The 144179-nt window shown below is 45.6% G+C and overlaps 5 protein-coding genes across 5 annotated transcripts in view; all 5 read right to left on the bottom strand.

The window, feature by feature from the left end:
• Positions 1 to 48108: 48108 nt before the first annotated feature.
• On the bottom strand, positions 48109 to 61574 carry LOC306916001 (5-hydroxytryptamine receptor 3A-like; the record flags this gene model as incomplete). Its single annotated transcript, XM_079493709.1, has 11 exons — positions 48109 to 49380; positions 49570 to 49604; positions 49638 to 49715; positions 49891 to 50046; positions 51262 to 51472; positions 51586 to 51740; positions 51938 to 52104; positions 53976 to 54085; positions 54953 to 54997; positions 56619 to 56773; positions 61190 to 61574. The coding sequence occupies 11 exons, from the start codon at positions 61572 to 61574 to the stop codon at positions 49150 to 49152; spliced, it is 1728 nt and encodes a 575-aa protein (XP_079349835.1). The 3' UTR covers positions 48109 to 49149.
• Positions 61575 to 76312: 14738 nt separating this feature from the next.
• On the bottom strand, positions 76313 to 117504 carry LOC306916000 (uncharacterized protein). Its single transcript, XM_079493708.1, has 23 exons — positions 117373 to 117504; positions 111118 to 111417; positions 110042 to 110202; positions 109814 to 109858; positions 108694 to 108803; positions 105713 to 105879; positions 105019 to 105173; positions 100934 to 101144; positions 100169 to 100306; positions 98379 to 98473; positions 96173 to 96400; positions 93111 to 93428; positions 92429 to 92522; positions 89063 to 89290; positions 86920 to 87080; positions 84686 to 84730; positions 82172 to 82281; positions 81643 to 81809; positions 81265 to 81419; positions 77927 to 78137; positions 77665 to 77817; positions 76771 to 76889; positions 76313 to 76685 (listed from the first exon to the last, which is right to left on the bottom strand). Exons 1-23 carry the CDS (start codon positions 117410 to 117412, stop codon positions 76455 to 76457), a joined length of 3642 nt encoding a protein of 1213 aa, XP_079349834.1. The 5' UTR covers positions 117413 to 117504; the 3' UTR covers positions 76313 to 76454.
• Positions 117505 to 123484: 5980 nt separating this feature from the next.
• Positions 123485 to 132180, bottom strand: LOC306915161 (5-hydroxytryptamine receptor 3A-like). Its single transcript, XM_079492412.1, has 9 exons — positions 132026 to 132180; positions 131024 to 131068; positions 130312 to 130421; positions 127841 to 128010; positions 126870 to 127027; positions 126117 to 126327; positions 125857 to 125994; positions 125332 to 125423; positions 123485 to 124680 (listed from the first exon to the last, which is right to left on the bottom strand). The coding sequence occupies exons 1-9, from the start codon at positions 132128 to 132130 to the stop codon at positions 124465 to 124467; spliced, it is 1245 nt and encodes a 414-aa protein (XP_079348538.1). The 5' UTR covers positions 132131 to 132180; the 3' UTR covers positions 123485 to 124464.
• Positions 132181 to 132801: 621 nt separating this feature from the next.
• LOC306915999 (uncharacterized protein) lies at positions 132802 to 138826 on the bottom strand (the record flags this gene model as incomplete). Its single annotated transcript, XM_079493707.1, has 5 exons — positions 132802 to 132833; positions 132940 to 133026; positions 133624 to 133707; positions 137313 to 137456; positions 138790 to 138826. 5 exons carry the CDS (start codon positions 138824 to 138826, stop codon positions 132802 to 132804), a joined length of 384 nt encoding a protein of 127 aa, XP_079349833.1.
• A 4588-nt stretch (positions 138827 to 143414) lies between these two features.
• LOC306915998 (very long chain fatty acid elongase 1-like) overlaps positions 143415 to 144179 on the bottom strand; it is a gene marked incomplete at both ends in the record, with an annotated part of 936 nt that continues 171 nt past the window's right edge. The window contains one exon of the mRNA XM_079493706.1: positions 143415 to 144179. This exon is cut by the window's right edge and continues 171 nt beyond it. Within this exon, the coding sequence (XP_079349832.1) occupies positions 143415 to 144179 (765 nt within the window).

Below are 144179 nucleotides of genomic sequence, written 5' to 3'. Positions count from 1 at the left end.
TCTAGGCTGCAGTACCACTGCATCTAGGCTGCAGTACCACTGCATCTAGGCTGCAGTACCACTGCATCTAGGCTGCAGTACCACTGCATCTAGAGGAGGAGGAGGAGGAGGAGGAGGAGGAGGAGGAGGAGGGCAGTACCACTGCATCTAGGCTGCAGTACCACTGCATCTAGGCTGCAGTACCACTGCATCTAGGCTGCAGTACCACTGCATCTAGGCTGCAGTACCACTGCATCTAGGCTGCAGTACCACTGCATCTAGGCTGCAGTACCACTGCATCTAGGAGGAGGAGGAGGAGGAGGAGGGCAGGGCAGAACAAATCACTTAAATCATGCTGAATCATTTGAAAACGGAGGTCACACCTTTAATGGATAATTTCATTAGGATTACCAGAAAGCGAGCTATAGACTGTTTAAACTAAGAGCTAGAGTTCTCATCGGGCCCGAAAATTAAGGCCCGGCCCTAACTGGGCCCTAAATGATCAGGCCCGGCCCCGGCCCGACTAATTAGCATAGATTTTAGGCCCGACCCGGTCAAAAAATGTCAGGTCGGGTCGGGTTTGTGCAGAATTTGAGAACTCTACACAGAGTAAAAGTGAAATGCCAATCAGCACCATCTTCATAATAGATAAATACACAAACAGACAGAACAGAACTATTATTTGTATTATTATAAACAAGTCGGGTTGAGTCGGGCCTGGTCGGGGTCGGGCAGAATTTGAGACCTCTACTAAGAGCTACCGGTACATTTTAAATTGTTTAGTGTAGTACTGTTGCAGTCGCTGTACCGCACTGTTAACGAAAAGAGAGCTGAGCCAGAAGGCAAAGCTCTCTGTCTACCGAGCAATCTTCCTTCCTACTCTCACCTATGGTCATGAAGTGTGGGTCATGACCCAAAGAATAAGGTTGCGAATACAAGCGGCCGAAATAAATTTTCTTGGTGGCTGGCATCTCCCTTAGAGATAGGGTGAGTTCAGTCACGCGAGAGAGACTCGGAGTAGATCAGCCTGGAAAGGAGCCAGCTTAGTTGGTTCGGGCATCTGGTGTTGTAGATGAAGGAATGACGAAGTGAAGTGTTGAGAATTTATTAAGAAGATTCACCAGAGTAACAACATACAGAGAGTGAGGAACAGCCTGTTCCAGCAGCCTCTCCGGGAGCAAGCCTCCTCAACCCTATTCTCAGACAGTCCTTATAGTCTTGTCTTAACAGAGATGCTGTACTGAATGTTCATATACGGATCTGAGCTAAATATAAGGGCGACTGTTGCGAAGGCTTTCACTTAGAGTTCCATATATGGGATAACCCATAGTCCCATATATGGAGACAACAGCGCTATCCAGCGCTGACATCAGATTAATGTAGAAACTCCAAAGATGGATATACACAGTGGTGACATCATCGTAACACTAGACTTGCACAGCATAAAAGGCGGCTCCCATGGCTTCTAAACCTGAGATTCCAGGCAACGCACGCGGTATCTCCAACAGGTCAACACATACGAATCAAGGTATCTGGCTTTACAACCCATATACCTTGAATGGCTTGTATTACCTTGGGTACGAGTCTTCTAGATGAGACAGAATAACTGGCTAATGGCTAAGCAACTCGTAGAGCATTGAAGTAGAGGTTTCCATATCCCGGTTAAGTTCGTATCGAACACCACTGTAGTGGGTCCTAACGAAATAATCAGCACTGGTTCGAGCTATTTTACAGCGACACACAAATAAGTATACCTTTGCTGACAGCGTGGAGGAGTCAAGTCAGCTGTTAGATTGACAGCTGCATGAATTAGACTGAGCACATTGGTGAGCAAAGAGACTTAATGGAAGGAGGATAAATACACAACATGCATATATTTGGCACTGTAGTTGGCATTCTAAAATTCCCATTACACTGGTTAGGATGCCTCTCGGGCGTCTCCCTAGGGAGGTCCTCAAGGCACGTCCCACTGGGAGGAGAACCCGGGGCAGACCAAGGCGCAGATGGAGGGATCACATCGACTCACTGGCCCTTTGGAACGTCTCGGGATCGCCCAGGAGGAAGTCACTAATGTTGCTCTGCATGGAGGGGGAAATATGGAGCTCTCTAGTGGAGCTGTTGCCCCCGCAACCCAACTACGGATAAGGTGTTGAAGATGGATGGATGGATAGTGTATAGTAGGCCAAAAAGGGGGTAGCACAGGGCACCATGAAACATAATCATCGGGGGGTGACACACACACACACGCACGCACGCACGCACGCACGCACACACACACACATTTTAATCATGTATTTATGTCCACATAAGAGATACAATACAAGGACACAAATATTTACAAATACCCACACACCCTTCAGGGGTACAAGTAACAGCGTCTTCGCCATATTTGGCGGCTACCGATAGTGGAAGAGATTGCACAGAATTTCGCGAGCCGTTTGGCTGCTTCACACACACACACACACACACACACACACACACACACACACACACACACACACACACACACACACACACACACACACACACACACACACACACACACACACACACACACACACTACAATAGACACAAACTACAATAATACAATGAAAAAAACGTACTGAGAAATGAATGAACACATCATTGACACTGAAGTAATGACAGCTGGACACATACACACAGGAAGGAACACACGCATGGGGAAAAACACTGGGGACCTCTAGTGGAACCTGTGGGAAATACACAAGGAAAGACTGTGGCACTGGGAGACACTGGGAGACAATTACAGATGACACCAGTTCTGATACAGTAGTCTACTAGTTAACAACAGTGTTTAACATTGAACAGATAATCGAGGCAACAATATCTGCAGCATAGAGCGCCGAAGTCCTGACGTCACTCGCTCGTCCCCTCGATTCCCCTGGTTCACGGAAGTAATTTCTCTATGGAGAATAACATGGGGTGATCTTAATATCGTCTCATATAAGCGTTCCTCTGTACATACGCTCTGTATCGTTTGCGACAGTCAGTCACTCATATTTGATACAGTCTGTTTCTAGCGAAAATGTAAATAATTGAGCAGCAGTAACATTAGCGTTTTCTCTCAGTCAGTTGATTCTTCATATCCATATGAGTGTGCGACCCTCTACCGATATTGACGTCAGACTTCGGTGCTCGATTGTGTCTTGCTTTAAATGGTAAATGGTGCATTTATATAGCGCCTTTATCCAAGGTGCTTTACATTCACCCATTCACACACACATTCATACACCGATGGCAGCAAATGGTAAATGGTAAATGGTGCATTTATATAGCGCCTTTATCCAAGGCGCTTTACATAGATTGTGCATTACATTCACCCATTCACACACACATTCATACACCGATGGCGGCGGAAGCCATGCAAGGTACCAACCAGCACATCGGGAGCAATTTGGGGTTCAGTGTCTTGCCCAAGGACACTTCGACATGTAGACAGGAGGAGCCGGGATTCGAACCGCTGACCCACGGATCATTGGACGACCTGCTCTACCTCCTGAGCCACAGTCGCCCAGCAGCAGAGCACAGCAGAAACCATGCAAGGCACCAACCAGCACATCAGGAGCAATTGGGGGTTCAGTGTCTTGCTCAAGGACACTTCACACTAACTCTGGGGGAGCCCGGGTTCGAACTAGCAACCTTGCGGTTACCATCCAGCCACTCTACCCCTGAGCCACCGCCGCCCTTTAGTATTCAGGACTCCATTCACTAAATATGAAGGCCAGAAACACGACGACTGTCGTCACGTAGAAAATGAAGAACGCTTGGTTGATTCTGGTGGCCATTCTGGTCCAGTAACCTGCAGGCCTGCCTCCATCTTCCTTGCTCTTAAGGAACACACGCAGGTTCTTCTCCAGATCTCTCAGCTCGTCCAGGATCACCTGGAATCCATGAGATTCCCCTTTGAGATCGCCGTCCTGAAACACACATTACATTAGATTAGGTAGATTAGGTTCGATAACAATGATTAGACCGTTTTGAAGTTTCGGATGAATCAGTATCACTTCTTAACTAAGTATTCATGTATTAATCAATTACCGCGCATAGTTATATTCATATTCATCTATAAACACACTACGTGACATTATATGTGGCCAAAGGGACTGCCATTGGATTTTTTTTAATTTTCGTTTTGTCATGTCATATGAAAGCAGGGAATCATAGCTTCATTGGTTGTTATTGGTTGTTCAGTTTGACCCACCAGTTTTGGAGATATGGCTTATAGAGTAATGTCTTGCAGAAAACAGCAAGTTGAGAAAACAGGCCTGAAAGGTTCACTTCTTTGGACTCTAACATTACACCTAAAGCTACATGTTTAAGCATTTATTTCATATTTACATGTCGATTTCAGCTCTGACACTTATTTCTTTATGCTCTAGTATGTGAAGAGTCTGCCTGTGCAATGAACTCATTTTGAAAAAACGTTTTTCTCCTCTGGTGAAAAGCTGGAGGTTGCACGATGACAGGCTCTCAGTCAAATTGGTCACATATGCTAACCTTTTCAGCCACACTAAGAGGCTCGTGCATTGTCTCTCTATCATCACCATCAGGGACATTGTAAAAGCAGGGAGGACACCACTTGCTTCTCTTCTCTGAAATGAAATGACACACAGAAGATTGATGATTAAACCACACGATTGATGAGTAATACCATTCACAATATTCATGGATGAGAATTTGGAACAATGAATTCCAAAGATTAAGGAACAAGATGAACAAGAGAATGTTTCGGCACAAATTGACCGCATGTAAAACATTTGTCTGTGGTGTGGTATATCATATATCAGCTTCCTTCTTTCTCTTATATATGAATGAGCGTGAATGGAGAAAGCAATTGACACATATTGGCATAATATTGTTCTCTCTGAAGAAAGTTGCTGTCACATAGAGTTGGCATGTCTATTTTGATACAATGCATTTTTGTATCACTATCCCTGTTCTTTTCTCAATCATGCACAACTTTTCTCATTACGAAACCGATGCCAAGTATCTGCACTTCCTTGCTCTCACTGACATTAGGTTGTTACCCCTGTCATAGTCTCTCTACAGACTGCTGACTTGCGTCAAAAGAAGGTGCTGTTTTACCTGTGTTTTGCCAACGGGTTCCCAGATTGCCCCTGTCATCATAACCCCAGAACACGACTAACCCCATAATAATAATAATAATAATATCTCAAACTTATATAGCGCTTTTCTGAGTACCCAAAGACGCTTTACATGGGGGGGGGGCTTTACAGAGGTAACAACACAATTAAAAACAACTTTATTAGGAAAAAAAAGGAAAAACACTAAAAGCTAAAACACATTAAAAGACAGTGAAAAGGGTTAGCTAGGGAAGGCAATATTGAAGAGGTGGGTCTTGAGGGCGGTTTAGAAAGTTTGGAGGGTGGGGGCATCTCTGAGTGAACCTATACATTCACCCACTCTCCCAGCCGTCCCATGCAGGCCTTTGGGCCAAACTTGTAATTGTGATCAATCACCTCTGTGTTGTAGGCTAGTGTCTCACCTCTGTGTTGTAGGCTAGTGTCTCACCTCTGTGTTGTAGGCTAGTGTCTCACCTCTGTCACAGCTATGGCCTTTGCTCTCGTCCTCCTTCTTCTGGGAGTCTTTTGCCAACAGAAACGTCACCACGACCGTCTCCAACAGACTCAGAAGCATCAGAGAAAAAGTCCCCATGCAGTACATCGCTGTGAGCCAGACACAAGTTGATGAATGTAACTATGGCTTCAAAATGGTGAATGGTAAATGGTGCATATAGCACCTTTATCCAAGGCGCTTTACATTCACCCATTCACACACACATTCATACACCGATGGCGGCGGAAACCATGCAAGGCACCAACCAGCACATCATGAGCAATTAGGCGTTCAGTGTCTTGCTCAAGAACACTTCGACACTAACTCTGGGGGAGCTCGGGTTCGAACTGGCAACCTTGCAGTTACCATCCAGCCACTCTACCCCTGAGCCACCGCCGCCCCCTAGTGGCCACTCTACCCCTGAGCCACCGCCGCCCCCCTAGTGGCCACTCTACCCCTGAGCCACCACCGCCCCAAAATACATACTGTATAATGTAAATGATAATAAAACAAACAGATTAAAAAAAAGAAACGTATCCCATGAGCGTTATACCTATGATGGGCATTCTGTTGGACGTGGTGGGCAGGATGTCGTTGAGAATGAGCTGTAAAACGGTGACGGCCAGCAGCACGGTGATCTTGAAGCTCAGCTTCTCCCCGCTGCTGTCGGGGATCAGGAAAGACGCCATGTCTAGACACAGGAAGAAGAGGACGGGCAACAGGAAGTTGACAATGTAGAGGACGGCCTTCCTCTTCATGGTGATCTATAGGAGATGTTAGAAGGTCAAAGGTTAACCTATAGAGAAATGCAACTGGAGCAGTTTCAATTAAAATGTAGAACACTTCCCAGCCAGTCTGAGCAGGAACGTGCACACATTGGCCCTCATTTATCAATCGAGTGGAAATTCTGCCCCAAATTCGAGTGTAGGATTCGTAGTACACCCACGTCGGGTCGGCATTTACAAAGTGATCGCAGACAGCTGTTCCTTCCTAATTTCATTCCTAGCAGTGATAAATGTGACGGCTGAAATCAATCTGGCACGCCCTATAAAATCTAGCCGCGCCCTCGGTTTTGCGACATGAACAACTGCAATACGACCTGGAAACCATGGTTACAGGGAAAAAAAGTTTCTGCTGCCCCCTCCCATATACACACACACACACACACACACACACACACACACACACACACACACACACACAGACGCACGCACGCACACGCAACTTGTTGTATCTTAAATAAATAAACCTGCATGAATTAAATAAAGCTGTAGGACTACCCTGTCTGTTTCTCCTCTCGCTTCGCTTCCCTTGCTGCCCGCCGCCCTCACCCCCCCCCGCACGCACGCACATATCGCAATTTGCAAGCAACTGTCACTGTGTTGTTAGTTGTATATTAAATTATTAAAGTCTTTATTCATTTAATATACAAGAAGATATATTAGTGAACGAAAACCTGAACCTGTGAACCATGAATTATATAACAAATAGGCGCGCACACACGCTGCTGTTTTGCAAGGTGCATCTCCTGTCCTGTCTGTCTCTCTCTATCACTGTGGTCCGTCCGTGACACCGTGACCAATTGACCATGCACGTTCGACAATTTAAATTGCCTCGCTGTCAACTGTCAATTATATGAATATTGCAGCCAAAACCTTAGCCTCATGTGGCACTGGACATTGGTGGTGGTATGGTGGGCTGCAGGCTGGCTTAGCCTATACTATCTCCGATGCGTTCCCACTTGCGCTGGCACGGCACATTTGGCATTCGAGCGACGCGTCGGGTTTATTAAACGAGGAGGAGATATCACATAGGCTACTGTAACTCCAGAAAGAGAGACATGCCTGCTGTAGATTCGGCTACAGTAGGCTACCCAAATTGGGACTCTCCGCAGCTGCAGCGCTGCAATATACTCTCCAACGTCCCGTCATGGAAATATTTCAGCACAGACAGCCCAAATCCTCGCATGTATGCGCTCATCATGCAAAACACTGTTTAAATGGCTTACGCATCTAACTTGCAACATTGTTTTTAAATGCGCGATTTTAATTGCTTGCTTGTAAAGTTGGAAATCTCCTACTAATTTCATATGACACAAAGACACATCGTTGATGTATTCCTTTACTTTCTTTTTTTTTTTTTTTTTACATTTAGCCCATATACATACCTATACAGTTTTATATAAACATTTTAGGAGTGAATACATATGTTTTGATGCCTGTGACAGCCTCTCAGCTGGTCAAACAATGCTGCTCCGCTGTTCTACGACAGAAAAACAGGTGAGGACAAAGCGTACGACAGCTCCCGACCAGACGTGGTTTTTGTCCTGGCTCAAGTTCAAAATCAAACGTTGGCGCAAATGGTAAATGCCGAAAATTGCGGTAATTTCGGCGTACACCCATATTTTGGCGTACGCACGGTTGATAAATGAGGGCCATAGACATGTATCAAAGGGGGCTTCAGCACCTTCCCTTTTACCCGTCTGTAAAACAACTGCCCTCTCCAGACCACGAATGCAGCATTTACTACAGTGAAAGAAATGCAAAATGCCACTCCTTTCCATGCCATGCCGGAAGGCATACGTTCAGGAGAATTGCTTTTTTTCCAAAAGTCTCCTCAACTTGAACACGGTATTTTGCGTTGAACAAATTTGTTTGGAATCCAATGTCGTACGTCGCATCTCCACTAGCTAAAGAGTGCTGGGTTTGCGCCACGAAAATAGCAGATCTACAAGCTCTCAACGCGTTGAGAGCTTGTAGATCTGCTATTTTTGTCCAAAAGTGCCCTCTTACGGGAGTTCAGCCCCTGCCTCTCTATAACACTCTCTGTACGTCCCTGAGTCTGAGGAATACCTACAGTGTAGACGATCCGCTGGGCTCTGAACTCAGTCTCGTTGAGTTCGGTGATTGCGATGCTTTCAAACTTCCACTCGTACTCGGCCCGCATCATCATAATGGAAAAAAAGCTGGTGTCTTTTCTGTCAAGGAGTGCTTTGAGCTGCACTTCTCTGGCTGGTGTAAAAGGAACAGGAGAAAGAAAGCACTGAGGAAATCCTGTGGAATTAATCTGTTAGGAAACTTGAGAATTAACATAAAGTTGTATAGCATTTTACCACCCACTTGTTCAAATGGTAAATGGTGCATTTATATATATTTATATAGCGCCTTTATCCAAGTTATCAATTTATATAACGCCTTTATCCAAGGCTCATTTATATAGCGCCTTTATCCAAGGCTCATTTATATAGCTCCTTTATCCAAGGCTCATTTATATAGCACCTTTATCCAAGGCCTTTATCCAAGGCCTTTATCCAAGGCCTTTATCCAAGGCGCTTTACATAGATTGTGCATTTAATACATTCACCCATACATTCATACACAGATTGCGGCGGAAACCATGCAAGGCCCCAACCAGCACATCAGGAGCAATTAGGGGTTCAGTGTCTTGCTCAAGGACACTTCGACACTAACTCTGGGGGAGCCCGGGTTCGAACTGGCAACCTTGTGTTTGCCATCCAGCCACTCTACCCCTGAGCCACCTGAGTTCATGCACGCATGCAAACATCATGCACGCATGCACACACAATAGTTGACTCCCTCACCGAAGTATATCCCAGAGGAGAAGGTGAGGTTGCAGGACTGCGTGTCGAAGGGGAACTTATAGAAGTGCATCCTGCAGCTGCTGACGACCACCTCGTCGTTGGTGACATAAACCGTCCCGTTGTGAGCGATGCGGACGTACGGGTTTAGAGAAGCCTTGTCCTTCTCTAACCTGCAAGGACACACGCACCGACGCACGCACGCACGCACGCACACACACTAAACATATATATTTCTCCAACAATGATGCAATCCCAAGCCCACTGAAAGGCTGAATTATGCACCTTATCCTCCTCTACTACTGTGTCTCAAGAATCTGTCCATAAATGTCACAAACCAGAAAGTAGTAGTACAGTACAGTACAGTACAGTACAGTACAGTACAGTACAGTACAGTACAGTACAGTACAGTACAGTACAGTACAGTGGCGTACAGTGGCGTACAGTACAGTACAGTACAGTGCAGTACAGTACAGTACAGTGGCGTACAGTACAGTACAGTACAGTACAGTACAGTACAGTACAGTACAGTGGCGTACAGTGGCGTACAGTGGCGTACAGTACAGTACAGTACAGTACAGTACAGTACAGTACAGTACAGTACAGTACCAGTACAGTACAGTACAGTACAGTACAGTACAGTACAGTACAGTACAGTACAGTACAGTACAGTACAGTACAGTACAGTACAGTGGCGTACAGTACAGTACAGTACAGTACAGTACAGTGGCGTACAGTGGCGTACAGTACAGTATAGTACAGTACAGTACAGTGGCGTACAGTACAGTACAGTACAGTACAGTACGGTACAGTACAGTACAGTACAGTACAGTACAGTACAGTACAGTACAGTACAGTACAGTACAGTACAGTACAGTACAGTACAGTACAGTACAGTACAGTACAGTACAGTACAGTACAGTACAGTGGCGTACAGTACAGTACAGTACAGTACAGTACAGTACAGTACAGTACAGTACAGTACAGTACAGTACAGTACAGTACAGTACAGTACAGTACAGCCTAAGTCTGCCATGCATGTACTGTATAATAATCCCACCTCTCATCGATGATGATGTCAGGCTTCCACAGCCACTCGCTGGGCACAGAAACATTCTCAATTCCACAGAACTCGGAGGGATCCCAGGAGATGTGCTCGTTAGTCCACAGCTGCAGTAGGAAACAGAAATGACTACCATATTAAATAGAGAGGAACGTTTTCTGAAAGTGGTCGTTAACCATCCCTCCTGTCACTAGCATTACATTTAGTTGGAGCATTGTCCAAGGGTCCTTCATATTATGTTGTATACAGTTGGAGGCCATCGATATTGTCCTTTTCTTTTTGCTGAGGTTTGCGTGATCTGCGCAAAAGGACAGTTAATCCATTTTGGGGCGGGAACCCATTTTGGTGTTTTAAACATTGTTATAATTTAGCTTTTGAAAAATAGCAGATCTACAAGCTCATAGCGCGCCACCGAGTGGCGCGCTACGAGCTTGTAGGTCTGCTATTTTTGAAAAATCGTGAAAATATTTATTTCAGAAAACTGGAGGATTTAGAAGGATTTTTTTTTAAATTTTGAGGTCAGGCCTAAATGGGTCAAATGATAAGGGACAATATCGGTGGCACCCAACTGTACGTAATGAGAACTCACCATTTGGATATAGATGTATGAAATACATTTCTGGTCTTTGTCAACCTACGAATGAACAACATTATACAGTATTTAAGATATCACAGAAAACAAAACACGACTCATAACTGATGAAAACAACGTGCCGGTACAGTATATAAGCGGCCAACAGCAACACATTATTATGCGTTCCACATGTAAACACAAACAAATACATATCATGGCTCTCTGGTTGCGTATGCACATGTACACCAATCACATCACTGGAACATGCTGGGCTCTATATGGATTTAATGTGTGGCATGCATCTCTCTTTAAGACGCAACAAAAAACGTTACTAAGCGACACAGCGGGCAAAAATAATACATTCCGACCGCGTGGTCTTTGTCAAGTATAGGCTAAATGAGATGACAGGACATTCATAATACTAGACTTGTACATGCCCGTCGGCCACCGGCCTACTTGGGAACGATAATAATAATACCCGTTGTCAACTTGTCATAGCACCCATTTTTACTGTCTGTCTGTCTGTCTGTCTGTCTGTCTGTCTGTCTGTCTGTGTCCCACATGGAGATCTCTGTATCTGCCTGTCTGCCTGTGTGAAGAGTGCAAACTGACTGTGAAAAGTAGACTGGTTAAGTAATCAATTTGCAGGTGTGGGGTTGCCATGGCATTCAATTACAGGTGAGGGGATTTAGGCTGATTGCGAACGCAGTGATTGCGAACGCAGTGATTGCGAACGCAGTGAGCATTTACTATGAGACCCAGCAGATCACGTCTGTGTGTGTGTGTGTGTGTCTGTCTGTGTGTGTGTGTGTCACGCTGTAACACCACCCGCCCACCACCAGAGGGCGCAGCTGTATCACACACAAAAACACACACACACACATGCACGCACACACGCACGCACGCACGCACGCACACACACAAAACTTAACTTAAAAAAAAACTTAACTTAAAAAAAAACTTAACTTAAAAAAACAACTTAAAATGAAAAACGCACACACACACACAAAACTTAACTTAAAAAAAAACTTAACTTAAAAAAAAAACTTAAAAAGGAAAAACGTACACACACAAAAAACTTAACTTAAAAAAAAACTTAACTTAAAAAAAAAACTTAAAAAGGAAAAACTTTAAAAGGAAAGAACTTAAAAAAAACTTAACTTAAAAAAAAACTTAACTTAAAAAAAAACTTAAAAAGGAAAAACTTTAAAAGGAAAGAAAAACTTAAAAAAACTTAACTTAAAAAAAAACTTAACTTAAAAAAAAAACTTAAGGAAAAACTTTAAAAGGAAAGAAAAACTTAAAAAAAACTTAACTTAAGAAAAAAACTTAAACACAAAAAAAGAGAACTTAAAAAAAACCTTACAAAATTACATAATTTATTCTAATTGTTGTTTTTGCAATTTACGAGCTGCGTTCGCTTCCCGCGTTCGCGCGTCTTACTTGTTAGGCCCACTGGCAGAGCCTGAGCAGAGCCTTTTGTGGTGGTTCTGGAGAACTGTGGGTCCGACCGACTCCATACCGGGCACTGCACTCCCTGCGGGGGTGTGGAACGTGTGTGTCGAATGTGAAGTCGGTGGAGCAAACGGCTCTCGAGTTACGTGCATTACAATTGCGCACGCACACACACACACGCGCACGCAGAGACCTGCCGCATTTATAGTAGGATTATGTGTGGACAAATTGACAGATTGGCCCCGTCTGGTGATCTGGGTACGTGGTACCGAGAATGATACATTATTCCTTCATTAACGATCTTATTACATCTTATTGCATGCATAATCTCTCTGCCTTCATTTCCTTTTCTGTCTTCATTGTCGACTCTAAATGGCAATATATAGTAGAAATGCGTATATGTACAAAAAGAATGCTAGTACGTTCGTTCACAAACCATGTCTAAAATAGCGTTGAGCTCCACGTCCAGCTCCACCACGGTGGGCGTGGTGTGGTCCAGGACGGGCCGCGTGGCCGTGTACAGCTCTTTGTTCTTCCTCATGTTCAGGTGGGTTAAAACGTGGTGGTAACTACACACCTGGTCTGGAGAAACACCAACTGCAGAAAGGAGTAGAACAAAGAGAGATTCTTTTTTTTAACACATTTTGGGCGGGAACCCCTTTTGGTGTTTTTAAGCATTATGTTATACCGTACTTTAGCTATTGAAAAATAGCAGATCTACAAGCTCGTAGCGCGGCACCGAGTGCCGCGTTACGAGCTTGTAGATCTGCTATTTTTGAAAAATCTTGAAATTGTGGCGCATTGTGGCCAGTGAGGCTTTCCAACGTTGAAGCACTGGGCCCTAGCGGTAAGAGGAGGGACTGCAGGCGGACCCGTGGAAGTATGACGAGGAAACCCGTGCAGCTGGGCTTTAACGTTGTGCGCGTTTGCACTTCCGCATTTTGGGCACCAAATTTTGGTGCCCAAATCGAAAAAAGGCATAAGTAGACGGTCCTTCCGGGTGCTTCAAAACGCCACGGAGCAACTTCCACTGACATGAATAGCGGGGGGGGGGGGGGGGGGGGGGGGGGGGGTTATATACTCTATGGGTTGGACGTATAGCGTGAGTGGAAGGAACACGTTATTCCTACCAGTTTCCTTTCCCCTCCATCCATCAGGCGGGGAAAGGAAGTATTTGTTAAAAGCTCGCCTCTTGAAACTGGAAATCTGAAAATCCAATCCAATAAACTCAAAAGGAGAAAACATATCCATTAGCCGTCGTCATTGAGAGGCCATTAAGCCTTCTAATAGCTTTTGGGCGAAGGCAGACATAATTAATATTAGACACTGTCAGAGATGTTGGAGCGAATCTGATGAAAGGTTTTACCCCATTTTGGGCGGGAACCCCTTTTGGTGTTAGCATTATGTTATGCTTTAGCTATTGAAAAATAGCAGATCTACAAGCTCGTAGCGCGCCACCGAGTGGCGCGCTACGAGCTTGTAGGTCTGCTATTTTTGAAAAATCGAAGAACGACTGACATAGAAACAGCTTTTTCAGAAAACTGTCAGGATGTAGAAGACATTTTTAGAATCTGATCTCAGGTCAAAATGGGTTAATCACATTGGGCCCTAGAGGCGACACCGATCCTGCTCAATATAAGGACACCTCCTCCAGAACATAAAAAAACCCACTTATACATATCTCTAAACACGAGAGGCCCACTATACCACAATAACCCATTTAGGCCTGACGTCGAAGTTTAAAGAAATGTCTTCTAAATCCTGACAGTTTTCTGAAATATACCTACAGTATATGTTTCTATATCAGTGGTGCTCAATATTTCATGTCAAGGACCCCAAACATTATATGTACTAGCCCTTACCCGTTGTGAGATATTGCCCCGGCCTGCTGGCCGCCGGGGGTACTGCACCCTGGGTGTGTTTTTAATTCACTAATAAATTCATTATTAATTTATAATTTGTTAAATTGAAAAAAGGGCTTCGTTAAGACCTCCATATTATTATGGTCAATGCCTGTGTGAAAAGTGGGAGTGATTGGTGCAGGTGGTGAGGAGATACGGCAGTGTTTCTGACACACATTGACACACATTCAGACATTTGGTTAATGATGATGATATGATTATAGTATGATATGATGATGATGATGATGATGATGATGATGAGGCCACCGACGACCACCATCTGAAAATATGTTATAGCGGGAACCCCTCAGAAGCAAAGATTTGAATTCAAACGTTCGCTCTGAAAGAATATACATATTCAAAGATTTGCGTCACATTTTCAAGATTTTTCAAAAATAGCAGATCTACAAGCTTGTAGCGCGGCACCGAGTGCCGCGCTACAAGCTTGTAGTGCTATGAGCTTGTAGATCTGCTATTTTTCCAACAGCTAAAGTATAACGTAAAACACCAAAAGGGGTTCCCGCCCAGAATGGGATAAAACTGTGTTGCAGATTAAACCTTTTCATTATATTTCATAGACTTACTGACAACACTATCATTCCGTATAGTGTTGTGTTTGTTAACCCATTCTGACCTGAGATCAGATTCTAAAAATGTCTTCTACATCCTGACAGTTTTCTGAAAAAGTTGTTTCCATGTCAGTCGTTCTTCGATTTTTCAAAAATAGCAGACCTACGAGCTCGTAGTGCGCCTATGAGCGGTGGCGCGTTATGAGCTTGTAGATCTGCTATTTTTCAATAGCTAAGGCATAACATAATGCTAACACCAAAAGGGGTTCCCGCCCAGAATGGGTTTTAAAGAGTATTTTCAGTCTGATTTTCTTAACCCCCCCCCCCTCCAAAATAGACGAAAATAGCTGATTTACGAGCTCACAACGCCTCACGTGTGAGTGTGTATATAGATCTGCTATTTTCAAGCTCATAGCTACATATCTACAAGCTACAAGCTTGTAGGTCTGCTATTTTAGAAAAATATTGAAAATGTGGTGCAAATCTAAAATGAATATATATTCTTTCAGAGTGAAAGTTTTTAACTCAAATCTTTGCTTCTGGGGGGGGAACGACTGTTTGAGAACGACTGACATAGAAACAGGTTTTTCAGAAAACTGTCAGGATTTAGAAGACATTTGCAGAATCTAATTTGTAGGTCTAAATGGGTTAAATTAATTTCACTCCTATGCCACTAAAATGTGGAACGCCCTACCAACAGCCATTAAGAAATGTGAATCCCTAGCCTCCTTCAAAATCGCTCTCAAAGAACACTTACGGGCGGCTGCAATTCAAAACTGGCCCATGAAAGTTCCCCCCCCTCTGTATGTCTTTAAATGTCTTGATGAATTGAAAATGGAGGACCCTGATGTAAACAAGTCGGTTTTGTGAAATATGTCCTCTGTCTTCACAGACATATTAATTAGATCATACACAGAAAATACAAAGATTTCACAAAGTCAGACTAAGAGTTACACTATTATGTTATAAACAGTTTTAGGATTAGATGAACTACAGAGCACAAATTCACCCCACGGCATTATGCAAATATGCACACAATGTTATTCATCATAAATATGTCTTACCTGTGAAGATGAGCAGGAGCGTGACATAAACAAACATTATGTGTGTGTGTGTGTGTGTGTGTGTGTGTGTGTGTGTGTGTGTGTGTGTGTGTGTGTGTGTTTCTCCTGTGAGCTACATGTAACTGCCACTGCGTCGACAGCCAGCCAGGTCCTTATCCCATATAGACCTGAGGCTGATTCTAAAAACAAAAAAAGCTGTTTTCTGGAAAAACCCACGTTTCTGTCAGTCGTGCTCAACCTTTTTCACGTCAAGGACCCCCAGAATTATCTGTATTTGGCCGCCGACCCCCATCTGACCCCCCATCTGGCCGCTGACCCCCATCTGACCCCCCATCTGGCCGCTGACCCCCATCTGACCCCCCATCTGGCCGCTGACCCCCATCTGGAAATATGTTGTTCCTCCAGGGACCCCCCCAGAAGCAAAGATTTGAGTTAAAAAAAAGTTCGCTCTGAAAGAATATATATTCAAAGATTTGCGCCACATGCACGATTAAAATAAATAAATACAAATTAAAAATAAAAATGTTTCAATAGGTAAAGTATAACATAATGCTTAAAACACCAAAAGGGGTTCCCGTTCTGATTGGGCTATACACTCTGGTTTCCCGTTCTGATTGGGCTATACACTCTGGTTTCCCGTTCTGAATGGGCTATACACTCTGGTTTCCTGTTCTGATTGGGCTATACACTCTGGTTTCCCGTTCTGATTGGGCTATACACTCTGGTTTCCCGTTCTGATTGGGCTATACACTCTGGTTTCCTGTTCTGATTGGGCTATACACTCTGGTTTCCCGTTCTGATTGGGCTATACACTCTGGTTTCCCGTTCTGAATGGGCTATACACTCTGGTTTCCCGTTCTGATTGGGCTATACACTCTGGTTTCCCGTTCTGATTGGGCTATACACTCTGGTTTCCCGTTCTGAATGGGCTATACACTCTGGTTTCCCGTTCTGATTGGGCTATACACTCTGGTTTCCCGTTCTGATTGGGCTATACACTCTGGTTTCCCGTTCTGAATGGGCTATACACTCTGGTTTCCCGTTCTGATTGGGCTATACACTCTGGTTTCCCGTTCTGTACACTCTGGTTTCCAGTGGAGGTACATGCATGGGCAGGGCAGAATAAAATGGCATGTCATCATAATCACTTCAACAATAATCATATGAAAACAGACACAGTCACTTCCCTAACCCATTTTGACCTGAGATCAGATTCTAAAAATGTCTTCTACATCCTGACAGTTTTCTGAAAAAGCTGTTTCTATGTCAGTCGTTTCTATGTCAGACCTACAAGCTCGTAGAGCTTGTAGATCTGCTATTTTTCAATAGCTAAAGCATAACATAATGCTAACACCAAAAGGGGTTCCCGCCCAAAATGGGCTAATGGACATCATCATCATGGTCGCTCCCATTAGGATTGCATGATAAGTGGGCAACTTGCAAAAAAAACCACCCTTAATACAGACATAGAAATTGCTTCATCAAAGCAAAAACAATACTTTGTCTCAAAACGTAGTTTTTTGGGGGGGCACAGGTCACCATGACACGCAGCAAGAGTGGAAGCTGTTTATTTTGTATGGAATGTATGTAACAGAATTGCCCACAAACAGATGCTGGTGAAATTGTACAACACATCTGAAGATTAGACTGTTTAGTTAAGGCTGTGAGCCTCCACAAAAGCAAGTGTGAAATAAATAATTTCATGAGCAAGACACTATCTGCTCCATATCATCCATGTCAGTCTCATGGACATTATGTCAGTATCATGGTTAGTATCATGGTCAGTATCATGTTAGCATTATGGTCAGTATCATGTCAGTATCATGGTTATCATGGTTCTAGGAAGGGTATGGCCTGGTCAGCCTGCAATGACATGCATAAGATCTGGTCATCCCAGCTTAGTAAGATGTTAAAAGTAAAAATATTTAGGACGACCGTCGAGCCGATTCTACTCTATGGCTCCGAGACATGGACACTTTCAAAGAAACGAGAGAAACGGTTGGATGGCACTTACTGTACACCCGCCTTCTAATGAGAGCGCAAGATCGGTCTTGGAAGATCCACCCATCGACTAATCTAATATACGGCAACCTTCCCCGTGTTTCTTCACTAGTCCGATCCAGAAGAACACAGTTTGCCGGCCACTGCTACAGAGCTGACAATGAGGTTATATCTTCCCTTCTTCTCTGGAGTCCTGCCTCAAAGCAGACCAGAGGTAGAAAACTGTCATTCCCTGATGTCATCGCTAGGGACGTCAGTATCATGTCAGTATCATGGTCAGTATCATGTCAGTATCATGGTCAGTATCATGTCAGTATCATGGTCACTATCATGGTCAGTATCATGTCAGTATCATGTCAGTATCATGGTCAGTATCATGGTCAGTATCATGTCAGTATCATGGTCAGTATCATGTCAGTATCATGGTCAGTATCATGTCAGTATCATGTCAGTATCATGGTCAGTATCATGGTCAGTATCATGTCAGTATCATGTCAGTATCATGGTCAGTATCATGTCAGTATCATGGTCAGTATCATGGTCAGTATCATGTCAGTATCATGGTCAGTATCATGTCCAGTATCATGTCAGTATCATGGTCAGTATCATGTCAGTATCATGGTCAGTATCATGGTCAGTATCATGTCAGTATCATGGTCAGTATCATGTCAGTATCATGGTCAGTATCATGTCAGTATCATGGTCAGTATCATGTCAGTATCATGGTCAGTATCATGTCAGTATCATGGTCAGTATCATGTCAGTATCATGGTCAGTATCATGTCCAGTATCATGTCAGTATCATGGTCAGTATCATGTCAGTATCATGGTCAGTATCATGGTCAGTATCATGTCAGTATCATGGTCAGTATCATGGTCAGTATCATGTCAGTATCATGGTCAGTATCATGTCAGTATCATGGTCAGTATCATGTCAGTATCATGGTCACTATCATGGTCAGTATCATGTCAGTATCATGGTCAGTATCATGTCAGTATCATGGTCAGTATCATGGTCAGTATCATGTCAGTATCATGGTCAGTATCATGTCAGTATCATGGTCAGTATCATGTCAGTATCATGTCAGTATCATGGTCAGTATCATGGTCAGTATCATGTCAGTATCATGTCAGTATCATGGTCAGTATCATGGTCAGTATCATGGTCAGTATCATGGTCAGTATCATGTCAGTATCATGGTCAGTATCATGGCCAGTATCATGTCAGTATCATGGTCAGTATCATGTCAGTATCATGGTCAGTATCATGGTCAGTATCATGTCAGTATCATGGTCAGTATCATGTCAGTATCATGGTCAGTATCATGTCAGTATCATGGTCAGTATCATGGTCAGTATCATGTCAGTATCATGGTCAGTATCATGTCAGTATCATGGTCAGTATCATGTCCAGTATCATGTCAGTATCATGGTCAGTATCATGTCAGTATCATGGTCAGTATCATGGTCAGTATCATGTCAGTATCATGGTCAGTATCATGTCAGTATCATGGTCAGTATCATGTCAGTATCATGGTCAGTATCATGTCAGTATCATGGTCAGTATCATGTCAGTATCACCCCGCTCATTTTGATAGGTTGGAATGGCTTTGGGCAACTTGCAATAGGCCTATCTCACAGCATTTCCCCCGCCCCCTTTTTACGCCCCCTTTTGGAGATAGTGGTGTTATTGTTTTTTGCGGCCCATAGGCTTCCATGTTAAAAGAGGTATTTCCACAAGCCACAAACTACCGTTTTGTAAAGGTAAGGTTTATTGTATTTATTTGAGTTGTTATACCATTGTGTTTTCTTCATATTATTATCAGTCTTTGACATTTTAACATTAGGAAATGTACTTAGATTCTCCAGAGAAAAAAAGTGTAAATGCCTAATGTTAAATGACACCACTATCTACCGGAAGTGGGCGTGGAAAGGGGGCTGTGAGATAGGCCTATGGGCCTGGTCTACAAGATTCGCTACACCACTAAAATGCCCATGTACCTGTCAAAATACTTCCTTAATGTCCAATGACGTCCACAATCACAACACCAGAGGGAGTTCAACAAACCACGTGCAACCCAGATTCGGCTCAAACAAGGGGTGAAACTCATGATACTGATATTCAGTTTTCACCAGTCCTTCCCTGTGACTGGAGCTACCAGCAGATGGCGTCAAAACAAGACCACTGGTTGCTAAATGTTTAATAGACTCTTAACATTACACCTACCGGTACATGCTTAAGCATTCATTTCATATAAAATTACATGTCGATTTCAGCTCTGACATTTATTTCAGACATTCTCTAGTATGTGAGTAGTCTGCCCGTGCAATTACCTCATTTTGGATTTAAAAATAAATAAATCTGTCTTTTCTCCTCTGCTGAAAAGCTGGAAGCAGCGCGATGGCAGCCCGTCGGTTAAATCCTGTCACAGATATCCCTTCGGGGACAATAAAGAATATTATTATTATTATTAACTATGCACCAATTATCCAAAAGACAAAGATCTCTATGTGTCCAACTTCGTTCTGGGATCTTGCCAGAACGATCTTGCTTGGTAGAGTGTCGCAGTCCCGCCCCCTTTCATGACGACGCCAGGCCCTGTCCTAGGCCAGGCCCAAGGACTGTCTAAAGAGGACGAGACGCGAAGACCGTACGGGCGACGTCATGTTGCTCCATGGTGCTCCATGGAAGGAAAGAAACATGCGCAAAGGGCTATATGCAGCCAACACTTCCGCGTCCAGCTTCCTTGGTCTCAACTGCTCATGTTTCTTTCCTTCCATGGAGCAACATGGAGCAACATGGCGTCGCCCGTACGGTCTTCGCGTCTCGTCCTCTTTAGACAGTCCTTGGCCAGGCCCAGGAAATAGTTCCCAATGCATTTTTCCCATAGACATTTCAAAACGTATTTATTTAAATACCTTATAAGTGTTGTACAAAGCCAATTCTTGTCGTGACAAATCATGACAACAAACACATTATTTTGGACCAAACAAATAATTACAAAGAAGAAAAACAACAAAAAAAGTGTTCTAACCTGCCGTTTTCTTCTTCTTTCTAATTATTTGTTCAGCCCAAAAAATTGTGTTTGTTGTCGTGATTTGTCACGACAAGAGTTGGCTTTGTACGAGGCTTAAAAGGTCTTTAAATAAATACTTTTCCTCTAAAATGAACAGAGAATCATTTCCTGGGCCCTGGTAGGGGGCGGGACTGGGCCTGGCGTCGTCATGAAAGGGGGCGGGACTGCGACGCTCTATAGAGGAGTTACAGAAGAAGAACGGATATTGCACCTATTGTGATATAAACGATATTGAGAATGAGTTCCATTTTGTTTTCTATTGCCCGTTGTATCATGAGCTACGTCGAAAGTTATTTAATAGATAGTAAAAATATAGATCTGATGTGGTTAAGTGACGCAGAGCGACTGAGATGGATTTTTTGAACATAAGATATTTACATTAGCAGAATATATAGAGAAAGCTTGGAGTTGGGACATACAGACAAAGAAAACTTATATGTGATGTATTTCAAAAAAAAAATTGTTCTGTTTTTTGTTTTGTTTTCATCAAATACTTTGTATAGCTTCTGTGTGGGAAGTGAACGTGATATTGTTATTATTTATGTTTTTTTCATTCATTCATTCATTCGTTCGTTCGTTCGTTCGTTCGTTCGTTCGTTCGTTCGTTCGTTCGTTCGTTCGTTCGTTCGTTCGTTCATTCATTCATTCATTCATTCATTCATTCATTCATTCGTTCGTTCGTTCATTCGTTCGTTCATTTATTCGTTCATTCATTTGTTCGTTCGTTCGTTCGTTCGTTCATTCATTCATTCGTTCGTTCGTTCGTTCGTTCATTCATTCATTCATTCATTCGTTCGTTCGTTCATTCGTTCGTTCATTTATTCGTTCATTCGTTCGTTCATTCGTTCGTTCGTTCGTTCATTCATTCATTCGTTCATTCATTCATTCATTCATTCATTCATTCATTCATTCGTTCGTTCGTTCGTTCGTTCGTTCGTTCGTTCGTTCGTTCGTTCGTTCGTTCGTTCGTTCGTTCGTTCGTTCGTTCGTTCGTTCATTCATTCATTCATTCATCCATTCATGCATGCATGCAGACCTACAGTAAAGGGTTCATGAAGGGCTCTGGCTCAGTCCCCACACACTTATACATGCATCATACTGTAGTAAAGTCTAGTATACGCAGGCTACAGGCCTGCAGCTCAACCTGCTTTTTACAGCGCCACCTGGTGGACACCCGTTTTGGTCCTCGGTGCCACCGAAGCCCATTATAAATAAAAGAAAGAAAATGTAATTCTATTGTGCATGTCATGTCATGTCATGTCATCACCTGCACACCAGATTAGAGGAATTTTCAAAATATGGATTTTCTTTTTTTTTTTTTAACTCGTCTTAACGTCCCTGGCAATCAGTGCATAATTAGATTCAGCTCGTCTTAACGTCCCTGGCATTTAAACAGTTAAAAGTGTTCAACATTGAACTGAGAAGCTAATCAACAATATATGCAGCATAGAGCACCAAAGTCTGACGTCAATATCGGTAGAGGGTGCAAATCCACAGGTTCATGTACTTTTTATTTGCATTGTAATCCCCATAGGGGGGATTTTAGATTGCCTCATATAAGAACTGTGTTTGAAAAATAAACATGTCATCCCGGCCGTTTCACTCATATGGATATGAAGAATCAACTGACTGAGAGAAAACACTATTGATACTGCTGCTGAATTAGTTACATTTTCGCTAGAAACAGACTGTATCATATATGAGTGACTGACTGTCGCAAACGATACAGAGACACCTCCCTGACAATAACGCAGAGACAGCTTGTTTATTTTTGGACCACAACGCTTATATGAAACGATTTTAAGATGAGCCCATGTTATTCTCCATGGAGAAATTACTTCCGTGAACCATGGGGAATCGAGGGGACGAGCGAGTTACGTCAGGACTTCGGCGCTCTATTGTGTCTTGTTTTAGTATTCAGAATTCCATTCATGAAAGATGAAAGCCAGAAACACGCCGACTGCCGCCACATAGATAATGATGAACGCTTGGTTGATTCTGGTGGCCATTCTGGTCCAGTAACCTGCAGGCCTGCCTCCATCTTCCTTGCTCTTAAGGAACAAATGCAGGTTCTTCTCCAGATCTCTCAGCTCGTCCAGGATCACCTGGAATCCATGAGAATCCCCTTTGAGATCGCTGTCCTGAAACACACATTATCAGGTTGATATTAGCGTTTATTAATTATTTAGTCATTAATGATGACTTGTCTAAGAGTGGTACAGTATATTTGACATTTCATTATTTGGGCCAACAATTAAGACAAGACACTTGTTGTGTCTTGTCGTTGTGTCGTTTTTCCCGCCTGGGCGTCTAACAAAATCAAATTAAAGTCTTAAAGATGGAGTGCCACAATTTTTGTATGTTTCCAGTTTTCCATGTGTCTATGAGGTGACAGTACTTCATTAGACACCCTGGAGTCGTTTTTATGTGCAATGGTGTATTAACTTTGTATTTAGGGTTTCTTCCTGGAGGCTGAACCCTTGACAGTCAAACGGGCCAATGAAATAAACAGTAATATAGTGACATCACACTATCAGCCCCTCCCCTAACACCTCCCCCTTTATCATACAACTACAGCTGTGGGTGCGGCTTCAGTTCAGGTGGATCACCACCACCCATCACCACCCACCAGGCAAACCAGGCATACGTAATGAACTGGTGGGCGTGCCCACATAAAAACAACATTTAAAAAAATACTGTACACTTTTTTGAAAAGATTATACCTCCTTATATAACAATAAGACCTGATGATCATGTTTTAGGGTGGAAAAACATCACGGCACTCTTTAAAGGTTTTGTTTTTCTTTCTACATTCATATGCACTACACACATGGTGGCATGTACAACTATACATAATGGTGACATCATGCTAACCTCTTCAGCTGCACTCTGAGGCTGATGTGTTGTGTCTTTATCACCATCATCACCATCAGGGACATTGTAAAAGCATGGAGGACACCACTGGCATCTCTTCTCTGAAATGGCGCACGCACGCACGCACGCACGCACGCACGCACGCACGCACGCACGCACGCACGCACGCACACGCACACGCACACACACACACACACACACACACACACACACACACACACACACACACACACACACACACACACACACACAGTAATTGATGATTGCACCACATTATCCATCCATCCATCCATCTTCAACCGCTTTAAATTAAAACTAAATTACGTTTTATTGAAAGGACTAGGACTAAAACTAAATCAACACTGCTCTGTGTTGTAATGTGTCACCTTTGGTCTCGTCCTCCTTCTCGTCGGGGTCTTTGTCTGTCTCCGTCTTCTGGGAGTCTTTTTCCAGCAGATACGTCACCAGAATCACCTCCAAAAGACTCAGCAGCATCAGAGCAAAGCTCCCGATGCAGTAGGTGGCTATAGGAGCAGGGCATAATGTGAAATAGACCTACGTTAGTGGTTTTCAACCCTTTTCATATCAAGGTGCTCCATTATTTATTCGGCATTTGAGACACGGACCACGTTGGAATCCATGCTGTATTGATGTGATATACCATAGGATAACAGGCAAACGATCAACATAACAATTCCTCTGCAATCTCTATTGCGTAGACTTCTTGTAAATTAAGTAAACTATGTAATTGATTCCTTATAAATAGCGTCGGGGCGAGCCCTGATCCCAAGAGTGTTACCCAGTGGCGTGCGCATACATTTTGAGGGGCAGGTGCTCAAGTGGGAAAAAACGGCAACCTTGTGCAGCGAGTGGAACCGCCGAATGCCTGAATAGCGTGTGAGATTTATAGATTTGGTTGCATACATAACATAATATATGTGACCGAAGCTGACAAAAAGGGACTCATTTCGGCCAGAGTAGTCTTTATGTTTTTTACAGATTATTAAAGTACAGAATGTAAGCTTCCATATGATGTATCATTCAATGAAATCGGAGAATATTTGAAGGAGATACTACAATTTTAAACGGGTTACACGCTTTTAATCCAGAATTGATCAATGTTCCCATCGGCCACATACTGTACAAAACAAAAATAAAATGAACAAACTGTACAAAAAAATGAACTTTCAAAAGGGCGCGTTGCAAAAGCACCTGCCCTATCTATCTGTGCACGCCGCTGACGTTACCTATGACCACGCCCCTGACGTTACCTATGACCACGCCCCTGACGTTACCTATGACCACGCCGCTGACGTTACCTATGACCACGCCCCTGACGTTACCTCTGACCACGCCCCTGACGTTACCTATGACCACGCCGCTGACGTTACCTATGACCACGCCCCTGACGTTACCTATGACCACGCCCCTAACGTTACCTATGACCACGCCGCTGACGTTACCTATGACCACGCCCCTGACGTTACCTCTGACCACGCCCCTGACGTTACCTATGACCACGCCCCTGACGTTACCTATGACCACGCCCCTGACGTTACCTATGACCACGCCGCTGACGTTACCTATGACCACGCCCCTGACGTTACCTATGACCACGCCCCTGACGTTACCTATGACCATGCCGCTGACGTTACCTATGACCACGCCCCTGACGTTACCTATGACCACGCCCCTGACGTTACCTATGACCACGCCCCTGACGTTACCTATGACCACGCCCCTGACGTTACCTATGACCACGCCCCTGACGTTACCTATGACCACGCCCCTGACGTTACCTATGACCACGCCCCTGACGTTACCTATGACCACGCCCCTGACGTTACCTATGACCACGCCGCTGACGTTACCTATGACCACACCCCTGACGTTACCTCTGACCACGCCCCTGACGTTACCTCTGACCACGCCCCTGACGTTACCTATGACCACGCCCCTGACGTTACCTATGACCACGCCCCTGACGTTACCTATGACCACGCCCCTGACGTTACCTATGACCACGCCGCTGACGTTACATATGACCACGCCCCTGATGTTACCTCTGACCACGCCCCTGACGTTACCTATGACCACGCCCCTGACGTTACCTATGACCACGCCCCTGATGCTACCTCTGACCACGCCCCTGACGTTACCTATGACCACGCCCCTGACGCTACCTCTGACCACGCCCCTGACGTTACCTATGACCACGCCCCTGACGTTACCTATGACCACGCCCCTGACGTTACCTATGACCACGCCCCTGACGTTACCTATGACCACGCCCCTGACGCTACCTCTGACCACGCCCCTGACGTTACCTATGACCACGCCCCTGACGTTACCTATGACCACGTCCCTTACGTTACCTATGACCACGTCCCTGATGTTACCTATGACCACGCCCCTGGCGTTACCTATGACCACGCCCCTGACGTTACCTATGACCACGCCCCTGACGTTACCTATGACCGGCATTCTGTTGGACGTGGCGGGCAGGATGTCGTTGAGAAGCAGCTGTAGAACGGTGACGGCCAGCAGCACGGTGATCTTGAAGCCCAGCTTCGTACCGCTGTCTGAGATCAGGAAAGACGCCATGTCTAGACACAGGAAGAACAAGACGGGCAACAGGAAGTTGACAATGTAGAGGATGGCCTTCCTCTTCATTGTGATCTATAGGAGGAGATGTTAGAAGGTCAACCTATAGAGAAATGCAACTGTAGCAGTTTGCTAGAAAACATCCTATAGCGTTTTGTGAACAATATACCTACAGTGAAAACAATCCTGTGCTGCGGCTTGTACTCGTCCCCGGTGAGTTTGACGTATGTAAAGTTGTCAAACTCCCACTCATGCTTGCCCCACATCACCATCTCGGTCACAAATCTGGTTTTGTTCTGGCCGTAGGCTGCGTTGAGCTCCAGTTCATTGGCTGGTGAAGGAACAGAAGGAAATTAATCTATCTATCTATCTATCTATCTATCTATCTATCTATCTATCTATCTATCTATCTATCTATCTATATGAGCTTGTAGATATACCAATTTCTTTCTTTAATTCATAATGGATTTTCTAGGGTGGGATGTCTGCAAAAGCATGAGAATTCACATACAGTTAAAAAGATTATTTCCCCCCACCCAGCCAGCCACCACACACATGCATGCACAGTATAGACTCACTCACTGAAGTATACGCCAGAGGAGAACGTGAGGTTGCAGGACTGAGTGTCGAAGGGGAACTTGTAGACGTTCATCCTACAGCTGCTGACGACCACCTCGTCGTTCTTCACGTGGACCGTCCCGTCATGTTTGATGTGAACGTAAGGGCTGAGAGCAGACCCGTCCTCTAACCTGGAAGAAACAAAGACAGATGTTGCGCCGCGTCCGCACTGCCAGCGATGCGAGTGAGCGAGAGAGAGAGAGAGAGAGAGAGAGAGAGAGGGCATTCTCCGGCAAAGGCGGCATCAGTCCGACACTCTATACCTCAAACCCTAAACCTAACCCTAACCGCAAGCACGACGCAACGCATGGCATCAGCCACAGAACAGTTTCTATAACCGCAAGCACGACGCAACGCATGGCATCAGCCACAGAACAGTTTCTATAACCGCAAGCACGACGCAAGTTCGCGTTGGACCAACGCACTGCCGCGGAAGCGAGCGGCAGTCGACTATCATAATTGTTAAATGACGGGACACGGGACACAGCTAGTAGCTTGTACAACACTTTACTAGTCACCGGAAGTCCGATACATGCAAAGCATGCTGGACCTTGTAGTCTATCGTATACATACAGTAGCCCTACTGCCACACCTCCCCTTCTTAGCTAGCAACAGACATTCAACTTTTAATAGAACTGTTTTCATAGAACTGATGTTACATGCATTGTTGTTTTCTTTTCTTTTTTCCTTTTTTTTTTTTTTAACATCTGCAAAACATGAAAATCAAATGAACTTGTATCGTACATGTTTTACAAATCCAGTCTCTCAGGAGCCCTCGACACTCTACCTGACCTGGTGGCTTGTGGTTGTTCAGGAGGAGCACCTGTGGCTCTGAGGTGGATTCTGTTTCTCCTTAGAATGCCCCTATCAGTCTCTACTAAGTATGACCTTGGTGTGTGGGCAGTTCTCAGTACAGTCCCTGGGGCGGCCTCCGTGGTGATCCACACTTTCTGTCCAGTTGGGAGCTCTGGGAGCATTCTGGAACGGTGGTGGAGGTCGTAGGTTGCCGCTTGCTTGCGTCTCCCTTCCTCATCCTTCTGGCGAAACTCCTGCAGGTCCGGCCATTTAGGATCCAGCTTGCTTGAAGGCTGGGGCAGCGATGTGCGCAAGTTCCTCCCCATCAGCAACTGTGCTGGTGAGAATCCGTGCTCTAGCGGCGTGGCTCTGTATGCCAGTAGTGCTCTGACTTGGTCAGTGTCTCTTTTCCATAGACTCTTCACAGTCTGAACAGCACGTTCCGCCTCACCGTTAGCTTGTGGGTAACGAGGACTGCTTGTGACGTGTGTGAAGCCGCACTCTTTTGCAAATGATCTGAATGTCTCTGATGAGAATTGTGGCCCGTTGTCGGTTACTGCAGTCTCTGCGTAACCTTGATGACTAAAGACTTCCTTCACAGCTCGAACAGTAGCCTCCGCTGACGTGACTCTGAGCTCTGCTACTTCGATGTACCTAGAAAAATAGTCCACAATAAGCAGGTAAGTCTTTTTCTTCCATTCAAACAAGTCCATCCCCACCTTTTGCCACGGGCGGTCTGGGACTGTGGTCTGGATCAGTGGCTCTCTGTACTGTATTCTGTGTTTTTGACATATTTCGCACCTGTCTACTGTCTGTCTGGTGCGGGCAGTGATACCAGGCCACCATACTGATTCCTGGGCTCTGGCTCGGCATTTGGAGATCCCCTGATGACCTTCGTGGAGTTTAGTCATTATCTCCCCTCGGAGCTCCTGTGGTATCACAAGTCTCTCCCCCTTCATGAGAAGGTCACCTGCGAGATACAGGTCAGCCCTGACCTGCCAGTAGGGGGCAACATCTGGCCTCAGTGAGTGTTTCTCTGGCCATTCTGTTAGACAATAGTGTGACACAGTTGTGCATATGTCGTCCCTTTTCTGCGCCTGTTTTATTTCTTCCAATCGAGTGTCTGTAGCAGGGAGCGAGGACACAACAGCATTCACAAACACCTGGACCTCTTTTTCTAGTTGCAAGTCATCGGGTGATATCTTATCTGGCAGTGGAGCTCTAGACAGCGTGTCTGCAGTGATGAGGTTTTTCCCTGGGACATGGAAAATATCATAATCATACCTCAGGAGTCTCAGACGAAATCTCAGCACCCTGGGTGGCAGATCATCCAAACCTCTGGTGCTCAACAGTGGGACCAGGGGCTTATGATCCGTCAGTAGTGTGAAGTGCAGCCCCTGTATGTATGAGGTCAGTCTTTCGCACGCCCACGTTGCTGCTAGCGCCTCTTTTTCAATTTGCGCATAGCGCTTCTCTGTATCTGTCAGTCCTCTTGAAATATATGTCACTGGTTGCCATGAGCCATCGGTCTGTTTCTGTGTGAGAACAGCACCTATTCCGTATGCCGATGCATCTGCTGCTACTTTTGTCTCTGCTGTATTTGAATATTTAGCGAGCGCCTTTGGTGAGCTCAGTCCCTCTTTTAGCTTTTGAAAAGCAGTCTGTTGAGGTTCCCCCCAGACCCACTCATTTCTCTCTCTCAGTAGGTCTTTCAGGGGCACGGTGACAGTAGCCAGCTGTGGCAAGAATTTGGCCAGATAATTTGCCATGCCTATTAGGCGGCGTACGTCCTCCACACATTTCGGCTCTGGCATCTGTAGGATCGCTTTAGTTTTGTTTGGGTCAGGCTCGATGCCTCTTGACGAAATCCTGTGACCAACAAAGATCATGTGCTCCTTAGCAAACTCACACTTCTCATTCAAAGTGAGGCCTTCCTCCTGCATCTTCTGGAGCACACAGTGTAGCCTTTGGTCATGTTCCTGTCTGTGCCGTCCATACACTAGTACATCATCTGCGTGACACAACACGCCCTCAAAGCCCTCCAACATTTGTGACATCCTTCTTTGAAAATGTTCTGGAGCGGATGCAATGCCAAAGGGCAGGCGGTTGAATAGATATCTCCCAAACGGAGTGATGAAGGTAGTGAGTGGTCTTGACTCCGGGGTCAATGGGATTTGCCAAAATCCAGATCGAGCATCTAGTTTTGTGAAAACCTTTGCCTCTGACATCATTGCGAGTGTTTGGTCTACAGCTGGTAGAATGTGGCGTTCCCTCTTTACTGCCACATTGAGGTGTGTGAGATCTACACAGATCCTGAGTTTGTCTTTCATTGGTTTTGGAACAACAACCATTCCGGAGCACCAGGCTGTTGGTTCGGTCACTTTCGATATGACTCCCATATTTTCCATTCTATCCAGTTCTTCACGTACTTTTTCTCTCAGCGGCAGTGGAACTCGTCTGGGTGTTGAGAGAGCGTAGGGTGTCGCTCCTTGTTCCAGCTCTATGTGATACGGTTCTTTCAGTTCACCCAGCCCATGAAACACAGCTGGATATGCTGCCTTGAAGTCGGTTTCAGGCTGTGTCACAGTGACTTCATCAGCCCTGTGTACTAGTCCCATGGCCTCTATAGCTGGTAGGCCCAACAGCGGTTGTGTCAGTCCTGCCACGACATAGACCTGTTGGTCTGTAGCGAGGCCTTTTGCCATCATTTTGGCCTGGAAACAGCCTTTTACATTCAGTGGATTGCGACCTGGTCCAAACAGTCGCTTAAGTGGTCTTTCCAGCTTGCCATCTCGTGTTGGTTTAAAGACACTTTCTGGTATGGAAGTGACGTCCGCTCCTGTGTCGATTTTAAAGTTAATAGCTTCCCCGTTCAGCCTTACTTTTTCCATCCATGGCCTTGTAGTTTGTGTTTGCACTTCTCCTAAAAAGGCATAGTCCTCCTGATCCTCGTCAGCATCTGACTGGCATTCAGTGACTGTGTGCACGGCTTTACCTTTGAAACAGGCTATGGCATAATGTCCGATTTTGTGACACCTTCGACATTCTGCATCCTTGGCGGGACAGTCCTTCCATGCATGTTTGCGTCCTCTTCCACATCGGCCACACTCCTTTTCTCCTTGAGTGTCCGACCTTTGGCCCCTGTTTGCGTGTTGAAACTTTTTTCCTAAGTACTGAAACCTTGTTTGAACGGCGTCCACATTTATCTTGGATTCTCCTCCCACAGCAGCAATGTACATCACTGCCTGTTGTTTCTTGACAGTTTCACTTTGTCTCACTTTTTGTATCGTCTTCGCCAGGGTTAATTCTGCGTCCATTTGTAGCTGTTCCGACAGCCTCCTGTCATTTATCCCAACCACAATTCGGTCTCTTATTAGCTCTTCCTTCAGCCCTCCATAGGTACAGTGTTCAGCTAACTTGTGCACAACTGTGATGAATGCTTCTGCACTCTCTCCATCTTGTTGGAACCTCATGTTAAACTGAGCTCTTTCAAATATCACATTGTACTTTCCTACACAGTGCTGTTCAAATGCTGCTTTAACTGCATCATACTTCTTTTTATTTGCATCGGACAACGGTAGAACGGTCAAAATGTCATCTGCAGCATCTCCCATAGCATAGAGAAGTGAATTCACCTGATATTCTTCTCCTTTCTCATCTAATCCGGATGCCACACGAAATCTCTCAAACCTTCTGATCCATCTTGGCCATTCTGACGGATTTGAGAAGTCAAATGAATCTGGGTGTGAGATTTGAATAGCTGCCATTCTGTATTACCTCTCGTTGTCGATGTTCAGAAAAACGTTTATGTTGTTCTTTCACTCCTCCCGTTCTCTCCCATGTGTGTGTAGCCGACACTAGAGCAGACTCGCGGGCCTTTTTTCCCCCCTCTCTTGTCCCTGTTCAGCACTGTTTTCCGCAATTATCTTCACCACAGAGCTCCTTCTTGGCTATGGTCTTGACGAGAAAACATCCGCGGGAGTACGGGAGTATATCGCGGTAATTATTTGAGTTCTTATTATCACTTCTGACATCATGTTAAATGACGGGACACGGGACACAGCTAGTAGCTTGTACAACACTTTACTAGTCACCGGAAGTCCGATACATGCAAAGCATGCTGGACCTTGTAGTCTATCGTATACATACAGTAGCCCTACTGCCACAATAATCTCCCCAAGCAGGGAGGCACTGGGTCCCATTTTTCACGGTCTTTGGTATGACCCGGCCAGGGATCGAACCCTGACCTCCCAGTTTCAGGGCGGACACTCTAACCACAAGGCCACTGAGCTGGTGGACTCTGTTTTTTCGTGTGACATCGCCGTTGGAACGCTCGCTCCTTGCCTGTGCAGATGAGGTGTTATGTGTATTTCTGCTGTGGGGGCATCTGTATGTGGTCGTTTTTTTTTACTGGACAATAGTTTCATAGTTTGTTCAGTCCTAGCCTCGGTACCAGGCTTTCAAATTAAAAGCCTGGAGGAACGCATTGGCCGCTCTGGTCTAGAAGTGGGAGGAGTCAACCCTTCCGGGTGGGCGTCGCTCCAAATTATGTGATGTATAGCGCTGCACTATAGGGGGGGAGAGGAGGGGCCGGGGGTGACTGACAGATCGGTGAGATCCAATCAGGGTGTGCGCATATCTCTGCCGCGACCCGCCCCCTCTAGACCAGAAACACATTAGCTCAGGTTAGTTCAGTCCTAACCAAATGAGCATTTGTGCCTGTCGTAGACATGATGCGCAGAGCAAGTTCAGTCAGGGAACCTCAGTGCAGTTGCTGCCGGCCGTTAATTGGGCCGCCTCAGCATCACGCTCTCATTCACATGATTCACTCAGCCAATCACACACTCACTCCATCTTCATTCCGGCTACTTTAACCGGAGGTTTGCATTCCTCTGCCTGCTTGCTTGCTTGCTGCTGCTGTATCAGCGTACCGCTGTATACAAGCCTGCTGCTCACCCACCTCCACCCCAGCTACCACCTGTCGTTTTGGATCTACTGTTTAGGTACGGGGAATTCAGAGTCCCTATGGCCGGGACTGATGCGCTTGATCTGAGTACCTAAAAAGCAGATCCAATACATCGCCAAACCATAATAAATATACTGCATTGCTCATCTATATTCAATAAATATATATTACATCCTTCTTGAGTTGTCTGACTGAATTCAATATTGATTAGATGACATGTCGCATGCGTGTTCCCACCTCTCCTCGATGATGATGTCAGGCTTCCACACCCATCCGCTGGGTACAGAAACATGCGTAATTCCACAGAACTGAGAGGGATCCCAGGATATGAACTCATTTATCCATTTCTGCAGTAGAAGAACACATCAAATTGATATCTCGTACTAGACATAATAATAATATAATAATGGATTGCATTTTCATAGTGCTTCTATACTTCTGTTCTATAGAGCGTCGCAGTCCCGCCCCCTTTCATGACGACGCCAGGCCCAAGAAATAATTCCCAATGCCGTAGACATTTCAAAAACTATTTATTTAAAGACCTTTTAAGCGTCGTACGAAGCCAACTCTTGTCGTGACAAATCATGACAACAAACACAATATTTTGGACCAAACAAATAATTACAAAGAAGAAAAACAAGAAAAAAAGTTTTGTAACCTTCCGTTTTCTTCTTCTTTCTAATTATTTGTTCGTCCCGAAAAATTTAGTTTGTTGTCATGATTTCTCACAACTCGAGTTGGCTTTGTACGAGGCTTAAAGGTATATTCAGTGATTTCGCTTTATTCAAATATCACTTATTTTTTCTTTTTATTTGGATAATCCTCCCTACTATAGAGTGTGCTGACCATATAAGGAGTTCCTCCCTGTCCCCAGTGAGCCCCTGGGGTCAAAAAACCCTAGTTTCAGTTTTGGTGGCGGGTGGCAAAACCTTCATCCAATCAGGATGAGAGGGGCCTTCCTCCAATCATGTGTGGGGGCGGGCCTTGGTGCACATGCTGTTGCAATTCCCCCCACTGTAGAGCGTGTGCATGTGCACATTTTGTTACCGGGGTGGACTGGGTGGTTTTCCAAATCACCCAAATCACTGAATGCTCCTTTAAAAGGTCTTAATAAATACTTTTTGAAATGTCTATGAGGTAACTGCATGTTGCCAGAACATGTAACCTATCTACCTGATTTCAGAGAGAATATGATGTTGTCGTAAATGCCCCTTAAAAATAGAGTATGTTTTTCACTGTTAAAAAAAAATAGTGAAAATTGCGGATCTGCTCATAACGCATTGCATCATGCTTTGTTGTGAGCTTACACGTATCAGCTATTTTCTCGATATGTTTGAAAATAATTTAGAAGTGAAATTACTAGGTCAGATTTGTCTGCGGGTGTTCTGAAAAGTAACCGTGTTGGACATTCAACACGGTTTCCATCGCTACGTATTCAGAACTCACCATTTCAATCCACAGGTATGAAGTGAATTTCTGGTCTTTCTCAACCTATGAATGAAGGAACACACATAGAGGACAATGTTTTTGCAGACAATAATAACAACTGCATGAAAATATAGAAATTAGTCTGGAACTTCAGCATGGAAGCTATATTTCCAAGTGGGGCGTTTATCGTTACAAAGGTTACAAACAGATTCCAACGTCACGGAAAAAACAAGTCTCACTTTGAATAGTGTGGGCTCTGATTGGCCACCCACAACTCTGGGGTGAGCAAAATGTAATTCAAACTATGAGTGAGGAGTGCCAGCAGGGACGTAAACTATGAGTGAGGAGTGCCAGACCAATCTCCCCTGCAGGCATTCGTCTGGTTTCCAGGCTAATAAAGAAAACATGTGCGTTCCACTCACCACGTCTAGGATGGCGTTGAGCGCCACGTCCAGCCACACCACGGTGGGCGTGGTGTGGTCTCGGACGGGTCGCGTTGCTGTGTAATCTCTGTTGCCTTCCTTCAAGTCCAGGTTGATTATAATGTCACGGTAACTGCACACAGTATCGAACGATGGAACTGAAACAGAGTGAATATAATGTCAAGGTAACTGCACACAGTATCCAACGATGGATCTGAAACAGAGTGAATATAATGTCAAGGTAACTGCACACAGTATCCAACGATGGATCTGAAACAGAGTGAATATAATGTCACGGTAACTACACACAGTATCCAACGATGGATCTGAAACAGAGTGAATATAATGTCGAGGTAACTGCACACAGTATCCAACGATGGATCTGAAACAGAGTGAATATAATGTCGAGGTAACTGCACACAGTATCCAACGATGGATCTGAAACAGAGTGAATATAATGTCAAGGTAACTGCACACAGTATCCAACGATGGAACTGAAACAGAGTGAATATAATGTCAAGGTAACTGCACACAGTATCAAACGATGGAACTGAAACAGAGTGAATATAATGTCAAGGTAACTGCACACAGTATCAAACGATGGAACTGAAACAGAGTGAATATAATGTCACGGTAACTGTACACAGTATCCAACGATGGATCTGAAACAGAGTGAATATAATGTCAAGGTAACTGTACACAGTATCCAACGATGGATCTGAAACAGAGTGAATATAATGTTGAGGTAACTGTACACAGTATCCAACGATGGATCTGAAACAGAGTGAATATAATGTCAAGGTAACTGTACACAGTATCCAACGATGGATCTGAAACAGAGTGAATATAATGTCAAGGTAACTGTACACAGTATCCAACGATGGATCTGAAACAGAGTGAATATAATGTCAAGGTAACTACACACAGTATCCAACGATGGATCTGAAACAGAGTGAATATAATGTCAAGGTAACTGTACACAGTATCCAACGATGGATCTGAAACAGAGTGAATATAATGTCAAGGTAACTGTACACAGTATCCAACGATGGATCTGAAACAGAGTGAATATAATGTCAAGGTAACTGCACACAGTATCCAACGATGGATCTGAAACAGAGTGAATATAATGTCAAGGTAACTGCACACAGTATCCAACGATGGATCTGAAACAGAGTGAATATAATGTCAAGGTAACTGCACACAGTATCCAACGATGGATCTGAAACAGAGTGAATATAATGTCGAGGTAACTACACACAGTATCCAACGATGGATCTGAAACAGAGGGAATATAATGTCAAGGTAACTGCACACAGTATCCAACGATGGATCTGAAACAGAGTGAATATAATGTCACGGTAACTGCACACAGTATCCAACGATGGATCTGAAACAGAGTGAATATAATGTCGAGGTAACTGTACACAGTATCCAACGATGGATCTGAAACAGAGTGAATATAATGTCGAGGTAACTGCACACAACTAGTATCCAACGATGGATCTGAAACAGAGTGAATATAATGTCAAGGTAACTGCACACAGTATCCAACGATGGATCTGAAACAGAGTGAATATAATGTCGAGGTAACTACACACAGTATCCAACGATGGATCTGAAACAGAGTGAATATAATGTCAAGGTAACTGCACACAGTATCCAACGATTGATCTGAAACAGAGTGAATATAATGTCACGGTAACTGCACACAGTATCCAACGATTGATCTGAAACAGAGTGAATATAATGTCGAGGTAACTGCACACAGTATCCAACGATGGAACTGAAACAGAGTGAATATAATGTCACGGTAACTGTACACAGTATCCAACGATGGATCTGAAACAGAGTGAATATAATGTCAAGGTAACTGTACACAGTATCCAACGATGGATCTGAAACAGAGTGAATATAATGTTGAGGTAACTGTACACAGTATCCAACGATGGATCTGAAACAGAGTGAATATAATGTCAAGGTAACTGTACACAGTATCCAACGATGGATCTGAAACAGAGTGAATATAATGTCAAGGTAACTGTACACAGTATCCAACGATGGATCTGAAACAGAGTGAATATAATGTCAAGGTAACTACACACAGTATCCAACGATGGATCTGAAACAGAGTGAATATAATGTCAAGGTAACTGTACACAGTATCCAACGATGGATCTGAAACAGAGTGAATATAATGTCAAGGTAACTGTACACAGTATCCAACGATGGATCTGAAACAGAGTGAATATAATGTCAAGGTAACTGCACACAGTATCCAACGATGGATCTGAAACAGAGTGAATATAATGTCAAGGTAACTGCACACAGTATCCAACGATGGATCTGAAACAGAGTGAATATAATGTCAAGGTAACTGCACACAGTATCCAACGATGGATCTGAAACAGAGTGAATATAATGTCGAGGTAACTACACACAGTATCCAACGATGGATCTGAAACAGAGGGAATATAATGTCAAGGTAACTGCACACAGTATCCAACGATGGATCTGAAACAGAGTGAATATAATGTCACGGTAACTGCACACAGTATCCAACGATGGATCTGAAACAGAGTGAATATAATGTCGAGGTAACTGTACACAGTATCCAACGATGGATCTGAAACAGAGTGAATATAATGTCGAGGTAACTGCACACAACTAGTATCCAACGATGGATCTGAAACAGAGTGAATATAATGTCAAGGTAACTGCACACAGTATCCAACGATGGATCTGAAACAGAGTGAATATAATGTCGAGGTAACTACACACAGTATCCAACGATGGATCTGAAACAGAGTGAATATAATGTCAAGGTAACTGCACACAGTATCCAACGATTGATCTGAAACAGAGTGAATATAATGTCACGGTAACTGCACACAGTATCCAACGATTGATCTGAAACAGAGTGAATATAATGTCGAGGTAACTGCACACAGTATCCAACGATGGAACTGAAACAGAGTGAATATAATGTCAAGGTAACTACACACAGTATCCAACGATGGAACTGAAACAGAGTGAATATAATGTCAAGGTAACTGCACACAGTATCCAACGATGGATCTGAAACAGAGTGAATATAATGTCAAGGTAACTGTACACAGTATCCAACGATTGATCTGAAACAGAGTGAATATAATGAGAGCAAGTGTCAACTCCTTAAACTCCGGTACTGTAGGGGGCGGTAGGTCAGAAAGTGCCAGTGACCAATCAGAGCGAGCAGCAGAGAAGGCCAGTGGTCGTTCACTTCCGTTTCAACCGGAGAGTAAAAGTCGGCCATTCCGTGTCAGCTACAGAGATCTGTTGTGTCCCACGGAGCCCCGAATGTGTGTGTGAATGGGTGAAGGTAATGCACACTCTATGTCAGGGGTTCTCAACGTTTTTGGCCGGGGACCCCCAGAAATGCTTTGGCAATGTCTCGGGACCCCCGCCCCGCCCCCTCCCTCCCCCAATATAAATTGACTGCTACAATAACCTTAATAATAGAGACAATAAATAAATACTGAAACCAGATATAACAAGTAAGACGCGCGAACGCGGGAAGCGAACGTAGCTCGTAAATTGCAATAACTACTAGGTTTTTTTTAAGTTTATTTTTTTAAGTTAAGTTTTTTTAAGTTTATTTTTTAAGTTAAGTTTTTTAAGTTTTTTTTTAAGTTAAGTTTTTTTAATTTTGTTTTTTTAAGTTAAGTTTTTTTAAGTTTTTTTTTTAAATTAAGTTTTTTTAAGTTAAGTTTTTTTTAAAGTTTTTCTTTTTAAGTTTTTCTTTTTAAGTTTAGTTTTTTTTTAAGTTAAGTTGTGTGTGTGTGTGTGTGTGTGTGTGTGTGTGTGTGTGTGTGTGTGTGTGTGTGCGTGCATGTGTGTGTTTTTGTGTGATACAGCTGCGCCCTCTGGTGGCGGGCGGGTGGTGTTACAGCGTGACACACACACACAGACACACAGACATGATCTGCTGGGTCTCATAGTAAATGCTCACTGCGTTCGCAATCATTAGGGAAGGTGTACTAAATGTAAACTCTTCATTTTCATTTTCCAGCCATTCAGTTGCCAAAAAAAATAATTTGGGGACCCCCAAAAATAATTTGGCGACCCCCCCGAGGGGTCGCGACCCACGGGTTGAGAACCCCTGCTCTATGTAAAGGTGTATGAACTATGAGTGTGTGTGTGTGTGTGTGAATGGATGAATGTAATGCACAATCCATGTAAAGCGCTTTGGATGACAGCGCTATAGACACATTTCTCAGGTGAATTTCTGTCCTCATTGTGCTCACCTATACCGTGGAATGATCCAGTCTGACGATGCAGCGTCACCTTGGGTGACCTCACGAGGGGTATCCTCTCTGGAGCCAGCATCCTGTCCTCTGCAGCCATCATGTACGTTAACCCTAGCACGCACGCACGCGCGCGCACGCACGCACACGCACACACACACACACACACACACACACACACACACACACACACACACACACACACACACACACACACACATTATGTAATATGTTACAGTACAAGTGAGAAAAATGGAACGGTGCTAAACGTGCGATTCCCGACCATCGGTGGGCCCCGCGCGCGGTTGGTCTGTCGGCCTCCCGTTCACTGTCTTTTTAAGTTTTGTGTATTTTTTTTTTCAACCGGGTCCGCCTGCGTGCTTAATTTCCCCGGCCTCATCTCTATCACTATCCGTCCAGACGACAGAATAACGACGAAACACCTACTGGTAGGTCAGTGTCTCACCTACTTAGACCAACACATTGACTACATAACCATGCTAAACACCTACTGGTAGGTCAGTGTCTCACCTACTGGTAGGTCAGTGTCTCACATACTTAGACCAACACATTGACCACATAACCTGCTAAACACCTACTGGTAGGTCAGTGTCTCACCTACTTAGACCAACACATTGACTACATAACCATGCTAAACACCTACTGGTAGGTCAGTGTCTCACCTACTGGTAGGTCAGTGTCTCACATACTTAGACCAACACATTGACCACATAACCTGCTAAACACCTACTGGTAGGTCAGTGTCTCACATACTTAGACCAACACATCGACTACAGCTGGGTGCCATTCGTCTCGTCCCTTTTCATTTAGCTGTTCTTTTTCCTTTGCGAATATTGGAAAATTAGTTCCGAAATCAACCAGCAGGTGGAGCAGTTGAGTATGTTTTTATAGTAGGCCTAGTGCATGAACCCTGCATGGCTAATAAGACAAGTAGGCCTATGCCTTAAAACATTATACTTTCTCTCTATAACTAAAATAAAAAAATAAAAACACCTTTAGATATTGTATTTCTCTCATAAATAGAGAAACATTCACTCAGGCTGTTCCTGTTGCAAGTTGATGAAGTGTGGTCCAGCCCTATGGAATATATGGAATGCATGTGCTAATAAAAAGTATTTATGCTCAAATTATCCTATATAGTATAGGAATAACCTGCTAAACCCGCATTATAATCCATGTTCTTCCCCTGCCTAATACACTAAACCCACTATTTGTTTTATGTGTTTAATTCGCCGTTTTTCATTCATCATTTAAAAGAAATAGCGGATTTGTCACGGACCTGGTGACGAGGCCGACACGTTATGATGACGTAACCGGAAATCGACCCGTGCTCTGGGCTGCAAGGGCTTCTGGGAAAATGAGTTCAATCAATGCAAGTGAACGGTAGTTTTCACTGGGCCCCATGAGCCCTTTTACTGCTTGTTATTCTTCCGCATCACGACGGTGGATTATTTTTCGGTTCGACAACGAGCCATGGGACTATTTTCAGGGGGATTTTCATGGATCAAAGGCGGAAATACTTCGGCGTTATGCTCCAAAGGTAATTAAACAATCCCGGCAGCCTCGATATAATTATGTAATATTTTAATATAAAGCCCCGAAATAGTCTGATTACAAGCCGCTGGCTCCACGTACCTTCACCACCTCCTCCCCAGTCCACCGGCGTAGCCCTACTAGCCCCCTCCAGGGAGCCAGCTTCCAGGGTAGCCCCCTCCAGGGAGCCAGCTTCCAGGGTAGCCCCCTCCAGGGAGCCAGCTTCCAGGGTAGCCCCCTCCAGGGAGCCAGCTTCGAGGGTAGCCCACCTGAGGGAGCCAGATTTCAGGGTAGCCCCCCTGAGGGAGCCAGCTTTCAGGGTAGCTCCCCTGAGGGAGCCAGATTCTAGGGTAGCCGCCTTTTCCAGGGAGCCAGAATCCAGGGTAGTCGCCTTTTCCAGGGAGACAGAATCCAGGGTAGCCCCCTCGAGGGAGCGAGATTCCAGGGTAGCCCCCTCGAGGGAGCCAGCCTCCAGGGACGCCCCCTCCAGGGAGCCAGCCTCCAGGGCTTCCCCCTCCAGGGAGCCAGCTTCCAGGGTAGTCCCCTCCAAGGAGCCAGCTTCCAGGGTAGCCCCCTCCAGGGAGCCAGCTTCCAGGGTAGTCCCCTCCAGAACGGGGAGAGGGACTGGTCAAAAACATTACACATGTAGTCCCACAAGTTACAACACAACACAACACAACACAACACAACACAACACAACACAACACCACAACCCCAAAACACATTCCAATAAATTGTCCAAATGAATAACGCAACTGAGGGTCATGAACCTGGCTCAGTGCTCACACTGCTCAGACAAGAGAGGGATACGCGGATAAACATGATTCATTAAATCCACAATCCACAAAATGACAAAGACAACAATGGTAATGGAGTGTGTTAAGTCAGGAAGATGATCACATGATATCACGACAACCTTCTGTTGGCATCGTGCCATTGGGTGGCGTCTGGGATGGCATCATGTCATTGGCTGGGTTCTGGGAGGGCATCACGTCATTGGCTGGGTTCTGGGAGGGCATCACGTCATTGGCTGGGTTCTGGGATGGCTTCACGTCATTGGCTGGGTTCTGGGAGGGCATCACGTCATTGGCTGCAGGGTTCTGGGATGGCATCAGGTCATTGGCTGGGGTCTGAGATGGCATCAGGTCATTGGCTGGGGTCTGGGAGGGCATCACGTAATTGGCTGGGGTCTGGGATGGCTTCACGTCATTGGCTGGGGTCTGGGATGGCTTCACGTCATTGGCTGGGGTCTGAGAGGGCATCACGTCATTGGCTGGGGTCTGGGATGTCTTCACGTCATTGGCTGGGGTCTGGGATGGCTTCACGTCATTGGCTGGGGTCTGGGAGGGCATCACGTCATTGGCTGGGGTCTGGGATGTCTTCACGTCATTGGCTGGGGTCTGGGATGGCTTCACGTCATTGGCTGGGGTCTGGGATGGCATCATGGGTGCTGCAGTCAATGCATCTGCTGAGCCTGCCACCAGGGACATTTAGATTAGTATGGATATCTGCATTGATTTAATCTTGATACATGAACACTCTGAATATGAACAACGTTGGAATGAGTACTAGATGTGAGCTACACAGTCTACTGTACTAGTGACTGTGAGCTACAGTATGTCACAGTTTATCCAAACCAATCCAATCCACGTTTTTGTTATTGTGCCACTTTATTTATATAGCACATTTCACAACTCAAGGTTTGCAATAGATCACACGGTAAGAAAGAACACGTATAACAGAACACATCATAACGAAGACAAACATAAGCATAGACCGCATGCAGAAACTCTCAAGACAAGGTGTAAAGATGGGTCTTAAGGCGAGATTTAAAAGGGCCAGTTTGACATGGGAGGGGAGCTCATTCCACAATGTGAAGGCTACTAAGGGGAGCTCATTCCACAATGTGAAGGCTACTAAGGGGAGCTCATTCCACAATGTGAAGGCTACTAAGGGGAGCTCATTCCACAATGTGAAGGCTACTAAGGGGAGCTCATTCCACAATGTGAAGGCTACTAAGGGGAGCTCATTCCACAATGTGAAGGCTACTAAGGGGAGCTCATTCCACAATGTGAAGGTAAGGCTACTAAGTGTTTTAAAAGGGCCAGTTTGACATGGGAGGGGAGCTCATTCCACAATGTGAAGGCTACTAAGTGTTTTAAAAGGGCCAGTTTGACATGGGAGGGGAGCTCATTCCACAATGTGACCTAAGGCTACTAAGTGTTTTTGCAGCTACTGATCCAATAAACACATTAAACACATCAATAAATGAAGAGCTTATAACCAAATTAGCCTCTTGTCTTGAAACCTATAGCATAGCTTGTACTTTGAGCGCTAAATAGCTGATCAACAAGCTCACAATGCATCACAGCGCTATATGCATTGTGAGCTTGTAGATCGGCTATTTTTCTGCAAAGATATTCTGTGTAGACAAGAGGGTCAAAAAGAGCGGATCAAGTACAGAGCAGACCCCGGTCAACATGTATAGCACTTTGGTCAACTCTGGTTTTTTTTTAAATGCTTTATAAATAAAGATGGATTGGATTGGATAGATGGCTTTAAGACAGTGGGCAAATCTGGCCACTGTTTTTAGCACAAAAATAAAACAAGATATGCTGTTAAGGGTCATATTAAAATGCTTTATAAATAAAGATGGATTGGATAGATGGCTTTAAGACAGTGGTCAAATCTGGCCAATTGTTTTTAGCACAAAAATAAAACAAGATATGCTGTTAAGGGTCATATTGTTGTACCTATAGTCCAAAGACAAACGCAAAGAAAATGTCTTGGAATAATTTCACCACTTGACATTTGTCTAATAAAATAAATGAATCATTTAGTTATAGTGGAATGCAGATGACCATATAGTTGAAGGAATAACTTATTGGCAAAAGTTCATTATTGTATTATTTCTACCCGTTTTATTTATATTTATGCAATGCATGTAATATGAATTATTTAACACATTTCAATGCCGTAGTTGTTTTAAGAGTTTTGTAATATGTTTTTGTGTGGACTATAGCTGACTGTTGTGACATAGCCTACATACGATATTGGGGGATCCTTAAAATAAAAACCGATAAATAAACACTGCATGCATGCATTGATTATGTTATTCATGAATGGGTCTTACCTGTGTAGACGAACAGGAACATGAAATTAACAAACATCATAACTACAGATCCATGCAGTATAGGCGTTCCCACAGCTCTGAGTCCTGTGTAGAAGAATGAAGAGGGCAGGGCAGAATTACTGTTTCAATGGTGGCGACTAATGGTCATGTGAAAGGAAGACTTCACTTAATCACTTCCTTAATGGACATTATTACGGTCAGTCACTCTCATTAAGATTGCATGATGGAAATTGCATTTAGGCCTAAGGATTTCCATAAACTTGAGCCACGCCACAAGGCTGTTAACTCCACACCAACGCAACCAGTTCCAACCTGCATTAACCATTAGGTTTGCAGGACATTGCATCCGTCTATACTCTGATGATACTAATGGAGGTTTTGTTCCATTTGCATCCGTCTATACTCTGATGATACTAATGGAGGTTTTGTTCCATTTGCATCCGTCTATACTCTGATGATACTAATGGAGGTTTTGTTCCATTTGCATCCGTCTATACTCTGATGATACTAATGGAGGTTTTGTTCCATTTGCATCCGTCTATACTCTGATGATACTAATGGAGGTTTCATCCGTCTATACTCTGATGATACTAATGGAGGTTTCATCCGCCTATACTCTGATGATACTAATGGAGGTTTCATCCGTCTATACTCTGATGATACTAATGGAAGTTTCATCCGTCTATACTCTGATGATACTAATGGAGGTTTCATCCGTCTATACTCTGATGATACTAATGGAGGTTTCATCCGTCTATACTCTGATGATACTAATGGAGGTTTCATCCGTCTATACTCTGATGATACTAATGGAGGTTTCATCCGTCTATACTCTGATGATACTAATGGAGGTTTTGCATCCGTCTATACTCTGATGATACTAATGGAGGTTTCATCCGTCAATACTCTGATGATACTAATGGAGGTTTCATCTGTCTATACTCTGATGATACTAATGGAGGTTTCATCCGTCTATACTCTGATGATACTAATGGAGGTTTCATCCGTCTATACTCTGATGATACTAACGGAGGTTTCATCCGTCTATACTCTGATGATACTAACGGAGGTTTCATCCGTCTATACTCTGATGATACTAATGGAGGTTCCATCCGTCTATACTCTGATGATACTAATGGAGGTTCCATCCGTCTATACTCTGATGATACTAATGGAGGTTTCATCCGTCTATACTCTGATGATACTAATGGAGGTTTTGTTCCATTTGCATCCGTCTATACTCTGATGATACTAATGGAGGTTTCATCCGTCTATACTCTGATGATACTAATGGAGGTTTCATCCGTCTATACTCTGATGATACTAATGGAGGTTTCATCCGTCTATACTCTGATGATACTAACGGAGGTTTCATCCGTCTATACTCTGATGATACTAATGGAGGTTTCATCCGTCTATACTCTGATGATACTAATGGAGGTTTTGCATCCGTCTATACTCTGATGATACTAATGGAGGTTTCATCCGTCTATACTCTGATGATACTAATGGAGGTTTCATCTGTCTATACTCTGATGATACTAATGGAGGTTTCATCCGTCTATACTCTGATGATACTAATGGAGGTTTCATCCGTCTATACTCTGATGATACTAACGGAGGTTTCATCCGTCTATACTCTGATGATACTAACGGAGGTTTCATCCGTCTATACTCTGATGATACTAATGGAGGTTCCATCCGTCTATACTCTGATGATACTAATGGAGGTTCCATCCGTCTATACTCTGATGATACTAATGGAGGTTTCATCCGTCTATACTCTGATGATACTAATGGAGGTTTTGTTCCATTTGCATCCGTCTATACTCTGATGATACTAATGGAGGTTTCATCCGTCTATACTCTGATGATACTAATGGAGGTTTCATCCGTCTATACTCTGATGATACTAATGGAGGTTTCATCCGTCTATACTCTGATGATACTAATGGAGGTTTCATCCGTCTATACTCTGATGATACTAATGGAGGTTTCATCCGTCTATACTCTGATGATACTAATGGAGGTTTCATCCGTCTATACTCTGATGATACTAATGGAGGTTTCATCCGTCTATACTCTGATGATACTAATGGAGGTTTCATCCGTCTATACTCTGATGATACTAATGGAGGTTTTGTTCCATTTGCATCCGTCTATACTCTGATGATACTAATGGAGGTTTTGTTCCATTTGCATCCGTATATACTCTGATGATACTAATGGAGGTTTTGTTCCATTTGCATCCGTCTATACTCTGATGATACTAATGGAGGTTTTGTTCCATTTGCATCAGTCTATACTCTGATGATACTAATGGAGGTTTTGTTCCATTTGCATCCGTCTATACTCTGATGATACTAATGGAGGTTGCATCCGTCTATACTCTGATGATACTAATGGAGGTTTCATCCGTCTATACTCTGATGATACTAATGGAGGTTTCATCCGTCTATACTCTGATGATACTAATGGAGGTTTCATCCGTCTATACTCTGATGATACTAATGGAGGTTTCATCCGTCTATACTCTGATGATACTAATGGAGGTTTCATCTGTCTATACTCTGATGATACTAACGGAGGTTTCATCCGTCTATACTCTGATGATACTAATGGAGGTTTCATCCGTCTATACTCTGATGATACTAATGGAGGTTTCATCCGTCTATACTCTGATGATACTAATGGAGGTTTCATCCGTCTATACTCTGATGATACTAATGGAGGTTTTGTTCCATTTTAGTGTACAGTGGTTCTCAAATCTCAAACTTTGTAATAGAGGGTATGCGCATGACATCATCATCAAACCCGGAAGTTATGCAGGAATGCCTACTGAGTGGCAAAAAACTACTTTCTGGCCTTGACAGCCCATGCATCCAAACAGAAAATGGCATGATAATTGCATTAAACAACATTAAACCATGTTAAACTCACTTTGCCTGTTGCTTTGCCACTCGATTTGCCACTCGATGTGCCATTCACTTTAAGCATGCGCATACCCTCTATAGGCCTATCTCACAGCATTTCCCCGCCCCCTTTTGGAGCTAGTGGTGTTATTTCTTTTGCGGTCCATAGGCTTCCATGTTAAAAGAGGTATTTCCACAAGCCACACACTACCGTTTTGTAAAGGTAAGGTTTATTCTACTTATTTGAGTTGTTATACCATTGTGTTTTCTTCATATTATTATCGGTCTTTGACATTTTAACATTAGGAAATGTACTTAGATTCTCCAGAGAAAAAAAGTGTAAATGCCTTTTACACTTTTGCCCCTTTTCCACCTAAACAACGTTGGTTCTGTAGAACTGGTTCCGTTCTCGATTCTTGGAACCTTGGTGCTTTCACGGAACCAGCGGACATTTTGTTGGTTCCATAGTTCCGAACCAATTCAATTTAGGGTTCTGAACCAATTATTATTATATAATAATAATACTTTTATAATTACTATTATTATTTATTTATTTTTCTTTGTCCTTTTTCGTTTTTTTTGTTTGTATGTTTTGTTTTTGTCTTGTTTTTGTTTTGTTATGCTTGTTTGGTTTTTGTCTTGTTTTCGTTTTTTTGTTTGTATTTTTCATCCTTTTATAGCTATGTTGAATATTAAAAGGGCTGGCATTATAAGCTGAGGCTTCTGCCAAACACTCCCTTTTGGTCAACAAAAAATACCCTGAATACATTGTATAAGGTGTGTTTATTTTAAATGACCAATAAACTTAAACTTGAATTCATTTTCAGTGGAAACACTCTGAACTGGTTCAATATTAGGGGGGGGGGGGGGGGGGGGAGAACCGGACCGGTTCAACACCGGTGGAAAAGCATGAAGTGTAGCTTAACCCATTTTGGGCCGGAACCCCTCTTGGTGTTTCAAGCATTACGTTACACTTTAGCTATTGAAAAATAGCAGATCATTCATAGCGCGGCACCGAGTGCCGCGCTATGAACTAGTAGGTCTGCTATTTTTTGAAAAATCATGAAAATCTGGCTTTGCTTCTTGGGGGTGTCCCTGGAACAGCATATTTCCAGATGCGGGTCGGTGGCAAAATACAGATGATTCTAGGGGTCCTTGACATACAGTAGAAACATCATATGGGCTTTTCAGAAAACTGTCAGGATTTAGAAGACATTTTGTAGAATCGTTCCCAGGTCGAAATGGGCTAAAAGCAGCAAATGACGATTGTTGAATTATCAACAATGAGTGCCTGCAGTAATATTCTGTACAGTATTATATAGTTGTTGGACTGCAGTCTGTAACAAGATATTAAGATATTTATGTTTATTGTCACTGTATGGAACAACATTTGTTAATGCATCCACTTAAAAAACAAACAAATGAATACTGATAGAGCAACATTATGATACAGCCATGATAAACTGTTAGTCCCTTATAGTGAAGTCATCATAGTCTGTTGTCAAATAAAAACATCCAAAGCATAATACATAGAATGACAAATATGACGGTACAAATCTTGAAATCTTCCATCTAGATATGATATTGCACCATAAGAAAAGAGATCAGAGTTCATGTGTGTGTGTGTGTGTGTGTGTGTGTGTGCGTGCGTGCGTGCGTGCGTGCGTGCGTGCGTGCGTGCGTGTATTTAGGGGAGAATGAGTCCATCGATGCTGTCATAGTTCTTGGACTGAAGATGTTGTTTTCCAGTCCTGACGCCTCTAAGGACAGATGTGCGCGTGCGTGCGTGCGTGCGTGCGTGCGTGCGTGAGTGAGTGAGTGAGTGCGTGGTTGGTTGCATGGTTTCTAAGTGCAGGATGATGACTCAATCAATACAATACATTCACATGCGCACTACATGCACCACATACACATACACTACATGCACCACATACACATACACTGTGTCTACATACAATAACCACTTCAACCCCACACGGTTGACCGGAGGCCCTCAGGGCTCTATGCTAAGGTAGGATGTGTTCCACTTTGTTATTATTTTTTTGGGGAAAAGCTTTCGCAGAAAATAGCCGATCGACAAGCTCACAACACGCTACGCTACGCTAATTCCACCGAACAGTGAGAAAGTCAGCAGACATCATGATAAATGATAATCTATAACAGCAGACTGACAAGGAAGGTCTTAACTAGAGGCCATCACTCGCTTAGCACTTTCAATATCAAATGGCACTGATCGACGATCATCCCATGTATCGCTTCATCAACCTCACAGGTAGCCAGGGACGAGATCCCGAGATTTGATAAATTTGCCTGACCAGAGCCTTTTGTGGTGGTTCTGGACAACCGTGTATCTGACCGACTCTGCACTCCCTGTGGTGGTCTGGAATGCCTGTGCCAAATTTAAAGTCTGTGGGGCGAACGGTTCTCGAGTTACGTGGATTACAGACACGTACATTGTAGATGTAACCAATGCAGACCAATATGGAAAGGTTTGGTGAAGGGCTCTGCCACAGCCCTGAGCCCTCACACACTTATACAATACATGCAGCATACTGTCGTAGTCTAAACGCAGGCTACAGGCCTGCAGTTCAACCCGTCCTCCCGTTTTTACAGTTCAAAGTGTTCAACATTGAACAGAGAAGTAAGTCAACAATATCTGCAGCATTTTTGTCCCGTTTTAGTATTCAGGACTCCATGCTCTGAAGATAAGACTCAGAAACACGATCACTGTTGTCACGTAGAAAATGGAGAACGCTTGGTTGATTCTCGTGGCCATTCTGGTCCAGTAACCTGGAGGCCTGCCTCCATCTTCCTTGCTCTTAAGGAACACACGCAGGATCTTCTCCAGATCTCTCAACTCGTCCAGGATCACCTGGAATCCGTGAGATTCCCCCTTGAGATCGCTGTCCTGAAACGCAACACATGATTAGATTACATTAGATTATTTCGATTATCATTTTTTGGGACAATGATTTGAGGGAGACGTGGTTTCCAAAGTCATGGACTAATTATTAATTAGTACATTTATTTACTGTGCATATTATTCTACAAACTCATTACATACACGGTGACGTGAATATGGTGACATCATGCTAACCTCTTCGGCCGCACTCTGAAGCTCATGCATGGTCTCTCTTTCACCATCACCATCCTCACCATCCTCACCACCATCACCATCACCATCCTCACCATCATCATCATCAGGGACATTGTAAAAGCACAGATTGCTCTTGCTTCTCTTCTCTGGAACGACACATACAGAGGATTGATGAGTACACCACCTTATGAGTTCATAATATGAAACATTAACAATAGAGAAATCTCTCTCTTTCTCTATGCTTGTAATTTACATTGATGTTGGACTTTGTGAGATACAATTATAATTGTATTTAACTCCGTGTTGCAAATAATGTCTCACCGCTGGCACAGCTACGGCCTTTTGTCTCGTCCTTCTTCTCGTTGTGGTCTTTGTCTGTCTTTGTCTTCTGGGAGTCTTTTGCCAACAGAAACGTCACCACGACCGTCTCCAACAGACTCAGCAGCATCAGGAAAAACGTCCCCATGCAGTACATCGCTGTGAGCAAGAGACAATTATAATAATAATAGTGTATTAATTATACTACACTATTATCCACTTGTATAGAGCGTTGCAGTCCCGCCCCCTTTCATGACGTAGCCAGGCCCAGGAAATAGTTCCCAATGCATTTTTCCCGTAGACATTTCAAAACGTATTTATTTAAAGACCTTTTAAGCGCCTACCGGCATGTGCACTTAAGCCCCACCAAACTGATCCAAAATGCCGCAGCACGCTTGGTCTTCAACCAGCCAAAATTCTCACACGTCTCCCCCCTTCTCCGCTCCCTCCATTGGCTCCCGGTCGCTGCCCGCACAGAATACAAAACTCTGATGCTGGCATTCAAAGCAACCAAAGGCATGCCCCCCCCATATCTCACAAGTATGATCGTCCCCTACAAACCCTCCCGCGCACTCAGATCAGCCAACGCAGGGAAGCTGGAGGTACCTTCACTAAAAACGCCGGGACAACGCTCCACACTCCAAACTTCAAACTCTTCTCCCTTCTGGCTCCAAAACTATGGAATGCACTTCCCATCGCAGTCAGAACTGCAGCCTCACTCCCAATCTTCCGCCGTAGTCTGAAAACCCACCTCTTCAGACTCCACCATGGCCCGTAGCACTTGCCCTAGCCTAGCCCCTTAGATAGCACTATGTAGACTTAGATAGTATTTTAAACAGACTTTTAGCTTGTTACGTAGACAGCTCTAGAATTGCACTTTATGTAGTCATAGCACTTTATAGTACACATGTATAATATATTATATAGTATAGTATGTATAGTTTACATAGATACTCCACTGTTACGTTCTTAGTTTACGCATGATTCATGATAACTACTTTTTATATATGTGATGTATGCCATGCTTTTTGTTATTGCTTAATGTAAGTCGCTCTGGATTAAGAGCGTCTGCTAAATGCCTAAATTGTAAATTGTAAATTGTCGTACGAAGCCAACTCTTGTCGTGACAAATCATGACAACAAACACAATGTTTTGGACCAAACAAATAATTACAAAGAAGAAAAAAGTGTTAACCTGCCGTTTTCTTCTTCTTTCAAATGATTTGTTCAGCCCATGCTTTTTGTGCAGTATCTCCCACTCCCCAGAGCGACACACAACCTGTCGTTTCAATAGAGCTGAGCACGACTGGCAGGGCTGTTGTGGGCTCATACTGTCTATAATATGAATGATAATCCAACAGAGATGAGCGTTACCTATGATGGGCATCCTGTTGGACGTGGCGGGCAGGATGTCGTTGAGAATGAGCTGTAGAACGGTGACGGCCAGCAGCACGGTGATCTTGAAGCTCAGCTTCTCCCCGCTGCTGTCCGGGATCAGGAAAGACGCCACGTCTAGACACAGGAAGAACATGACGGGCAACAGGAAGTTGACAATGTAGAGGACGGCCTTCCTTTTCACGGTGATCTATAGGAGGAGATGTTATAGAAGGTCAGCCTAGAGGCTGTACAGATTCGACGATTGCAACGGTAGCAGTTTTAACATGTATAAATCATCCTATAGCCTTTGAGAATACCTACAGTGTAGACAAGCTGCTGGTGTTTGTAGTGCGTCTGGTTGAGTAGGACGTACGAAAAGTCTTCGAACTCCCACTCGTACTCGCCCCACATCACACTCATGGATCTGTTTCTGGTGAAATCTGAGCTGTAGATTGTCTTGAGCTCCAGTTCATCGGCTGGTGTAACGGAACAGAGGGAGAAACAGAGAGGCAGTCAAATGAATGAATGATACATCATTTGATCACCCAGCTCTACCGCGCGTGCACGCACGCACGCACGCACACACGCACACGCACACGCACACGCGCACACACACACACACACACACACACACAGACAGACAGAGAGAAAAACAAGTAGTTGTCTCCCTCACATCTGTATATCTCAGAGGCAAGCGTCAGGTTGCAGGACTGAGTGTCGAAGGGGAACTTGTAGACATTCATCCTGCAGGTGCTGACGACCATTTCGGCGTTCTTAACATAGACCTTCCCATCAGAGTAGAGGCGGGCGTAGGGGGTTCGTCCATTCTCATCCTCCAACCTGGAAAAGGGTGCATGTGTTTGGTCCGACGTTACGTACTAACAGTCCTACAGTTATGAGTCCGACATCCTACCCAAAACCCAACCTAACCTCACAGGAAACCACAGGTTGGTTTTAACCTGCTACGGGTTAGTTTTAACCTACCACAGGTTAGTTTTAACCTGCCACGGGATAGTTTTAACCTGCCATGGATTCGTTTTAACCTGCCACAGATTCGTTTTAACCTGCCACGGGATAGTTTTAACCTGCCATGGATTAGTTTTAACCTGCCACAGATTTGTTTTAATCTGCCATGGATTAGTTTTAACCTGCCACAGATTCGTTTTAACCTGCCACAGGATAGTTTGAACCTGCCACAGGTTAGTTTTAACCTGCCATGGATTAGTTTTAACCTGCCACAGGTTAGTTTTAACCTGCCATGGATTAGTTTTAACCTGCCACAGGTTAGTTTTAACCTGCCATGGATTAGTTTTAACCTGCCACAGGTTAGTTTTAACCTGCCATGGATTAGTTTTAACCTGCCACAGATTCGTTTTAACCTGCCACAGGATAGTTTTAACCTGCCACAGATTAGTTTTAACCTGCCACATATTCGTTTTAACCTGCAACAGGATAGTTTTAACCTGCCACAGGATAGTTTTAACCTGCCACAGGATAGTTTTAACCTGCCACAGGATAGTTTTAACCTGCCGCAGATTAGTTTTAACCTGCCACAGATTAGTTTTAACCTGCCACAGGATAGTTTTAACCTGCCACTTATTCGTTTTAACCTGCCATGGGTTAGTTTTAACCTGCCACGGGTTAGTTTTAACCTGCCACAGGTTAGTTTTAACCTGCCACGGGTTAGTTTTAACCTGCCACAGGTTAGTTTTAACCTGCCACGGGTTAGTTTTAACCTGCCACGGGTTAGTTTTAACCTGCCACGGGTTAGTTTTAACCTGCCATGGATTAGTTTTAACCTGCCACAGGATAGTTTTAACCTGCCACAGGTTAGTTTTAACCTGCCACAGATTAGTTTTAACCTGCAACGGGTTAGTTTTAACCTGCCACGGGTTAGTTTTAACCTGCCACGGGTTAGTTTTAACCTGCCACGGGTTAGTTTTAACCTGCCACAGATTCGTTTTAACCTGCCACAGATTAGTTTTAACCTGCCACATATTCGTTTTAACCTGCCACAGGATAGTTTTAACCTGCCACAGGTTAGTTTTAACCTGCCACAGGATAGTTTTAACCTGCCACAGGATAGTTTTAACCTGCCACAGATTAGTTTTAACCTGCCACAGATTAGTTTTAACCTGCCACAGGATAGTTTTAACCTGCCACATATTCGGTTTAACCTGCCATGGGTTAGTTTTAACCTGCCACGGGTTAGTTTTAACCTGCCACAGGTTAGTTTTAACCTGCCACGGGTTAGTTTTAACCTGCCACAGGATAGTTTTAACCTGCCACAGGATAGTTTTAACCTGCCACGGGTTAGTTTTAACCTGCCACGGGTTAGTTTTAACCTGCAACAGGTTAGTTTTAACCTGCCACAGGTTAGTTTTAACCTGCCACGGGTTAGTTTTAACCTGCCACGGGATAGTTTTAACCTGCCACAGGTTAGTTTTAACCTGCCACAGATTAGTTTTAACCTGCCACGGGTTAGTTTTAATCTGCCACAGATTAGTTTTAACCTGCCACGGGATAGTTTTAATCTGCCACAGATTAGTTTGAACCTGCCACGGGTTAGTTTGAACCTGCCACGCATGTCGGGAGTGACGATGTCATCGGACTGTTGGACTGTTAGTACCTGTATGTCTAACAAACATAAAACCGATTGTGACACCGGTGCGCAGCATGACTGCATCATATATATCGTATTCCCAGAATACCTCTCTTCGATGAAGACGTCAGGCTTCCACACCCACTCGCCGGGCACAGAAACACGCTGGATACCACAGAACTCGGAGGGATCCCAGGATATGAACTCATCTTTCCATCTCTGCAGTGGACGGAACATTACAAACACATCAGGAATAACAGAGAGGTGTATTCTATTGTATTCTATTGTAACTATTCGACTATTTTAACTATTTTATAATGATTTTGACCCCCACTCCTGTGTTTTGTTGTCACTGTGTATTAGCAGTTAGCACATACCTGCACATGAAATCTGTATTTATTTATTTATTCATCCATTCTATTTTCTATAAAGACTAAAATCTTATGACATTTAGTCGACTAAAACTAGACTAACACTAAAATGTCCCATTTGACTAAAATGTGACAAAAACTGAATGAAAACTATTCAAGAGACTATGACTAAAACTAACATCTAAATGTGCTGCCAAAAACAACACTATAACCTATACCCTATAACTGCACCTCAAACTACCGAGGCTGATCCCAGAGCAGAGCTGGAAAACAACACTGGCCCTATAACTGCACCTCAAACTACCGAGGCTGATCCCAGAGCAGAGCTGGAAAACAACACTGGCCCTATAACTGCACCTCAAACTACCGAGGCTGATCCCAGAGCAGAGCTGGAAAACAACACTGGCCCTATAACTGCACCTCAAACTACCGAGGCTGATCCCAGAGCAGAGCTGGAAAACAACACTGGCCCTATAACTGCACCTCAAACTACCGAGGCTGATCCCAGAGCAGAGCTGGAAAACAACACTGGCCCTATAACTGCACCTCAAACTACCGAGGCTGATCCCAGAGCAGAGCTGGAAAACAACACTGGCCCTATAACTGCACCTCAAACTACCGAGGCTGATCCCAGAGCAGAGCTGGAAAACCTGGAGGGGAAATGTGGAGATGTAATAATAATAATACTTACACACTGTATGTAATCAGAACTCACCATTTTAATAAAGATGCGTGAAATCAATTTCCCCTCTTTCTCGACCTACGGATAAACATAATAATTTATTCAGAATTGTCCAGTCATCTACTGTATCACAACACATAACTGAATATGCTGTAGGCCTATCATACATTTGATATAACTTACTAATTTATACTTTTAAATAATACATTTGAACTTGTGAAATGTTTTTCCACTAGTGCCGCACGATATAATCGGTATTCGGTAGCATATCGAAATCGGCCATATCGGCCATAAAAATGCCATATCGGTATCGGATCGGTCTCAAAATAATACAGATTATTTTCACAGATATTATTAATAATAATAATAACTTTATTTATATAGCACCTTTCCAAAAACAAGTTTACAAAGTGCTTTACAGATAATAATAGCAGTAAAATAATACAATAAGAATAAAACAAAACAAAAGAAACACAATTAAAACATCTCATAAAAATGCTGTGAAATAAAGGTGAGTTTTTAACCGTGATTTAAAAGAGGATACTGAGTTTGCCAGCCTGAGATCCTCAGGCAGTGAGTTCCACAGCCGAGGGGCCCGTACAGCAAAGGCCCGGTCGCCTTTTGTGATAAGGCGAGATTTTGGAACCTTCAATAGGGTTTTCCTGGAGGATCTCAGGCAGCAGCCAGGCTTGTAGGGAGTTAAAACATTACAGATGTAAGCAGGTGCTTGACCATTTAGAGCTTTAAAAACAAGTAATACAATCTTAAATTAAATTCTAAAACTTACAGGTAACCAATGAAGTGTCGCAAGGACAGGTGTAATGTGCTCACTTCTCTTAGTGCGGGTTATTGACGCAATGTCAATGACTCTGTCACTTTTTGTCACGAGAGAGAGTTGGCTTTGTACGACGCTTAAAGGGTCTTTAAATAAATACTTTCTGAAATGTCTATGAGGAAAATGAACGGAGAATCATTTCCTGGGCCCTGGTGGTAGGGGGCGGGACTGCGACACTCTATAGTGATGCGCAGGAGCGGGGATTGAACCCCAGTCTCCCACCCGCCAGTATTTCTAATGTTTGAAGGCAGCATAATCTGTATAATATCGGAATCGGTCAGAATCGGTATGGGCAGATATGACCCTTCGGTATGGGCAGATATGACCCTTCGGTATGGGCAGATATGACCCTTCGGTATGGGCAGATATGACCCTTCGGTATGGGCAGATATGACCCTTCGGTATGGGCAGATATGACCCTTCGGTATGGGCAGATATGACCCTTCGGTATGGGCAGATATGACCCTTCGGTATGGGCAGATATGACCCTTCGGTATGGGCAGATATGACCCTTCGGTATGGGCAGATATGACCCTTCGGTATGGGCAGATATGACCCTTCGGTATGGGCAGATATGACCCTTCGGTATGGGCAGATATGACCCTTCGGATATCGGTCATAATTTCATAATCGTGCACCCCTATTTCCCACCACTGGTTCTGCTTGTTTGCATTTCTTCTCTCAACGTCAGCGCTCCATGCGGGATGCCTTGAAAACACCACGTTCGTTCACTCACCACGTCCATAATGCCTTGAAAACACGGCGTTCAGTTCACTCACCACGTCCATAATGCCTTGAAAACACCACGTTCGTTCACTCACCACGTCCATAATGCCTTGAAAACACGGCGTTCAGTTCACTCACCACGTCCAAAATGGCTTCCACGGCGACAATTATGAAAACCTGGGTGGGTGTCGCGTGGTGGCGGACGGGTCGCGTGGCCTTGTACCGCTGGCTGTCCAGGTCCAGGTGGGTCAAAACGTCACGGTAACTGCAGCCCCGCTCAGAGGGAACACCAGCTGTAGAAACAGTTAACTCATTCAGGGCGGGAACCCCTTTTGGTGTTTTAAGCATTATGTTATGCTTTAGCTATTGAAAAATAGCAGATCTACAAGCTCGTAGCGCGCCACGGAGTGCCACGCTACGAGCTTGTAGACCTGCTATTTTTGAATAATCGTGAAAATGTGGTGCAAGTCTTGAATATATTCTTTCAGAGCGAACGTTTTTAACTCAAATCTTTGCTTCTGTGGGGATCCCTGTATAGCAACATATTTTCAGATGGGGGTCCGCGGCCAATTATTATTATTTCTGGGGGTCCTTGACATGAAAATTCTGTGAGGACCCCAGGAAGAATAGCTGTTGCCAGGTGTAACAGCTAATGGGGATCCTAAATAAACTAAACTAAACGACTCGCATAGAAACATGGGTTTTTCAGAAAACTGTCAGGATTTGCCCGCTCAGTGGAGACACACAGTAACTACAGCCCTGCTCAGAGGAAACGCCAGCTGTAGAAACAGTCAAAGGGCCAATTCACGTCTTCACCCCTTTTGCAACCAGAGCTTATTTTAATGATGTTTAGGACACAAGAAACACTTTCCTGGGGTTTATGTGTGTAATATTTTTGACGGGCACCAGCCCCTCCTATATACAGGTTTAATGTTTGTTTTCAGTTCAATGTTTGTTTTAAAAACGCCATTGACAATGAAGGGAACATTTACGTCATCTTGTCCCTAACACAAACATTAAATGTCATTTAACAATAAAGAGAATGTAATGTTTGTTTTGTCACCGTTTGTTTTACATCACCATTACATCACCTAATTATAGCAACATGAGTTAGACTGGTCTGATGTTTGAGTCGTGATGCCAGAGTCCAGAGTTAGACTGGTCTGATGTTTGAGTCGTGATGCCAGTCCAGAGTTAGTGTTGGCTAGAGCGTACTGTGGTAGAGTTCTAGTGCAGTGGTTCCCAAACTTATTCATGTCAAGGACCCCCAAATTGACACTAATTAGCCCCACGGACCCCCATTTGAAAAGACATGCCAGGGACCCCCATAAGAGAAGATTCTTACGACTCTAGCAGTGATTCTCAACCTGTTTAATTTCAAGGTCCCCCAGTTTGACATGCATTAGTCTACGGACCCCCATTTAATGGACCCCAATTCATTACCCCAATTTATATTGTAAAATCAATGCTAATTTAACTCAGAGAGCGTACAAATGGAACAAAATGGACCCATTAAGGTCCATTTGGTTCCATTTGTACGCTCTCTGAGTTACAGACCCATTAGGGTCCATTTGGTTCCAAATGATCATTTAGCTGGGTCCCCCCTGGAACTCCCTCAAGTACCTCTGGGGGTCCCCGGACCCCACTTTGGGAACCGCTGTTCTAGTGCTCTGTGCGAACGGCACTTCAGTCATGCACCACACACACACACACACACACACACACACACACACACACACACACACACACACACACACACACACACACACACACACACACACACACACACACACACACACACACACACACACACACACACACACACACACACACACACACACACAGGGACAGCTATCCATTAGCTGTGGTGGTCATTGAGAGGCCATTATGAATTCTAATACTAAGAGCGTTGGCAGACATAATGACATGTGACAGCTATAAGGCCCTCCCTGTTTGCCTGACACGTTTTGAGTGGTGCAACCACTCCTATAGACATATAGCGTTTGTTCACCACCAAGTGTCACTGTTGCACAGTCTAACACACAGACACACACAGGCCAGGGAGGAGGGCTTGTACAGCACAGCACAGCACAGCACAGCACAGCACAGCACAGCACAGCACAGCACAGCACAGCACAGCACAGCACAGCACAGCACCACTCACTTCAGATGGGTCTGATTTGTCATTCTGTTTCACTTCATCATTCAGATTGAAAGCCCTTCCCACGGCAGACGTTTCTGGGATGGGCGTTGTTGCCAATGCGGCAGCCGATTGGTTCACACCAACCAATCAAAATAGTAGCAAGGCAGATGACATCGTTGTCAATCATTGTTGTAAAATATCTCAGATGATAATGCTTCTAAAATCAAATTTTTTGTAAAGAAACTATTTATCATAGGGCGATTTAATATAGCCAGATCGATACGGTCTCAGGTTACCACAGTGGGAGGAGCCATGTCTGTTGTTTGACGTCATCGAGTGACGGCGCTGATGGCCAATCAGCTGCTGTGATCAGATCTTCGATCGAGACTATAGGCCCGCCATAGGCCGAGTCACCAGACCTGACCCTAACCCGCCATAGGCCGAGTCACCAGACCTGACCCTAACCCTAACCCGCCATAGGCCGAGTCACCAGACCTGACCCTAACCCGCCATAGGCCGAGTCACCAGACCTGACCCTAACCCGCCATAGGCCGAGTCACCAGACCTGACCCTAACCCTAACCCGCCATAGGCCGAGTCACCAGACCTGACCCTAACCCGCCATAGGCCGAGTCACCAGACCTGACCCTAACCCGCCATAGGCCGAGTCACCAGACCTGACCCTAACCCGCCATAGGCCGAGTCACCAGACCTGACCCTAACCCTAACCCGCCATAGGCCGAGTAACCAGACCTGACCCTAACCCGCCATAGGCCGAGTCACCAGACCTGACCCGCCATAGGCCGAGTCACCAGACCTGACCCTAACCCTAACCCGCCATAGGCCGAGTAACCAGACCTGACCCTAACCCTAACCCGCCATAGGCCGAGTCACCAGACCTGACCCTAACCCGCCATAGGCCGAGTCACCAGACCTGACCCTAACCCGCCATAGGCCGAGTCACCAGACCTAACCCTAACCCGCCATAGGCCGAGTCACCAGACCTGACCCTAACCCTAACCCGCCATAGGCCGAGTCACCAGACCTGACCCTAACCCGCCATAGGCCGAGTCACCAGACCTGACCCTAACCCTAACCCGCCATAGGCCGAGTCACCAGACCTGACCCTAACCCTAACCCACCATAGGCCGAGTCACCAGACCTGACCCTAACCCGCCATAGGCCGAGTCACCAGACCTGACCCTAACCCGCCATAGGCCGAGTCACCAGACCTGACCCTAACCCTAACCCGCCATAGGCCGAGTAACCAGACCTGACCCTAACCCTAACCCGCCATAGGCCGAGTCACCAGACCTGACCCTAACCCGCCATAGGCCAAGTCACCAGACCTGACCCTAACCCTAACCCGCCATAGGCCGAGTCACCAGACCTGACCCTAACCCGCCATAGGCCGAGTCACCAGACCTGACCCTAACCCGCCATAGGCCGAGTCACCAGACCTGACCCTAACCCGCCATAGGCCGAGTCACCAGACCTGTCCCTAACCCGCCATAGGCCGAGTCACCAGACCTGACCCTAACCCTAACCCGCCATAGGCCGAGTCACCAGACCTGACCCTAACCCGCCATAGGCCGAGTCACCAGACCTGACCCTAACCCTAACCCGCCATAGGCCGAGTCACCAGACCTGACCCTAACCCTAACCCACCATAGGCCGAGTCACCAGACCTGACCCTAACCCGCCATAGGCCGAGTCACCAGACCTGACCCTAACCCGCCATAGGCCGAGTCACCAGACCTGACCCTAACCCGCCATAGGCCGAGTCACCAGACCTGACCCTAACCCGCCATAGGCCGAGTCACCAGACCTGACCCTGACCCTAACCCGCCATAGGCCGAGTCACCAGACCTGACCCTAACCCTAACCCACCATAGGCCGAGTCACCAGACCTGACCCTAACCCGCCATAGGCCGAGTCACCAGACCTGACCCTAACCCTAACCCACCATAGGCCGAGTCACCAGACCTGACCCTAACCCGCCATAGGCCGAGTCACCAGACCTGACCCTAACCCTAACCCACCATAGGCCGAGTCACCAGACCTGACCCTAACCCTAACCCACCATAGGCCGAGTCACCAGACCTGACCCTAACCCTAACCCGCCATAGGCCGAGTCACCAGACCTGAATCGCCAGAACACCTTTTTTAATTAGTGTGGGTAGCGATTCAGGGCTGGAGCCAGGCTACCTCCCTGACATCAGGGCTGGAGCCAGGCTACCTCCCTGACATCAGGGCTGGAGCCAGGCTACCTCCCTGACATCAGGGCTGGAGCCAGGCTACCTCCCTGACATCAGGGCTGGAGCCAGGCTACCTCCCTGACATCAGGGCTGGAGCCAGGCTACCTCCCTGACATCAGGGCTGGAGCCAGGCTACCTCCCTGACATCAACACAAGGGACACTAACAGACTGATCAAGCTTGTGGTGCTAAACCTAATGGTATACTTAGTGTACTTAGCGTTGTAAATTTAATTGACAGGTATTGTAGGTAAAGAGAGAATAGCTATTTTCCATTGTGACGTTTATATGTTGTCTGTCATTCTACTCACCGCCTTCAGCTGGATCCAAAACATTGGCTGGGGTGTGGGATGGCTTCACGTCATTGGCTGGAGTCTGTGGTGGCTTCACATCATTGGCTGTTGTCTGTGGTGGCTTCACGTCATTGGGTGGGTTCTGGGATGGTGGCATCACGTCATTGGCTGGGGTCTGGGAGGGCTTCACATCATTGGGTGGGGTCTGAGATGGTGGCATCATGTCATTGGCTGGGTTCTGGGATGGTGGCATCACGTCATTGGCTGGAGTCTGGGATGGCATCATGTCATTGGGTGGGGTCTGGGATGGCATCACGTCATTGGCTGGGGTCTGGGGTGGCATCACGTCATTGGCTGGGGTCTGGGATAGCATCACGTCATTGGGAGGGTTTTGGGATGGCATCATCGGTGCTGCAGTCAATGAATCTGCTGAGCCTGATGACACCATGAACATTTAGTTTAATACTATGGACGCTAGCATGATCGCAATTTAATCTGTATTGATTACATTTTGACCAGGGAAGGTCAGGTTATGGTCTCCTGGTGGTGCTATAATAGGCCAATGTGAAAAGGGTGCCATTTATTTTTACGCCTTGGATGATTTGATGCATTTTGTTCCAAAAATGTGTTTTGCAAAAATCCACCTGTTGGTGGCCAATGTGAAAAGGGTGGGATATATTCCTCAGCCTAGTAGGAAAGTCCTTGAAAGATTTCGCGTAAATTGCACGCTGCGTTCATGATTTGAGGCTTTTTGTTCAAAACGGGCCAATCCTGCCAACTTTGAAAGCCAATGTTAGCCAATTAGGATGGAATATGAAATATCGGACAGATCCGGCTTGAACACATGACTATAAAGATAGTGTGTAACGATTTGCGGGATTTTTGGACAGAATCTGGAGGAGCAATATCACAAAATGTGGCACTATACCAGGCCGTTATGGAAAACTTGTGGCAGAGTTTCATCGTTGGCATCCAGGGAGTCTGTGTGCAAAATTTGGCATCGACCGGAATAACGGTGCCGGAGTTTAACTGTACAGACGGATGGACGGACACACACACACACACACAGACACACACGGACGGACGGACGGACAGACCCACCCACACATATGGACGGACGGACGGACAGACACACACACACACACACACACACACACGGACGGACGGACGGACACACACACATGGACGGACGGACGGACGGACGGACGGACAGACACACACACACACGGACGGATGGACACACACACACACACATGGACGGACGGACACACGGACGGACGGACAGACACACACACACACGGACGGATGGACACACACACACACACACACGGACGGACGGACGGAGTGCAAAACATACACTCTCCCCATGACTTCGGCCTGGTGGAGACAACTATACTACTATTATGTTGGAATGATTGAGAACTAGATGTGAGATATTTCTCTTCCTCTAGAGCTGCCTAAATGTAAATTTAACTGTTCTCTCTTACCCCAGATTGTTTTTTGTTTTTGTTTTTTTTAATAGAATCCGTTTTATTGTGACATCACAGGTAGTCCGGGAGCTAGGCCCACCCCTCATACTAATTTTTGCTACCTTTTTTTCACTATAATTTCCTGTTAGCATATACCTTGGGCCATCTCAAAATGAAGGGACCACCCCCAACTCGGGGGCGTTTGGTTTCAGGGGCTGTACTGTACTCCTCCCTGGCGTAGAAGGTGTCACTATGTTTTGATGGTCAAGGTTCTCTTCTATTCTTAAACGTTAACTTATACAAGCGAGCTGATGAAGCTATTGTGGAAAAACCAAACCCCTATGATGAAGGGCAGGGATGGGTTGAATCCAGTGTGGTCCTGCCAACCTGACTGGCTGATCTCCTTGTCACTGGAGAGTATGGACAAGAAGATGAAGAAGAAGAAGAAGCGAGTTATATGAACACGATGACTGATTAATGTGACTGTGCATTTTGTTCTGCATGCTGCAGGCTAGTGTATATAGGGTCAGGGTGGTCACTGTTTGTACACTGTTGCTTGCCTGTGAGTGTGTACAGGGTGGAATACTGTAATGGATTGTGTGACTGTATGTATTTTGTACTGCAGGCCATTCTATAATGTGTATACTGCCGTATAGCCTACTATTGTTCATACTGATGATGCTTTTTGTACGATGTTACGCTTAACGCTATAATTATGCTATAAAGCAGTGGTTTTCAACCAGTGGTCCGGGAACCACCAGTGGTCCTTGAGGGGGTTCCAGGTGGTCCCCAGCTAAATGATGGAGAGTTGGTAACCAAATGGACCCTTATTAGATCTTTAACTCTTGAGAGCGTAAAATGAAACCAAATGGACCAAGAGTTAAATTATTGTTAAACATCTGCATTGTTAGAATAATGAACAATAGTATATGGCAGTATACACATTATAGTAATAATGGCCTGCACTATGCTGAACTAAATACATACAGTCACACAATCCATTACAGTATTCTGCCCTGTACACACTCGTATAGGCAAATATGTCACTAACAGTACACAGTAGAATAATTGTTATTTTGAACGACTGTTATCTCTCCTATAGCACCACTACCAACATCAATACATTATGGAATTGTGGACAAAATCCAATCCGACGACGACAAAAATACGTTTTGGGTCTGAGACTAAATGTCATCAAACGGTCCGTGGCTCAAATGGTGGTCCGTGGCTCAAATGGTCCGTGGCTCAAACGGTCCGTGGCTCAAATGGTGGTCCGTGGCTCAAATGGTCCGTGGCTCAAACGGTCCGTGGCTCAAATGGTGGTCCGTGGCTCAAATGGTCCGTGGCTCAAATGGTCCGTGGCTCAAACGGTCCGTGGCTCAAATGGTGGTCCGTGGCTCAAATGGTCCGTGGCTCAAATGGTCCGTGGCTCAAATGGTCCGTGGCTCAAATGGTCCGTGGCTCAAATGGTCCGTGGCTCAAATGACAAAACAAATAATGGACCCTGATATGAAAAGGGTTGAAAACCACTGCTATAAAGCTCGCTTTAAAATGCAGCATCTGTCTAGATACCATATTTGTAAAGATATGTGGTCACTTTAAGAATAGTTTCACTGAGATCCTTGACCCTCAAAACATACCGGTAGGTCTAGACACCTTATTTGTTCATTTAAGTGCAATATTGGCTGAATTATATAATTGAAAATAGATTTTTCGATAATGGCGGCACTAATTTGCATAAAAATGGTAGCGGGGAGAAAACTTTTAAAAAGTACGAAACAGGAAGAAATATTCCATAATGTGTCAGTTCAAACCCAGTCATTCATTAATTTCATTCTAAAAGTAGGCCTATAGCTGATACTGACTGAATATACAATTTTCACCGATTTGAGGTATACTGCAGACTTTTGGCTACAGAAAGGATAAGGGAAGTTTTCTATATTCAAGTGAGGCAGTGATATTCACCATAATGTGCTGGAAAATAACCATCTTTGTTGTTATAAGCGGACAGTATATCTTTTTGTGTTTCTGGAGATGATGTAGGTCATATTTAAGAATACAATGGTAGATAGCCCCAGAATCCTATTCTGCTACTTACCCCTATGTGTCAGGATACTCCATGCCAAACTTCACACTTCCATGTGTATTTATGTAATTTTAGTGATTTTTTATTTGCCTTTACACAATTTCGCCAGAGACATGTACCAAAAAAGTGGTTTTGGGGCCCCTGAAACCAAACGGCCCCGAGTTGGGGGTGGTCCCTTCATTTTGAGATGGCCCAAGGTATATGCTAACAGGAAATAATAGTGAAAAAAAGGTAGCAAAAATGAGTATGAGGGCTGGGCCTAGCTCCCGGACTTACAGATGGTAACAAAAAAGCAGATTCCGGCTTGCTTGCTCAGGGGAGAAACTGAACCTTGACCTTTGACCTTCATCAGGTCAGAATCTGTGTCAGATCATGAGGTGAGACGTGACCTTTGACCTTTCAAAAATCCACCTGTTGGTGGCCAATGTGAAAAGGGTGGGATATATTCCTCAGCCTAGTAGGAAAGTCCTTGAAAGATTTCGCGTAAATTGCACGCTGCGTTCATGATTTGAGGCTTTTTGTTCAAAACGGGCCAATCCTGCCAACTTTGAAAGCCAATGTTAGCCAATTAGGATGGAATATGAAATATCGGACAGATCCGGCTTGAACACATGACTATAAAGATAGTGTGTAACGATTTGCGGGATTTTTGGACAGAATCTGGAGGAGCAATATCACAAAATGTGGCACTATACCAGGCCGTTCTGGAAAACTTGGGGCAGAGTTTCATCGTTGGCATCCAGGGAGTCTGTGTGCAAAATTTGACATCGACCGGAATAACGGTGCCGGAGTTTAACTGTACAGACGGATGGACGGACACACACACACACACAGACACACACGGACGGACGGACAGACCCACACACACATATGGACGGACGGACGGACAGACACACACACACACACACACACACACATGGACGGACGGACGGACGGACACACACACATGGACGGACGGACACACGGACGGACGGACGGACAGACACACACACACACGGACGGATGGACACACACACACACACACACGGACGGACGGACGGACGGAGTGCAAAACATACACTCTCCCCATGACTTAGGCCTGGTGGAGACAACTATACTACTATTATGTTGGAATGATTGAGAACTAGATGTGAGATATTTCTCTTCCTCTAGAGCTGCTTAAGTGTAAATTTAACTGTTCTCTCTTACCCCAGATTTGAACATGTTTTTTTTATAGAATCCGTTTTATTGTGACATCACAGGTAGTCCGGGAGCTAGGCCCACCCCTCATACAAATGTTTGCTACCTTTTTTTCACTATAATGTCCTGTTAGCATATACCTTGGGCCATCTCAAAATGAAGGGACCACCCCCAACTCGGGGGCGTTTGGTTTCAGGGGCTGTACTGTACTCCTCCCTGGCGTAGAAGGTGTCACTATGTTTTGATGGTCAAGGTTCTCTTCTATTCTTAAACGTTAATGTTAACTTATACAAGCGAGCTGATGAAGCTATTGTGGAAAAACCAAACCCCTATGATGAAGGGCAGGGGGGGGTTGAATCCAGTGTGGTCCTGCAGTCCAGTCCTACCAACCTGACTGGCTGATCTCCTTGTCACTGGAGAGTATGGACAAGAAGATGAAGAAGAAGAAGAAGAAGCGAGTTCTATGAACACGATGACTGATTAATGTGACTGTGCATTTTGTTCAGCATGGTGCAGGCTAGTGTATATAGGGTCAGGGTGGTCACTGTTTGTACACTGTTGCTTGCCTGTGAGTGTGTACAGGGTGGAATACTGTAATGGATTGTGTGACTGTATGCATTGTGTACTGCAGGCCATTCTATAATGTGTATACTGCCGTATAGCTATTATTCATACTGATGATGCTTTTTGTACGATGTTACGCTTAACGCTATAATTATGCTATAAAGCAGTGGTTTTCAACCAGTGGTCCGGGAACCACCAGTGGTCCTTGAGGGGGTTCCAGGTGGTCCCCAGCTAAATGATGGAGAGTTGGTAACCAAATGGACCCTTATTAGATCTTTAACTCTTGAGAGCGTAAAATGAAACCAAATGGACCAAGAGTTAAATTATTGTTAAACATCTGCATTGTTAGAATAATGAACAATAGTATATGGCAGTATACACATTATAGTAATAATGGCCTGCACTATGCTGAACTAAATACATACAGTCACACAATCCATTACAGTATTCTGCCCTGTACACACTCGTATAGGCAAATATGTCACTAACAGTACACAGTAGAATAATTGTTATTTTGAACGACTGTTATCTCTCCTATAGCACCACTACCAACATCAATACATTATGGAATTGTGGACAAAATCCAATCCGACGACGACAAAAATACGTTTTGGGTCTGAGACTAAATGTCATCAAACGGTCCGTGGCTCAAATGGTGGTCCGTGGCTCAAATGGTCCGTGGCTCAAATGGTCCGTGGCTCAAACGGTCCGTGGCTCAAATGGTGGTCCGTGGCTCAAATGGTCCGTGGCTCAAACGGTCCGTGGCTCAAATGGTCCGTGGCTCAAATGGTCCGTGGCTCAAATGGTCCGTGGCTCAAATGGTCCGTGGCTCAAATGGTCCGTGGCTCAAATGGTCCGTGGCTCAAACGGTCCGTGGCTCAAATGGTGGTCCGTGGCTCAAATGGTCCGTGGCTCAAATGGTCCGTGGCTCAAATGGTCCGTGGCTCAAATGGTCCGTGGCTCAAATGGTCCGTGGCTCAAATGGTCCGTGGCTCAAATGGTCCGTGGCTCAAATGGTCCGTGGCTCAAACGGTCCGTGGCTCAAATGGTGGTCCGTGGCTCAAATGGTCCGTGGCTCAAATGGTCCGTGGCTCAAATGGTCCGTGGCTCAAATGGTCCGTGGCTCAAATGGTCCGTGGCTCAAATGACAAAACAAATAATGGACCCTGATATGAAAAGGGTTGAAAACCACTGCTATAAAGCTCGCTTTAAAATGCAGCATCTGTCTAGATACCATATTTGTAAAGATATGTGGTCACTTTAAGAATAGTTTCACTGAGATCCTTGACCCTCAAAACATACCGGTAGGTCTAGACACCTTATTTGTTCATTTAAGTGCAATATTGGCTGAATTATATATTGAAAATAGATTTTTCGATAATGGCGGCACTAATTTACATAAAAATGTTAGCGGGGACAAAAAAAAAGTACGAAACAGCAAGAAATATTCCATAATGTGGAGTTCATGTCAGTTCAAACCCAGTCATTCATTCATTTCATTCTAAAAGTAGGCCTATAGCTGATACTGACTGAATATACAATATTCACCGATTTGAGGTATAGTGCAGACTTTTGGCTACAGAAAGGATAAGGGACGTTTTCTATATACAAGTGAGGCAGTGATATTCACCATAATGTGCTGGAAAATAACCATCTTTGTTGTTATTTGTTAAGCGGACAGTATATATTTTTGTGTTTCTGGAGATGATGTAGGTCATATTTAAGAATACAATGGTAGATAGCCCCAGAATCCTATTCTGCTACATACCCCTATGTGTCAGGATACTCCATGCCAAACTTCACACTTCCATGTGTATTTATGTAATTTTAGTGAATTTGTATTTGCCTTTACACAATTTCGCCAGAGACATATACCAAAAAAGTGGTTTTGGGGCCCCTGAAACCAAACGGCCCCGAGTTGGGGGTAGTCCTTTCATTTTGAGATGGCCCAAGGTATATGCTAACAGGAAATTATAGTGGAAAAAAAAGGTAGCAAAAATTAGTATGAGGGCTGGGCCTAGCTCCCGGACTTACAGATGGTAACAAAAAAGCAGATTCTTTACCAATGAGCTAATAGAGCTGGCTTGCTTGCTCAGGGGAGAAACTGAACCTTGACCTTTGACCTTCATCAGGTCAGAATCTGTGTGACCTGATGAAAATGTCTCAGTATAAGCATACAGTATCAACATATGTTACAGTCTCAGTCTAGTCTTAGTCTTTTAGACTTTAAAAAAGGATAAATGTTTGCTTTGAATGTGCAGTACAGACACAGTACAGATTTAATATAGTTACAATACAATATAAAACATGCCTTGTTTAATATAAAACATGCCTTGTTTTAATTTGAGTATCAATAAATAACCTTGATCCATGTGTACATTTTGACAGCAAATTCTGTTTTTAGTCTTAGTCTTTTAAATAATACACCATTTAGTTTTAGTCATCTGAAATGGTTTAGTCTTAGTCTATAGTCTCAGTTGACTAAATTGTCAGTCAACACAATTAACAGTTAACACTAACATGCAGAACACAAATTCACAAGACGGTGCATAGGCCTACATATACTACATAGCCTACATACATACAGACATACATCTTCATCAGGTCATCCTGACGAGTGGCCGATACATCGAAACGTTGTCAATGTTTACTTGCACCCTGTGAATAAAATAAGGGCTTAAAGTTAAACTGTCTGAGTTGCTCCAGTGCCTTCCTTCCTTCCTATACCTGCCCACCCTCTGAGATGCACCGGGTTAGCCTGCCCACCCTCTGAGATGCACCAGGTTAGCCTGCCCACCCTCTGAGATGCACCAGGTTAGCCTGCCCACCCTCTGAGATGCACCGGGTTAGCCTGCCCACCCTCTGAGATGCACCGGGTTAGCCTGCCCACCCTCTGAGATGCACCGGGTTAGCCTGCCCACCCTCTGAGATGCACCAGGTTAGCCTGCCCACCCTCTGAGATGCACCGGGTTAGCCTGCCCACCCTCTGAGATGCACCGGGTTAGCCTGCCCACCCTCTGAGATGCACCGGGTTAGCCTGCCCACCCTCTGAGATGCACCGGGTTAGCCTGCCCACCCTCTGAGATGCACCGGGTTAGCCTGCCCACCCTCTGAGATGCACCGGGTTAGCCTGCCCACCCTCTGAGATGCACCGGGTTAGCCTGCCCACCGTCTCGAGGCGTGGTCGGAACTCCCTTTTGCACACACGCATATAGTAATTCATAAACGTGTCTTACCTGTGAAGATGAGCAGGAAAGCCAAACGAACAAGCATTGTAACTTCTCCTTACAAGCGTCGCGTATGGGCTAAACTAAACTATATTGCTGCTTGTATCAATCAGCAGTTGGTTCCCAGCCGTCTCCTGACATGCAGTGATCCACAACAGAGGAGAGGGCAGGGCCAACATGCACCACACATCATGTCATTTCACTGCCGGTGGCGATTAGCGTAATTAACCCATTTAGACCTGAGGACGATTCTACTAATGCCTTCTAAATCCTGACAGTTTTCTGAAAAACCCTATGTTTCTATGTCAGTGGTTCTCAAACATTTTCATGTCAAGGACCCCCAAAAATATATGAAATTGGCCGCCGATCCCCATTTGAAAATATGTTGTTCCATGGACCCCCCCAGAAGCAAATATTTGAGTTAAAAACGCTCTGAAAGAATATACATTCAAAGATTTGTGCCACATTTTCATGATTTTTCAAAAATAACAGACCTACAAGTTCGTAGCGCGGCACTCGGTGCCGCGCTACGAGCTTGTAGATCTGCTATTTCATAGCTAAAGTATAACATAACCCTTAAAACACCAAAAGGGATTCCCGCCCAGAATGTGTTAAACTTAACCCCCAGCATCCTTATTGCTGGGGAAGGCTTTCATTAGGAAAACAGCAGATCGACAAGCTCACACCGCGTCAACGCTGCGACACCGGGTGAGCTTGACGATCGGCTATATTGTCGAAACCAGAAAAGACACTATAGCATTGAGCCCTGAGAGGGACCTGTGGTTACCCGTCCCATATCATTCATAGGGCTTTAAGTGCTTCATCATAATGATAAGTGCAAGATTGCACCGTTCTGTGGGAATTGAACTACTCTGACTGTAAGTCATGCTATAGAGCAGTGGTTCCCAAACCTTTTCATGTCAAGGACCCCCAAATTGACACCAATTAGCCCACAGACCCCCATTTTAAATGATATTCCAGGGACCCCCATACGAGGAGATTTTTACGGCTCTAGCAGTGATTCTCAACCCGTGATTCTCAACCAGATTCTCGACCCCCAGTTTGACATGCATTAGTCTACGGACCCCCATTTAATGGCATTTCTATCTCTGGGACCCCCAATTTATATTGTAAAATCAATGTTAATTTAACTGTCTGGGAGTGTATCTAACCCTAACGGGTCCATTTGGTTCCATTTGTACACTCTCAGAGTTATATATATGTAGTCACATCTGTAATTGAAGTGTTCTATATGATGACAGCTTTACAGAGCGAACAGGATAAGGAAAGCAACCATCAAACAGAATCCCAGACCCATACGGGTTTGGTTCCAAACTATCGGACCCCACTTTGGGAAGCAAAGTACACTCGCAGAGTTACAGACCCATAAGGGTCCATTTGGTTCCATTTGTACACTCTCAGAGCTCAGAGTTACAGACCCATAAGGGTCCATTTGGTTCCATTTGTACACTCTCAGAGTTACACACCCATAAGGGTCCATTTGGTTCAATTTGTACACTCTCAGAGCCACAGGCCCGTAAGGGTCCATTTGGTTCCATTTGTACACTCTCAGACTTACAGACCCATGAGGGTCCATTTGGTTCCATTTGTACACTCTCAGAGTTACAGACCCATAAGGGTCCATTTGGTTCCATTTGTACACTCTCAAAGTTACAGACCCATAAGGGTCCATTTGGTTCCATTTGTACACTCTCAGAGTTACAGACCCATAAGGGTCCATTTGGTTCCATTTGTACACTCTCAGAGTTACACACCCATAAGGGTCCATTTGGTTCCATTTGTACACTCTCAGACTTACAGACCCATGAGGGTCCATTTGGTTCCATTTGTACACTCTCAGAGTTACAGACCCATCAGGGTCCATTTGGTTCCATTTGTACACTCTCAGACTTACAGACCCATGAGGGTCCATTTGGTTCCATTTGTACACTCTGAGTATACAGACCCATAAGGGTCCATTTGGTTCCAAACTATCGGACCCCGCTTTGGGAGCCACTGGTTTACAGTTATACTAAAAGCAGACCAATGGAGTGGTTCGATGTTAGGTAGTCGTGGCGACAGTTTGTGTTGTGTGTGCGCGACGTCGCCGGAGTCCTGAGCAGCCTTTATAAGACGTTACAGGATGCTTTACTGTGGTTGCAGAGAGAGAGAGACAGCGTTGGACGCGAGTACAGACGAGCCCACAATAATTCCTGTGGTTGCAGAGAGAGAGAGACAGCGTTGGACGCGAGTACAGACGAGCCCACAATAATCAACGTGGTTGTAGAGAGAGAGACAGCGTTGGACGCGAGTACAGACGAGCCCACAATAATCAACGTGGTTGTAGAGAGAGAGACAGCGTTGGACGCGAGTACAGACGAGCCCACAATAATCAACGTGGTTGTAGAGAGAGAGACAGCGTTGGACGCGAGTACAGACGAGCCCACAATAATCAACGTGGTTGTAGAGAGAGAGAGAGAGAGAGACAGCTTTACTGGTTGTAGAGAGAGAGACAGCTTTGGACGCGAATACAGACGAGCCCACAATAATTACAATCCTTCCATTCTTATTATTGTTGAGTGTTTTTTGCCTCTGTATATTTGCATTTATAAGCTTGAAGTTTTGGTCCCCTGTGTTTTCCCGTCCTAACAATAAATAGAAGCAGTGAGCGCTATAGTGGTTGGGGGTTAAGCGTCTTGGCGTCTCGGGGGGACATTTCAACACTTTGGGCCGAGGGGCTGCGAACCAGGGACCCTGTGGCGAAGAGACGGTAGAGAGAGAGAGAGAGACACAGAGAGAGAGAGAGAGAGAGACAGAGAGAGAGAGACAAAGAGAGAGAGAGACAGAGAGAGATGCACTGGGCAGTGAGTGGACAGAAGGGGGTGCCAGTGGGAGACAGTGCTGCTGCTGTAGCAGTGGAGCACGAGCTCTACTGCTTTGGAGGGAACGTTGACGAGGACAAGATGATGCACATTGATGTGAAGGAACACATTGATGTTCACGTCTTAAACACAGTGTCTTTATGCTGGAGGAAGTTGACCCCTCCAGTGACCCCTGGAAGAGGAGACGGTCACCTTGAGGTTCCCTCCATGCGCTACGGCCACACAGCTGTTCTGGTAGAAGATACAGTCTACATCTGGGGAGGCTACTGGGCAAAGTACGACAATGTGCTTTATGCATTTGATGTGGACGCCCACATGTGGTTCAAACCCAGCAGGGTTTCTGGAGCTGTTCCAGAGAAGAGGTACAGCCACTCAGCCTGTGTGTTGGGGAAGGTCATGTTTATCTATGGAGGATTAACCCTGCAGCTGACTGGATGGACTAATGACATGTACAAGTTGGACACCAGCACAATGGTCTGGTCTTTAATCAATGCCAGTGAAACTCCACCATTTAAATCACGTGATCACTCTGCCACCATCATTGGAACCAAGATGTTTCGGTTTAGTGGCCACAGGAGGGATACGTCGGGCTGCTACAGCACCATCAGAGTGTTTGACACAGAGACCGACGACTGGCTGAAGCCGCTGAGAAAATCCCCTACACAGCTTCGTCCACGAAGACGCTGGGGTCAATCAGCCTTCGCCCACAACGGAGAGCTGTACATATTTGGTGGCCACACCAGAGACCGGGACCAGGCCTTAAATGATCTGTGGAGGTTCAGCCCAGAGACCTTCTCCTGGAAGAAGGTTGAACCCAAGGGGAAAGGCCCGGGTCCAATGAACCGTATGCACTGTTGCATGGTGGGAGATCGTATTATCCTCTTCGGAGGATACAAACACAGAGGCCACACACCCTCTGATGAGCTGTATGTCTTAGACTTGAGTCCTAGTCTGAAGACATTATGCAAGCTAGCGTTTACTCAGCACGGTCTGGATCAGTCTGAACTCCCACACAACATCAGGTGGGAACTGGCAGCCAAGACAAAAGATGCCGATTCCGATACTGTGTACCGATCCGATACCAGTGAGGTGTGTAATTTAAACTCAATCTAGGACAGTGGTGCTTTTGGACTCTCTTGGATCCTTGACGGGGTTCCAAATGGACCCTTACAGGTCTGTAACTCAGAGAGTGTACCAGGGCAATAACAACGACAACTTGCACAGGATGGGGGCCGAAAACGACTTACATCTGGACTTCATAGAATAACTGAGAAACGATCGCTTTAGGCTAAAGGCTCTGGTAATAAAGAAGGTAACTCCATGCAATCGACCAGCACTGGCATTAGGTCCCGCCAACTTTCTTAAAGGACCAGTTTTCTTCCTGTTTACCTACAGAGACGTATTACTTTGTTTTCTCTGTTTTTCATGTATAATTGTAGTTGTAAAAAAAAAAAGAAGCTAATTAGCTACAGCCTACACCTTTTTTGGTCAAGCAATGTATCTTATTTATATACTGTTTCATTCTGTACATGAACTGAAGACCAAAATAAAAAATTGAAAGTGAAGTGAAAATGTGCTCCATAAAACATATATTGCTGTTAATCTATTCTCAAATTGGGTCTGGAGCTGGGTCTGCAACTCGCCCTCGTCCGTATAACCGCCCATGGGCCGTTATTTGCACTCACCACCTCACAACACTCACCACCTCACAACACTCACCGTGGCCTCACCACCTCACCGTGGCCTCACCACCTCACAACACTCACCGTGGCCTCACCACCTCACCGTGGCCTCACCACCTCACCGTGGCCTCACCACCTCACAACACTCACCGTGGCCTCACCACCTCACCGTGGCCTCACCACCTCACAACACTCACCGTGGCCTCACCACCTCCTCACCACCTCACAACACTCACCGTGGCCTCACCACCTCACCGTGGCCTCACCACCTCACAACACTCACCGTGGCCTCACCACCTCACAACACTCACCGTGGCCTCACCACCTCACAACACTCACCGTGGCCTCACCACCTCACCGTGGCCTCACCACCTCACAACACTCACCGTGGCCTCACCACCTCACAACACTCACCGTGGCCTCACCACCTCACCGTGGCCTCACCACCTCACAACACTCACCGTGGCCTCACCACCTCACAACACTCACCGTGGCCTCACCACCTCCTCACCACCTCACAACACTCACCGTGGCCTCACCACCTCACCGTGGCCTCACCACCTCACCGTGGCCTCACCACCTCACAACAGCTCACCGTGGCCTCACCACCTCACCGTGGCCTCACCACCTCACCGTGGCCTCACCACCTCACAACAGCGCAAAAATGTAAGATCTGCAAGCTCACAACGCGCTGTGGACACAACACATATAGGCAGTAGGCTGCCTATATTTCAATTCAATTCACCCGTGTTTAGTGATAGTATGATAGAGAAAAATCCCATACACTTTTTTTCCTTCACTCGACTTTCCTGCTCACATGTCCTAGGAATGGATGGACCAAAGGAGAAGTTCCCAACTTCATTTCTCTTCATTCCCCCCCCCCCCCCCCCCCCGATATCTATTTACCATTTATTTGTGAAAAGTCATGATGAAATATTAAAGACGAGTAGCTCAAGTTGCCACGTATTGTTCTACTTCAATATATTTGGATGAGAAATATTAGTTTTTATGGAATATTTTCCATTGGGTAAAATATACCCGTGTTTAGTGAAAATATGTTTAGTGTTCTAGGGTTAAATACAGTACTTAAGTAAATGTACTGAAGTTGGGACCTCTAGTGGAACCTGGGGGAAACGCAGGGAAAGACTGTATGACTGGGAGGAGAGGGGAGAGACAACAAGTTAGATACCTCATTGGCCGCTGCAGTTCATTGAAGCGACCTCATTGGCCGTTGGAGTTCATTGGAGCCAGAGAGAGCCATAGAGTAAGACAGAGTTAGGACAACTCTGTTCACTTCAGTCCAATGGCGGCTCTTCTACATACATTTCTATTGGTTTGTCCGCATTTGAAGGCTTCAAATGGGGACAACCGGAAGTTTACGGAATGCACTGGAGTCTATGGGGCTCGCGCGAGTACATGAACCACGTGACCGGGCTGTTTTCTGCCCCCTCAATGTCGTAACCCTGTCTTAATCTATGGCTCTGATTGGAGCGACCTGTATCGCATGGATGGAAGCACAGACAAGGCGGCGGAAGTCAAGCGGAATTGCGAAGGCACGCTGCCACTCAAGTGATTAAGACCCGCCCCCCACCTGCCTCTGATTGGCCTACCAAACGTCCGCTCTGTGACGCACGAGGAAGCTTCTGTGGCTTCCTTCCCTGTAGGACGCAAGGTTAATTAAATAAGGTTAGGAAGCGAAGACCATACGGTGGACTCCATGTTGCTCCCTGGAAGGAAAGAAACATGCGCAATTGAGACCAAGGAAGCTGAACACGGAAGTGTTGGCTGCATATAGCCCATTGCTCATGTTTCTTTCCTTCCAGGGAGCAACATGGAGTCCACCGTACGGTCTTCGCTTCCTAACGTTATTTAATTAACCTTGGTAGGACGGCGCCCGAGATAGGAGAGAAGAAGGAGGCATCTAGCGTCTACCTTTCTATGTCTATGGAGACAATCACAGATGACACTATGTGGTTCAAACATGTTGCTTTCTTGTTAATTTCATATTCTTCTTTGTATAGGCTTTAGAAAATAGCATTACAAATGTCTTCATATCAACAGCATTTGCTACAACCGTAAATACATGGACATTTACTGCTGCAGACATGTGTTCAAACGTTGTATACAGTTAAGGATGTTTAACATTCAACAGAGAAGGAAAATCATCAATATCTTCAGTGTTCAGTGTCTCGTTTTAGTATTCAGGACTCCATTCACTAAATATGAAGGCCAGAAACACGACGACTGTCGTCATGTAGAAAATGAAGAACGCTTGGTTGATTCTGGTGGCCATTCTGGTCCAGTAACCTGCAGGCCTGCCTCCATCTTCCTTGCTCTTAAGGAACACACGCAGGTTCTTCTCCAGATCTCTCAACTCGTCCAGGATCACCTGGAATCCATGAGATTCCCCTTTGCGATCGCTGTCCTGAAACACACATTACATTAGATTAGATCATGCTAACCTCTTCATTACATACATGGTGACATGAATATGGTGACATCATGCTAACCTCTTCAGCCACATTCTGAAGCTCATGCATGGTCTCTCTTTCACCATCACCATCATCACCATCATCATCATCATCATCAGGGACATTGTTGAAACACAAACTGCCCTTGCTTCTCTTCTCTGGAACGACACATACAGAGAATTGATGACTATAAACCACATTATGAGTTAATATGATTCACAATGTTCAGGGATGATAATCTATAAAATAATTGAAGCCAAAGATAACTTCAGAAGATATATGACAGCGTCTAACAGGACTAATACATGGTGCATTTATATAGCGCTTTTATCCAAGGCGATTTACACAGATTGTGCATTACATTCACACACACATTCACACACCAATGGCGGAGGAAACCATGCAAGGCACCAACCTGCACATCGGGAGCAATTAGGGGTTCAGTGTCTTGCTCAAGAACACTTCGACACTAACTCTAGGGAAGCCTGGCTTTATACAACTCACAGTGGATGCTTTCCCACCAGCTCAAACTCAACATAGACAAGACAGACTTTATCTACTTGAAGAAATCAAAAAATCCACACACCATTTGATGCTCCCAAAATATCTTTACTGGTAGCGGCCCCTTCCTCAGAGGTCTGAGGAAGGGCGGCGGCCCGAAACGTTACCTACCAGTAAAGATATTTTGGGAGCATCAAATGGTGTGCAGATTTTTTCATTTCTTCATTGTGACTTTATTTTGATCCAGCACCCAGCCTACAGGTGCGTGTCCTTTTTGACTGTTTATCTACTTCCCTGGAAACCTAAGTCAAAACCCTGGTGGTTCCTGTCCCAACTACCAACAGCCTGGCCCTGCAGTGGTCCTGGACGGTTTGCTGTAGTACACATTGCAGCAGTACTTTGTAAGTCGCTCTGGGTGAGAGAATGGCTCACCTCTGTCACAGCTGTAGCCTTTGGTCTTGTTCTTCGGGTTCTTGTCTTCGACTGTCTCTGTCTTCTGGGAGTCTTTTTCCAGCAGATACGTCACCACGACCGTCTCCAAGAGACTCAGCAGCATCAGAAAGAAAGTTCCGATGCAGTACATCGCTGTGAGCCAGACACAAGTTGATAAATGTAACCATGACTTCAAAAAGACATTACTATCCACTCATACTGTCTATAATATGAATGAGAATCCAACAGAGACGAGCGTTACCTATGATGGGCATTCTGTTGGACGTGGCGGGCAGGATGTCGTTGAGAATGAGCTGTAGAACGGTGACGGCCAGCAGCACGGTGATCTTGAAGCTCAGCTTCTCTCCGCCGCTGTCCGGGATCAGGAAAGACGCCATGTCTAGACACAGGAAGAACACGACGGGCAACAGGAAGTTGACAATGTAGAGGACGGCCTTCCTCTTCATTGTGATCTATAGGAGGAGATGTCAGAAGTTCAGCCTAGAGGTCACATGGGCAACGCACGGCCCGAGGGCCGGACCAGCTCGCTTAGCACACTGCTTAGCAACAATTAGGGAACACGCTGTATTCCATTTGTTGCAATAAATTGGTTAAATCTACTTCTTTTTTTTTAAGATATGTTTTTGGACTTTTCTGCCTGTATTGATAGGTTGAAAGTAAACTGACAGGAAATGGAGAGAGAGATGGGGGGAAGACACGCGGCACACAGTCAGGCTGGCTCAGCAGCCTCTAGAGGCCCAGACGGTTGAGCTAACCGTCAGCCTGGCTCAGCAGCCTCTAGAGGCCCAGACGGTTGAGCTAACCGTCAGCCTGGCTCAGCAGCCTAGAGGCCCAGACGGGTGAGCTAACCGTCAGCCTGGCTCAGCAGCCTCTAGGGGCCCAGACGGTTGAGCTAACCGTCAGGCTGGCTCAGCAGCCTCTAGAGGCCCAGACGGTTGAGCTAACCGTCAGGCTGGCTCAGCAGCCTCTAGAGGCCCAGACGGGTGAGCTAACCGTCCGGGTGGCTCAGCAGCCTAGAGGCCCAGACGGTTGAGCTAACCGTCAGCCTGGCTCAGCAGCCTCTAGAGAACCAGACGGTTGAGCTGACCGTCAGCCTGGCTCAGGAGCCTCTAGAGGCCCAGACGGTTGAGCTAACCGTCAGCCTGGCTCAGCAGCCTCTAGAGGCCCAGACGGTTGAGCTAACCGTCAGCCTGGCTCAGCAGCCTCTAGAGAACCAGACGGTTGAGCTAACCGTCAGGCTGACTCAGCAGCCTAGGGGCCCAGACTGTTGAGCTAACCGGCAGGCTGACTCAGCAGCCTCTAGGGGCCCAGACGGTTGAGCTAACCGTCAGCCTGGCTCAGCAGCCTCTAGGGGCCCAGACGGTTGAGCTAACCATCAGGCTGGCTCAGCAGCCTAGGGGCCCAGACGGTTGAGCTAACCATCAGGCTGGCTCAGCAGCCTCTAGGGGCCCAGACGGTTGAGCTAACCGTCAGCCTGGCTCAGCAGCCTCTAGAGGCCCAGACGGTTGAGCTAACCATCAGCCTGGCTCAGCAGCCTAGGGGCCCAGACGGTTGAGCTAACCGTCAGCCTGGCTCAGCAGCCTCTAGAGGCCCAGACGGTTGAGCTAACCGTCAGGCTGACTCAGCAGCCTAGGGGCCCAGACGGGTGAGCTAACCGTCCGGGTGGCTCAGCAGCCTAGGGGCCCAGACGGTTGAGCTAACCGTCAGCCTGGCTCAGCAGCCTCTAGAGGCCCAGACGGTTGAGCTAACCGTCAGCCTGGCTCAGCAGCCTCTAGGGGCCCAGACGGTTGAGCTAACCGTCAGCCTGGCTCAGCAGCCTCTAGGGGCCCAGACGGTTGAGCTAACCATCAGGCTGGCTCAGCAGCCTCTAGATGCCCAGACGGTTGAGCTAACCATCAGGCTGGCTCAGCAGCCTAGGGGCCCAGACGGTTGAGCTAACCGTCAGCCTGGCTCAGCAGCCTCTAGAGGCCCAGACGGTTGAGCTAACCGTCAGCCTGGCTCAGCAGCCTCTAGAGGCCCAGACGGGTGAGCTAACCGTCAGGCTGGTTAAATCTACTTTGACGTGAGTGTTCCTGACTGAATTGATATTTACCATCTGAATACATACTGTACCTGTATTCCATAATCGTTACGTATGTAGTAAATGTTCATAACGCAACAGTGAAACCATTTATAACATAATGTAATGTGTTTTATCATCAGTGACATGGAGTGGTGCATAATAATAAATACGATGTAAGGCTCATTTAAAATGTGATACAGACTGTACTGGATGGTTTTATGATACAGACTGTAGTGGATGGTTTTATGATACGGACTGTAGTGGATGGTTTTATGATACAGACTGTAGTGGATGGTTTTATGATACAGACTGTAGTGGATGGTTTTATGATACAGACTGTAGTGGATGGTTTTATGATACAGACTGTAGTGGATGGTTTTATGATACAGACTGTAGTGGATGGTTTTATGATACAGACTGTAGTGGATGGTTTTATGATACAGACTGTAGTGGATGGTTTTATGATACAGACTGTAGTGGATGGTTTTATGATACAGACTGTAGTGGATGGTTTTATGATACAGACTGTACTGGATGGTTTTATGATACAGACTGTAGTGGATGGTTTTATGATACAGACTGTAGTGGATGGTTTTATGATACAGACTGTAGTGGATGGTTTTATGATACAGACTGTAGTGGATGGTTTTATGATACAGACTGTAGTGGATGGTTTTATGATACAGACTGTAGTGGATGGTTTTATGATACAGACTGTAGTGGATGGTTTTATGATACAGACTGTAGTGGATGGTTTTATGATACAGACTGTACTGGATGGTTTTATGATACAGACTGTAGTGGATGGTTTTATGATACAGACTGTACTGGATGGTTTTATGATACAGACTGTAGTGGATGGTTTTATGATACAGACTGTAGTGGATGGTTTTATGATACAGACTGTAGTGGATGGTTTTATGATACGGACTGTAGTGGATGGTTTTATGATACAGACTGTAGTGGATGGTTTTATGATACAGACTGTACTGGATGGTTTTATGATACAGACTGTAGTGGATGGTTTTATGATACAGACTGTAGTGGATGGTTTTATGATACAGACTGTAGTGGATGGTTTTATGATACAGACTGTAGTGGATGGTTTTATGATACAGACTGTAGTGGATGGTTTTATGATACAGACTGTAGTGGATGGTTTTATGATACAGACTGTAGTGGATGGTTTTATGATAGACTGTACTGGATGGTTTTATGATACAGACTGTAGTGGATGGTTTTATGATACAGACTGTACTGGATGGTTTTATGCACGTAATATTTTCATTGTAACCTCAGAGTGATATACAGTATTGCAGTACGGCTGTAAACATTTTGCAACAGAAATATGTAATAAAGCAATCTGTCAAGTCTTCCAAGTCGCTCACTTTATAATAGTCTGGTATATGAGCCCACAGTGGCCTATAGAGACCATTCAGATTTGACACATATGAAACCTTAGCAGTTTGCATTAAAATATACAGTAGGAAACATCCTTCTTCATGAACAATACCTACAGTGTAGACAATCTGCTGGTTTTGGTAGCGGGTCTCGTTGACTTTGACGAACGTGAAGTTGTCGAACTCCCACTCGTACTCGCCCCACAACACGCTCATGGATCTCAATCTGGTCTTGTCTGTGTCGTAGGTCGTTTTGAGCTCCAGTTCATCGGCTGGTTAAAAGAAACAGGAGGGAAACGCAAGCAGTCAAATGAATCAGATCGGAATTAACATGACGATGAATCATTTGATCACCCAACTCTACCGTGCACGCGCGCACGCACGCACGCACGCACGCACGCACGCACGCACGCACGCACGCACGCACGCACGCACGCACGCACGCACGCACGCACGCACGCAAACAAATAGTTGACTGTAACTTGACTCCCTCACCTCTGTATATCCCAGAGGAGAAGGTGAGGTTGCAGGACTGAGTGTCGAAGGGGAACTTGTAGACGTTCATTCTACAGGTGCTGACGATCATCTCGGTGTTCCTAACAATGACTCTCCCATCAGAGTAAAGGCGAACGTAGGGGTTTGAAGCAGCATCGCCCTCTAATCTGGATGAGACGCATGCACACGCGTGTGCACACACGCACACAGACACACGCACACACAGACACACGCACACACACAGACACACGCACACACGCACCTCTAATGCTCATTTTTCGAGAATAAATACGGTCGTAAGTCACGTACAGAGTTAATAAAAAAAATCACACCCGTGTGAACTGAGTGGTGTAAGGTCACACAGGTCTGACGTAATGAAATCATGTCTGACGTAATGAAATCACACCCGGGTGAACAGGGTGAACATAGCAACCATGCACATTTTTTCTGCACAGACTAACAAAGCCAGTTGTAGGAGTGGTTTACACCACTCAAAAACATATATGCATGGATATTCCCAGTTTCTCACCTCTCATCGAGGCTGACGTCAGGCCTCCACAGCCACTCGCTGGGCACAGAAGTACGATGAATTCCACAGAACTCAGAGGGCTCCCAGGATAGGAACTCATTGGTCCATTTCTGCAGCGGAGTGGAAATAAATACAAACCAATCAGGAATCATATCTTCTTAAACACAGAGGTGTATTTTCTGGAACATGTTGTTGGTGCCCTGGACTAATAATGAGATGAACTCAATGACCATGACCAGTGTGTTGTTGCCGTTACCATGGTTCCTCAGAGTTTATTTTTTTTAAATAATAAAGACAATGTTCAGGGTCACCAAAACCTGACCCCCAATCTGACCGTGCTCTTGATTACTGTTAACAAGCCGCTGCTGGCAGCACCCTGGCTGCGGCCGACTGGCCGGGGTCCAGGAGGCAGTGGCCGGGGTCCAAGAGCGTATATTAAGCGTTGTATTAACAAAAGCAGGAAGCCCAGCCTCACGTCCATAACTACAGTAGCCCATGTGACACGGTACAGTGAGTACACTAATGCTTTCCACTGCTTCACAGCGTTTAGCAAACGCTCACCTTTGACTCAGTTCCCCCAAAAAACATCTCATCGGTTACTCAGACCGATACCACCCTCAAGTACTCGGAACCGGCCCGATACTCTGACCCGAGTACCAAAACATCCAATTGACACTAGGCTGAACGAATGCAACGGGAGCAAGTCTGACCCAACACTGCAGAAAATCGGGAAAAACAGACAACAAACGATTATTTGGCTCAAATTAGTCACTGGTATTGTGGAAATATCCAGGATATTGGGATGTGTTAATGTTTAATAAATATGCACTGTGTAAACTTCAATAATTCTTAAGAGAGCCTGTCACCCCAAAGCAGGCTAAGGTAACAGGAAGGTGTGAAATGAGACACCTCCATCTCCCTCTCAAGCGAAAGGGAATGTCAGAAACAGGCCAGAGCACAGCGGGGGAGCTCTGATAAGAGCCACCACTTGGGTAAACAAGAGCCACTAGTCAGCATTACTAACCCAATGACTGTGTCCAACTATAAAACATTATGTCTGCATTTATCTAAAGGTGGATATGTAATCCCAATGCTAAAAAGAATGTAAATGACTAATGTGTTAAAACCCTAAATAAGAGAGGGGGCAAACTGCCATGAATAGCTGAAGTCAACAACAGGACCACTATTTCCTCCAGACTGTATAGATGGAGAGAGATAGCACCTCATTGTCTCCACTGTCAAAGCACATGTCAGTTGTAATACTTCCTGGTCTTTCAACCAATAGTAAGGCCATGGTGCTCAGCAGCCAATTGAATGTTAGCTGATGTGAACCTGCCCAACAGGGCAGGTCTAAGGAAACAGAGGTTTTAAATGGCCTTGCGCCAGTTTTAGTAGGTTAGATTCAGCAACCAAGGAATGAATCCATACCTCTCCAGGAATGGAGAAGAGAGACTCGGATGGGGAACTGGTAATTACTGTTTTATACTCTGCCTACTATCTCTGTTAAATACAAATGATTAGAACGTATATGGGAATGTAACAAATGTATATTCTTGTGTTTCTATATCTATTTCAGGTTTAAAATCTATGCCACCAGCATATAATCTATGCCACTAAGCCATACCTGACACTAACATCTGTCAATTAAGACTACTATAATTGGTTATGATAGACACTTTTCACTGTCTTTAATAGCTCAATTAATCTGTTACCATACTTATCTAAAACCAGGCAGTCTGTGCAGATAAGCCATTTATAGATGTGTTAACTAAATGTTTGTTGAAACCAATGAATTGATAATAAAGTTATAAATACACTCTGTAGTCCTAAAGTATGATTGGCGTGAATATTAGCTACTGCTCTTTCGAGATCTCAATCTAGGTGTCTTCTACCTATAGTAAAGTGTGATAACCACAGAATGCTAAAAAGATGTACAGGTATTGAAAGCTTAGCTGACGGCTGCCGTTTCACAGCTCATAAGGACCGCCGGCCGGGAATCGAGCAGGAAAGTTTATCACCAAAACAACACTTTCCACTGTTAGCAAAGCCCCAAACACCTTTTCTAGCTTCAAACCCACTAAACACCCTCTCAACAGCCATTAAGACATGTGAATCCCTTGACTCCTTCAAAACTGCTCTCAAAGGGCACCTACGGAAGGCTGCAATTCGAAACTGGCCCCCGTAAAATCTGAATCCCCCCACCCCTTTTTCCCCCTCACTGTACGTCTCTAAATGTTTTGATGAATTGAAAATGGTGGGCCCTATTGTAAACAAGTGTAATGCTTTATGGTGTCGTCCACTCACAGTTAACAGTTTTTGTATTGAGTTGTACTTGAAATGTACTGTAATTCTGCAAACTGTTAATAAATCAATCAATCAAAACATTTAGATATGTTTGAAAGTACAATAATGTTGTCCTTGTGAATGGAAGATACTTGACTTTACAAGCAGGTCAGTATAATGGGACAGTATAATTCATAATTCATTATATCATATTAAGTATGCATAACTCACCATTTGAATAAAGACGCGTGAAAGTAATTTCTGCTCTTTCTCAACCTATTATGAATAAACATATCATGAGATTATTGTCCAGCCAAGAACCACAACTCATAACTGAAGCATACACATAGTTATAAACGCATGGACATAACAAATGATGAGTGCACACATAATTCATGCACACAATAATGCATACAGTAGGCCTACTGTATATCAGGGGTAGGGGGTGGGTGGGTAGGGGTGTATATACAGTAGGCCTACTGTATATCAGGGGCCAGTAGGCCTACTGTATATCAGGGCCAGGTAGGCCTACTGTATATCAGGGCCCAGTAGGCCTACTGTATATCAGGGCCCAGTAGGCCTACTGTATATCAGGGCCCAGTAGGCTTACTGTATATCAGGGCCCAGTAGGCCTACTGTATATCAGGGCCCAGTAGGCCTACTGTATATCAGGGCCCAGTAGGCCTACTGTATATCAGGGCCCAGTAGGCCTACTGTATATCAGGGCCCAGTAGGCCTACTGTATATCAGGGCCCAGTAGGCCTACTGTATATCAGGGCCCAGTAGGCCTACTGTATATCAGGGCCCAGTAGGCTTACTGTATATCAGGGCCCAGTAGGCCTACTGTATATCAGGGCCCAGTAGGTCTACTGTATATCAGGGCCCAGTAGGCCTACTGTATATCAGGGGTAGGCATATCAGCACCAGTGCCAACATTGGCACAAGGGAGGGTGATCACTGATAGCCTGGCTAATAAGCCAGACCGAATCAGCCGTTGGCAAAAAAAAATTGCCTGCCGGCGGATTACGGTCTGGAGAGGCTCAATTGTACGCCCATTTCCTACACCAGAGAACTGGTGTGGCCAATCGGGACACGGTATGCAATATGGGCGGGCTTTGGTACAGTGACATTCAATGCTTTCAGACCTTTGACTGACAGTAGCTCTGACCAATTGCGTCAAAGAGAAAATGTTTGAACCCGCCCCCCGGGAAACAAGATCCATACACAGCATCTCCAGACTCAAATACCACACGACTGTGTGATTTGAGTCTGGCTTATTAGCCAGGCTAGATCACTGACACACTGGCAAGTGTGTGAGAGAGTATTTTTGGTTTTAAATAAACTATTTTAAAAAATGCAGTCAAATAAATGAAGTCCCTCACATTTGGATGTAAATTACATCCTGCATTCTACATTCATTAAAACTGAGTCTAATGATCATTATAACAACGTGAAAAAAACATATATTATTTTTATTATTTGTGGACAATCAAAATATGTTGGAATTTTTCTCGTGGTGTCATTAAAATTAATTAATGCTGATATGGCACATACTGACAATCTAGAAAATGAAAACATGGCACTTCATTTAAAAAAGGTTGCAGACCTCTGCTGTATAATAACAATCCTTATAGAGCAGGGGTCTCCAACATATTATACGTGTTATGCTGCCTTCAAACATTATAAATACACAAAACAAAAGCGACAGAGTCATTGACGGTCACATTATCATTGCGTCATCAATATCTGTGAAAATAATCTGTATTATTTTGAGACCGATAGATCTCCCATACAGCATTTTAATGGCCGGTATGGCTACCGATTAGGGGTGTAACGATACATTTTAACAACAATACGATACGTATCACGATACATGGTTGACGATACGATACATGGTTGACGATACGATACATGGTTGACGATACGATACATGGTTGACGATACGATACATGGTTGACGATACGATACATGGTTGACGATACGATACATGGTTGACGATACGATACATGGTTGACGATACGATACATGGTTGACGATACGATACATGGTTGACGATACGATATGGTTGACGATACGATACATGGTTGACGATACGATACATGGTTGACGATACGATATGGTTGACGATACGATACATGGTTGACGATACGATACATGGACGATATTGGTTCATTATGGCGACACGATACGATTCAATGATTGCAAATCGATACAGTAACTATTTAAAATACATTGACAATATTTTAAACTAAGTAATTAAACCCCTCTTTCTTTTTTCTTCTAAAAATTGCTAAATACCTGCACAAAAATGTAGTATTGATACAATCAATTATTTGCATTGCAAAACGATACGACACGATATATAGTCAATGTTGCTGTTTTCATTTTGTTGATTTTTCTTTTTTTTATGCATTTACTATATCGTTACACCCCTACTACCGATTCTATCGTGCACCACTACTTACCACGTCTAGAATGGCCTCTACGGCAACGTTCAGGTACACCTCGGTGGGCGTTAGGTAGTGCCGGACGGGTCGCGCTGCTTTGAACAGCCGGGTGTCGTTCATCAGGTCCAGGTGGGTCAAAAGGTCATGGTAACCACAGGCCCGCTCGGAGGAAACACCAGCTGCACAAACAAGAGCAGAACCACTATATCAGGGGTGCCCAAAAGGTAGATCGTTTTCAAGAGTGTTGCGCACAAGCATTACATAAGTTATACAAAACAAAACAGCACCAATTCCAATTCCCCGTCTATATCTCATTCCGAGTGTGTTTGTCTTAAATGTAACGCCAGCAACGCAATTCCAAAGCCCCTTCAGGTACATTTTTAAACTATTTTCAGCAATGGGATAATTGTTTGGTGGGTATAGACAGGGGTGCACACAACTTTTTTGGTCTAGTACTCAGAGGAGTACCTGGAGGAGTTACTTGGTCCTCCTAAAATGCGGCGACCCGTCTCGCCGGATGGATAAAAGAGGGATGCATGAATAACTTATAGCAAAACGATATTTATTGGATGAGTGGGGAGTCAATAGATTTTTTTTATAATGGGATGAATCTAGAGTTGCAATACCCTCCGTATTGCAACTCTAGATTCATCCCATTTATATAAAAAAAAATCTAGAGATGTAAATTGCCTCTAGGTCCATGTGTGGTCCAGCCCTATGGAATGCATATTCTAATAAAAACTTAATACTTAATACTAATATTTAGATACATTTTTTATTTTTTATTTAAATAACCGATCTACTACCTCACAGCGTGTTGCGGAGGCGACACGTTGTGAGCTTGCAGATCAGCTATTTTTTTAAACATTTCAAGGTTGGTATGAGGTCAATAACGGGTCTAAAGGATTTAGAACAGCATTTGTAACAGACATTAGTTAGTAGCAGTAGCAACTTGCGCACAAGTAGGCCATGACAGAGTGCATTTCTAGTCTATTAGCTGTGGTCATTGTTGCTACGCTGTTTAGTGTTTACACCCATATTTTGTCTGTAAAGGAATTTCCCAAACTTCCCACATGCAGAGGGCCGCTCTTTCTCAAGTCTGCTCGGATGCAGGCGTACATGATGGGACCAAAGCTTGCTGTATGTCATTAGAATGCGTTATTCTGGCCTGGGTTGTGGCTGAGCGGTCCAGGCCCCTAGGCCGGTAATCCAGCCTGATGGCGTGTCGCGGGTTCGAGTCCCGAGCCTGTCGGCCTTTGCCGCAAGTCTCCCTCCCCCTTTCCTGTCTAATTACTGTACCCTATCAATAAAGGTAAAAACAACAAAAAATATATATCTTTAGCGAATGCCTTATTCTAGACTATAATAAATAATGAGGGAAGTTTGAAAAAATCCATTACACCCAAAATATGGGTGTACACAGCTTAGGCCCCATTTACACTGGCAGACAAATCTAGCCTGAATCAGATCTGAGCCACATCCAGATTGGAATCTGATTTGTCTAAACGAGTCATGTGACCATTTAAACCAATCGGATTTCAATCTTGATGTGGCACAGATCTGATTCAGGCTAGATTTGTCTGCCAGTGTAAATGGGGCCTTAGTGAATCGGGCCCATTGGAGACCATGTGATAAGTGTATAGGGCATTGGCAGACAAAATTAATGTTAGACATAATTCATATTATAGGAACTTTGGCAGTTTACCAAAATATATACTGTTTTCTTTTTACGGAATGAGGTTGATTTTTTCACGACGGATTACGAAGGCATCAACCTGTATGTATGAGTCATAAACTAAGAAGTTTGACAATATTGTTCATATTTGTTTATTTATTTGTCACCCCCGCTGCTTAAATACGTTATGATGTTCTGGGCGGGAACCCCTTTTGGTGTTAGCATTATGTTATGCTTTAGCTATTGAAAAATAACAGATCTACAAGCTCGTAGCGCGCCACCGAGTGGCGCGCGACGAGCTTGTAGGTCTGCTATTTTTGAAAAATCGAAGAACGACTGACATAGAAACATAGCTTTTTCAGAAAACTGTCAGGATGTAGAAGACATTTTTAGAATCTGATCTCAGGTCAAAATGGGTTAATGTTTCAAATGAAAGGGACTAGCTTTGTTTTCCGCCCCCATTGTATGATGTTCTGTTGACTTTACCTCCTGCAGTTGGATCCAGGCCATTGGCTGGGTTCTGGGTTGGCCTCACGCCATTGGCTGGGTTCTGGGTTGGCATCACGCCATTGGCTGGGTTCTGGGTTGGCATCACGCCATTGGCTGGGTTCTGGGTTGACATCACGTCATTGGCTGGGTTCTGGGATGACATCACGTCATTGGCTGGGGTCGGGGTTGGCATCATGGGTGCTGCAATCAATGAATCTGCTGAGCCTGACATCAGGGACATTTGCTGGCTGCATTGATTTAATTTAGATTAAAAGACTATATACCACATTTTGCACTTTAAACAAAATAAGCCTGTCGGCTGCCGGACGAAATTCATGTCCCCATGGTGTGAGAATTAATAATCAAACAAAAGCATTTTGTTTGGGTGAACTATCCCTTTAAAGAAAACCCCACAGAAAAGCACATAGAAAAGCACCACAAAAGAAAACGGCGTGTGAAAGTGTCTTCCCGTCTCCCGTCTTTCAAAGGTCTCAATTGTTCAGAAATAGTGTTTGTTCCTAATCCAGTCCAGCTGGTTCTCAGTGACAGTGAGACTGACTGCACTGCATTCCATCCAACTCCCGGCTGCAGTTTGCCACCCGGCTGTGCATGACCAATCTGCCAGCTGGAATCGCTGGATGGATTAAACGACGCTGTCGCCTCACAGGTAAGGTCATGGGTTATATTACCGCTCGGGGCGCTGTGGGCGCTGGCGGCGTGTTTCCTCCTCCGTATCATCAGTGCCCATACCCGAGGCGGGGTTGGCAAAAAGGCCTTTCTGTGTGGAGTTTGCATAGGGTCCCCTAGGGTAGGTACCCTCACATGTTCTCCCCGTGTCCCCTATAGGGTAGGTACCCTCACATGTTCTCCCCGTGTCCCCTAGGGTAGGTACCCTCACATGTTCTCCCCGTGTCCCCTAGGGTAGGTACCCTCACATGTTCTCCCCGTGTCCCCTAGGGTAGGTACCCTCACATGTTCTCCCCGTGTCCCCTAGGGTAGGTACCCTCACATGTTCTCCCCGTGTCCCCTAGGGTAGGTACCCTCACATGTTCTCCCCGTGTCCCCTATAGGGTAGGTACCCTAAAAAAAACATGCGGTAATCCTGGTCTCTAAACTACCTCCCCCTGGCCAGCCGGGGCACCTGATGGAGGGGAAAGGAACTGGTCGGAATAACGTGTTCCTTCCACGCGCTACGTCCAACCAGGGAAACTCCCCCCTGTCCGGTGTAAAGGAGCGACTTGGACACTCAGGCATGAAGGAAGCATGCGTTCAAGTCCGTTGCTCTCCCCAGGTTGGCGGAGGGTGTGTAGAGCCCAGGATCACATTAGATAATTGACACAGGGGTGAAAAAGAAAGAAAACGGCGGTGGATGTAAACCAGAGAAGCAAGGTCTTTTTTAATAGAAGGTAAATGAGATGAAGATGGGGATTAATGAAGTATATCTAATTTTTGACCTGAGATCAGATTCTAAAAATGTCTTCTACATCCTGACAGTTTTCTGAAAAAGCTATGTTTCTATGTCAGTGGTTCTTCGATTTTTCAAAAATAGCAGACCTACAAGCTCGTAGCGCGCCACTCAGTGGCACGCTATGAGCTTGTAGATCTGCTATTTTCCAATAGCTAAAGCATAACATAATGCTAACACCAAAAGGGGTTCCCGCCCAAAATGGGCTAATCTAATATCATTTAACTTCCTCAATAAAATACCTTTCTCCTCTGGTTTACATTCAGCGAAAATAGCTGATCTACAAGCTCACCACCTGTCGCAGGCAGCGCAATAAAGGCATTGTGAGCTTGTAGATCGGCTATGTTCGCCAAAGAGATGTTGTGTGGAGTGGACTGCATGCAGAGCACTCCATCTCTTTTCCGAACATTGGGAGAGAAAAAAATCACACCCGTGTGAAGTGAGGGGCACTCTTATAATCATACATCATCTCATTCTGGCCAATCACAATTTGCATCCTCACTTTTCCGTTTCCACAGCATTTCTGCCCTCACTTTTAGCTTCCATATGTAGCCTACTTTGCTCAGCCAATCAAATCATCGCTATGGGGATGATCAGCCAGTCACAAGCCAGTGTTTAACACAAACAGCACAAACATATCATGCGTATATATAGGGCATCCAAATGGCCAGTGACGTCCCTGCCAAGATGATTGATTAAACAAAACAACTAAACTAAACAGATCAGAAAAAATCACATGCATTCATAAAATACGTCGTACCTGTGAAGATGAGCAGGAGTGTGAAACAATGAACAAACATTCTGAGTTGTGCGAGAGTACGTAGGCTATGAGTGGAGTGATGATTGAGTCCTGCTTGATCTCCTCTGAGCGATACGAAACACGCTGCTGCGTTTTTAAATCAACATTTCTAGTTCCTAGTCGTCCCAACAGCGATTCACAATAGAGGAGGGCAAGCCAAAACACACATCAGTCATCCCTTTAATCATGGCGCAATAAAAATAACGATAAGGGAGGTCACTTCCCTAATGGGCGAAAGTGCGGGATCGCACCGTTCGCTGGAAAGTCCCTCAATGCAGACGTCATAAAAATGTAGAAATGATTCTTAAACAAAGTAATCCGATCTCTCCTGTAAGTCTGTCCCTCTGTCTGTTAGTGAAGAGCTACAATCCTGGACACCTGCACTGTACCAGTTGGAGTGACACTTTGCAAGCACACGCTTGCAAAGGAAGCTAACAGGCAAATCTGCTTCAGGCATGCATGACGCAGATTTGCCTGTTATTGCACCAGTGTGATCGAGGCCCATTTCAGTCTTTTGTTTTGTTTTGTTGCTACCACGGGTTCTGTCCACTCCAAACCTCACGCAAACAGGCACACAATGTGTGCATGTCTTGTGATCTTTCATAATTACATTCTGCATGGTCTACAAATTACTTTTTGCACAACATGCCACAACTCATGTACACTGCGCCTGATTGCCGTGAACCTTGGCTCCACCAACGCTTTCTGCTACAACTTTCCCCACATAAGTCTGTAGGCCTACAAATGATCTCCCCATTGGCTTATAGGCCAGCCAATCATGAACATCTCGCCACTAGACCATGTGACTAGACTAGAAAGTCTGATCGCTGATCACACACACACACACACACACACACACACACACACACACACACACACACACACACACACACACACACACACACACACACACACACACACACACACACACACACACACACACACACACACACACACACACACACACACACACACACACACACACACACACTCCCTTTTCTTCACTTGAGCGCCTGCCACTCAACATGTCTTTGCACGCCACTGGAACGGCGCATGCTCAAATCAAATGATATAAGTAATTATATGAAATGAGTTATACCTGCGTTATCCGCAGCTTTCTCACTCTGCACCGCTGCACCATAAACACTGACTAACAGAGCAAAGAGCAGGAACATGACTTGGGTCTTCATTGTCTGTAAGAATGGAAAAAAATGTTATAGACAGTGTACATCAGTGGTCCCCAAAGTGGGGTCCGGGGACCCCCAGGGGTACTTGAGGGAGTTCCAGGGGGGACCCAGCTAAATGATGATTTGCAACCAAATGGACCCTTATGGGTCCGTAACTCAGAGAGTGTACAAATGGAACCAAATGGACCCTAGCGGGTCCATTTGGTTCCATTTGTACACTCTCTGAGTTAAATTAACAGTGGTTTCACAATATAAATTGGGGTACCAGAGATAGAAATGCCATTAAATCAGGTGTCTGTAGCATAATGCGTGTTAAACTGGGGGTCCATGAAATTAACATCGGAATCACTGCTAGAGCCGTAAAAACCCTCAGTTTTCGGGGTCACATGGCATATGTTTTCAAATGGGGGTCCGTGGCCTAATAAAGGTTGATTTGGGGTCCGTGGTCTAATAAATGTTGATTTGGGGGTCCTTGGGGGTCCTTGACACGGAAACGTTGGGAACCACTGGTGTAAATGACCAATTAATTATAAGAACATTGGACATCATTTAATGTAATTCTCATAAGCAATAGGAAGCCGATATTGAGCTCACCTTCAGTAGTTTGTGGATGTTCTTTGTCCTTTGGAGCACGTCTTCAACTCCTCTGAGGTTCTGGATGATACGGAGCGTTGTCTTCAACTTCTCTGAGGTTCTGGATGATACCTGACCAACTGCAGCTCCTGGATTATATAGAGGACTCGACCGCATAACAAACGTGTTTGTGGAGGGAATACGGTTGCAATTGCAAATAGCTCTGAGCGATCTGGTCAACTGCCATTCCATGTCTGTATACTCTTTGTTGTTTACTGTTGTGTAAATGCCTTGAAGAGGAATGCATACAATTAAAAAAACAGGGGGGGGGGGAGAATACTACCTGTCAGTGGGGAGTGTTGGCTGATGAATGAATATCAACATCCTAATACTGGGGGGCGAATCATGACAGGCAATTCCTCCTGTCAAAATATGACCCAATATGATCAAAAAACACAAATGAATATCAACATCTTAAAAGTGTTGGCTGGGAGGAGGAGTAGGACTAAGGCCCTGTACGTCCTCTCTGGGGGGGGGGGGGGGGGGGGGAACAACCACGAAAGTCTCATTTTACCGCTTTCCTCGCAACAACAAAGCTGCTGCTCTCCCAAATCTGGCTGTGACGGCCTGTCTGCCCCATACAGAATACTATCGCCATTTTATTTCATTGTGTCAACTAAATCCTCATTAATTGCAAACTAGATTCAACATACTCAACCCTGCACACATTCTAAATATGCCCCCGAAATATTGTACTGAGCAAATGGACTGTTACCACCTTCAATAATAATGATAATAATAGTCTTTATTGTCTCCACATCATATATTTTCTTTGTCATGGACACTTGTACAAAACATTAATAATTCTACTAGAGTTGGAAGCATTAAGACCCATTTCAACCCTCAATGGCTTCCTGTCTGAAAAAATAACGTCATTGTAAAAAGATTCACGCGTTTAGATATTCTATTTACAATGAGATGCGGACGGGAGCTGATGCCACTTGGACCCGGACGTAACGTAGCACTACAAAATGAATACGTCCTCTCGGTGGGAGGTTCCAACTCACTGGACGGTGATTCAGTAGAGGATACAACAGCAGTGACAACACACACATGTGTGGAGAGGGAATAATTGGCACAACACTGACTAAATTGGGGAGAAAAAGGGCCAGGGTTAAAAAAAAGAAAAGAATCACAAAAACACTATAAACTAACCGTAAAATCACAATCTCTCACATGTCAGAAAGATATGCCCCCCCCCCCCCCCCCCTTTTTTAGAACTTTTTAGAAAGAAAGAATGAAAGAAAGAAAGAAAGAAAGAAAGAACTGGCTAGTGGCTACTGCATCAAAAGTAATCAACAAACTAGACTATAAACACATGGTCAAACATTGTCCAAAATGTCAAATTATACGACTAAGACAGAAGCAACAGCTGTGAAAATAGCCGATCTACAAGCTTGATCTGCTGTGGAACAGAGTCAAACTAAATTGAATGCTTCAACTCCTACAATTTCAAGTGTTTTTGTTTTTACTAAATAGGCCTACTGTATAGCTCTCTGCTGGAACTGTTGCCCCCGCGACCCAACTCCGGAGAAGCGGTTGAAGATGGCTGGACCGACGGCCTGAGAAGGTTGAGAACCAAAACCTCTGTTTTAGGTCAGTGAGTCTGTAAGGTTAGGGGGAACTAATCACACACAGCTGGTAGAGGGGAAGACACAGGAAGCAACACAAATGTGAGCAACGCAATGGGGCCCTCTAGTGAAAATCACAGGGAAACACTGTAGGACAAACACAAACCGCAGGGCTCATATAACTCCAGTATTAGCCGCACTACACTGGCTCCCTATTAAAGCCAGAATTGATTTTAAAATACTTTTAAAGCTCTACATGGGCTGTCCCCGCTGTATATCATCGACTTACTACCTCCTAAAACCAATGTCAGACCTCTCAGATCCTCCAACAAAGGTCTGCTAGAAATACCCGCGTCCAAGCTGAAAACGAAGGGTGACCGGGCTTTCGCTGTGGTAGCTCCTACCCTATGGAATGCCTTGCCCCTGGCATTGGAAAATGCTGAATAAGTTGACTGTTTTAAGAGACTCTTAAAGACTCATTTATTCCGTAAATATTTCTCCCATGTACCTTTGACCTGATTCATTTTATAGCCCTATGTCTTTGCTCTGCCTTGTTTAATTTGTTTTGCTCATTTATATTGTCACAACTGTGTTTATTTGTTTTTACTGTGTCAATTGTTCAGCACCTTGTAGCTTTGCTTCGAAAGGTGCTTTATAAATAAAATGTACTTACTTACTTACTTACTAGGAGAGACACACACAGAGGACAGACACTGGTTCTTCCATGTGTTTATGTCAACAAGCCTCTTGTTAATGACATTTTCATATTTCATCATTAAATGGTGCATTTATATAGCGCCTTTATCCAAGGCGCTTTACATAGATTGTGCATGTTTCTTGATAAATGCATTTTACATATGTGATGTATTCCCATGTTTTTGTTCTTGCTTAATGTAAGTCGCTCTGGATTAAGAGCGTCTGCTAAATGCCTACATTGTAAATTGTAATTGTGCATTACATTCACCCATTCACACACATCTTTACATAGATTGTGCATTACATTCACCCATTCACACACATCTTTACATAGATTGTGCATTACATTCACCCATTCACACACATTCATACACCGATGCAAGGCACTGGGGTTCAGAGTCTTGCTCAAGGACACTTCGACACTAACTCTGGTGGAGCCCGGGTTCGAACTGGCAACCTTGCGGTCACCGCATCCAGCCACTCTACCGCTGAACCACCGTCGCCGCCGATCATTTGTGGGCCTTCACCGTATATAGAATTGAGTGAAGTCTATATGTAGCTGCATTTACACGGACAGCAAGCAGACATAATTATTATGCTACAACAGCAAATGGACGAAGGTTTCTACTGTAGTATAAGCAGGCTGCAGGCCTTTGTTTAAAACTTCCTAAACACTAAACAGTTAAGGATGTTTCAACAATACATTCAACAGAGAAGCAAAATCATCAATATCTGCAGCATATGTGTCTCGTTTTAGTATTCAGGACTCCATTTACTGAAGATGACGGACAGAAACACGACGACTGTCGTCACGTAGACAATGAAGAACGCTTGGTTGATTCTGGTGGCCATTCTGGTCCAGTAACCTGCAGGCCTGCCTCCATCTTCCTTGCTCTTAAGGAACACACGCAGGTTCTTCTCCAGATCTCTCAGCTCGTCCAGGATCAACTGGAATCCGTGAGATTCCTCCTTGAGATTATTGTCCTGAAAAAACACACATTAGGCCACTCAGGACGGGAACCCCTTTTTGGTGTTTTTAAGCATTATGTTATACAGCTGTTGAAAAATAGCAGATCTACAAGCTTGTATAGGTCTGCTATTTGTGCAAATAATCTTTGAATATATATTATTTCAGAGCGAATGTTTTTAACTCAAATATTTGCCTCTGGGGGGGGACCCTGGAACAACATTTTCAGATGGGGGTCAGCGGCTAAATACACATCATTTTTGGGGGTCCTTGACATCTATAGTTTGAGAACCACTGACATGGTCTTGATAAAATGTAAAGATATTTTAAAATATATTTTCGTGAACGGAAATGGCAGCTTCCGTTACTCAGCTCATGGGGGCTATAGTCCCAGACTCTATATAGCATTCCTTACTCAGCTCATGGGGCTATAGGTCCAGACTCTATATAGCATTCCTTACTCAGCTCATGGGGCTATAGTCCCAGACTCTATATAGCATTCCTTACTCAGCTCATGGGGCTGTAGGTCCAGACTCTATATAGCATTCCTTACTCAGCTCATGGGGCTATAGTTCCAGACTCTATATAGCATTCCTTACTCAGCTCATGGGGCTATAGTTCCATACTCTATATAGCATTCCTTACTCAGCTCATGGGGGCTATAGTTCCATACTCTATGTAGCATTCCTTACTCAGCTCATGGGGGCTATAGTCCCAGACTCTATATAGCATTCCTTACTCAGCTCATGGGGCTATAGGTCCATACTCTATATAGCATTCCTTACTCAGCTCATGGGGGCTATAGTTCCATACTCTATATAGCATTCCTTACTCAGCTCATGGGGGCTATAGTTCCATACTCTATGTAGCATTCCTTACTCAGCTCATGGGGGCTATAGTTCCAGACTCTATATAGCATTCCTTACTCAGCTCATGGGGCTGTAGTTCCAGACTCTATATAGCATTCCTTACTCAGCTCATGGGGCTGTAGGTCCAGACTCTATATAGCATTCCTTACTCAGCTCATGGGGCTGTAGTTCCAGACTCTATATAGCATTGGGAGATTGTGGGAGATAGTTGTCTGGTTACGCGAGACTACATACATGGTGACATCATGAATATGGTGAGATCATGCTAACCTCTTCATTACATACATGGTGACATCATGAATATGGTGACATCATGAATATGGTGAGATCATGAATATGGTGAGATCATGAATATGGTGAGATCATGAATATGGTGACATCATGAATATGGTGACATCATGAATATGGTGAGATCATGAATATGGTGACATCATGAATATGGTGAGATCATGCTAACCTCTTCATTACATACATGGTGACATCATGAATATGGTGACATCATGAATATGGTGAGATCATGAATATGGTGAGATCATGCTAACCTCTTTATTACATACATGGTGACATCATGAATATGGTGACATCATGAATATGGTGACATCATGAATATGGTGAGATCATGAATATGGTGAGATCATGCTAACCTCTTTATTACATACATGGTGACATCATGAATATGGTGAGATCATCATGCTAACCTCTTCATTACATACATGGTGACATCATGAATATGGTGACATCATGAATATGGTGAGATCATCATGCTAACCTCTTCATTACATACATGGTGACATCATGAATATGGTGACATCATGAATATGGTGAGATCATGCTAACCTCTTCATTACATACATGGTGACATCATGAATATGGTGACATCATGAATATGGTGAGATCATGCTAACCTCTTCATTACATACATGGTGACATCATGAATATGGTGACATCATGAATATGGTGAGATCATGCTAACCTCTTCATTACATACATGGTGACATCATGAATATGGTGAGATCATGCTAACCTCTTCATTACATACATGGTGACATCATGAATATGGTGAGATCATGCTAACCTCTTCATTACATACATGGTGACATCATGAATATGGTGAGATCATGCTAACCTCTTCAGAAACATTCTGCAGCTCATGCATGGTCTCTCTTTCACCACCATCATCATCAGGGACATTCTTAAAGCACAGACCCTTGCTTCTCTTCTCTGGAACGACAGATACAGAGGACTGATGATTCATTCACATTATGAATTCATAAGACTAGGTTCCCAACTTGCATTGTTTCCAAGTTCCCGGTGGCCGACGGGCACAGCTCTATATAGTCAGCTATGTGCTGTGGATTCTTTTTAAACTAGTTGGGCTATGTACATGCCCACGCTTGCGAGCGATCACCGATTGAAATAACCTCTCAAAAGTAGACCTATTTAGTAACCCACAATATACTGTAGGCCTATATAAAAATGTATTCTATTTACTTGCATAATGGGCAAACTTTAGTGTTGTCATAATTATGCATTTTAGCAAACACCATCTCTGTAATTGAATTAGTTCATGAATCCATCAGCCATTGGGGGGAGAGAGTATGTTTTGTTGTCTCCACCAGGCCGAAGGCATGGGGAGAGAGTATGTTTTGTTGTCTCCACCAGGCCGAAGGCATGGGGATAGAGTATGTTTTGTTGTCTCCACCACGTCGAAGGCATGGGGAGAGAGTATGTTTTGTTGTCTCCACCAGGCCGAAGGCATGGGGAGAGAGTATGTTTTGTTGTCTCCACCAGGCCGAAGGCATGGGGAGAGAGTATGTTTTGTTGTCTCCGCACCAGGCCGAAGGCATGGGGAGAGAGTATGTTTTGTTGTCTCCACCACGTCGAAGGCATGGGGAGAGAGTATGTTTTGTTGTCTCCACCAGGCCGAAGGCATGGGGAGAGAGTATGTTTTGTTGTCTCCACCAGGCCGAAAGCATGGGGAGAGAGTATGTATTGTTGTCTCCACCAGGCCGAAGGCATGGGGAGAGAGAGTATGTTTTGTTGTCTCCACCAGGCCGAAGGCATGGGGAGAGAGTATGTTTTGTTGTCTCCGCACCAGGCCGAAGGCATGGGGAGAGAGTATGTTTTGTTGTCTCCACCAGGCCGAAGGCATGGGGAGAGAGTATGTATTGTTGTCTCCACCAGGCCGAAGGCATGGGGATAGAGTATGTTTTGTTGTCTCCACCAGGCCGAAGGCATGGGGAGAGAGTATGTATTGTTGTCTCCACCAGGCCGAAGGCATGGGGAGAGAGTATGTTTTGTTGTCTCCGCACCAGGCCGAAGGCATGGGGAGAGAGTATGTTTTGTTGTCTCCACCAGGCCGAAGGCATGGGGAGAGAGTATGTTTTGTTGTCTCCACCAGGCCGAAGGCATGGGGATAGAGTATGTTTTGTTGTCTCCACCAGGCCGAAGGCATGGGGAGAGAGTATGTTGTGTTGTCTCCACCAGGCCGAAGGCATGGGGAGAGAGTATGTTTTGTTGTCTCCACCAGGCCGAAGGCATGGGGATAGAGTATGTTTTGTTGTCTCCACCAGGCCGAAGGCATGGGGAGAGAGTATGTTTTGTTGTCTCCACCAGGCCGAAAGCATGGGGAGAGAGTATGTATTGTTGTCTCCACCAGGCCGAAGGCATGGGGAGAGAGTATGTTTTGTTGTCTCCACCAGGCCGAAGGCATGGGGAGAGAGTATGTTTTGCTGTCTCCGCACCAGGCCGAAGGCATGGGGAGAGAGTATGTTTTGTTGTCTCCGCACCAGGCCGAAGGCATGGGGAGAGAGTATGTTTTGTTGTCTCCACCAGGCCGAAGGCATGGGGAGAGAGTATGTTTTGGATTCAGAACACTGCAGTCACAGGTGCGTAAGTTGTTATATGATGTCTCACCTTTGGTCTCGTCGTCCTTCTCATTGTGGTCTTTGTCTGTCTCCGTCTTCTGGGAGTCTTTTTCCAGCAGAAACGTCACCACGACCGTCTCCAACAGACTTATCAGCATTAGAGAAAAGGTCCCCATGCAGTACATCGCTGTGAGCCAGACACAATTCGACAATAAGTGAGTCACTCAGGGCTTAGCCTCGGAAACCCAGACGTTTTTATTTCCAGGGAGAAAAAAAAAGTCTGGGACCGAGTCCACTTCACTTCGGCATACAGTAGCGCAAACGTCGATCACTCTCTGCTGATTTCTGATCATCTGCACCTTTGTTAAATTGACGCACACACACACACACACACACACACACACACACACACACACACACACACACACACACACACACACACACACACACACACACACACACACACACACACACACACACACACACACACTCTCTCTTTCTCTGTCGCTCTAATTAATTTGTCTCATGACGCGCAGCTGCGTCTAGATTCTCCCGGCGGATCCTGCCTATGCCATAGAAAGCATAGGCAGGACCCCCCCCCCCCCCCTCTCTCTATCTCTCTCTCTCTCATTAGCAGCCAACAGTGCAGCACTATTTCTCTCTCTCTGTTTCTGGCACAACAGCGCCCCTACTGGTACTCATGAGTCACACATGAGTCACAAACATAGTCACAAACAAACATAGGTTAACGTCACAGACATTGCTGTTCGTTGGAGTGGTTGCACCACTCAAAAATGTGTCCCATGAGCGTTACCTATGACGGGCATTCTGTTGGACGTGGCGGGCAGGATGTCGTTGAGAATGAGCTGTAAAACGGTGACGGCCAGCAGCACGGTGACCTTGAAGCCCAGCTTCTCTCCGCCGCTGTCCGAGATCAGGAAAGACGCCACGTCTAGACACAGGAAGAACAGGACGGGCAACAGGAAGTTGACAATGTAGAGGACGGCCTTCCTTTTCATGGTGATCTATAGGAGGAGACGGTTGGAGGTCAGACTAGAGGTGGTTCAGAAATGCAACTGCATTAACCCATTCTAAAATAGCAGATCTACAAGCTCATAGCGCGGCACCGAGTGCCGCGCTATGAGCTTGTAGGTCTGCTATTTTTGAAAAATCGTGAAAATGTGCCTCAAATCTTTGAATATATATTGTTACAGAGTTAACATTTTAACTCAAATCTTTGCTTCTGGGGAGGTTCCCGGAACCACATATTTTCAGATGGGGGGGCGGCGGCCGAATTAATATAATTCTAGGGGTCCTTGACGTGAAAATAACGAAAATAACGACAGTAGAAACATGGGTTTTTCAGAAAACTAGAAGGCATTTGTAGAATTGTCCTCAGGTCTAAATGGGTTAAAATGTTAGAAAAGGAATATTCAAAATGAAAAAAGTATGAATAATTCCTACAGTGTAGACCATCTGCTGGTGTTGGTAGGGGGTTGGTAGGGGGTTGGTAGGAGGCACGCATTGCTGCTTGTCTGGCTGACATCTCGGAGTGGATGTCGACAAACCACCTGAAGCTCAACCTGGACAAGACCGAGCTGATGTTCCTCCCGGGGAAGGTCTGTCCGCACCGAGACATGGCCATCACCATTGATAATGCTGTGGTGACCTCAACTCGGACTGCGAAGAATCTGGGTGTGACCCTGGACGATCAACTGACGTTCTCGGCAAACATCGCATCAGTGACAAGGTCCTGCAGATTCCTCCTCTACAACATCAGGAGGATTCGCCCCTTCCTCACGGAGAAGGCAGCCCAGGTGCTCATCCAGGCTCTCGTCATCTCCCGCCTGGACTACTGCAACTCCCTCCTTGCTGGTGCTCCGGCATCTGCCATCAGACCTCTGGAGCTTGTTCAGAAAGCTGCGGCTCGTCTGGTGTTCAACCGCCCCAAGTTCTCCCACACAACCATCCTTCTCCGTTCTCTACACTGGCTCCCCGTAGCGGCTCGCATCCAGTTCAAAACCCTGGTGTTAGCCTATAGGGCAGTGAAAGGAACAGCTCCTTCCTACCTCCGGGCTATGGTCGATGCCTACACCCCTGCCCGACCACTTCGGTCTGCCACCTCGTGGCGACTGATTGCCTCGTCACTCAAGGGTCCTTCTGGCCGATCCACACGGTCACGACTCTTTTCTGTTCTGGCCCCACAGTGGTGGAATGAACTTCCCACTGATGTTAGGACAGCAGAGTCACTGCCCATATTTCGCCGCAGGTTGAAAACCCACCTCTTCAGGAAACACTACCCTTCCTCTCTGCCTGACCTACTTGTTGTTAACTAGTTGTACGAACGCTTGTTTTCTATTGTTGTATTGTTTATTGGATCTTGTTTAGTCGATACACTTAATTGTTTTAGCTCATGCTCATTTGATTTAGCTATTTTGTCTCATCTGTTTAAGGAAATAGGTAGCTGATATATTGCACTTTTACCTTAGCGCTAGGTATACTCTTGGTTGCTTGTTTTTGCAGAAAATGCACTAAAGACTTCTGGTGATTAGTAGTTTTTGTTCCCTACCTATGTTGAATACACTTATTGTAAGTCGCTTTGGATAAAAGCGTCTGCTAAATGACTGTAATGTAATGTAATGTAATGGGGTAGGGGGTTGGTAGGGGGTAGGGGGTAAAGTCTGAATAATTCCTACAGTGTAGACCATCTGCTGGTGTTGGTAGGGGGTAGGGGGTAGGGGGTAAAGTATGAATAATTCCTACAGTGTAGACCATCTGCTGGTGTTGGTAGGGGGTAGGGGGTAGGGGGTAAAGTCTGAATAATTCCTACAGTGTAGACCATCTGTTGGTGTTGGAAGGGGGTAGGGGGTTGGTAGGGGGTAGGGGGTAAAGTATGAATAATTCCTACAGTGTAGACCATCTGTTGGTGTTGGTAGGGGGTAGGGGGTTGGTAGGGGGTAAAGTATGAATAATTCCTACAGTGTAGACCATCTGTTGGTGTTGGTAGGGGGTAGGGGGTAGGGGGTTGGTAGGGGGTAAAGTATGAATAATTCCTACAGTGTAGACCATCTGTTGGTGTTGGTAGGGGGTAGGGGGTAGGGGGTAAAGTCTGAATAATTCCTACAGTGTAGACCATCTGTTGGTGTTGGTAGGGGGTAGGGGGTAGGGGGTAAAGTATGAATAATTCCTACAGTGTAGACCATCTGTTGGTGTTGGTAGGGGGTAGGGGGTAAAGTATGAATAATTCCTACAGTGTAGACCATCTGTTGGTGTTGGTAGGGGGTAGGGGGTAAAGTATGAATAATTCCAACAGTGTAGACCATCTGTTGGTGTTGGTAGGGGGTAGGGGGTAGGGGGTAAAGTATGAATAATTCCTACAGTGTAGACCATCTGTTGGTGTTGGTAGGGGGTAGGGGGTTGGTAGGGGGTAGGGGGTAAAGTATGAATAATTCCTACAGTGTAGACCATCTGCTGGTGTTGGTAGGGGGTAGGGGGTAGGGGGTAAAGTATGAATAATTCCTACAGTGTAGACCATCTGTTGGTGTTGGTAGGGGGTAGGGGGTAGGGGGTAAAGTATGAATAATTCCTACAGTGTAGACCATATGTTGGTGTTGGTAGGGGGTAGGGGGTTGGTAGGGGGTAGGGGGTAAAGTCTGAATAATTCCTACAGTGTAGACCATCTGCTGGTGTTGGTAGGGGGTAGGGGGTAGGGGGTAAAGTCTGAATAATTCCTACAGTGTAGACCATCTGCTGGTGTTGGTAGGGGGTAGGGGGTAAAGTATGAATAATTCCTACAGTGTAGACCATCTGTTGGTGTTGGTAGGGGGTAAAGTATGAATAATTCCTACAGTGTAGACCATCTGTTGGTGTTGGTAGGGGGTAGGGGGTAGGGGGTTGGTAGGGGGTAGGGGGTAAAGTATGAATAATTCCTACAGTGTAGACCATCTGCTGGTGTTGGTAGGGGGTAGGGGGTAGGGGGTAGGGGGTTGGTAGGGGGTAGGGGGTAAAGTATGAATAATACCTACAGTGTAGACCATCTGTTGGTGTTGGTAGGGGGTAGGGGGTTGGTAGGGGGTAGGGGGTAAAGTCTGAATAATTCCTACAGTGTAGACCATCTGCTGGTGTTGGTAGGGGGTAGGGGGTAGGGGGTTGGTAGGGGGTAGGGGGTAAAGTATGAATAATACCTACAGTGTAGACCATCTGTTGGTGTTGGTAGGGGGTAGGGGGTTGGTAGGGGGTAGGGGGTAAAGTATGAATACTTCCTACAGTGTAGACCATCTGCTGGTGTTGGTAGGGGGTAGGGGGTTGGTAGGGGGTAGGGGGTAAAGTCTGAATAATTCCTACAGTGTAGACCATCTGCTGGTGTTGGTAGGGGGTAGGGGGTTGGTAGGGGGTAGGGGGTAGGGGGTAAAGTATGAATAATTCCTACAGTGTAGACCATCTGCTGGTGTTGGTAGGGGGTAGGGGGTAAAGTATGAATAGTTCCTACAGTGTAGACCATCTGTTGGTGTTGGTAGGGGGTAGGGGGTAGGGGGTAGGGGGTAAAGTCTGAATAATTCCTACAGTGTAGACCATCTGTTGGTGTTGGTAGGGGGTTGGGGGTAGGGGGTTGGTAGGGGGTAGGGGGTAAAGTCTGAATAATTCCTACAGTGTAGACCATCTGTTGGTGTTGGTAGGGGGTTGGGGGTAGGGGGTTGGTAGGGGGTAGGGGGTAAAGTCTGAATAATTCCTACAGTGTAGACCATCTGTTGGTGTTGGTAGGGGGTTGGGGGTAGGGGGTTGGTAGGGGGTAGGGGGTAAAGTATGAATAATTCCTACAGTGTAGACCATCTGCTGGTGTTGGTAGCGGGTAGGGGGTAGGGGGTAGGGGGTAGGGGGTAAAGTATGAATAGTTCCTACAGTGTAGACCATCTGCTGGTGTTGGTAGGGGGTCTCGGCGACTTTGACGTACGTGATGTTGTCAAAGTCCCACTCGTACTCGCCCCACATCACGCTCATGGATCTGAATCTGGTCTTGTTTGTGTCGTAGACCGTTTTGAGCTCCAGTTCCCTGGCTGGTTAAAAGAAACAAAAGAAACAAAGAAATAAAAAGCAAGGCTTTTGCACACCTACAGGCGACAGGTGCATAGGAGATACCCGTGCCCGACAATGGAAATGACATCACTCTTGGTTTGACCCGATAGGCCTACCATTAGGTCAGACAGCCTACAAAAAGGATGCTTTCCAATTTGTGTTCATAAAGATAGCCTGATGGAGGCTGCATGCATAGGCAGAAACGTTGCTGTTTCCCTATTAAAGTTGGTTCACTGCATTTGAAGACAGCGTGCGGGTGTTTGTTCCTTTTTCAAAGAAACAGAAAGAAACACAAGATCCAGTAACTTTACTTTTGATATGTTCCGTGTGTTTTAACCTGCTTCTATTGTTTATACTGCGTCAATTGTTCAGCACCTTGTAACTTTGTTTCGAAAGGTGCTTTATAAATAAAATGTACTTACTTACTTTACATAAAGATACTGCCACCCACCTATACTGCACGCACACACACACACACACACACACAACACATACAAACACAAGTAGTTGTCTCCCTCACCTCTGTATACCCCAGAGGAGAAGGTGAGGTTGCAGGACTGAGTGTCGAAGGGGAACTTGTAGACGTTCATCCTACAGGTGCTGACGACCATTTCCTCGTTCTGAACCCGGACTCGTCCAGTAGATCTAATGTGAACGTAGGGGTTCCGTGCATTCTCGTCCTCCAACCTGGAACGAACACACACCAGTGGCGTGCAGACATTTAGAGCGGCAGGTGCTCAAGTGAAAAAAAGGGCACCTTGTGCAGCGCGTGGAACCGGCCGGTTGCCTTAACACTTTGATTGCTACAGAATCTACCCAGGCCTATTCTGATGTTGCTACCGTTTAACATTGCACGAAGGCCTTGTTCGGGGGCCCACAGCAAAATGTTCTCTTATAGCGAGAATCACACGCATACATCAAAAGAAAGCTGAACTTGTCCACTTCAATGTAAAAAATACATTTTGATTTTACCATGTTCCATTCTGGAGATATTGACCTTTTTGCAACACCTGCTTTTGCCTGGAAGTGGTTCTCTTGAACAGCGAGCAGAGTTATGGATGGTTTAAAGTCACAGACATTGACAGGCAGATATAAAAATAAACACAATAAATATGCTATACATCCTATACACCGAATGAAAGCCCTGAATGTGTACTTTTACGAGGAAAAGAGTAAACATTGATCCCATGTACAGTTTGTCATAAATTGGTTACTGAATGCACCTTGCGCCCACCAGATATAACTGCAGAGAAGACATGGACCCGAACTCAAGATTCACAAAATAAGGCCTATTGCGACATATAAATACTATATACCGTATGAAACAGAAGACTCTCTGCTTTCATAAGAAAACAACTTCTACTGTAGTAATAATACAAATCACACCCCTGTGAAGTGAGTGGTGCAACTCTGTCCCATATTCTGTTCTCTGCTTATTCAATACAGCTCGCTATATACGGACTGAGGCAGAAAGTCATGTAAACCTTTTATTTACAGTTTGGTCTGTAAACTTCTACTGTAATAATAAAAATCACACCCCTGTGAAGTGAGCGGTGCAACTGTTCTGTACTTATTCACTACAGCTCGCTATATACGGACTGAGACAGAAAGTCATGTAAACCTTTTATTTACAGTGTGGTCTGTAAACTTCTACTGTAAAAAATAAAAATCACACCCCTGTGAAGTGAGCGGTGCAACTGTTCTCTACAGTTGCGCGGTGCAACAGTTGCGCGGTGCAACTGTAGAGAACAGTTGCACCGCTCATGAAAGCAGAGAGTCTTCTGTTTCATACGGTATATAGTATTTATATGTCGCAATAGGCCTTATTTTGTGAATCTTGAGTTCGGGTCCATGTCTTCTCTGCAGTTATATCTGGTGGGCGCAAGGTGCATCCAGTAACCAATTTATGACAAACTGTACATGGGATCAATGTTTACTCTTTTCCTCGTAAAAGTACACATTCAGGGCTTTCATTCGGTGTATAGGATGTATAGCATATTTATTGTGTTTATTTTTATATCTGCCTGTCAATGTCTGACTATAAACCTTCATAACTCTGCTTTCTTAGATGAGGATGATGATGATGATGATGATGATGATCGCCTCGCCTAATCTGTCTCACAGATCTGCTTTCATTGTCTTGATCGCAGTAACATGGGCACATTGGGCAGCAAAAGTCTTGATCCGTACGGCTATAAAAAGTCCCATTCCACCGTTCGGTTCAGAACTATAGTATAACGGTGAGACGCGTTGTCATCATTAGCTGATTTTGTTTTTCAAGCTAGTATAGGGGAACATGCCTGGGCATGCAGCTTGTCATCGCTCCCCCGTAGGAGCGATGGAAAAAAGCTTCACCGGGAGTGTCCAGAGAGGTGCTAAGCCCGGCTGTGATGTCGACGACAAGGAAAAAATGACTTCCACAGATCACAACACCACGGTTTAGGACGCGGAAAAGTTCGTTTTACATTACACCCGGGTCGATTACGTCCCCGGCGCGTTCATTGCGGTCTTATCACTACAATTATAATGAATAAAAAGCGTTACAATCACACGTCCGAGCAATCTCCGATTATGACGGCTCTGCATGGCGATACGTGATCGCCCAACGGAAGACTGTCTGTTGTCATGGCGGCCCCTCGATACCGTGGTTCGTGTGTTAGTTCGTAGTATTGTAGGCTCGGGGATCGTTTGGTCGCTACAGTATGAAGAAGGAAACATGCATCTGTCCATGTGTATTGCAGACTTTATGCAATGCCGATCGGGTGCATATGTGTTTAGGCAGCGTTCCGTTCATCATGTTTTTTTTCCGAGAGACAGAGCCCCCATCTCGCAAGATCCTCCTCCTCATGAGAAACAGGAGGGGAGGGGGGAATCGAGTATTATAGTGTTGGGTGAAATGTCCGAGGTGGAGGAAAGCCTGGTGAGGCGAGGTTAGGTGAAATTTGATTCTTATATTCACACACCGACTAGATTATGGGCGCGTCCATTTTACCCTGACTTCTACACGTAGAAGCGGCCCGCCCTCCTGTTTTCAGGAGGGGAGGGGGCTTTTTTTTTTTTTTTTTATCTGATCACGTGAGCGGGACTAAGCAGCAATGACGGGGATGGTTCTTCATTGTCCGGGTGGGTAAAAAGATGAATGAAAGTATTCTATAAAAAAGTGATTAACACGTATGGATACGTGATTCGCACCGGACGTTTGATTAATTAATAACGTACGGATACGTGGTTAGCAAATTATGTGTTAATAGTGTGAGATTTATAGATTTGGGGGCCTAAATAATATATTAGAAGCTTTTTATCAATAATTGATCAATGTCACCATGGTCCACATTTTTTTCCTTCAAAAGGGCACCTAGTGTCTATCTGTGCATGCCACTGAGACACACACACACACACACACACACACACACACACACACACACACACACACACACACACACACACACACACACACACACACACTCGTTTGAGAGCGCGATACAAACAAAATGTTCCCACCTCTCGTCGATGGTGACGTCAGGCTTCCACAGCCACTCGCTGGGCACAGAAACATTCGTAATTCCACAGAACTCAGAGGGATCCCAGGATATGAACTCATTGGTCCATTTCTGCAGTAGAACAAACAAACACATCATAGCTTGGGAGGGAATTCATAAATAAAGATTGTGTGCTTCATAACAAGCTTTAGATCTTTGGTGTTAGCAGGGCTTGACGTTAACATTTTGAGGCACATTTCCGATTCTCTTCTTATTCTCCGAAACACGACCACACAAACAAATACATTTTAAATCAACTAACTAAGTTGGTTTTGGTGAATTTTTTTTTAAAAATTTGCGGTTTACAAGTCAATAGCCCTAGAGAATGTCTGATGTTACATTTCATCATGTATTCCAAATACACAGCCATAGATCGGTCCTATCCATGCACGGTTACCAGACTGACCTCGTCAGCATTTAAACTTGTAGCACTGTCATGTGCACTCACCCAATAATTAATTCCTAAGAAATATTCACACGGACAACATTCTCTGTCAGCGACGAGACCGGACCTGAAATGACTGCTTGACTGAAAATATAAAACTTCCTTTGGGAAAGGTCGATGGAAGCTCATCGTATGGGGCACACAATTGAATGTTGATTGGTGTGGGGTAATTGACAAGTAAAATTTGAATGCACTTGTCCGGAAAGATTTATTACTTGTCCGGGACAACAGGACAAGCCTTAATGTCAAGCCCTAAGGTGTGCACATTAAGCATAATGTAAATGCACATTGACTTCACCAGCAGGTCAGTATATTAAATTAAACGGCTGTGGCTCAGGAGGTAGAGCAGGTCATCCAATGATCCATGGGTCGGCGGTTCGAATCCCGGCTCCTCCTGTCTACATGTCGAAGTGTCCTTGGGCAAGACACTGAACCCCAAATTGCTCCCGATGTGCTGGTTGGTACCTTGCATGGCTTCCGCCGCAATCGGTGTATGAATGTGTGTGTGAATGGGTGAATGTAATGCACAATCTATGTAAAGCGCCTTGGATAAAGGCGCTATATAAATGCACCATTTACCATTTATATAAATGCACCATTTAGGAATGAATATTATGGTTGTGTAATCAGAACTCACCATTTGAATAAAGACGTGTGTAAGTAATTTCTGCTCTTTCTCAACCTGTGAACAAACATGAGAACATTCCAGACAACAATCACAACTCATAAGTGAAAATAACAAACAGATTAAAGGACCACTATAGGACCACCTATTTATATGAAGATAGGTTGAAAAGTGGTGAAGTGGTCCTTTAAGATACAGTAAATGCACCATTTACCATAATTTACGTTCACTAATACTTACCACGCCTAGAATGGCCTCGACGGCCACGTTCAGGTACACCACGGTGGGCGTTAGGTAGTGCCGGACGGGTCGCGCTGCTTTGAACAGCCGGGTGTCGTTCATCAGGTCCAGGTGGGTCAAAAGGTCACGGTAACTACAGGCCCGCTCGGAGGAAACACCGGCTGCACAAACAAGAGCAGAACCACTACCTATCTATCTATAAATGCACCAAGTCTCTGTGTGTGTGTGTGTGTGTGTGTGTGTGTGTGTGTGTGTGTGTGTGTGTCTGTGTGTACATACGTACGTGTACGTTTGTAATCCACGTAACTCGAGAACCGTTCGCCCCCGCCGACTTCAAATTCGACACGCGCATTCCACACCCCCACAGGGAGTGCAGTGCCCAGCAGTGGCATATCCAGGAATTACGTTTTGGGCAGGCAAGATGCTGTGTTAATTGTCGTCCCCCGCGCACAATCGTAGCACTAAAGGTTTTCAAAGAGATATACCTGCCAGACAGTAGGATACAAAGGCTGAAAGGCATTCATTTACATTCCAATGGGTGATTGTGGGTCACGCTCTACCGCAACGGCCAATCAGCTGTCCACTAATAGTTCTCAGGTCTTGTTTTTGTCCTCTTTTTTCTCATTTCTGGCCAGGCCAGAAATGGATTTGGACAGGCCTGCCCTCGCCTTATTGTAGATACGCCTCTGGTGCCCGGTGGGAAAAATTCGGCCGTAGCCACTTGCCCAAATGTGAGGGCCTCATCACATTTACCGATGAACGATGGTATGGCCACAATTTATATAATTTTTTTTATAATTTTTTATATATTATTTGGATGAGCCTAAGGATCATAAAAAAACCCAAACCCTAACCTAACCCTAACCTCACAGGAAGCCATGGGCGATTTGTAACCCGCAGCACATCTTAGTTGTAACCCGCCACGCATGCTCAGGAGCCACGGGTGATTTTTAACCCGCACCACGGGTGAGTCTGAACCGACCACGCAGGTCTACCTAACGGGATGTTTGACCTATGGGAAGTCCTCGTATGAATTTCCTTCCGACTGAGATCATTCAACACAATTCTATACTCACCTGCTCCTGCAGATGGCATCAGGTCATTGGCTGGGGTCTTGGTTGGCATCGGCTCATTGGCTGGGCTCTGGGTTGGCATCAGCTCATTGGCTGGGGTCTTGGTTGGCATCGGCTCATTGGCTGGGGTCTGGGTTGGCATCAGGTCATTGGCTGGGCTCTGGGTTGGCATCAGCTCATTGGCTGGGCTCTGGGTTGGCATCAGCTCATTGGCTGGGCTCTGGGTTGGCATCAGCTCATTGGCTGGGCTCTGGGTTGTCATCGTGGGCATCATGGGTGCTGCAGTGAATGCATCTGCTGAGCCTGCACCATGGACATGTGGTTTAGTATGGATAACTGGCTACAGTGTAGCACCATGGACATGTGGTTTAGTATGGATAACTGGCTACAGTGTAGCATGGACATGTGGTTTAGTATGGATAACTGGCTACAGTGTAGCACCATGGACATGTGGTTTAGTATGGATAACTGGCTACAGTGTAGCATGGACATGTGGTTTAGTATGGATAACTGGCTACAGTGTAGCACCATGGACATGTGGTTTAGTATGGATAACTGGCTACAGTGTAGCATGGACATGTGGTTTAGTATGGATAACTGGCTACAGTGTAGCATGGACATGTGGTTTAGTATGGATAACTGGCTACAGTGTAGCACCATGGACATGTGGTTTAGTATGGATAACTGGCTACAGTGTAGCATGGACATGTGGTTTAGTATGGATAACTGGCTACAGTGTAGCATGGACATGTGGTTTAGTATGGATAACTGGCTACAGTGTAGCACCATGGACATGTGGTTTAGTATGGATAACTGGCTACAGTGTAGCAGGGACATGTGGTTTAGTATGGATAACTGGCTACAGTGTAGCACCATGGACATGTGGTTTAGTATGGATAACTGGCTACAGTGTAGCATGGACATGTGGTTTAGTATGGATAACTGGCTACAGTGTAGCACCATGGACATGTGGTTTAGTATGGATAACTGGCTACAGTGTAGCATGGACATGTGGTTTAGTATGGATAACTGGCTACAGTGTAGCATGGACATGTGGTTTAGTATGGATAACTGGCTACAGTGTAGCACCATGGACATGTGGTTTAGTATGGATAACTGGCTACAGTGTAGCACCATGGACATGTGGTTTAGTATGGATAACTGGCTACAGTGTAGCATGGACATGTGGTTTAGTATGGATAACTGGCTACAGTGTAGCACCATGGACATGTGGTTTAGTATGGATAACTGGCTACAGTGTAGCACCATGGACATGTGGTTTAGTATGGATAACTGGCTACAGTGTAGCACCATGGACAAGTGGTTTAGTATGGATAACTGGCTACAGTGTAGCAGGGACATGTGGTTTAGTATGGATAACTGGCTACAGTGTAGCATGGACATGTGGTTTAGTATGGATAACTGGCTACAGTGTAACAGGGACATGTGGTTTAGTATGGATAACTGGCTACAGTGTAGCACCATGGACATGTGGTTTAGTATGGATAACTGGCTACAGTGTAGCACCAAGGACATGTGGTTTAGTATGGATAACTGACTACAGTGTAGCAGGGACATGTGGTTTAGTATGGATAACTGGCTACAGTGTAGCACCATGGACATGTGGTTTAGTATGGATAACTGGCTACAGTGTAGCACCATGGACATGTGGTTTAGTATGGATAACTGGCTACAGTGTAGCACCATGGACATGTGGTTTAGTATGGATAACTGGCTACAGTGTAGCAGGGACATGTGGTTTAGTATGGATAACTGGCTACAGTGTAGCAGGGACATGTGGTTTAGTATGGATAACTGGCTACAGTGTAGCACCATGGACATGTGGTTTAGTATGGATAACTGGCTACAGTGTAGCACCATGGACATGTGGTTTAGTATGGATAACTGGCTACAGTGTAGCACCATGGACATGTGGTTTAGTATGGATAACTGGCTACAGTGTAGCACCATGGACATGTGGTTTAGTATGGATAACTGGCTACAGTGTAGCACCATGGACATGTGGTTTAGTATGGATAACTGGCTACAGTGTAGCACCATGGACATGTGGTTTAGTATGGATAACTGGCTACAGTGTAGCAGGGACATGTGGTTTAGTATGGATAACTGGCTACAGTGTAGCACCATGGACATGTGGTTTAGTATGGATAACTGGCTACAGTGTAGCAGGGACATGTGGTTTAGTATGGATAACTGGCTACAGTGTAGCACCATGGACATGTGGTTTAGTATGGATAACTGGCTACAGTGTAGCACCATGGACATGTGGTTTAGTATGGATAACTGGCTACAGTGTAGCACCATGGACATGTGGTTTAGTATGGATAACTGGCTACAGTGTAGCACCATGGACATGTGGTTTAGTATGGATAACTGGCTACAGTGTAGCACCATGGACATGTGGTTTAGTATGGATAACTGGCTACAGTGTAGCACCATGGACATGTGGTTTAGTATGGATAACTGGCTACAGTGTAGCACCATGGACATGTGGTTTAGTATGGATAACTGGCTACAGTGTAGCACCATGGACATGTGGTTTAGTATGGATAACTGGCTACAGTGTAGCAGGGACATGTGGTTTAGTATGGATAACTGGCTACAGTGTAGCACCATGGACATTTGGTTTAGTATGGATAACTGGCTACAGTGTAGCACCATGGACATGTGGTTTAGTATGGATAACTGGCTACAGTGTAGCACCATGGACATGTGGTTTAGTATGGATAACTGGCTACAGTGTAGCACCATGGACATGTGGTTTAGTATGGATAACTGGCTACAGTGTAGCACCATGGACAAGTGGTTTAGTATGGATAACTGGCTACAGTGTAGCAGGGACATGTGGTTTAGTATGGATAACTGGCTACAGTGTAACAGGGACATGTGGTTTAGTATGGATAACTGGCTACAGTGTAGCACCATGGACATGTGGTTTAGTATGGATAACTGGCTACAGTGTAGCACCAAGGACATGTGGTTTAGTATGGATAACTGACTACAGTGTAGCAGGGACATGTGGTTTAGTATGGATAACTGGCTACAGTGTAGCACCATGGACATGTGGTTTAGTATGGATAACTGGCTACAGTGTAGCACCATGGACATGTGGTTTAGTATGGATAACTGGCTACAGTGTAGCACCATGGACATGTGGTTTAGTATGGATAACTGGCTACAGTGTAGCAGGGACATGTGGTTTAGTATGGATAACTGGCTACAGTGTAGCACCATGGACATGTGGTTTAGTATGGATAACTGGCTACAGTGTAGCATGGACATTTGGTTTAGTATGGATAACTGGCTACAGTGTAGCAGGGACATGTGGTTTAGTATGGATAACTGGCTACAGTGTAGCACCATGGACATGTGGTTTAGTATGGATAACTGGCTACAGTGTAGCATGGACATGTGGTTTAGTATGGATAACTGGCTACAGTGTAGCAGGGACATGTGGTTTAGTATGGATAACTGGCTACAGTGTAGCACCATGGACATGTGGTTTAGTATGGATAACTGGCTACAGTGTAGCACCATGGACATGTGGTTTAGTATGGATAACTGGCTACAGTGTAGCACCATGGACATGTGGTTTAGTATGGATAACTGGCTACAGTGTAGCAGGGACATGTGGTTTAGTATGGATAACTGGCTACAGTGTAGCACCTTGGACATGTGGTTTAGTATGGATAACTGGCTACAGTGTAGCAGCGACATGTGGTTTAGTATGGATAACTGGCTACAGTGTAGCAGGGACATGTGGTTTAGTATGGATAACTGGCTACAGTGTAGCACCATGGACATGTGGTTTAGTATGGATAACTGGCTACAGTGTAGCACCATGGACATGTGGTTTAGTATGGATAACTGGCTACAGTGTAGCACCATGGACATGTGGTTTAGTATGGATATCTGTCTACAGTGTAGCAGGGACATGTGGTTTAGTATGGATAACTGGCTACAGTGAAGCAGGGACATGTGGTTTAGTATGGATATCTGGCTACAGTGTAGCAGGGACATGTGGTTTAGTATGGATAACTGGCTACAGTGTAGCACCATGGACATGTGGTTTAGTATGGATAACTGGCTACAGTGTAGCACCATGGACATGTGGTTTAGTATGGATAACTGGCTACAGTGTAGCAGGGACATGTGGTTTAGTATGGATAACTGGCTACAGTGTAGCACCATGGACATGTGGTTTAGTATGGATAACTGGCTACAGTGTAGCACCATGGACATGTGGTTTAGTATGGATAACTGGCTACAGTGTAGCATGGACATGTGGTTTAGTATGGATAACTGGCTACAGTGTAGCACATAGACATCAAAGGGGGCTTCAGCCCCTGCCCTTTTACCCGTCTGTAAAACAACTGCCCTCTCCAGACCACGAATGCAGCATTTAATATGGTGAAAGAAATGCAAATGCCGTCGTCCCCTTTCCATGCCATATACCGGAGGGCAGCATTTAGGAGAATTGCTTTTTTCCCGAAGTCTCCTGTACTTGAGCACAGCATTTTGCGTTGAACTAATTAGTTTATAAATCCATGTCGTCACACGTCGCATCTCCACTAGATAAAGAGTGCAGGGTTGAGCCTCGAAAATAGCTGATCTACAAGCTCTCAACGTGTCGCAGCGCGACGCGTTGAGAGCTTGTAGATCTGCTATTTTCTGCTGAGAGCCCCTGTATCTCTAACACTCTCTGCACGTGCCTGCGGTGTATAGCCTGCTGCGTTGATTCCATTTGGACTAAAAGACTATTTAAAAGACCAAGAGAGCAACATGTGAATGCTAAGAAGAATATGAGGGAGTACTAGATGAGTTATTTCATTTTCCATTGAAGCTGCTTAATATTAACCAAGGCCAGCATGAACCAAAATAGAAAGGGGAAAATAAAAGGAATGCATTTCTATCCAGATGTGGTTTAAACCCAAACGCTGTATTGTAGGGTTAGGGTTAGGGTTAGGGTTAACCCAAACGCTGTATTGTAGGGTTAGGGTTAGGGTTAGGGTTAACCCAAACGCTGTATTGTAGGGTTAGGGTTAGGGTTAGGGTTAACCCAAACGCTGTATTGTAGGGTTAGGGTTAGGGTTAACCCAAACGCTGTATTGTAGGGTTAGGGTTAGGGTTAGGGTTAACCCAAACGCTGTATTGTAGGGTTAGGGTTAGGGTTAACCCAAACGCTGTATTGTAGGGTTAGGGTTAGGGTTAACCCAAACGCTGTATTGTACTTGATTGGCGTCTATACTACTGTAGGTCCCTTCCTTTACCCCTCTCTGCAGTATACACTAAATAATGTTTCTCACGTTTAGGGCCCATCGTGAGCTTGTAGATCTGCTATGTTGGCAGAATGTTACTTTCAGGTTAAACAACACTATCCAAGCCTGGTGGAATTAATGGAGAACATGTTTTCCTCTGAACGGAGCCGACCGTGTTAAACTGGAAGTGTTGTTTGTTATCGTAGCTGCTTATCCAACAAACAAATCAACAACAGGAACCTCATAAAAATTAACCGCTTGAACTTCTGGGATACACTTTCGGCTAAAATAGCCGATCTACGTAGACAGGAAACTTCTGCAAAGAGATACGAGGGGGAAAAAGAGAGCAGACCAAGTACACTACAGTAAATTGGCTCGAGTAATCCCTCTATTTTAAAAAGGAAGCAAATTAGAACCTGGCAACTACCGCCCCGTTTCCCTCCTTTGTTCCATCCGAGTTAAAACACAGGAGCGTAATACCTGCCCTTTTTGTTCCATTCCTAAGCCAATAATGCTGCTGCTCTGACGAAACCGTCTAATCACTAATCAGCACAACTGATGATATAATTAATTCTAATGTGATTACTCCGTTCTCAAATTAATGGCTATAGGTGAGCCGTCATGCTCATTTCAGCACGGCTGGAGAGCCTGTTTCAACCAACTGCTTTGGTCAGAAGAACTACCTGTAGTAATATAGATATTTCATTCCACTCTCCTTTTTTGGGGCGACTCCTCTGTGTACCACCAGAGGGGGCTCAAGTACCACTAGTAGTACCAGTGGTTGGGAACCTCTGCTTTACATTATAGCTTAATACACAAATGCAAAGATGGTTAATTTTAAAAAGCTATACATCATATACAGTATACTTAATACTCTATTTGGGGACTTGTTATAGCATGCATAAAACAGTAAAAACTCAACACATAAATGTTAGTACATGCATATTATTATGTCATTGAAAATGAAAATATATCTTACCTGTGAAGATGAGCAGGAGCACGGAAGGAACAAACATCATAACCTATGTGAGCATGTGCACGCGTTTGTGTGTGTGTGTGTGTGTGTGTGTGTATGTGCGCGCACGTGTGTGTGTGTGTGTGTCGAAGCAACACCTAAACGTGTTACTGTGTTTATAAATCACCAGCCTGAGTCCGACCACAGCTCTGATCCACAGCGGAGGAGGGCAGGAAGGCCAGGATGCATTATCGGTCATTTGAATCACGGTCAGTGTAGAGCAGCAAACACGATAACAGATTAAGAGTCACTCCCTTTAATGGAAGTGCAAGATGTTACACTTGACTCATTAACTCCCTCGATGCAGGGATGGGACAACGTACAAATAGAGTGGGGTGGGCCCTTATATATATACTCTATGGGTGGGCCACTTCGACCATGGAGAGGGCCGCTATATTTCCACACAAACACCATGAGGGCCGATCTACAAGCTCATTTGAATTGAAATCCTGAATATTATTTTGCTATTTTTCAATTGGAATCCTGAAGAGCAACATTTGTTATGTTAACTTTATAAACTAAATACAAATACATTGAACATATAAAAATAACATTTTAGCTACTAATTTAGACTCAGAATTCTGATATTAACCTGAGGGCCACATTAGTGATGGTGGGGGCCTCATGTGGCCCCCGGGCCGCCAGTTGATATTAACCTGAGGGCCACATTAGTGATGGTGGGGGCCTCATGTGGCCCCCGGGCCGCCAGTTGATATTAACCTGAGGGCCACATTAGTGATGGTGGGGGCCTCATGTGGCCCCCGGGCCGCCAGTTGATATTAACCTGAGGGCCACATTAGTGATGGTGGGGGCCTCATGTGGCCCCCGGGGCCGCCAGTTGATATTAACCTGAGGGCCACATTAGTGATGGTGGGGGCCTCATGTGGCCCCCGGGCCGCCAGTTGATATTAACCTGAGGGCCACATTAGTGATGGTGGGGGCCTCATGTGGCCCCCGGGCCGCCAGTTGATATTAACCTGAGGGCCACATTAGTGATGGTGGGGGCCTCATGTGGCCCCCGGGCCGCCAGTTGATATTAACCTGAGGGCCACATTAGTGATGGTGGGGGCCCCATGTGGCCCCCGGGCCGCCAGTTGATATTAACCTGAGGGCCACATTAGTGATGGTGGGGGCCTCATGTGGCCCCCGGGCCGCCAGTTGATATTAACCTGAGGGCCACATTAGTGATGGTGGGGGCCTCATGTGGCCCCCGGGCCGCCAGTTGATATTAACCTGAGGGCCACATTAGTGATGGTGGGGGCCTCATGTGGCCCCCGGGCCGCCAGTTGATATTAACCTGAGGGCCACATTAGTGATGGTGGGGGCCTCATGTGCCCCCGGGCCGCCAGTTGATATTAACCTGAGGGCCACATTAGTGATGGTGGGGGCCTCATGTGGCCCCGGGGCCGCCAGTTGATATTAACCTGAGGGCCACATTAGTGATGGTGGGGGCCTCATGTGGCCCCGGGGCCGCCAGTTGATATTAACCTGAGGGCCACATTAGTGATGGTGGGGGCCTCATGTGGCCCCGGGGCCGCCAGTTGATATTAACCTGAGGGCCACATTAGTGATGGTGGGGGCCTCATGTGGCCCCCGGGGCCGCCAGTTGATATTAACCTGAGGGCCACATTAGTGATGGTGGGGGCCTCATGTGGCCCCCGGGCCGCCAGTTGATATTAACCTGAGGGCCACATTAGTGATGGTGGGGGCCTCATGTGGCCCCCGGGCCGCCAGTTGATATTAACCTGAGGGCCACATTAGTGATGGTGGGGGCCTCATGTGGCCCCCGGGCCGCCAGTTGATATTAACCTGAGGGCCACATTAGTGATGGTGGGGGCCTCATGTGGCCCCCGGGCCGCCAGTTGATATTAACCTGAGGGCCACATTAGTGATGGTGGGGGCCTCATGTGGCCCCCGGGCCGCCAGTTGATATTAACCTGAGGGCCACATTAGTGATGGTGGGGGCCTCATGTGGCCCCCGGGCCGCCAGTTGATATTAACCTGAGGGCCACATTAGTGATGGTGGGGGCCGCATGTGGCCCCCGGGCCGCCAGTTGATATTAACCTGAGGGCCACATTAGTGATGGTGGGGGCCTCATGTGGCCCCCGGGCCGCCAGTTGATATTAACCTGAGGGCCACATTAGTGATGGTGGGGGCCTCATGTGGCCCCCGGGCCGCCAGTTGATATTAACCTGAGGGCCACATTAGTGATGGTGGGGGCCGCATGTGGCCCCCGGGCCGCCAGTTGATATTAACCTGAGGGCCACATTAGTGATGGTGGGGGCCTCATGTGGCCCCCGGGCCGCCAGTTGATATTAACCTGAGGGCCACATTAGTGATGGTGGGGGCCGCATGTGGCCCCCGGGCCGCCAGTTGATATTAACCTGAGGGCCACATTAGTGATGGTGGGGGCCGCATGTGGCCCCCGGGCCAATGAAAGCACAGCAATAATGTGAGCAGATCTCAAATGTCATGATCAGATCTTTAACCCATTCTGGGCGGGAACCCCTTTTGGTGTTTTAAGCATTATGTGGAAAAAATAGCAGATCTACAAGCTCATAGCGCGGCACCGAGTGCCGCGCTATGAGCTTGTAGATCTGCTATTTTTGAAAATGTGGCGCAAATCTTTGAATATATATTCTTTCAGAGCGAACGCTTTTAACTCAAATCTTTGCTTCTGGGGGGGGGGGTCCCTGGAACTACATATTTTCAGATGGGGGGCGGCGGCCAATTACAGATATATTAGGGGGTCCTTGACGTGACAATGTTTGAGAACCACCGACAGAAACATAGGGTTTTAAAAAAACTGTCAAACAGACATTTGTAGAATCGTCCTCAGGTCTAGAGCTCCTCACATTACAGGACAGACTGGGGCAGATCACAGGTCTAGAGCTCCTCACATTACAGGACAGACTGGGGCAGATCACAGGTCTAGAGCTCCTCACATTACAGGACAGACTGGGTCCTCAGGTCTAGAGCTCCTCACATTACAGGACAGACTGGGTCCTCAGGTCTAGAGCTCCTCACATTACAGGACAGACTGGGTCCTCAGGTCTAGAGCTCCTCACATTACAGGACAGACTGGGTCCTCAGGTCTAGAGCGCCTCACATTACAGGACAGACTGGTCGTCCTCAGGTCTAGAGCTCCTCACATTACAGGACAGCCTGGGGCAGGTCTAGAGCTCCTCACATTACAGGACAGACTGGTCGTCCTCAGGTCTAGAGCGCCTCACATTACAGGACAGACTGGTCGTCCTCAGGTCTAGAGCGCCTCACATTACAGGACAGACTGGTCGTCCTCAGGTCTAGAGCGCCTCACATTACAGGACAGACTGGTCGTCCTCAGGTCTAGAGCGCCTCACATTACAGGACAGACTGGGTCCTCAGGTCTAGAGCTCCTCACATTACAGGACAGACTGGTCGTCCTCAGGTCTAGAGCGCCTCACATTACAGGACAGACTGGTCGTCCTCAGGTCTAGAGCGCCTCACATTACAGGACAGACTGGGTCCTCAGGTCTAGAGCTCCTCACATTACAGGACAGACTGGGTCCTCAGGTCTAGAGCGCCTCACATTACAGGACAGACTGGTCGTCCTCAGGTCTAGAGCTCCTCACATTACAGGACAGACTGGGTCCTCAGGTCTAGAGCTCCTCACATTACAGGACAGACTGGTCGTCCTCAGGTCTAGAGCTCCTCACATTACAGGACAGACTGGATCGTCCTCAGGTCTAGAGCGCCTCACATTACAGGACAGACTGGTCGTCCTCAGGTCTAGAGCTCCTCACATTACAGGACAGACTGGTCGTCCTCAGGTCTAGAGCTCCTCACATTACAGGACAGACTGGGTCCTCAGGTCTAGAGCTCCTCACATTACAGGACAGACTGGGGCAGGTCTAGAACGCCTCACATTACAGGACAGCCTGGGGCAGGTCTAGAGCGCCTCACATTACAGGACAGACTGGTCGTCCTCAGGTCTAGAGCTCCTCACATTACAGGACAGACTGGGATCGTCCTCAGGTCTAGAGCTCCTCACATTACAGGACAGACTGGTCGTCCTCAGGTCTAGAGCGCCTCATATTACAGGACAGACTGGGTCCTCAGGTCTAGAGCTCCTCACATTACAGGACAGACTGGTCGTCCTCAGGTCTAGAGCTCCTCACATTACAGGACAGACTGGTCGTCCTCAGGTCTAGAGCGCCTCACATTACAGGACAGACTGGATCGTCCTCAGGTCTAGAGCTCCTCACATTACAGGACAGACTGGATCGTCCTCAGGTCTAGAGCTCCTCACATTACAGGACAGACTGGATCGTCCTCAGGTCTAGAGCTCCTCACATTACAGGACAGACTGGATCGTCCTCAGGTCTAGAGCTCCTCACATTACAGGACAGTCCTCAGGTCTAGAGCTCCTCACATTACAGGACAGACTGGATCGTCCTCAGGTCTAGAGCTCCTCACATTACAGGACAGACTGGATCATCCTCAGGTCTAGAGCTCCTCACATTACAGGACAGACTGGATCGTCCTCAGGTCTAGAGCTCCTCACATTACAGGACAGACTGGATCGTCCTCAGGTCTAGAGCTCCTCACATTACAGGACAGACTGGATCGTCCTCAGGTCTAGAGCTCCTCACATTACAGGACAGACTGGATCGTCCTCAGGTCTAGAGCTCCTCACATTACAGGACAGACTGGGGCACGTCCTCAGGTCTAGAGCGCCTCACATTACAGGACAGACTGGTCGTCCTCAGGTCTAGAGCTCCTCACATTACAGGACAGTCCTCAGGTCTAGAGCTCCTCACATTACAGGACAGACTGGTCGTCCTCAGGTCTAGAGCGCCTCACATTACAGGACAGACTGGTCGTCCTCAGGTCTAGAGCGCCTCACATTACAGGACAGACTGGTCGTCCTCAGGTCTAGAGCTCCTCACATTACAGGACAGCCTGGTCGTCCTCAGGTCTAGAGCGCCTCACATTACAGGACAGACTGGGGCAGATCACCGATTCTGATCAGCCTCGACAAACAAACAAACAAATACATACAATCATAAACTAATTACAAATCTCCCAGATTATTCGTTTTAGCGTGAGCAGCAGTTTTCGGACAGAAACGATTCCCTACAGGGAATTCCTACAGGCGAGGGAGGCAGGCTGCTGGCAGACAGAATGTCTTCCTGTTTGCCCGGGCAGGAATGTCCCTGCATGGTGGCCACGTTTGGTGATCTTTAAACATCCTGTTGTGTGCACACACACACACGCACGCACGCACGCGCTCTCTCTCTCTCTCTCTCTCTCTCTCTCTCTCTCTCTCTCTCTCTCTCTCTCTCTCTCTCTCTCTCTCTCTCTCTCTCTCTCTCTCTCTCTCTCTCTCTCTCTCTGGAACAGCCCCTCAGGCCCTGGCAGACTTACCCATTTCTTTTTTTCTATATCATTTTTATCCCACGATTTTGTAACCCATTTTTCACCCCTGTGTCAAGTATCTAATGTGATCCTGGGCTCTACACACCCTCCGCCAACCTAGTCCCCATATATGGGGGACATGGGGAGAGCAAAGGACTTGAACTCATGCTTCCTTCATGCCTGAGTGTCCAAGTTGCTCCTTTACACGTGACAGGGGGGAGTTTCCCTGGTTGGACGTAGCGCGTGGAAGGAACACGTTATTCCAATCAGTTCCTTACTTCCTTTCCCCTCCATCAGGCGCCCCGGCTGGCCAGGGGGAGGCAGTTTAGAGACCAAGATTACGAGGATTACTGCATGTTTTTTGTGAGGGTACCTACCCTAGGGGACACGGGGAGAACATGCAAACTCCACACAGAAAGGCCCTTTCGCCAACCCCGCCTTGGGTATGGGCACTGATGAAGACTTACCCATTTCAAATGAGACAGCCGCCCCTCAAGCCCTGGCAGGGGCCACTGTGAAACACATGTGTGTGTGGAAAACACTGGGGACCTCTAGTGGACCCTGGGAGAAGCACAGGCACTGGGTAGGGAATGGGAGAGGATAAACAATCACACATGACAGCGGTTCAAAAATGGTGTTTGTGTCAACAAGCTTCTTGTTATTTGACTCGTACATTTTCACATTTCTTAAATACATCTGCCTTCTTTGTGTAATAGAAGTACATAGACCATTTATGTGCATTTACATTGACAGCGTTCCGGGACAGTAAATGGTGCATTTATATATAGCGCCTTTTTTCCAACACGCTTTACAGAAATTGTGCATTACATTCACATTCACACACCGGATGCCGGAGGAAACCATGCAAGGCGCCAACCTAGGGGTTCAGTGTCTTGCTGATGGACACTTCGACACTAACTCTGGGGGAACCCACAGGGTTCAAACTGGCAACCTTGCGGTTTCCATCTGGTCACTCTACCTCTGAGCCGTTTGGCCATCCTACTGCCGACAGTAAACATAATATGGAAAGCTGTTGCATACTATAAGAAGAGTATAATCAGGATACATGTCTGTGTTCAACCTTTTTTTATACAGTTAAAGGTGTTCAGCATTCTAATGGTGCGTTCACACGGGCAGATGCAAAGATACAGTCTACCATTCATTGTCAATGGAAGCCAGCGACATGACGATGCAAAGATACAGTCTACCATTCATTGTCAATGGAAGCCAGAGACATGACGATGCAGATACAGTCTACCATTCATTGTCAATGGAAGCCAGAGACATGACGATGCAGATACAGTCTACCATTCATTGTCAATGGAAGCCAGAGACATGACGATGCAAAGATACAGTCTACCATTCATTGTCAATGGAAGCCAGTGACGTGACGATACAAAGATGCATCCGACGCTGCTGCAAAAGCTACACATTGAAGCTGAGCTGGGTTCAACTTCCAGATGCAAAGCTACATGCTGGATTGTTGTCGTTTTTCACTCACTACGGAAGCACGCTAGATGACGTCAACGATGAGCAACAGATTTTCCAAAGCGACAACAGTATGCTGTGATCTTTGCGTCTTTGCATCTGCCTCGTGTTGTGAACGCAACATAAAGAGAAGCAAGTCAACAATATCTGCAGCATCGTGTCTCGTTTTAGTATTCAGGACTCCATTCATTAAAGATGACGATCAGAAACACGATGACTGTCGTCACATAGAGAATGGAGAACGCTTGGTTGATTCTCGTGGCCATTCTGGTCCAGTAACCTGCATGCCTGCCTCCATCTTCCTTGCTCTTAAGGAACGAACGCAGGATCAACTCGTCCAGGATCACCTGGAATCCATGAGATTCCCTTTTGAGATCGCTGTCCTGAAACACACATTTATATTAGCGTTTATTAATGGATGGTAACTTGTCTAAGAGTGGGATATTTGACATTAGATTTTTGGGCCTAAGACAAGACAAATTATTTGTCAATGGAAATAAGTCGAAAGACTTTCTTGTGTTTGTATCCTTGATGTTTCTTTGATAAACCTGATGTTCCTGACATCTAATCAAACCAAATCAAAGTCTAAAGGTGTAGTTTTTGACGGGCGCTAGCCCCTCCTATGCCCTGCAGCTTTGAGTGTTTGTGTAAACACAAACATTGAAGACAAAAGTGAGGTTGCCATTTGCGATGGGCAGGCGTGATTGGGTGGGAGATGTGATGATGTCGTATGATAAGAACGCCCCTCACTTCTCACCACTTTTCTACATGCATACACTGTGCAAAAAGCATGGAATATGGTTGTGTATAACAGGAAACTCCAGATAAACTTACCAACAAACTTTAAACTCCCGTAATGTACCATCACCTCTGTATATTACCGTATATTACTGTATATTACTGTATATGCTGCTAAATTTGAGGTTTACGGGCAAATCTAGTGCCCATAATTGCCCGTTTTCACTCAGTGATATGCACTACACACATGGTGGCATTTAGGCCTACTGTGTACATAATGGTGACATCATGCTAACCTCTTCAGCTGCACTCTGAGGCTGATGTGTTGTGTCTTTATCACCATCAGGGACATTGTAAAAGCATGGAGGACACCACTGGCATCTCTTCTCTGAAATGACACGCACAAACACACATTCAACCGCTTATCCGTAGTCGGGTCGCGGGGGCAACAGTTCCAGCAGAGAGCTCCAGACTTCCCTTCCCTCAGACCAACATTAACATTAACTTATCCGTAGTCGGGTCGCGGGGGCAACAGTTCCAGCAGAGAGCTCCAGACTTCCCTTCCCTCAGACCAACATTAACATTAACTTATCCGTAGTCGGGTCGCGGGGGCAACAGTTCCAGCAGAGAGCTCCAGACTTCCCTTCCCTCAGACCAACATTAACTTATCCGTAGTCGGGTCGCGGGGGCAACAGTTCCAGCAGAGAGCTCCAGACTTCCCTCAGACCAACATTAACATTAACTTGTTCAAAAAACTAGGCTAAAACTAAATCAAAAGGCTGCTGCCAAAATCAACACTGCTCTGTGTTGTAATGTCTCACCTTTGGTCTCGTCCTCCTTCTCGTTGTGGTCTTTGTCTGTCTCCGTCTTCTGGGAGTCTTTGTCCAGCAGATACGTCACCACGACCGTCTCCAACAGACTCAGCAGCATCAGAGCAAAACTCCCCATGCAGTACATCGCTGATGTGAGCCAGAGAACAAGTTGTCAAACGAAGGTTTGAACTTCGTTAAAAAACACAAAATTCATCTCCAATCCCTAACGAATAGCTTCGGGGGCCAGCCCCTAATCCAACGAGTGTTACCTATGATGGGCATTCTGTTGGACGTGGTGGGCAGGATGTCGTTGAGAATGAGCTGTAGAACGGTGACGGTGAGCATCAGGGTGATCTTGAAGCTCAGCTTCTCTTCGCTTCTGTCCGGGATCAGGAAAGACGCCATGTCTAGACACAGGAAGAAGAGGACGGGCAACAGGAAGTTGACAATGTAGAGGACGGCCTTCCTCTTCATGGTGATCTATAGGAGGAGATCAGGAACAGTGTTGTTTTCGTCGACTAAAACCAAGACGAAAAATGTTCGTCGACTACCTTTTTCCACTGACGAAAACTAAATGGAAACTAAATGAAAACTGAGCTATGATGACTAAAACCAAGACTAAATATACTGACAATTTCGTCAACAAATAAAAACTAGACTAAAATGTTAGGAAGGGACTAATGGACAAGAGATCCAGTATAAGTCATTTTACAATTAGTTGCATGCATGCTTCAATTACGACGGCATCAAGGCCCACCAAAATACATTTTAGTCATAAAATCGTATGATATTTAGTCGACTAAAACTATACTAACACTAAAACACTAAACACTAAAATGTGACTAAAACTAAATGAAAACCATTCAAGAGACTATGACTAAAAGTAACATTTGCTGCCAAAAACAACACTCAGGTCAGTCTAGACTCAGAAATGCAACTGTAGCAGTTTGCATTAAAATGTGGAAAACATTTTAAAAAGTTGAAAACATCCTATAGCGTTTGTGAACAACAGTAATACCTACAGTGTAAACAATCCTGTGCTGGAGTTTGTACTCTGTCTCGTTGAGTTTGACGTATGCAATGTTGTCGAACTCCCACTCGTGCTCGCCCCACATCACCCTCGTGGTTAAGAACCTGGTGAAACTTGTGTTAAACGCTGCGTTGAGCTCCAGTTCCTTAGCTGTGGAAGGAACAGGAGGACAACACAGAGGTAACCCAGACTCCAAGCAGTCATATTATGAGTCACATTAGAATGAACACAAAATGACATGATTTTACCAACCTCATGCTCGTACGTATATGCACGTGCGCACAAACATGCACACAGCATTCATGCATACATTCACCCGTTAACTACCAGCATTTTCAGTGAAACCCTTTTAAAAGGATCCCCCGGGAAACGGGAAAACGGAGCCGACATTTTACCACCATTGTCAGTTCTTTGGCTGTGGGCTGTTGAATAAAGCTGGGAAATGGGAAAGGAATCTGAGATAAAGGTAAAAGGCACTTTTAGATGTGTACAACGAGTGGATGCGTGCAGAAATCTTGCTTGCGGTACATTTTCTGTTTACTTCATTGCCTAGCAACCCAATGCTAATGCATGTGGCATTACGACGGCAAGCTATCATTAACCGCTATAGAGCGTCGCAGCCCCGCCCCCTCGAGAGACCCGCAAAATAAATCCCCGTTCATTTTCCTCATAGACTTTTCAGAAAGTATTTATTTAAAGACGTTTACGCCGCGGACAAAGCCAGCTCTTGTCGTGACAAATCATGACAACAAACAGTTTTTCGGGCTGAACAAATAATTAGAAAGAAGAAGAAAACGGCAGGTTACAACACTTTGTTGTTGTTTTTTCTTCTTTGTTTGTTTGGTCCAAAATGTTTGTTGGCTTTGTACGACGCTTATAAGGTCTTTAAATAAATACGTTTTGAAATGTCGACGGGAAAAATGCATTGGGAATGTGTTAACCACAAACAGTAGACTGACTCACTGGAGTATATCCCAGAGGCGAACGTCAGGTTGCAGGACTGCGTGTCGAAGGGGAACTTGTAGACGTTGATCCTACAGCTGCTGACGACCACCTCGTCGTTCTGTACGTAGACCGTCCCGTCATGTCTGATGTGGACGTAAGGGTTGAGAGCAGACACGTCCTTCTCCAACCTGCAAGATGCGCGCACGCACAAAATCAGCTTGTGACGGCCCTGCCCCCCTGCCCGACACAGCACTCTCCACACATCCATACACTGCAGTCATTACTGATAACTGATATCATCACATCCCACACCTCCTTATTTTGCAAGTCTTTATTTACTTTAATATAATAAATATCATTTAAAAACGTTTATCCTCTTGTGTGGACTCCCTTAATTGTTTTGTCTTGCATCCCCTAGTGCATGACAGCTTCTCTCACAATGTGAGAAATCCACACCAAAACACCATGAATCAGCTTATGAAAATCCTGTACATATACATTGGCCTTGGGTTGTATAATTCTCTATGGGGACCTACAGTACCACGGGTCACGGACAAGGTCAGAGAGAAGGATGAGGCTGGCAGGGCACTGCGTCAGGCACCCAGAACTAGAGGCTGGCAGGGCACTGCGTCAGGCACCCAGAACTAGAGGCTGGCAGGGCACTGCGTCAGGCACCCAGAACTAGAGGCTGGCAGGGCACTGCGTCAGGCACCCAGAACTAGAGGCTGGCAGGGCACTGCGTCAGGCACCCGGAACTAGAGGCTGGCAGGGCACTGCGTCAGGCACCCGGAACTAGAGGCTGGCAGGGCACTGTGTCAGGCACCCAGAGCTAGAGGCTGGCACGGCACTGTGTCAGGCACCCAGAACTAGAGGCTGGCAGGGCACTGCGTCAGGCACCCAGAACTAGAGGCTGGCAGGGCACTGCGTCAGGCACCCAGAGCTAGAGGCTGGCACTGCGTCAGGCACCCAGAACTAGAGGCTGGCAGGGCACTGTGTCAGGCACCCAGAGCTAGAGGCTGGCAGGGCACTGCGTCAGGCACCCAGAGCTAGAGGCTGGCACTGCGTCAGGCACCCAGAACTAGAGGCTGGCAGGGCACTGCGTCAGGCACCCAGAACTAGAGGCTGGCAGGGCACTGCGTCAGGCACCCAGAGCTAGAGGCTGGCAGGGCACTGCGTCAGGCACCCAGAACTAGAGGCTGGCAGGGCACTGTGTCAGGCACCCAGAACTAGAGGCTGGCAGGGCACTGCGTCAGGCACCCAGAACTAGAGGCTGGCAGGGCACTGCGTCAGGCACCCAGAGCTAGAGGCCAGTACATTGACTCTATGAGAGCCAGGAGGGGAAAGAAGCGTACCACCTATGTAGACGTACTGCGGCGCGACAGCTTGGCAGTAACAACATTGCAGAGCTCAATTAAGAACCTGATGTTGGATAGGAAATTGTGGAGGGCAGCGATCCAGGAATCCCAAGTTGGTGTTGTCTAGAACTCACTCTCGCAGTAGCCTAACTGCTGAATGTGAAGTGAATGTAAAAAAATTGTATAATTATATAGGGGGATTATTCATTATGTGAGTTTAAAATATGTTAAAGAAAATATGACATGTACAAAGGATAGGCATCACTAAGCTCTGAGCTTCAGCCGATGCCTTTTCCATCAACTATAAGATAATGTGAATATTTTAGGTAATGATTTATGTTACACTGTTGAATTGATCGAAATAAACTAAACTAAACTAAACTAACTCTCTCATTAACTGCTGCTAGAATGTTTGAAAACTAGATGTCTTCATTCTAATGTGGGTATTTTAGTAACTCCAAACTTCTTTTTTTTATTTATTTTTTCCAGGAATCGTCTATTAATAGTGTCCTGGTACTACTCACACATGTGAGTGCACAGTTTGTCACCCTCGAGCTGTCGTTCATACAGAACTCAGGGCCTTCATTTACAGGCAAGTTGAGAACTCTCTACAGCTGGGTTCTGTATGAACAACAGCTGGTTGTGTTTATAGCTATCTAGCTATACATCTCGTGTTGTGTTTATAGCTATCTAGCTATACATCTCGTGTTGTGTTTATAGCAGACTCGATCCTCTCTCAAACTTGCACTTGCAGTTTGGGCAACTGTAAAGCAAACTCCTCATGCCACAACATCATGTCCACTATGGTGTAAGGAAGCTTAATACATGTGTTTTAAAGCTTTGGAGCTTAATTTACTCAGTGTGCGGACCAGACTTACTTTATGTTCTATTGTTACTATACCTCGGCCCGTCACCTGGCTTTAAGTGAGTGGATGTGCGTGTTTTAGTGTACTTTCCTGTTGTTCTTTTTTATATAATTATATCAACAGGTGCCAATACTGTAACGTGCTGCTATCTGATAGTCTGACCTCCATAGAAAACATCACTGGAGGCTCGACAGTGTGTGTGCGTGCGTGACATGTGCGTGCGTGCGTGCGTGCGTGTGTGCATGCGTGCGTGCGTGCGTGTTCCCACCTCTCGTCGATGTTGATGTCAGGCTTCCACAGATAATCGCTGGGTGCAGAGAAATGCTGAATTCCACAGAACTGAGAGGGATCCCAGGATATGAACTCATCTTTCCATTTCTGCAGGGGACATTTGTTATATTTAAAGATGCACTGCCGTGATTTAAAAAAATAAAAAAATCACACCCGTGTGAAGTGAGGGGCGCTCTTATCATCGTACATCATCATGCATCATCTCATACTGGCCAATCAGAATGCCTGTTGCCACAAATTTACGTCATATTTGGCGGACATTTGACCTCTGTTCTCCTTTCATTGTCGATGGCAAATATGAGACGTGTGGGGACAAGATGACGTAGATTATCCCTTCATTGTCAATAGCATTTAATGTTTGTGTTGCGGACATTTTGTGGGGACAAAACCGGTATATTGTATAGGCCTATATGGGCCAGTACCCCTAAAAAAACAGTGATATAGTGACATCACAATATCACCCCCTCCCCTAACCCCTCCCCCAACAGCTGTGGGTGCGGCTTCAGTTCAGGTGCATCACCACCCACCAGGCAAACCAGGCATATACTTAATGAACTGGTGGGCCTGTCCACATACAAACGACACTTTAACAAATACTGTACACTTTGAAAAAAAATCTTTCTTCCTGAAAAGCAACAATGTTGGACATACCATGGTTTCCACCTGTCACCGTTCTAATCAGAACTCACCATTTCAATCCAGAGGTATGAAATTAATTTCAGGTCTTTCTCAACCTGTGAATGAGAACATAGACATACATACAGACACATGATACCTTATATTTAATAGTGTGAGCTTGTAGATCTGTTCAAGCTGTTACTTTGGGGTTGTCTATCTGTAAAGACAATCGGACCGATTAATTAATCGGTCCCATTGAATAATCGGACTGATGCTGATTAATCAAAAATCAACTAGAACCGTCCGATACCGATGTGTTTGCCCATTAATCTCGCATCACTACTGTCTATAAGCGCTAGACAGCTCTCTTATAATGTTAATGGGCTATAATACAATATTATTCCATTGCATTGTGGTGACGATCGTGACTTGAGTGAGACTCAGTGGGGGGAGAGTCCCGAGTCCTTTGGTCCGAGACCGAGTCAAAACATCTCTCCTCCACATCATCAGTGCCCATACCCGAGGCGGGGTTGGCGAAACGGCCTTTCTGTGTGGAGTTTGCATGTTCTCCCCGTGTCCCCTAGGGTAGCTACCCTAAAAAAAACATGCAGTAATCCTGGTCTCTAAACTGCCTCCCCCTGGCCAGCCGGGGCGCCTGATGGAGGGGAAAGGAACTGGCCGGAATAGCGTGATCCTTCCACGCGCTACGTGCGGCAGGGGAAACTCAGGTGAAAAGAGGCAGCTTGGACTCCTCATGCATAGAAGGAAGCATGAGGTCAGTCCGTTGCTCTTCCCAGGTTGGCAGAGGGAGTGTAACGCCCAGGATTACATTCGATAATTGACACTGGATGAAAAAATGGGTTGCAAAATCATGGGATAAAAAATTTAAAATTTAAATTTAAAATAATAATATAATTATATATATATATGTGCGAGACTGCAGACGAGACAGAGTAAATGAAAATGTGCACTCGAGACCGGACTGGAGACGAGTCGAGGACTCGAGTACCTCAATGAAAGTAGAGCAGAATTAACACCTTGAAAACACGACGTGCGTTGAGCGTTTCACTCACCACGTCTAGGATGGCGTTGAGCGCCACGTCCAGCTCCACCACGGTGGGCGTGGTGTGGTCCAGGACGGGCCGCGTCGCCGTGTACAGCTCGTTGTCCTTCCTCATGTTCAGGTGGGTTAAAACTTGGCGGTAATTACAGATCGGTTGATCTACAGTGCGCCTAATATCTATCGGTCACACACACACACACACACACACACACACACACACACACACACACACACACACACACACACACACACACACACACACACACACACACACACACACACACACACACACACACACACACACACACACACACACACACACACACACACACACACACACACACGGGGGGGGGGGGGGGGGGGGGGGAAATGTCCATTAGCTGTGGTCATCGTTTGAGAGTCAGTCCATTCTAGAGCAGTGGTTCCCAAGGGGGGGTCTTCTGGGACCCCCAGGGGTCCTTGAATGGGCTCCAGGGCGTCCCCAGCTAAATGATCGTTAGGAACCAAGTGTAAAAATGGAACCAAATGGACCCTTATGGGTCTGTAACTCAGAGAGTGTAAAATGGAACCAAATGGACCCTTATGGGTCTGTAACTCAGAGTGTAAAAAAATTGTTACACTCTCAGAGTTAAATTAACATTGATTTTACAATATACAGTGGCGGTCCCCCAGAGATAGAAATGCCATTGAAAGGTGGACTAATGCATATCCCTCTCTTATGGGGGTCCCTGGCATATGTTTTCCAAATGGGGGTCCGCGGGCTAATTAGTGCCAATTTGGGGGACCTTAATGAAGAAGTTTGGGAACCACGTCTAGAGCTTTGGCGGTGGCAGACATTATGAGTGATATTGGACGGGGGAAATTTGACAGAGATTTGATTCGTGGCGATGGAAAGAAAATACCGACAGTTATATAAATGCTTGCCTGGTCGATGCAAGTCGAAATGTGCCATTGCATGCAGTAGCACATCCGGGTTCTGTAGCTCCTCCATCATCTGCGTATCCCCAGAGCCTGTAGCAGCAGACACATCTCAGACAGTAACTAACTCACTGCACGTTAGCCACATTGAACTCTCCATATTTTGGGGAAATGAAGAAATGGGCGGTCAGATTGGTGAACCATGCAATATCATCATCATCATAACCTTTATTTCAACTCTGCCCTCATTTTAGCCTCATGTAGCCGAAATACAAAACACAAAATCAACAATATACATTTAAATATATAAAATGTATATCAAATATAATCGGAAGACGGAAAGTACTAAAAATTAAAAGAACAGATAGACAGATAATTAATGAAAACAGTTACATTGTTGAACAAAAGTGCTAGAAATCATTTCCCTGAATTGACCTATATAAGGAAGGCAGTGATCTGACTTTTAGGGACTTCTGGAGTTCGTTCCGATCAAATGGAGCACTGACAGAGAACGCTGCTTTGCCTCTAGCTCCGAGTTAGCACATGGAACCTTGAGGGTCAGGAAGTCACTCCAGCGGGTCCGATAGGGACTTAGATTCTGATCCAACATAGAGCATCCACTGCCTGTGTGTAAACCTGTGATGTGACAATAAAGTCGTGATTGTGTTCATTCAACACCGTTCCACTCACCTTCTGCCGGACCAGGTGGCATCTGGGTCTGGGTCTGGTGGGTCTGATGGGTCTGGTGGGTCTTCGTAACAGCTGGTGTGAATGCTGCACAGTGGTGGTAAAAAGAAAATACTCAATGTTTCTGACTTTACTAAAAGTATCAATGATACGGCAATGCAGAAATACTCTGTTAAAGATGGAGTGCCACAATTTTCATTTGTCTATGAGGTCACAGTACTTCATTAGACACCCTGGAGTCGTTTTTACGTGCAATGGTGTATTCACTTTGTATTTAGGGTTTCTTCCTGGAGGCTGAACCCTTGACAGTCAAACGGGCCAATGAAATAAACAGTAAAATAGTGACATCACACTATCAGCCCCTCCCCTAACCCCTCCCCCTTTATCATACAACTACAGCTGTGGGTGCGGCTTCAGTTCAGGTGGATCACCACCACCCATCACCACCCACCAGGCAAACCAGGCATACTTAATGAACTGGTGGGCGTGTCCACATACAAGCATGATTTTAACAAATACTGTACACTTTTTGGAAAAAGTTATTCCTCCTTATATTGTAATAATACCTGATGATCATGTTTTAGGGTGGAAAAAAATCGTGGCACTCCATCTTTAAGTAAAGTTACAAGTATAATACCCACACCTGCCATTTGATGACTTATTCCAGTGGTTCCCAAAGTGGGGTCCGGGGACCCCTAGGGGTCCTTGAGGGAGTTCCAGGGGAGGGGGCGTCCCCAGATAAATTATAGTTAGGACCCAAATGGACACTTATGGGTCTGCATTAACTCTGAGAGTGAACAAATGGAACCAAATGGACCATTTGTACACACTCAGAGTTAAATTAACATTGCTTTTACGACATAAATTGGGGGTCCCAGAGATAGAAATGCCATAAAATGGGGGGGGGGGGGGGGGGGGGTCCGTAACCTAATGCATGCCAAACCGGGGGGGGGGGGGGTCCCTGAAATTAAAATGGTTGAGAATCACTGCTAGACCTGTGCAAATCTTCTCTTATCCCTGGCATATCTTTTAAAATGGAGGTCTTTCAAATGGGGGTCCGCGGGCTAATTAGTGTCAATTTGGGGGACATTATTAGTGATATTGGACAGGGGGCAATTTGACAGAGATTTGATTTGTGGTGATGGAAAATATCCACAGTTATGCTCGCCTGGTCGATGCAAGTCGAAATGTGCCATTGCATTTTTCCGGACGGTGACCTCTGGCTTCATTACAGGTGGGAGGTGTCGGACCCGTGGCTTGTTCTCCATCATCGACGTGTCCCCGGAGCCTGTGGAGGTGTCGGACCCGTGGCTTGTTCTCCATCATCGACGTGTCCCCGGAGCCTGTGGAGGTGTCGGACCCGTGGCTTGTTCTCCATCATCGACGTGTCCCCGGAGCCTTGTTCTCCATCATCGACGTGTCCCCGGAGCCCGTGGCTTGTTCTCCATCATCGACGTGTCCCCGGAGCCTGTGGCTTGTTCTCCATCATCGACATGTCCCCGGAGCCTGTGGCTTGTTCTCCATCATCGACGTGTCCCCGGAGCCCGTGGCTTGTTCTCCATCATCGACGTGTCCCCGGAGCCTGTGGCTTGTTCTCCATCATCGACATGTCCCCGGAGCCCGTGGCTTGTTCTCCATCATCGACGTGTCCCCGGAGCCTGTGCCTTGTTCTCCATCATCGACGTGTCCCCGGAGCCTTGTTCTCCATCATCGACGTGTCCCCGGAGCCTTGTTCTCCATCATCGACGTGTCCCCGGAGCCTTGTTCTCCATCATCGACGTGTCCCCGGAGCCTTGTTCTCCATCATCGACGTGTCCCCGGAGCCTTGTTCTCCATCATCGACGTGTCCCCGGAGCCTTGTTCTCCATCATCGACGTGTCCCCGGAGCCCGTGGCTTGTTCTCCATCATCGACGTGTCCCCAGAGCCTGTGGCTTGTTCTCCATCATCGACGTGTCCCCAGAGCCTGTGGCTTGTTCTCCATCATCGACGTGTCCCCGGAGCCTGTGCCTTGTTCTCCATCATCGACGTGTCCCCGGAGCCTTGTTCTCCATCATCGACGTGTCCCCGGAGCCTTGTTCTCCATCATCGACGTGTCCCCGGAGCCTTGTTCTCCATCATCGACGTGTCCCCGGAGCCTTGTTCTCCATCATCGACGTGTCCCCGGAGCCTTGTTCTCCATCATCGACGTGTCCCCAGAGCCTGTGCCTTGTTCTCCATCATCGACGTGTCCCCGGAGCCTTGTTCTCCATCATCGACGTGTCCCCAGAGCCCGTGGCTTGTTCTCCATCATCGACGTGTCCCCAGAGCCTGTGGCTTGTTCTCCATCATCGACGTGTCCCCGGAGCCCGTGGCTTGTTCTCCATCATCGACGTGTCCCCGGAGCCTGTGGCTTGTTCTCCATCATCGACGTGTCCCCAGAGCCTGTGGCTTGTTCTCCATCATCGACGTGTCCCCAGAGCCCGTGGCTTGTTCTCCATCATCGACGTGTCCCCAGAGCCCGTGGCTTGTTCTCCATCATCGACGTGTCCCCGGAGCCTTGTTCTCCATCATCGACGTGTCCCCGGAGCCTGTGGCTTGTTCTCCATCATCGACGTGTCCCCAGAGCCTGTGGCTTGTTCTCCATCATCGACGTGTCCCCAGAGCCTGTGGCTTGTTCTCCATCATCGACGTGTCCCCAGAGCCCGTGGCTTGTTCTCCATCATCGACGTGTCCCCAGAGCCCGTGGCTTGTTCTCCATCATCGACGTGTCCCCGGAGCCTTGTTCTCCATCATCGACGTGTCCCCGGAGCCTGTGGCTTGTTCTCCATCATCGACGTGTCCCCAGAGCCCGTGGCTTGTTCTCCATCATCGACGTGTCCCCAGAGCCCGTGGCTTGTTCTCCATCATCGACGTGTCCCCAGAGCCCGTGGCTTGTTCTCCATCATCGACGTGATGATGGAGAACAAGCCACGGGCTCTGCCTGTGGCAGCAGGAACATCAGCCAGTGTTGTTTTGGCAGTAAAAATAAATATTTTAGTTTTAGTCATAGTCTTTTGAATAGTTTTCATTTAGTTTTAGTCACCTGGAATGTTTTAGTGTTGTATTTTAAAATGTATGTAAAATGTCAAATATATTTTGGCAGGCCTTGATGCCGTCGTGATGGCTGATTTTACACTTGCTGAAAATAGCCGATCTACAAGCTCGCGCTGCGACGCGTTGTGAGCTTGTAGATTTGCTATTTTCAGCATGTGTAAAATGACTTCTGGACTGGATATCTACTGGATATCTTGTCCACTAGTCCCTTCCTAACATTTTAGTCTAGTTTTTATTTCTAGTCTTAGTTTTAGTCATCGTAGCTTAGTTTTCATTTAGTTTCTATTTAGTTTTCGTCAGTGAAAAAAGGTAGTCGACGAAAACAATTCGTCATAGTATTAGTCGACGAAAACAACTCTGCACGTTACTCCACAATATTTTGTGCAAATGAAGAGACTCGCAAATTTTGGACGGCAGTCGCAGCAGAATGTGAAATGGAATCTGCCAAATGTGACACATGTTGATCACACGATGACTTCAGTGATGCTTGCGGAACTCGACTTCGTCTCGTTCCTCACCGCATCACTGTCGTGGCAATAATCACGTTAAACCACACCCTCTCGTGTAATATTGCTTAAATAAAGTTGGGATTGTTGTCATTCAAAGCAGGTTCACTCACCTTCTAACGGACCGGGTGGCGTCTGGGCCTGATTGGTCCAGGTCACAGCTGGTGTGGGTGGCGTCTGGGCCTGATTGGTCCGTGTCACAGCTGGTGTGGGTGGCATCTGGGCTTGATTGGTCCGTGTCACAGCTGGTATGGGTGCTGCACAGTGGTGGAAATGCATAAAATACTCAACGGACATGTCCATATAGAGCGTCGCAGTCCCGCCCCCTACCAGGGCCCAGTCCCACCCCCTACCAGGGCCCAGTCCCGCCCCCTACCAGGGCCCAGGAAATGATTCCCCCGTTAATTTTCCTCATAGACATTTCAAAAAGTATTTATTTAAAGACCTTTTAAGTGTCGTACAAAGCCAACTCGAGTTGTAACAAATCATGACAGTAAACAATTTTTTTTTGGGCCAAACAAAGAATTAGAAAGAAGAAGAAAAACGGCAGGTTTGTACAACACTTTTTTTTGTTGTTTTTATTCTTTATAATTATTTGTTTGGTCCAAAATATTGTGTTTGTTGTCATGATTTGTCACGACTCGAGTTGGGTTTGTACGACGCTTATAAGGTCTTTAAATAAATACTTTTTTGAAATGTCTATGAGGAAAAATGCATTGGGAATTATTTCCTGGGCCTGGCGTCGTCATGAAAGGGGGCGGGACTGGGCCAGGCGTTGTCATGAAAGGGGGCGGGACTGCGACGCTACAGGGACACCATTATAATGTTCTTGTTCCAACTAGTACTATAGTGGTTCTCAAATGTTGTAGTTGCACAGACCCTCTTAACTCTGGGAGTGTTCAAATGGAACCAATGGACCATGTACAGAGCCGACCCTGGTAAACTTAAAGTCAAGTATTTTGTCGCCTAGATCTGCACATTTTGTTCTCATTCATTTTGGGGTGACTAATGTTTGGACCAGTGTATTCCTCAGAGCCAACACTGCAAAATAAAGATGTGCAAGCCCATTGTGTGTGTATGTGTGTGAGTGTGTGTGTGTGTGTGTGTGTGTGTGTGTGTGTGTGTGTGTGTGTGTGTGTGTGTGCGCACGCACATGTGCACGACACACACACACTATGCCTCATAGCCGGCACAGACAGGCAGAAGATAAACACACACACACAAGCTTTGGCTCCATCTCCTTAAATGGACACGGTTAGGGGCTCTAACACCACATCCACACATATACCGCGCGCACGCACACACGCACACACACACACACGATATTAAATATATCGCACATACACATCTGTCCATGACATGTCAGTACATCCTTCTATAAGATCATCCGCTTCCCCACAATATCCACAACTGTAACAGAGACAGATTGAATCTGTAACGTCTAATAAACACTATAAATACTCCAAGGAAAGTTACAACCTGCTATTAAAGTCCACCGTTTTTCCCCATCCTGCAAAAACACCCAAATATATAACGGCACGTTTCACCACAACAATACTCTGCATTATGATATTCATAAATATGTCTTACTTGTGAAGATGAGCAGCAACATGACGCGAACACGCATTGCAACGCGTGTGAGCGCACGAGAGAGAGAGAGGGTGTGTGTGTGTGTGTGTGTGTGTGTGTGTGTGTGTGTGTGTGTGGGGGAGTGTGTGTGTGTGTGTGTAGATGTTTATTATCATATCCACACAGTGTCATGCAGCTCTGATTCCCTGTAGAGGAATGCTAATTTATCTATAATCAATTGAAATAAAATAATTAACATTTTCACATTTTGCTTCTTTTTTTCCCAGTCTAAATTTCTCCCAGTCTTTTTTTATTTTTGAGGGGCGCTAGCCCGTCCTATATACAGGTTTAATGTTTGTTTTTAGTTCAATGTTTGTTTTAAAAACGCCATTGACAATGAAGGGAACATTTACGTTCCTAACACAAACATTAAATCCCATTAACAATAAAGAGAATTTAATGTTTGTTTTGTCACCGTTTGTTTTACATCAACATTACATCACCTAATCAACATGAGTTACACTTTAATAGATTAGCGCCCCTCACTTCACATGGGTGTGATTTGCATTTTTAAATTGCTCACAATGCATTGCAATGTGACCCGTTGTGAGCTTGTAAATCGGCTACTTTTGAAAGTTGTGTAAATGTAATGTAAAGTATTACATATAGAAATATTATTTCTTGTGTCTATTCATTGGGGTAAATATTTTAAAAATCACACCCGTGTGAAGTGAGGGGCACTCATCATACATCATCTCATTCTGGCCAAAATAGCCGATTTGCTCGTCTACATATTGACGTACATTTCCCTTTCATTGTCATTAGCATTTAATGTTTGTGTTTCCGTCATGTGTGTCTGATTTGTTCAGACACACATGACATAAATTCTCATTTCATTGTCAATGGCAAATGTGACAAGTGTTCAACGCCCCTCAAAAAAAATCACACCCGTGTGAAGTGAGGGCCGCTCTTATTATCATACATCATTATCATCATCTCATTCCGGCCAATCACAAATTGAGTCCTCACTTTGGTCTTCAAAGTTTATGTTTACACAAACACTCAAAGCTGGCCATGAAATGAAATGATTACTATATTTACCCAGGGTATCTGGGCTAAGCTCAAGAACTTGTTTCCAGCCAGGCCCTGCTCATAGAACATTTCATCGTAGTGGTTCAATGCCTTGTTCAAGGGCACTTCAGCGGTGGTAATTTTAACGTGTCGGACCGCTGATTCGAACTGGCGACCTTCCGGTATCAAGACCGCTCTGCAATCCGTTCGGCCACCGCTGCCATTCATTGTCAACGGCATTCAATGTTTGTGTTAGGACAATGTCTGTGTTTACACACACCCTCAAAGCTGGACATAGGAGGGGCTGGCACCCCTGAAAAATAAAACAATCAAAATGTGATTGTCAATTTGATAAATGAATAAAGTAATCTGTAAGAAGACGGTCGATAATTGTAGCTCTACTCGTGGCTTTTTTTTTTACCACGTGTCGTGGCTGGTGTGTTCATCCAGAACATTCTCACAGATAGGTGTCAGTTAAGGTCATGTTCACTTCACTCCCCAGTGTGTCACTAGTTAAGGTCATGTTCACTTCACTCCCCAGTGTGTCACTAGTTAAGGTCATGTTCACTTCACTCTCCAGTGTGTCACTAGAGCCAATCAGTTAAGGTCATGTTCACTTCACTCTCCAGTGTGTCACTAGAGCCAATCAGTTAAGGTCATGTTCACTTCACTCTCCAGTGTGTCACTAGAGCCAATATCCAAAATCTCAGACACTCGCTCACTCACACTCGGTCACTCCAGCGTGGCAGTGTCATGGTGAAGTTGGTGACCTGTCAAAATGTGTGACCAGCGGTGGCCGAACGGTTTGCGGAGCGGTCTTGATACCAGAAGGTCGCCAGTTCGTATCCCCGGACCGGCACGTTAAGATTACCACCGCTGAAGTGCCCTTGAGCAAGGCATTGAACCACTACCATGAAAAGTTCTATGAGCAGGGCCTGGCTGTAAACAAGTATCTGATGCTTAGTCCAGTTACCCTGGGTAAATAATAGTAACTTTGCTTTGCTTTGACCATCTTGTGGACTTCACATAATGTTGTAAATACCTGGCCAAAAATACTGCAAGATTGAACTCTGCTATAACGAACAAACCACAATGATTTACATTTGAACACTGACGTTATGTGATGTCTACACGATAGTCACATATTTAATCAGGTCACCAACTTCACCGTAACACCAACATGCTGGAGTGACCGTGTGTAACTAAGTGAGCGAGTGGCCGAGATTTGGGGTATTATTTGGAATTCAGCTTAAGAGCTGAAAGGAAGCTTCAAATACTACTCAGAACAAGAGGGTGGACATGCAACTCTTCTCTCTCTCAGCATAGTTGTTTTGTGAGGTTAGTGTTGGGATTAAGGTTAGGTTTTTGTGAGGTTTGGGTTTGAGATTAAGGTCAGGTTTAAGCGTTATTCATAGTCATTGGGGTGACCACCAAACTACAACATGACGTCACGAGCCACGGTGAAGAGCAAACCACTGCCACCGCTCCAGCCCTTCTCTCTGTTTTTACTCACTCGCGGTGGACAACCCACCACCGGATCGGTGGACAACCCACCACCGGAGCGGTGGACCACCCACCATAGGGTTTGCGATAGGATAGGACTGGGCATAGTTTAGTCAACATGCAACGTCACCATGGCGTCCCGTAATGTCAAAGGATCGGACAAAATGTGACGCCTTGCTACAGATGATGTGGTCCAGCTCTCACTGGACCGGTTCGCAGTCAAGTGTACGGCGGCTGGGACGAGGATCAGCATCTCCAATTAAACCTGAGGCCATGGTTCTCAGCAGGGATCCGGTGTATTGTGCAGTCTAAGTAGGGAATGAGACCATTACACCAGGTGAAGGAGTTTAAGTATCTCGGGGGTCTTGTTCACGAGTGAGGGGAGGACAGAGGAGGAGATCAGCCGGGGAATCAGTTCAGCAGGGGCAGCACCTATGGTCATGAAGTGTGGGTCATGACCGAAATAATACAAGCAGCCGAAATGAGTTCTCATAGGGGTGGCTGGCATCTCCCTTAGAGATAGGGTGAGAAGTTCAGTCACGTGAGAGAGAGACTCGGAGTAGAGCCGCTGCCTCTTCGCTTGGAAAGGAGCCATCTTAGGTGCTTCGGGAATTTGGCTAGGATGCCTCTCGAGCGTCTCCCTAGGGAGGTCCTCAACGCAGGTCCCACTGGGAGGAGATCCCCGAGCAGACCAAGGATGAGATGGAGAGATTATATCTCCAAAATGACCTGGGAACACCTAGGATTCACCCAGAATGAAGTTACTAATGTTGCTCTGGAAAGGGAAGTCTGAAGCTCTCTGGTGGAGCTGTTGCCTCCGCGACCCGACTACGGATAAGCAGTTGAAGATGGATGGATGGACCTCCTTCCAGTCAAACGTTTAATGTGGCGAAAAATACAATTTCTGGGAACTCAGATTAGTGTTCGAGGGGACGAGAATCACATGAAGCTCAGATTAGTGTTCGAGGGGACGAGAATCACATGAAGCGTTCCATGTAACATATTTCACAGGTTCTTCTGGATTCATTTCCATAGCCTACTGTTTCAAATAATGTTCTCAGAACCCAACCTTTGGGCCCTGGCCCAGGAGACTCAAGGTATAACCCCGAGTTCCCAGAATGGTATTTTAATTATTATTATTTTATTAGCTCAATATCTTTTGAGATTTAATTTTTTTAATTTTGTCTGATACACAGTAGCTCCCCCTTCAGGGATGGTTGTGGTAATAATGGACATTTAACCACTTAAAGGTATATTCAGTGATTTGACTTAATTCAAATATCACTTCTTTTTTCTTTTTTTCTGGATAATCCTCCCTACTATAGAGTGTGCTGACCATATAAGGAGTTCCTCCCTGTCCCCAGTGAGCCCCTGGGGTCAAAAAACCCTAGTTTCAGTTTTGGTGGCGGGTGGCAAAACCTTCATCCAATCAGGATGAGAGGGGCCTTCCTCCAATCATGATCGAGTGGGGTGGGCCTTGGTGCACGTGCTGTTGGTCTGTTGTACTTCCCCCACTGTAGTGCGTGTGCATGTGCACATCTTGTTACCGGGTGGACCGGGTTTTTTTCCAAATCACCCAAATCACTGAATGCTCCTTTAAACCCCTGTAGTCTCAGAGAACAACTGTACTTTAACCACTTTTTTTCCGCATGACACCCAATCTCTTGGCCAAAAATGTGCAGATCTACAAGCTCACACATCGTCCGCCCGGCTCGATGCAACACCGACGCGCCATTGACTTTTGACCCTAACGGGTCCATTTGGTTCCATTTTGTACACTCTGAGTTAAATTAACATTGATTTTACAATATAAATTGGGGGTCCCAGAGATAGAAATGCCATTAAATGGGGGACCGTAGTCTAATTCAGGTCAAACCGCAGGGGCCCTTGAAATGAAAATGCTTGAGAATCTCTGCTAGAGCCGTAAAAATGTTCTTTTATGGGGGTCCCTGGCATATCTCTTCAAATGGTGGGGATAATTAGTGTCAATTTGGGGGTCCTTGACATGACAAAGTTTGGGAACCACTGCTTTTAGGGCCCACTTGCACCCCTGCATTGAGAACCAGAGAAACCTAGTCCTTCTTCTTGCTCCATGAGCGCCAGGATCCGCCTTTCTCCTCTTGCTGAGAAGAAGAGCCTTCTTCTCCGGTAACAACATTCGTGTCGTTCTCGGTGCTCGTGGGGACGGCCTCGGGCTTGGGAAGCCGCTTTCCCTTCATGTACGCCTGCACCCAGAAGTTGGCGAAGAGCGCGAAGAACAGCGTGCCGTACAGCCAGACCAGGTGGACGATGACGGGGAACTGGTAGTCGCACGAGTCCATGAGGTAGTACTGCGACGCGTGCACGGACACCAGCACGAACTGCGCCATCTGCAGCGCCGTCAGGTAGCGCTTCCACCACAGGAAGCGGCGGAAGCGCGGGCCGGCCGCGCTGAGGCCGTAGTAGGCGTACATGACCACGTGCACCGCCGAGTTGACCATGGCGTGGAAGGAGCCCAGGCCGCCGGGCGCGTAGGCCACGCCCCACCACCACGTCCAGGGCATGACGGAGTGGTGGAAGACGTGCAGGAAGGTGGTCTGCTCGGGCCGCTTGCGCAGCACGAAGAACGCCGTGTCGCACAGCTCCACGATCTTGGAGAACCAGAAGAGCCAGGCCACGCGGACCATGCGCGCGCCCTCGGCCGAGTCGGGGGACGTGTCGACGCGGTCGCAGCGCCACGTGTACGTGGTGGCCCAGCCCGACGCCAGGAACTCGTGCACGATGTACGCCGACAGCGCCACCATGGCGAAGTTGTACGCCACCATGGCGCCCTGGAGGCGGAAGGCGCGGCGGCCGGC

Source organism: Electrona antarctica (genome assembly GCF_951216825.1).
Source record: "Electrona antarctica genome assembly, chromosome: 22".
NCBI classification, from domain to species: domain Eukaryota; kingdom Metazoa; phylum Chordata; class Actinopteri; order Myctophiformes; family Myctophidae; genus Electrona; species Electrona antarctica.
Note: the sequence above shows the minus strand (reverse complement) of the source record. Positions and strands in the feature narration are given on the sequence as shown.

Excerpts from the sequence above, each read along its gene's own strand:
- LOC306915161 (XM_079492412.1), bottom strand. The coding sequence starts at position 132,130 with ATGAGGAAGGACAACGAGCTGTACACGGCGACGCGGCCCGTCCTGGAC. Across the intron at positions 130,422-131,023 it reads CATACCTCTGGATTGAAATG|AAATGGAAAGATGAGTTCAT; the intron begins GTGAGTTCTGAT and ends TGTCCCCTGCAG. Across the intron at positions 128,011-130,311 it reads GACATCAACATCGACGAGAG|GTTGGAGAAGGACGTGTCTG; the intron begins GTGGGAACACGC and ends CGCATCTTGCAG.
- LOC306916000 (XM_079493708.1), bottom strand. The coding sequence starts at position 117,412 with ATGATGTTTGTTCCTTCCGTGCTCCTGCTCATCTTCACAG. Across the intron at positions 110,203-111,117 it reads GATGCCATCTGCAGGAGCAG|CCGGTGTTTCCTCCGAGCGG; the intron begins GTGAGTATAGAA and ends TTGTTTGTGCAG. Across the intron at positions 76,686-76,770 it reads TTCAGAATGTGGCTGAAGAG|GACAGCGATCGCAAAGGGGA; the intron begins GTTAGCATGATG and ends TGTGTGTTTCAG.